Raw genomic sequence first — 143,654 nt, 5'->3', positions numbered from 1 at the left:
TGGGTATCAAGGCTCCCCAGCTTAACCACCCAAGCAAGCGACAGACTCTGTTCACCCCAGCGCAACCGCTTCGTGCCCCGTTCCGCGGTGAAGGAATAAGCGCTAATGGCTACCTGCATCAAGACATCCTTGGCCTCCCGAATCTGCCAGTCGGGGCTGCTTTGAACCCGCGCCAGTGCCGCAGTAGTGGCCAGCACAGATAGGAGCAGGTTTGTTGCTCACGCAACCACTCACTGTTGGAGGATGGTAGCAGTCTGTGGCTTGGAGCCACGAGTCTGGTTCAAGATGGTGGGTCAGGACCGACTGGACTTGTCCGCGCTCGGAGGTGGTGCAAGGCGAAGCGTCGGTAGCACGGCACCGGTGAGAGGCCAACGCGTCCGAAAGGCGCAGCGGGTGAAGCTGTTCTGCAAGGCACGAGGTTCTCGTGGAGTTCGGTGCACGCGGCACGGTGCACGCGACAGGGTTCACGCGGCGCGGTTCACGCGACAGGGTTCACGCGGAACGGTTCACGAGACAGGTTTCACGCGGCACGGTTCACGAGACAGGGTTCACGCGAGACAGGGTTCACGCGGCACGGTTCACGAGACAGGGTTCACGCGGCACGGTTCACGAGACAAGGTTCACGAGACAGGGTTCACGCGAGACAGGGTTCACGCGGCACGGTTCACGAGACAGGGTTCACGAGACAGGGTTCACGCGGCACGGTTCACGAGACAGGGTTCACGCGGCACGGTTCACGAGACATAATAATAATAATAGGTTTTGGGGGAAAGGAAATGGCGCAGTATCTGTCTCATATCTTTGGACACCTGAACCGCGCCGTAAGGGAAGGTATAAAGGAGGGAGTGAAAGAAGAAAGGAAGAATACGTGCCGTAGTGCAGGGCTCCGGAATAATTTCGACCACCTGGGGATCTTTAACGTGCACTGACATCGCACAGCACACGGGCGCCTTAGCGTTTTTCCTCCATAAAAACGCAGCCGCCGCGGTCGGGTTCGAACCCGGGAACTCCGGATCAGCAGTCGAGCGCCCTAACCACTGAGCCACTGGGCAATGTTCACGAGACAGGGTTAACGCGACAGGGTTCACGCGGCACGGTTCACGTGCGGCGCCGCCTACGGCTTCGATGGCAGCGAATGATATGTATACGACGATCCCGAAAATAACCTAAAGCGGAAGTGTGGGACTGAACAGGTCATAGCTGGTGCGCGCTGGGAGCTGGGCAGCAGGACGTCGAAACACTGCGGCGGTTCTGGCTCAGCGAGGCGCAGCTTTCCGCGTGGAGCTCAGTGCACGTAGCACGGTTCACGCGCAGAGCCGCTCTCGGCTTCGATGACAACAAATTAAATGAAGATTGTCGAAAATTGATTCACATTTCAACAACTTTAACCTTTGTGCACAGCACACCTAATTTTTTAAAACGTGTGCTCATGTAAAGGGCAGCGATGGCGCAGACGTACAGCATTCGCTTCGCCTGCAACAATACCGGTATTCGAATGCCTGTGCCACGCAATTCACACAAGTGTTTTAAAAAAATCTCGCCTGTCGATGGTATTGCGTAACAACGCCAAGGGTGTTTGATCTCCCTGACCAAAACGACAACGCACTCTCTCACCATAAGAGTACTCGACCGCTAATGTAGTGCTTGACCATTTTATAACTTCGCCGAGACTACCAGACATCACCCTATGCCTACGGGCTGCTATACCGCCGAATCAGCGCATGGGTCAAAAATAGAATCTTTAAAGGGTGCTACGCCATTTACTGAGCCCGCGCGAGCAACGCATCTCATCGCAACGCCCAGCCAATCCACCTTCCGAGAATAAAAGGTGAAAACTGAAACATGTAGCTATTACATCCGGCCAAGAAATTGCTTCAACTACAGGCATCATCACCCCTTTCCCGCGCAGACGTCTGACATGCAGGTCGCTTAAGGTTATAAAACGGGGAACTTGTCCAATATACCCTAAAGGACAAAATTTGCGGAATGCAAGTTCGTGCGAAAGCAATTCTTTCTGCGTGATCTGGCAAAGTAGGTGAATGAAAATAAAAGGCACGAGGACAAGCGTGTCCCATGCACTGTAACCAGATGACTGGTCAGCGAAGCGACACAGAATTGATGCGAATTCACATCCTAGAGAATTCACTAGTTAGCGTGCAGAAAGTGATAACGGCGTTGCTAGAAACAGGCTGTAATTTCGTACACATAAAAGCAAAGAATTACAAAAAGGTGCCCGCTTACTGAGCCAGTTATCGCCGATTGATTTTCTTTGTTCCTATCGCACTTAACAGTGGACAGCTCAGCCGCGTCCTGATAGAGGGGAGCATATATATATATATATATATATATATATATATATATATATATATATATATATATATATATATATATATATATAAATATATATATATATATATATATATATATATATATATATATATATATATATATATATATATATATATATATATAAGTTGCACCGAGTCACAGGTGTTCCGCCGCTGCGCCGCAACGCGCGTTTCCTCAAAAACCAATTTAAAATTTTCGCCCAGTGGTTAGGGCACTCGGCTACTGATTCGGAGTTCCCGGGTTCGAACTCGACCGCGGCGGCTGCGTTTCTATTGAGGCGAAACGCTAAGGCGCCCGTGTGCTGTGTGATTTCAGTTCATGTTAAAGATCCCCAGGTGGTCGAAATTACTCCGGAGCCCTCCACAGCGGCACCTCTTTCTTCCTTTCTTCTTTCACTCCCTCCTTTATCCCTTCCTTTACGGCGCGGTTTGGGTGTCCGAGATATTTGAGAGGGTTAATGCGCAATTTCCTTTCCTCAAAAACCAAACAAAACAATTGAGTCCCTGGCGTTCATTGGATTCACTAGCGTCGAAAACGTTGTACAGCCCGTTCATTTTCCCGAAATGAAAGGCGCACAATCGGCTCCCTGGGTCGGTGGACACCTCAACCTCGCTTTTATGCACGTGGCGTTGGTGTCAAACTGCAAAACCTGTTTTGATTGCGTTCCGCGCACTGGAAAGGCCGCGCACCGACCCTGCCAACCAATGAACGCTGCGGCCTATTGCTGCAGTGCAGCGTGTCTGCCACAACGCTTTCAGCGCTTATGCATGCTGTCTACATCTCTCTCACCGCCACGTACGTCAAAGCGCGACTGAGGCGTCCCCTGACCCAGGGAGCGACTTATACGCCCTTTCTTCAAAATCATAGGCGTCTAGAAAGTTGTCAACGCCAACCTGAGCTCCTGAGCTCCCGGGTTCGAACCCAACCGCGGCGGCTGCGTTTTTATGGAGGCAAAACGCTAAGGCGCCCGTGTGCTGTGCGGTGCCAGTGCACGTTAAAGATCTCCAGGTGGTCGAAATTATTCCGGAGCCCTCCACTACAGCACCTCTTCCTTTCTTCTTTCGCTCCCTCCTTTATTTATTTCAAAATACTGCAGGCCATCATTGGCCCAAGCAATCCCTTCGCTTAGGCGCGGTTCAGGTGTCCAACGATATATGAGACAGATACTGCGCCATTTCCCTTCCCAAAAAACCAATTAATATTGTTATTATTAAAGGCGCATAATGAGTTCACTTTGTCGGTGGACACTGTCAGGCCTGCGTGCCGGCGGGATGGGGGGGGGGGGGGGGGATAGATCAACGTCGCTGGTCACCGCTCATCTGCCCGGAAAGGATAAGGAGCCAGCAACTCTCCTTACGCGTTCTAAAGATCAGGGAAAAAATTTAGAATGACACCATGAAAATATTAAGGGAAGTGAATGAGAAAACGGGTATTTTGTATCTGGCGTTCGGGTGCTAAGCGTAATTCACGGGTTCGAATCTCGGTAGCTTTGAAATTCAAGACACCCACGTGCTGAGCGATTCCAGCCTATGATGGAGAATCCCAGGTGGCATAAATTAGCCCGATATCTCCACTGAGCGGCCACTCATATAATACATCAGCATATAATCAAAATGTGGCTCCGGCGTCTGCTCGAATCCCAGGGCTCGATATTACATACACGTACTCAGTCGGCCGACAGCTCCCGAATGTGGCTTGCGAGGTTGCGCAAGCTGCAGGGAGACTCATCTTCTGTACTATTCACGCAGTACAGAAAATGGGTAGGACTCGGAAAGGCGCGTTTGAGGACATCTTGACGCTCAATAGCTTGAAACCGCAAGAAAAAAGCCACCACAACCACTTTCACTTTCCCAATGCGTTCCAGACCGGGTCCTGCGTTCAGTATGCAGGAAAGGAAATATCTAGTTGGACAGTACATATCTGCTTCTCATTGTCTCCATATAAACGCAGCATAAATGCACTGACCTCAATAGGCGCTGTCCATTTTCGCCCTGACCATTGTCCAGACAGCGAGTTTTCTTATTAACAAGGAGTAAATGCAATGAAGTTTATTGCATAGAAAAACTGCCCATAATTACACTCGTCCATATTAACGTGGGACCATTTGAACTAAGGCCATTTGCACTAAAAGACTAAATCCTAAAAACCTTAGACATAAACGCATTAGACTGAAAGGTCTTTACAATAAAGGCCTTTGGCCTAAACTCATTATCCCTAAAGGCGTTTTCCTTGAGGACATTGCCCTAAATACCTTTACCGCAGATTCTTGACATAAGTCATTTAACATAAAGACATTTACCTTGAACGCCTTTACTTAGGTACACCTTTCCCCTAGGCCTCTATAAGGCCTGCCAAGTGTACACACCTGCCAGGCTGCCACCCGGTGGGCACGTGGGTCGTTTCCCACAAAGCAGCGTTCATGGACGCTCGGTACGTACTTAGGTGCGCCCGAATATAGAATACGCGCCCAGTAATGCTACCGCACTAATAAAAATTTCTTCTATCTTTCAAACATCTAACAACGACCTCCCAGTCTTCTGCCACTTCAATATACACGTTAGGCGCAAACTGCGGGCGCCTTCGGAATCAGCAACAGAACCCACACATGGGAAATTGCGAACGCTACACCAAAGCGCGTTCAACACCAGGCCACCAGCACAACAGCTGCTATAGGTCTCCGCGAAAGCTGCGTGGGGCCCACAGTTCAGGGCCCAATGGCAATGTCAGTGCCAGGACTAATGAGAAACGATGCATGAAGTGATCTGGGCCGGTAGAATCTACCGACCAAGTCCTATGCGGTGCCGCTTTCCCTAAGCCATGTCGATCAATGCCCGCGTCCTCGGGAGTGCCCGGCTTCCGTTAAAAACCCGTTTAAAGTACCGTTAACAACCCATTCACTCACGTTCCCACGCCTCTGTGATTGGCATACTAGAAGATGCGACAGGCAAAAGCGACCGTTTACCCGAGCGGAGGTGCAACGCTTGACCTCCCGAATCTGCCTGTCGCGGCTGCTTTGAACCTACGCCAATCCTGCAGTAACGGACATCACAGATACGAGCAGGTTTGTCGCTCACGCAACCACTCACTGTTGGAGGATGGTAGCAGTCTGTGGCTTGGAGCCACGAGTCTGGTTCAAGATGGTGGGTCAGGGCCGACTGGACTTGTCCGCGCTCGGAGGTGGTGCAAGGCGAAGCGTCTGAAGCACGGCCCCGGTGAGAGCCAACGCGTCCGAAAGGCGCAGCGGGTGGAACTGTTCTGCGAGGCACGAGGTTCTCGTGGAGTTCGGTGCACGCGGCACGGTGCACGCGACAGGGTTCACGCGGCCCGGTTCACGCGACAGGGTTCACGCGGAACGGTTCACGCGACACGGTTCTCGCGTGGCGCCGCCTATGGCTTCGATGGCAGCGAATGAAATGAAGACGAAGATGGTGAATAATAATAATAATAATTGGTTTTTTGGTAAAGGAAATGGCGCAGTGTGTGTCTCATATATCGGCGGACACCTGGATCGCGCCGTAAGGGAAGGGATAAAGGAGGGAGTGAAAGAAAAATTAATGTGGATTAGCTCAAATAATCCAGGATTTACAAAGCGAAAGATATCGGCGTTCACTGTGTTCATTGGCGTTGGCGTTGACAATGTTCTAGACGGCGATGGCTTCGAGCAAAGGAAGGGCGCATAAATATAACTGGCCCCCTGGATATGTGGACGCCTCATTCGTGATTTGATTCGTGGTGAGAGAGAGATGTGGGATGAATGAATTAGCGCTAACAGTGTTGTAGCTGACATGCGGCACTGCAGAAGTAACTAGGCCGCAGCATTAATTTGGTGATTAATCTCTCACGATGATCCATTAACTGCATGCGACCTCCCAGGGTGGTGACAGGGAGGGCGCGCTGCCTATCCAGCGTGCGGAACGCAATCAAAGCAGGCTTTTGACACCAACGCCATGTACATGAAAGCGAGATTGAGGTCTCCACTGACCCGCGGAGCCGGTTGTGCGCCTTTCCTTTCGTGAAAATGAACAGCCTTTGCAAAGTTGTCGCAAATGAATTCTATGAACGCCGTCGGCTCACTTGTTTTGTTTGGTTTTTGAGAAAACCACCTGGTGCAAAGTTTACTTTAACGACCGCAGCGCCAAAAAAAATATTGCGGACGTCTTAAATGTGTTTACTCTATTTGAGCTCGGCCAGCTCGGCTCACTAGAGTATTCACTGCGTGCTGCTCGTTTTTGGCTGCTTTGATCGTTGCTTCGATCATGGCTGCAGTGGTGGCATCTTTGGTGTTGGAGTCCGTGGAGCTGTCGGGCAGGAAAGTTGGCCGTGTTCAGCGACGTGCAGCTGTTCGACGGCCATCAACTAATTTTTTTCGTTACTACCGGTGTTTGCGCATCTCGACGACACCCTGAAAATGGCCTATATACTGCAGCGAAGTCGTGTTTGAAGCTTTCCGGTTGTGTGAAACCATCCACTGTTTGTCCCGTTTGCCGACGCCAAGGTGGTATGTCTAATCAAAATTTGCTTCACCAAGAAGCCATAGCCAGAGCTCAAGTATCACAAAGGTGAACTTCACTGACCTAAATTCTGCGACGAGGTATGAGCGAACCACAAGCTTTCCAACCTTCCGGAGTTGGTGGTTTCGCCTTGCGTATGGACGCGTGAGCCCCTGACGCGATCGGCAATTTTTATGCGCGGGCTTTACGAACTCATCACCATACTTTATTGGTTCCATTTCTTCGTTTAACAAGCGCATTAAGTAGACGTTTACCTACGCGCTATAATGTCTTCAAACAGAATCCTGTTGTCAGCTCTAGCGCGATAGATGTTGGCGGCGGTTTCGTCTTGGACGAGTCGGCAGCTACCGCCAAACGATTTCGACTTTTCCTTCACCAGGACAAAAAATGTCGTCGTCATCAGTTGGGCCAAGTTCTATGCAGGACAAGGTCTGCCAGTGATCTTTGTTTCCTGCGCTAGCCGCGGTCCCCCTGCCCCATCAAACTTCCTCAATTCGTCGCTCCACCCCAAACCTCTGCCGTCCTCTACCATGCTACCCCTGCTTGGTGCTTCGAACAGATAATGTTGATTTTTAAACTAGGGTCTTTCTATATCGTTAGCCTGTTTTTTTTTTTAAACTTTTTTACACGAGTGAAATTTGTGAAGTACCTTTCGAATGAGCACGACCCAGTCGACTTTGGCTATGTTACTTGTGTTCTGAGTAAGCAGTAAAAAGAGAACTCATAAATTCTCGCCAATGTGTGTTAGTAGCTGTTTAGGGTATAGTTATGAACAAGCAGTAGGTCCAGTGGCCATGCCAGCACCAACCATGGACTATAAACGGAAGACACTTCCGTACTACACTGATCAGTCACATGGGCTCCGATAGCACACAATGATGTTTTTACCAGTGTCCACTGGCCTAAGCACTGTTGTTATTGCCAGGCAGGATTACACAGTTGGGGAATTGCCAGACCTGTTGCTGTTGGTATGAGCATGAATGCCAAACATTGAGAGAATTCAGAATCAATTAATAGGGTATGTTGACAGAAACTGCAATGCATTTATTGATTGTAGAGTATGAAGGTATCATGAGTTAAAAAACTGCATCAGCCTAACGGCTTGTGCATGACAGGGAAATTTGCATATTGGTGGTTGATATTGAAATGAAATGTGTACTAAATCATAACAAAAGGTTAAAAGCCTGAGCTTCCTAGTTGATACCAGGAAAGCTGCAGTTTGATTCTCACTTGTTTTTACCAAACTTGCTTGAGCTTGTAAATGACATTGCACACTTGTGGAAAGCAAGCATTTGTTTGTGTTGTTTGCACCATTTATTAGAAACCTACAGGCCACTCAATTTGCCTCTGAGCTGTGGCAGCATTCCGTAAACCTTCCAAACTTAATCCTTCACTTCTGGATTTCTTTCAGGTCACGTGCTGCAAGTTTTTAACAAGAATGAACTTGTGCGTGCATCCCTTTGCTCTGTAGAACTGAGTCTTTACTCTCGCCTACCATCATATAGCTGCTGTGCAATGATACATGTTGGCGACGACTTCCTTCACTGTACTTTATATAGCTTTAGGACTGCAGATTTCACCTTAAAGTGAATAGATATTGGGGTGGAGTAGTGTTACGGCATGAGTAGCCATTCACAACTTGTTTTACATTGCTATTATGTGGCTGTCTCTCCAAATGTCTACGAAAGATGTTCATGCTTTCTCTCTACAGAAAATATACTGGCATTCACTTTTTTGTTTTGATCAGTGTGCCAGTGTTCTCATGAAAAAACTATGTATATATTCTATCCAACTTCCAAATCCAGATTAGCAGGTCCGATTCATACTGCTTGCAAATTTCTTTCTGGAGTAATCAGTGTTGCATAACTGTGAAACATGTAATTGGCACTCATTTTCTGCATTGTGTGTATGTGTGGTGTGCATTATTCTTGTGCATTATTAGATGTGCATTGTTTGGGCATTAATAGCATAGGGCACAGTCAAGTTCATAGCCTCTCAATTATTAATTCTGTACTTTTTTTTATGACAAATACATTTTGTCAACATTGAGTAGGTGGGAGACTCTTCACAGGTCCCATGGTTCCCAAATTAGTCATGCTGCCTTAATAATGCAGATAGGGGTTGTTTGGTCCTTACTGAAGCACTTTGAGGAAATTCTTATGAGTTGTTAAAAAAAGAACCTGACCCAGACGTCTAGCTTTGGGCACTGCTCTGTGCACTCGTTCTTCAGCCATAAAATGAAGTTCAGCTTAATTGTAGCCATTTGTTCGAACTCTTCAGCAGTTTGTAAAATTAGATACATGTAATGCACACCAGTAATGTAATGTCTTGAAATGTCCAGCTATATAAAGTTTCGATTCACTCATTAGCATTGCAAAGTTATGCCTTGCTGGCGTCAGATCTTTTTTTTTTTACTGATTAATTAATGCTGCATGAAAAATTGTCTTTAGTGCCCATTGAAGCTGATTTTCAGAACTACAAAGCAAAACTTACACAGGTTGTTTTTTCCTAAGCTTTCCTGATTTTTTTTCTCACTGTGGTTATGTTTTGTTTCAACAAAAGTGCCTTTGTTGTTAGCCTTGCATCATGTCTGCCTTTGTTCATTATGATGGCTGTGACGGTACGTAAGTATTCATAAATAGAAATATGGTTTATTTTTATATGTGCATTTTTGGCTGTAAGATAATGTGAATGCATTCTGTGCTCACGTTCAGAGGTTTACTAAAAAAAACGAGAGTTCGTCATCATAAGCTGTGCCTTTACAAGTCAGGTCAGATATTCTTTTGTCTCAATTATCTAAAAAGTGTGTATTGAACATAGCTGATGTGCATTGCATAATCGTTGTTTAAACATCTACACAGCCCTGGAAGTGCAATGGTGTCTTCAAGACGTTGTGTGAATCAAGTAGCTCAAACTCAACCCTTTGATTTACAGGGTCAGTGCCGAGCCTGGAACAGCCACGGCTGAGTCCAGGAACTCTCAAGAGCACCTACAAAGCAAGACCACCAGTATCACAACAGTGCATGGCTTGGGTCGGAGGGGCGAGCATTATTCTGACAAGGGCACCTTCTTGCATAAAGCTGCACCACTGCTGAGCCACACAGTTACTACATATCTGTCCTTACTGTCTATAACTGTCTATGTACGAGTTCAATTGTTTTGTGCCACGGTCCCCATGCACCAACAGGAAGACCTTCTCCGATGCCTACAGTGCATCAGCATGTAATCACAGGGTATTAGTTGTGAACAGCGCATTAAGTTGAGCCTTTCTTTGTCGGCAGGACATCACTGCTTTTGTTATAGGCTTTCGTTCAGGATGAAACTACCGCAGTGTTTAAAAAGCTAAAACTAACACCATGTGGCAAGGGAGTGCTCGCCTCTAGTGGTGCCTCATGCCCAGTTTATAAATATAGGACTTTCAGGTTTTCTGATCGCTGGCATTTTTATATGTAGCTTGTGCAGACAGTGCTTTTGCTCGGCTTCAGAATAGGTTTTCAGCTAGGAGTATTCCATCAGCTTCCAGTGAAAGGAAAGTATTGCTGTTTCCAGGCTAACTTTCAGGGGACAAAATAGGCTTCCAACCTTATCTGTATTTCTGGTAAATTCACGCAGTTATCATGAAACCGGCTTTAAAATATAACTGTCGACAAAGTCGGTACTTGTTCTTGCCCTGTCAATGTTTTTTTGCGACTGTTTACAATTTCTGTAGTTAATATTGGCTGTCCGACCAAGTTCCTGTGCTTTATTCAATATCTCCGAGTAGTGTTTTTGCAGCCAAGACATGACTCACATTTCACTTGCTTGTCTCACTGGAGTGTCGTGGGCCAATTCTGTCGCTTGCGCGCTGGTCTGCCAAAGCATGGCTGTAGAGGCAAAGTACTAATGTCGAAACATGCGTGAAGGCCAGTTGAATGCTCCTGTGCCCTGCTCAATGTCGCCGCTTTGTGTGCAGTGCAGAATCCTAGTGCTTCGGCTAACTGACATGAAAGTGTGATGAATAAGCCAAGACCGTGTCACATCTTAGCCGCTACATGAAACTCAGCACTGTTCTTCACATGAGTACATGTTTTCTAAATTTCATTAGGTACAGTTATCTCAAGCGCGATACATATCAGTGTAGGTTTTACATTGGTAGCTTTTGGTATATGAGTGACTTTCTTGAGTGTAGACATACTCTGTCATAACAAAAATCTCAGTGATGTTGTGAGTATGGGTATTAAGAAGTGCAGCTGTGGCTGTCGATTAGGTGGGCAAAAGTTCTCTGTGCTTAATCATATAAACGACATGAATATGCATATTCACATGCAGATGTAGTGTCATAGTATTCCTGTAGCTTAATCATATAAACGACATGAATATGCATATTCACATGCAGATGTAGTGTCATAGTATTCCTGTACATTTTATGCATCTTAAGACCATATGTGGCTCTCACTGGTTTGTCTACTTCGTTAGTTTTGCTTGACTCTGTATGAAAGCATGCTTTTTCTGTTAAAAAAAATCAGCTGTGCTAAATGAAATGTGCACACACTGTTGATAAAACCTCTTCCGGGACTATTTGTTAGCTATTTTACCTAGTTGTGCTAAAGACCATACTTCACCAGGGGACATTAGCACAAGAGTATAATACTTGATTCTGTTTACATAGTATATTCATGTCCGGTAAACTGTTGCTGCTTTCAGGTGTCACTGATGTGTTGTATGACCATGTCATTACCGTGCAGCTCATATTGTTGGTTTCTAGAAGCATCAGTCTGCTTCACTGCTTTTTTATAGTTCACTCATTTGCATTATGTTGTAATTAGCAAACGTCAACAAACGCTGTATTAGGGGGGGGGGTCGAGCCAGAACATCGCTCCAGGTCACATTTGCTTTCTGGTGAAATGACAGATTCATGAAGCTAATTTCTTTTTTTCTTATCACAGCACACTTGAAGGTGCATTAAAGAGGAATATGAACTTGTGTTTTTACTGCGGGAACTCGGTCTACATGTTCCAAGCATTCTTAGAAACTTCGAATTATTGCCCTGTGTGACAGATTTCCCTAATTTAAATCAGATTAAACAACCTGGCTCCCGCCTTTTTTTGGACTCAACGCTGAAAGTAAGAGGAGTCAACTAATGCGTAGAGTGCCTTTCAGCCAGTCCCATGGTGGCTTTGCTTCCGCTTTTATTTTGTTTTTTAGGTTTCTGTGAATAAATAGCTTCAGTCGCAGACAACATAACCACAAATTAGGCCCACGGAAGTAGAAATAATCGTGGACTGTTTGATTTACATATCATTCTGCCGATTGTAGAGCGGCAAGTTGCCACGGGACTGGCTGAAAGGCATTCCACATGTTGGTTGACTCCTCCTACCTTCAACGTTGAGTTAAACAAAAAAAAGGCGGGATCCGGGATGTTTAATCCAATTCAAATTAGTGAAATCAGCCGCACAGGACAATGATTTGAAGTTTCTAAGAATGCTCGAAACGTGTAGATCGAGTTCCCGTGGTAAAAAGAAGAGTTCGGGTTACCCTTTAGTGCACCTTTAACTTAAAGCACTTTTGTCTGTTTTATAGTTCCAGCCACAGTGTATGGTAAATTAGTTCAGCTGATCCCAGAAATAATACGGCCATTTAGCCAAAGCTATCCTACTTTGTTAGCTACTTTTGTCGTTAAAGGCCTGTTTCTCTCCAAGCACATCAGCCTGTCATACAGGACTTCTCTGAAAACAACCTGCATCACAAAAGTGGATCATAATGGCTTGTGGCCAGGTTGCAAGTTATAACTAGCCTTGCATTTATTTTCGCACTAGCTAACCATGACGCAGGCACGGGAGCTAAGTAATGTGTCATCTCCTAAAGGGCATGTGCGCAGTTTTGCACATCTGTATTACCTACATGTTATCACACCAGTCGTGCCAGGATAGTATTTGTTTATTTGCTTATTTATTTATTTATATAAAATACTGTTGACAGGTAGTAAAAGAGCAAAAGAACATTGCTGAAGGGCACTAATAAGAGTAGTTGGCTAGACCTCGCGTGGCAGTGGTATAGTGATCCGATTCAAATCACTGGTGTACAATCTAATGTTGGCTCCCGTTTTAGTTTTCCACCCTTTACTTTCTGTTGTGCCCGTGTAACAGAGTGTTGAGCTCAGCCCCATACCACAGTAAACTAAGCATGCTGATGAACTAAGTAAAAAGCTTCTTGTGCTACAAGATTAGTGAAAAATGAATTCCACTTTCCTTGCAGCTTGGCCATCGTTACCGGTCACAACACCGCCAGAAACTGCCCTCGTACCTGTTCCACCCTGGCTGACCACCACACCTGTGAAGCGGCCTGATATTGGTTAGTGCGTAACAGTACACTTGTATGCTGATGAAGTTTTATACCACTAAGGAAGATAGCTTAAAGGGACACTGAGGAGAACCCTATCAAATTTTTTTTGTTAGCAAAATCTGATAGTTCGGCATTTCATGGCTTTGTTGTCGCTTGTCCGGGAGTGAAAGATGCATTTATTTCAAAGAAATTTGGATTCGAAGTTGAAAAAGTTTTTCCCGCCGCTCCGATTCAAACTCGAGAACTCTTATGACGACACGGAGAACTCTTATGACGTCACAGGACGGAGTGACGTGAACGTGACGTAAACGGAGACTCCGTGATTTCTGGCCACTAGCGGTGCGGTCTAGCAGCTGCCGAAATGAAAGCTACCGCCGCCGCACGTTGAAGGCATCTATTGGGGGTCGCCACCGTCGCTCTGTTTACATTTGCACCGGCGTCTTGCCAGCGTTGCGATGGATCCCATTCCCGAACCCGACGACGTAGTTTTCGCAAAATTTCCGGCCTGCATTTCAGGGACCTCAGCCCCACAGAGCGTGCGATGCTTTTGAGGGAGGACGGTTAGGTTAGGCGCCGGCAGGTCGTTTCCCCCTTCCTCAGTGAGCAGCTGTTGCAAACTAAATATCATAACCCCAGTGCGGGGAGTCGCAAGGTGCCAGGACAAGGTCGGCGCATTGCGCCAATCGGAGGCTGGCCGGGGCTTTGGGGCCAATGGATTGTGATTCCTTGAACGGCGCGGTTGCACGGTGCGGCAGGTGGCATCGAGGTCTCCCACGGTTGCAAGGGGCAAGTTATTTATTTATTTTTTTGCCACAAAAACGGGTGGGTGATCAAGGGCGCTCGCGTTTAAAGTTGGCGGCTTGAAAGTAAAGCCGACGCACGACACTTCAGCGGCTTCCGCGCGTTTCCGGAGGTACGGGGCTCACTGGATCGGGCTCTCTCGCCCACTTGCATGTAACTTCAGATGTGTACCGTGAATGGATCAAATTAGCCGAGAGCTCGAAAAGAACAGCTCCGCTCAACTGCCGAAGTTATTGAATTACGTCGCAACGCGCACCTCGCCGCAGGGCCGATTCAGTCTGGCCGGGCCGGCAGCGGCTGGCGCACTCGCCGCGAAATAGAGACATGCTCCAAGTCTCCCCGCCAGTGCGGTCAGAGTGCGCCCAAGCCGCCGAACACGTCGGCGGTCAAGCGCAGTTAAAGTATTGAGGGTCTTGCTTTGGCCGACGTGACGTCGCCGTGCAGCGCGCGCGCGTGTGTGTTACGCCGGAGCATAAACGCGCCTTAACAGAGCATGCGCTTAACCGCTAACCAACGTATTCGGTGGCGGCATCTATGGGAGCCACTGAAACCTCCCGCCCACTCACTGAATAAAAGAAAAATCCTATGCCGAGGTTCCGAATCGAACCAGGGCCATTTGCGTTTGAGGCGGAGACGCTACCACACCGCCACGACGGCTCAAGTAGCAATTATCAATAAAGGCGCATCTAGTGAATGCACTCTTCCGATGCAGAAATCTCCGCGCTTTCGCTATGTATATCCTGGCCTAACAGAGCTAGGCCATCAGCAGTTTTTCTTAACTGCCTTGTACCTTGTCTCTCGTACCTAATAAACGATCTCCGTTAAGTAGTTTGAAGTTGACTGGTACAGCCGGGAATGTTTCGCCGGGCAAGCGTGCGAATACACAAGTGCTGCCTTGTACAATTACCGACCATCGTGCCATCATAGTTTTTCATCGACCGTGGCGATCATCTGACAAGCCTTAACAGGCTCCTTCAAAGGTCAACTAGCACTTTTAGCGGCACTTGGAGTTCCTCTGCTGTTCGGCGCTTGTAAATCGAGGCACGTCAAAAACAAAACCACGGGGCACGCAAAGCTCATAGACGCGAAGCGCCTTAACAAATCGAAACTCTCTTGGCCGCCTGTGGTGCCGCCAAGCATCGATTTTCTTTGCTTCCAACATTCAGGTTGCCTTTTGTCTGTCTTCTTTGTGTGATAAAAGTGCACTATCGATTTTAAAACAAAACTTACTTCAATATTGAACCGTGCAATCTTTTTTTGTCAGCTTCAGAGATTCGCGCCCCATGTAAGAAGGAAAATTCCTCCAAGGTGGCGTCTCTTGTCCTACGACGTCACCACGCTTGTACTTGCGAGTTTGGCCTGTGGCGGCGATACCTGTATTTTGGTTCTTACTATTTTCTACCTTACAAGAGCTTTGTTTTCAGTAAGAGCGGCGTTTTTGTGATCAGGAGCTGGTATTCTATCGATACAAGCCAACTTCAATTTCTCCTCAGTGTCCCTTTAAAGACCACTGGCACTATAAAGCACCCGAGTCTTTTGGCAGCCTATATGTCGAACAGGCTGTACAGACCTCTTGGCTTTACTAAGGATGCACAATTATAATGGGTAGTGTGGACCTGGGCAGCATATGTAATGTAGCAGACAGTTAGCCAATGGTCTGTTGTGACAACAGAGTGAATTCCAAGGGAACGAAGGCGTGGTCAGTAGCAACCAAAAGTCAGATATAGAGATGAGATTTAAGTTGTTTTTTCTGATGTGGCTGTGGATGGTACAGAACAGGGATTACTGAGGGTATTAGAAGAGGTGTTTGCCTTGCAGTGGACATAATCCAGTTAATGATAATGATGACTGTGGAGACCTGTACGAAAACATATTGAGTATACAAAGTCCCTGCTGGCATTGCATTACATGCAGTACAGCAGACTCTAAGTCAAACTCGCTTCCTTTCAACTCCCAGTTTATTTGAAATAGCGATTTGGTCCCATTGGCATTATGCATTAGAAAGGCTCCCATTAATTCGATCTCCGCAGAATTCAAACAAATTTTCACTCTTCAAATTCTCGTTGCGGTGGCTCAGTGGTTATGATGTTTGGCTGCCGGCCCAAAAGACACAGGTTCAATTCTGGCAGCTGTGGTCACATTTTGATGGAGGCGAAACGCTACAGGCCTGTGTACTGTGCGATGTCAGTGCATGTTAAAGAACCCCAAGTGGTTAAAACTATGCAGAGCCCTCCACTATGATGTCCTCTATAGCCCGAGTCGCTTTGAGACACTGAACCCCGTCAACCATCTTCTCCAAGTTCAGACTATTGGTCGTATACTGCATAATGGCATGGGGCAATCGCTAGCTTCTTATTGATAGTGTACTAGTTCTTTTACATCATTCCTTTCAGCTGTACTTTTTCTCTTCAACCCACCAGTGTTCCACAGATTCGGCAGCAGCACTGCGGGAACACTTGCTCCAGTCATTGTCAAGCACATGACTACCTCAAAGAGTGGAGACGTGGAACCTGGCGCTTGGGGACCCAATGGAGGTGGAGGCATGGTCAAGGAGGTGGTGCAGCCCCAACCCGCTGGGAAAATCTTCACGTGCGAGTTCTGCTCAAAAATGTTTGGCTTCCCCTCCAAGTTGCAGGAGCACATGCGGTCACATACCAAAGAGACTCCGTTCCAGTGCCCCTTCTGTCCCAAGGGCTTCACACAGAAGGGTAACTACAAGAGGCACGTGCAGTTACACAGTGAGCAGCAGAAAGACGGCTCGTAGAGGAAGAAAACAAAATATATACTGAAATACTTCTCAGGCAAGAAATATATATATACATAATAGAGGCACACTGAAATCCTACCAAGGCAAGGAATATATATATGTACTATATATATATATATATATATATATATATATATATATATATATATATATATATATATATATATATATATATATATATAGCAGGAAGAAGGCTTAGTTTGTCCAGGCACTGGCAACTGCCTACATCAGCATTCATGTCTTGTGAATCCAATTCTGTTTAGAAGACGTATACCCATCCTATTATGATACTTTTCTCTTCTCTGATGAGGTTTAAATTTGTTGCCTTAAGGGGGGACACGACTTTCGGAGGTGAATTTTTTTATATTTTGGAACAGACATGAAATTTGACGCACTTATTGGGAAGGGCACGAAATGGATAAATACAAATTTTCACTCGTATATCTTGAGTAGTTTGGACGTAAAAATTTTTATGTGCGTCACTGCTATACCAGACTTGCAGAAAGACTGGCGTCACAACAAAATGTGATAGGAGCCTAGAGTCGCTTTTAAATTTTAGCCAAAGGAATGGTTCATGCTGTTAGATTCTCCAAAAAATTTTTATCGACTTGAGTTTTTTTCTATGCAGAACATTATATTGATGCTTGCGTAGTGCTCTCATTACTGTCGTGCTAAATTAGTGACAGAGTAAAAAGGTAAGAAAGTAATTCGGAAATATAGGAACATAACTGCATAAAGAATTTATCAAGGAACACAACGCAACAAACCGCATAAAACTCCATGAAATCATGTTATGTTTTCTGCAAGCAGGGCAGTCAGGTCAAAAGCGCTTTTTAGAAAATTGCCATTTTCTTGGAGATCACAGGCAGTTTTTCGCTACCTACGGTTACAAAAGGCATTTGAAAGTTTCTTCTGGGCTGTTTTCGGGAAATATTTTTCAGGATATAATTGGAAAGACCTTATAGATATGAAATCTGCTTTTCTCTACTATTCGATTTTGTTTGAGATTTTCATGGCTGGAAAGCCGCATCCCCTATTAAGTACAGTAGTAAAAGTAATTACTAGCTGTTTCTCCGAATTTTTGCTACTGAAACAAATGGAAGCAGGTTACCATCATATATATCAGGACATTCAATGTGAGTTGAGATAATGGAAAGAACCAAGCAGTCAAATATTGTGGGCCGGTGACGGCATTCAAGTGACAGTTAAACAAATTAAGAATCAAACTGCTTATTGGTAAAAAGTAAAGGACACAAGAAATTCAGCGAGACTGCAGCTGGACTGCTGGCACAGTCGACTGCAATCAAAGCAGTTGTGAGCATATGGACATGTGGTCATTCAGGCACAGACAGTATTAGCTCAGGTAAACAACAGCCCGAGGCTCATGCTTTAAGTTCATTGTCTTCCTAGTACCTGTTGAAATTCTCTCCAAATAACACCATAGAGTGGAGTGGCATTAACCTTTAAGTTGACAGCAACACTCTGCCACAAGTAAAGGTTTGTTGGTGAACTGGTCCACAAGGTGCAAGCCAGGCAAACAATGGCTCCTTGATGCCTCGAATCAAAAAGTTGACCTTCTCTTTTGTCTTATTGGGTCAGTACATGGTGGAACAGATATTTCCTCCTCAAGTGAAATTCAATGCCGTGTGCCGAATGCATGTTTTCAGCAACATGCCTGCCCTTTGCTTGCATGTAGTTCTTGTGAACACCGTCAGAAGGAAGCTGTCCCTGGTTTTCACAGACAAGCCCATAATCCTCCCATCAAGTTTTTTTCTGGACATTCAGATGCTAAAAGGTGCATCATATTTGTCATGTTATGCCACCTGTTAAGCACTACCACGAGCTCGGGCTGTTCCTTCCGACTATTTCTTCATGTCATCCTTTCATGGCGTTCAAAGTGCACATGGCCTGCGATGTTGATGAACCAGAGGTGGCGACGGGCTCAGCAGGTCTCATCTTCATGAGCATAGCAGCTTCCGTACCTCTTTCACCTGCACATGATGACATACTTAAGTTAGTAAACCTTGAGATGATGTGAGAAAAGAGCAGCAATGGCAGACCTGGTGATTTTGGACTGTCTAGTGAGTATCCTGGCATAAACTAGAAGACAAGGTATTTCAGCATATGTGTAACATTGGAAATAACACTCCTACTACATTTGCTTTGCTGCAAAGATTGATAGGTGTGCTTCTTTGCCTGAATGAAAGATTGTGAGAGTGTGACATTTTTAGAGTAAAAGCAAGGTTGTGCAACCTTACTGGTTTGTCATGTTCATATTGTGGCAGTTGTTCGTGTAAAAAAAAAAGGGTTTTTAGTCCATCAGCTCTGAAGACTGCCATTCACTTTTGTTTTGGCAGCCCCATCTTGAAATTCAGCTTCTTTGCTGTGCATCTCACCTGTGCTTGTATGCGGCAATTTTTGCTTGCACACAGGCCTTTTCAGCAGTCGCAAAGACCTCCTTGCTCAAACTGACTTTTCATTGTACAGCACACCATCATTCAATTAGTGGGTTCACGACAGCTTTGTCATGCTCAGCTACAAGCTGCTGCACTTTCATAGTGTGTGTGCAAAGCATACTGTGAGCCAGCTTAGCAGACTAAATTTTGCAGGCACAGGTGAGAAATCTGATAGCACTGTGCACAAGTACAGGCCAGAGATGGGGTTTGTGCTCAGAGGATGGGTGGGTGGGTGGGGGGGGGAGGCATCCCACCTCTCGCTTCGTGCAGTTTTACCCATCATCGGGTGGGACACATGGTCGTGAGATGCCCTAAGTGCTTAGAAACACCTTGCAGGCGCCGCACATGGCCAGGAGGTGAGGGCCCAACGACTTGCAGCAGGTCCAAGCACTGCTGGTCTGCACCACACATCTAACATGTGCAGCAAGCTCTTGGGATGCTGCCCCAGAACACACTGTCCAGTAATATCCACAAATTTGACCAACAGAATAGGACAGTGTTTACACCACAGACGTGACGTAGGTGACTCTTGAAGATCATTGCCTCTCTCTGAATTTTGGTACTGTCAAACACCAGTGTTAAAAAAAAAAGGAACATTTGCATTAAACTCGCTGCCAGTGAGACAAACAAGCTGTAGTTATTTTCCTTAGTCAAAATCGCCAGCTATTCCACATTACTTATGTTCTTTTTTGTTCATTTCGACTTTTTTTTTGCGAAAGGGTTCGCCAAACACTTGACTGTGGCAAGGCCCAAAATATGTCCCTTCAGAAACAATATTTCAGTGTTTAAATTATTTCATAATAGATATTATAGTTTCGATGTTTTCCACAATTATCATAAGGTATATGTGAAAACAAAAATTTCTAGGAAGAGGGTATTTTAAGGGGAAATAAAAAATTGACTTTCATATGTTCCAATTTTGGAACATTAGCAAGTAAAATGTTGATGGACCTCTTAGTCCCTCCCTGGTCAACAACTGGTGGTAGTCCAAAAAGCATGCTTCCACACAAATTTCTTCAAAAGACTCCAGTTTTTCTACAGTTGTGTCGACCGTCAAGCGTTGATTAAACTAGCATCGACAAGCAAAATGCCTCTCCTCTCCTGTATAGGAAAACGCATGAATCTACTTCAGAAGTCTGTCTTGCATTCCATCTGTGCCATCGCCTGGATACGGCAGACCAGAATAGCATTTACCACATATTGCACAAGAACTGCTTCCCCAATCTTGCTTCTTAACAAGGGAATGATTGCCATAATTATCCTCCTGACACAGTCATGCAGCTACAAAAGTATGCAACTTTCTCATCATTGTGGTAAAAAAATACACAAGTTGTAGTTTAAATTTGGCCAGTAGGTGTGTGTACAAATAATGGCACAATGTGGTCTGCCACCTAGCTGTGCCGCTGACACTGGCATAGGGTATAAAGCTCCCTGCAAAGTGCGGCCAATGCTAAATTAACCAAACAACTGTTTGAAAGAAGTGTGAAAGCTGAAGGATATTGCTTGCATACCGAATACCAGACAGCTTAAAGAACTCGTGATCACTGGCCATAACGCTTCCCAGTCTGCATCACTAAGATTTTAATGAACTGATGATGGAATACTGTGTGCATTGTCCATCACTCTGCAATCATCTGCTAGCTGCAGGTTTAGGCACCAAGGCTGCTTTTTGCTGCGGTCATTACCTAGGTGGCAAAGGTGACAAGGCTGTGGTTACTCGGCTGCTATGTTCAGAACTGAAACAAATGGCCACATGGACTGCAAAACATGCTCGCAAAGTGCTACCCTGACCATGGTATTGCTTGACAAGGTCTTGCTTAGTACTATGCCTGCACTGCATCAGGGAACCTGGTATGTGGTCCTATACACCATCAGCGAAGTTCAAAGTGAAGATAAATTTGCCTACGAAAATTACTTGATGGGCTACTGACCAGGAACCAAAAGCAGGTAAGAACTAAAGCTTTATATGATGGTCACGCCGCGTTCGCAGGCCCTACACTAAGCAAAAGGACCTGTAAAAGGCTCTATAGGTCTCCTGCAAAACCAAAATATTGAACACAAATTTGTTCATACGGCTTCTGCTTGTTTGAAGGAGGGAGAGAGTGATAGCCGAAAGAAACCATGCTTTAAAATTAAATGCCATTGTGAGGGAAAAGAAAAATCCATAGGCGTAATGTGGAACATAGCAGATCTTCAGCATTTGGCATTCCCTTGGAGTGTCCAGTTATGCAGCTCAAGGCAGTGCGAGGTGTCCGTGACCCACTTATGGTGCAGAATACCACGATTAAATCTTTCATTTGTGCCGATTGGGATTCTCTGTCGAGCCTTTGTGAATGATGTGGCAAAATGGGATCACTTTCTCCTTTCCTGTCGGCGGTTTGCTTCTCTGCGAAGAGTTATCCGAGATTCCCCTAGCTCAATTAGGGCTTCCACTTTCTATTACGGTTCTTCTCTCATTTGGGGCAAGCGCGAGGGGATATGCCCTAAAATCAGTGTGTGATTATCCTCATACATTCTCTTTGTGGTTCTGATTTTAAAATTTTTTCTTTAACATAAAATTTCATCCACTTCTATCTTAATGCGCCAATATGTTTGCAATGTTTGAATGTGCAAGGCACCCTGCCCAATACCCAACTGTGAGTGTATGCCATTCCACCAGAGGCCAACAACAACACACATCATGTGCTGCAACAGCGGCATATAAACAGGCAACGGTTTCATTCACGTGTGGTTCTTGCTCGTTCACGTTCGCTGGGTATGCGGTTTATTTGTCTAAAAAAACGTGTGCCCCCATATGCCTCCTGATATATGGGTACAAATCGTGTTTATACTTCCATTCCAATTCTTCACGCATTTCTGACCCTTATGTGATGTATACTTGCCATTTCTCGTACCATGTAAAAGTTCTTTGTGCCTTCAGCTACCCGGGGCCGCGTAATGAGCTTTTTCGCGAGTTTGTTGCCCATAATTGCACTTGTTCGTGTTTGCTTTGGGCACTAAGTAAAGAAGACCAGTTGTCAGAACGTTTGTGTCCGCTTACAGGTGTCGCGACAATACAATGCATAAATTGGATGGCCCTGAGAAGGGCCGTTTGTGATGCCTCATTTATCCATGAGTGGATACTTCCGAACGACGACCTCAATCAGCCAGAGGGAGGAGGCGTTGCACCTTGTCCTTCGATTGATGCTGGCCACCAAAACTAGTCCAAATTGAACTGCAGCAGGGCGCGGTGCCCACCGTTGCGCACCGGCCCTCGCCTTTTTGCCACGCTTACTTGATGTGTTGGGTGTGCGCGCTGGTGGTAATAAGGTCGACAAAATGTTCTTGATCGCAGACCGTGCGGTGCTCCAGGTACAGCCTTTGTCAAAAGTTTGGAGCCCAGGGGGCTTGCTTCTGAGCCACTGTGGTTCTTAATGCATCACCAGTGCTTCAAATTTCCTGAACGTAAGAAGATTTCTGGTCCTGCCTCCTCTAGAGGCCTTCCACGAATACTTTAGGAGTATCACTACATTGCAAGGTTTATAAGCAAACCAGGGCCCCCTAGCCACTGAAATTTTGACAAAGACTGTACATGTCGCCGGCTGCGTCCTACAGCGCCTTCAGGTTGCTGTATCGCAGCACAGCATCATGTTTTGCGGCAGCACGTTTTGGGAAATTATCCCTTTCAAGGTAGTGCCGTCACGCTTGCCAACATCTGAAAAGGCTGGTTACCCCTGTGGACACCCAGCAGAGGCCGTCGACCCAGGGGCCCCGGGCTTCTATGCATACCGCCATGGTTAGGCTGCGCGGCATTTCTCGCCGGTTTGGGCTAGGGGCAACTGACCGGTCTTGACCAATACCACCTAGATTAGCTAGGTGGTGCTGCATTGACAGCGTCGCTTCCCTTCTACATCTGTACAACTACGTAGTGTTACACCGGCTCCTGCACAGTAAATATACATGTAGCTGAGTCAACTCTCACTTTCTCACTGCTTTAACGTGACAGCGTTACAAGGAGCTGGTGTTGCAGAAAAGCCGGTGTCGTCGGCCTTGCGCGAAAAATCCATCCTCCTCCTCGCAATTAATGTACTACCCAAATTAACATGCCACTGCCCCAACAGATAGCGCGCAACGGAGGCGCAAGGAAAGGAATTAAGGGACGCCTGTCACATATTTCGAGGTAGATGCAACCCGGACCGCGCCGCAATTGGAAAATGAAATGAAAATTGATTTTAAGGAAACAGTGTCGCGTTTGACACATCTCTCGGGCGCGATCGACGGCGATCAGTGGTGGACAATGCAGCAGTCGCACATCCAAAGCGCGTTCACCACGAAGCTTGCGGCTTGCTGCCCGTTCTTTCGGCGCGGAAGCTATGCTGGCGTTCGTGGCATCGGGTTTTGAACGATGCGCCGACGAAATTGAGTCCCGCGCGTTTCGGCAAGGCGCCTGGCAGCGCTTCTACGTGGTTTGCCGCTCCGCGCGTCCGTTTCACCTAAGTAGCAGAGCGGTTTGTAACGGGCAACGCGTCGCGCCGGACGGCCGATGGCGTTCCGTGGACTCCCTGGCACTGCTGCAACACGCTGCCGCGTTCCACTCTTAAAGGCAAAGCTTTAAGCGACCGTCATTTTTTTTTTTTTTTTTTGCGCTGCGTCCTGCAAGGATGGAAGCAGGTACATCGCGATAACCTCCTAATCACTGAATAAAAAAAAAATCTCGAATGCATGCCTATGCTTATATGTAAAGAATGTTTTCGTTCACCGTTGAGGCGTTTTGAAAACAAGGAGGCAAGGTGCCGGTACATTTAATAATGTACCGTATTCAGAGTTCTAGTTCCTGAATCGCGTTTAATTTACGCAGTATATGTGCAGCATTCCCTGGCAGTGCTGCAACACGCTGTCGCGTTCGCTTAAGCGGCGTCCAATTTTTTACTGGCTTTTGCGGCTTTTGGTGGTGGTGGTTGGTACTAGGAATTATTCTGGGGAGGGGACACTGGTCCCGGAGTACGTTGGGTAGTGGGTTGAGGGGTGGGGGCGTGCTCGGACCCCCTGCCAACCCTCGGGAGTGGTAATGCGGCTAATGCTATTATCATCCCTCCATCCATACAGCTGGTCGCGCCGCTAGCGCCACCTATGCACTTATTCAGTCAAAATCGTACCAGCCTTCAACACGCACACACAGATGGCGCAGCATCTGTGAAAAGGCAGAACATGCATGCATGCTTGTAATTAAAGGCTGGAATGGTTAACTTCAAGTTCTTCACTCCAAACTTTCAGCATATAAACTAAAAGAGTCGCGCGTTATAACCACATTAATGTTAATAAATTGTTACTGCGCAGTATATTGAGTATCTAAAGAGAAATTTGAGCTTCTATTAGTAAGATAATTTGTGTATTTTATGTGGTACGGTGGCACTTGGCCACATCGCAAAAAGAGAGTTGTCAGCTTTGCGCAGAGGCGGTGTCGTACCCAATGAAGTGCAAACTGAGGGGCGACTATTGCTAGTTGAAAACTTTTCCCAATACCCCGCCGAGACGACGTGAAATACCGTCGGCTATGGCAATTTTTGGCAGGCCCTACGGGGCTTTTTTCTGAATCAAAAGAGAGAATGTCTCCACTTCACAGTGCAATGTGGAGTTCGGCTCGTGCAGTATGGTACACTGTTAAAAGAAACAAGCAGTACGCCGCTACTGTGGAAGTACCATACCGGCTACGGAAAGTCAACTTCACGCGACTGCATGTTTCCTTTAACTTACTATACATGCAAGTTCGTGCTTTTTTTTTATCCTAATCGCTTTAGCGAAATCGGAACGGCACGACAGAACGAATGCAATTAAAGTTCAGGTAAGGAACATAACGTGGTGGATATGTTTATCACTATCTTACGCTCATTCTAAAGAATAATAAATGCGCTGTCACGTTGGCCGTAACACTCTTCGTCATAAACCGCCGTTCAGCGTATGGTTTGTGGGTACGCAAGAGTTGCGATAGTTTACTTGACCGGCCGGCGGAGCCCTCCACTACGGTACCTATTTCTCCCTTGTTTCACTCCCCTCCTTTATCGATGGCTGACATCTCTGCTCACGGCCGGTTGATAAGCAACGCTGTCCCAAATTAGCGCCGCTAGCAGAATTCTCCGTGCATCCGCTTTGCCAACGTCGACTAAACTGATGCGTGGTTGGCAAAGCAAACTTCGGAGATGACGTGAACGGACAGTATGAGTAAACGGGGAACATTTTTTTTAAAACAAGAAAATGCTCTCGGAGGTACAAAAGTCTAAAGGTATCATCTCTCTAGACCCCCTCACTATACGTTTAGCCCCCGTAATTAATATGACAAACACTACATTACCACACTGATCAGCCACATCTTTCATGCAGACGTCTCGCGCATATGTGTGGGGGTCCTGAAGTCTGAAAGCCGGTCGAAACAACATCGCACACATGTTACTAGTAACATATATGATATACGTTACCTCTTGTAATGTCCTTCGTGGAGCTTGTTGTTGCCTTAGTGACATGGCACATTTGTGGAGGATGGCCCCGATGTGGCAAGCGCGCGCAGCTGCCTCGTTGGGAAAAATCAACGCGTGCGCATTGACCGTGGGCGAACTCTCGGTACTCCGGTAATGGTAAAAACGTAACACGGTATGCTAAGGTGTCTATTTATGTATGTCAACTGTAGCGACGACAGTGAAGTCGGCGAAGTGTTTCATGTCGCTGACAACAGGTCACTAATGGCATATGACTTCGATAGGTGTTGTTTCATACGGTCGATGATCCTGAGACCTTGGGAGGGGTGGTGCTGTAAACATCCACACAACTTAGGAGGGTAGATGTGTAGGCCAGTTGGTGAGACATGAAGGAACTAGACACCGCAGCGGACACGGGACAGAGAAAGAAGACGACACAGGGCGGTACTTGCAACTAAAATTTTATTTGAAACTTCATGGCTTTATAAAGACAGAGGCACGTGTGATCCTACAATCAAGAAAAAAGGGGGAATGAAAAGCAACAGATAACAAGACCTAACTGACAACGATGCACATGAAAGATATGCGAGTCACAATCTACAGAAATCAGACTTTACTTCACTTCACTTCACTTTATTACCTTAAAGACCCCACTTTGGGGGTGTTACATAAGGGGTGGGAGTACAAATATGGGTTGAATATGGTTGCTTACATGATATTTATGAAATGCATATTTAAATTGTTCACAAAACTTGATTGGCAGGTGATGGCATCAACGTCGTGGGGAAGGCCATTCCAGTCTTTAGCAGCGCGAAGAAAAAAGGATGCGGAAAAAGTGACGGTGCGGGAGCGTTGGCATGACACTTGCAGTGGATGGCCGGTGCGATGAGATATGCGAGCGGGCGGTGTGATGTAGGGTGGTTGTCCGAGGGAACTGTAAAAAAACTTATGAAACAGACTAAGAGAAGCAATGCGACGACGATGGGCAAGAGTTGATAAACCTGATTGTCGTTTAAGTGACGATACACTGATGTCGTATGAATAGGCAGAATGAATGAACCTCGTGGCGCGATTTTGGACAGATTCTAGTGAACTGATGAGATATGCTTGTTGCGGGCTCCAGATAGCAGATGCGTATTCTAGTTTTGGTCGAATGAGTGATTGGTAGGCGAGAAGTTTAATACTTTGAGGGGCGTGCCGTAGGTGACGTTTCAAAAAACCCAATGACCGGTTAGCTGATGCGACGATGTTCGTTACATGAGAGCGCCAGGAGAGATCCTGGCACAAGGTGACACCTAGGTACTTGTATGAGTATACAGATTCTAGTGGAACGTTAGCAACGGAGTAAGAGAAAATATGGGGGTTACGCCGGCGGTGAAAAGATACGAGTTTACATTTATTAGGATTAAGCGACATTAGCCAGTCATCGCACCAGGCATGCACTGTGTCAATGTCGTTTTGCAGCTGTGATTGGTCAGAGGTGTTGGAAATCGTGTGGTAAATAACGCAGTCGTCTGCAAACAGACGAACATTGCAAACCAGGTTTGAGGGTAAGTCGTTTATGTAGATTAAGAATAGGAGGGGAGCAAGTACAGAACCTTGGGGTACGCCTGATGTTACTGGAAGAGGGTTGGAACTCTGGCTATTAACGAGAACAAACTGGGAGCGCTTAGAAAGGAATTCTTCGATCCACAATAAGACGTTAGGATGCAGTTTTAGCATGGTTAGTTTTAGCAGTAAACGCCTGTGGGGAACTTTATCAAATGCTTTAGCAAAGTCTAGAAAAATAGCGTCAGTTTGTAAATTTAGGTCGAGGTTAGAGTGAACGTCATGAAGAAAGACGGCCAGTTGAGTTTCACATGACAAACCCTTGCGAAACCCGTGTTGTGAGGGATGAAAGAAGTTGATAGCGTCAAGAAAGTCCATGATTTGAGAATAGATGACGTGTTCCATGATTTTGCAAGGTATGCTGGTTAATGATATCGGACGGTAATTTAAAGGAGAATCTTTGTTACCGGACTTAAAGACGGGAATGACCTTTCCCACTTTCCAGTCATCCGGAATGGAACCTGTAGAAAGCGACTGTGAAAACAATAACAATAAGTACATTGCAGAAATATTATTAGTGTTGCGCAGTATTTTGGAGTTAATTTCGTCGACGCCGGCCGATGATGAAGTTTTAAGGTGTTCAATGAGCGAGGTAATGCCGGCTTCAGAAAACGCGATAGCAGGCATGCTGGACTCTATATTGACGGCGAAAGTTGCAGTTGGTGGGTGAATTTCATTAGTGAACACAGATGAAAAGGCGTTATTAAAAATGTCAGCGCACTCAATGTCATCAGCTTCCTCTCCAGACTCTTTAGTTGAGTGATGGTATGTGCCGGGTGCTCACTTATGACCTGCCAAAACTTTCTGGGATTGGAAGCCAACAATTTGGGGAGGTCGTTGTGAAGGAAAGAGTATTTTGCGTAGCGAATTTCTGATAGGTAGGTGCGTTCGGCTGTATAGTATTTTTCCCATGCGCACTCGTCGTATTGCTTTAATTTTGCCGCACGGAAAAGGCGCTTCTTTTTATTGTCGAGTCTTTTTATCGTTTTGGTATACCATGGTTTCTGGCGGTCCGAGTGGAAGCTTATTTTGGGGATGTATCTATCGGTTAGTTCGCTAACCTTTTTCTTAAAACGGGACCAATTGTCATTTACTGAATTATCGTGAAAAGATGCTTCAAATGTTGTGAGATATTGCTCATCATGCGAGTCACAATTTACAGATATCAGAAGTGTTAAAAAACCGTCGACCGCATGTGGATGCATGAAAACCACAGGCTGCGTTCCGTTACTCTTCGAGGGTAAATGAGGTGTTGACAGTTAAGTCATTTAAAACACTAGAGCGAGTTTCGTTTTCGCGGTAATGGTGATAAACCATCTTAGATAACATTTATTATAAATTATGCTAAATTACGTGAAGCTTAAAATTTTTAATTGGTGTATTCAGGCGTTTTTTAGTGGCGTTTGTATTAAGAAAGTTGCATCTTCATTTTTTTTTTCTCTACGCAGTTTCGTACAATGAAGTATGACACCATGTGTGTATCAACAATGGCGGCAGCAGGCGACAACGTAAGTTTGCTAGCTGCAAGTTTTTCGCCTGAAAAACCCGACTCTTGACACGTTCATGCTTACCGTTGTGTGTCGAAGGCTGAGCTTTGCAGAAACGAACGTGTGTGCTTACCGTGCAGATGGCGGCTTTGCGCTGCTAACTTGCGACTCGATGATGTGCTGCTCTTTGGTGCGCTCAGAAATGGCTCGCCAAGCCAAACGTCGGCTCAGTGACAGTGGTTTGAGGCTGCTTCAAGCGTTTGTGGCCTAATACAAGGCTGTTTGGTAAACTGCGGCTAAAAGTTAAACAGGCACGTGACGCGTGCATAAAAATTAACGGAACGCTTCGCGGCGTTCTTGCTTGAGCTGCGCGTTGCGGTCGGGAATGGGCCTTTTATGCCCCGTATTCTATGTTGGGGTGCGAACAGAGATGGCTGGGTTGTTTACTTTCGACATGAGGTGCGCGCGTTCATTTGGTAGGTCAGTGAGTAAGAGAGTGCCCTTGTCGCGTCAGTCTAGTCGAGCTTGGCGCGCCGTTTGTCGGGCTTGGAGTACTGCGACGCGAGCGGGCTGCTTACGGCGTCGACTCGTTAGGAGCAGTTTCTAGACAAAGAATGGGGTTCCCTGCTTTGTCTCGACCCTGTGCGATAATTCGACCCATTACCGAGTTTTAAGCACCGCTGTTGAGCTGTCGAAAGATCAGACTCAGCCGCGGCACTTTACAAATCCGCTGTCTAGACGCACGACTGGCTTTCAAAATGTGGGTGCAGCTCGTAGTCCGTGCTGCTGTGCTGTTTCACTTTGCAAGGTATTGGAGGGCATGATAACCAATCGGAGGACAGAGTTTGGCATTTGATGATAATTGCATAACAACCACTGCCTACTTTTGTTGACCCAAACGCCGGAATTGCAGGGACAGCAAAATGTCACATTCAGTGAACTTGTTGTTTAACGTCATTATGCAGATTGATACCCATATCATGCCAAAGCATTGTGCCGTGGTCGCCAAACTGTGCATGGCAAGTGTCATGCCCGCTTTAGTGTGTAGCACTGTCCCCATGCACGTGCTTGAGCACATGATATGCCATGCTCGAACCAGTACTCTCACTTCCCGTGATGTGGGTTCGATCCCGGCCTCGGCGGTCGAATTTCGATGAAGGCAGAATTATAGAGACCCGTGTACCATGTGATTGCAGTGCACGTCGGAGAACCCCAGGTGGTCGAAATTTCCTGAGCCCTTCACTACGGCGTCCCTCATAGCCTGAGTCGCTTTGGTACATTAAACTCCCACAAGCCAGTCTTTCACTTCATGTCTGTTACCATTCCTTCCCTTGAGCTGAAAACTTCTGGTAGGAGAGGTGTTTCTGAATAGGTGCTACTTGTGCATTTTGTGCCTAAATATTTTGTGTCATGAGCACTGCCATTCACGCTGGCATCTGTCTTGTGCATTCAGCGTGTTTTTGTTACTTTTTATCTAAATTCAGCATTCTCTTAGTTTGCTTTCTAAAGCAAGAAACATCTTAAATAATGTGGATACAATAAAGTGCCCTCATATTACAGGACTCGAGACACCTAATTTTAGTTGCATGTTTTCTTTCAAATTATGTGTCAGACATTAGAATACATTGACCAGTGCATGGTATTCTCCTACGACCTATAATAATTTATAATAAAATTTCTCTCTCACTCTGTTTTGGTTTTGGTTTCATAGACCAAACGATGGCCTTTAGGCTTTTTATTCACCTTTAGGTCTTGTGAGGCATGAAAAAAAACTGGAATATAGACATTGATACATAGCTTTAATTCATTACAACACTTAAGCCAGCCTGCTTCAAGAGCTGGAATGACATTAAACTGTGCATCAGCTTTATATTCTCCTTTTTTTTCGTGCCTCATGTGACCTAAAGACCAATTACAGGTTACAGCCATTATTTGGTTGATGAAACCAGAACAGCGTCAAAAAGAAATTCATCTATAAATTATTTAGCGTTCTTAGGCAAATATCACGCAGTGACCCGTGTGTATTACTGTCTAATGCATCATTTGAAATAACAAGGCACGCAAGAAAAAATTCGGTGTGTCTACAGTCATTTACTGGCCCTATTTTATCTGCGTTTTGCTTTCGTTATGAGTACCATGCTGTGTTAAACTTACTTCCATCTAATTTTCTGTCAAAATAATCTGGAAACATCTACTATATAGTCGAGGGTTTGACGGCATACCGTCTGGTCAGGAATCATGGTGATGCAGATTGCTGGTCACTGGCCAACGTCAAAAGATGAAAAGACGTTTCGGGAGCACTACGGCTCCCTTGTTCACTATCTTGTTCACAAGAATGCATCCGGTTTTCCTTTGGTCCTCCAAATTTCTGGGCTCTACACGATGTCACCTTCAGATCACCTTTAGTGCACGGATTTAGTGAATTAGAAATTTATGCTTGGTGCTGTCTTTACCTCGCATGCTCTGCGTTGTGGTGCCTTGGTTATAGTATAGGAAGTCTTTGCTGTTTCACTTCTCTGAGGACTCATGGGCCACGTATATCTTTGGCCAATGCCACTTCATTGTAATCATAAACAGTGGTTGCTAAAAGCTGAAATAATTTTAGCATTTATTATGTACACGGTGATCTAAGAGTAACCGAAGAAGTAAAAATTTGATTATTTGGAAAGCGCAGACAGTAGCACAATGCAGTTACACACACATGCTCAAAAAAAACAAGGGAAATTTTTTTAATAGCGGGATATTTTATTTTCAAAATGGTTTATGGTTTATGAGGGTTTAACGTCCCAAAGCGACTCAGGCTATGAGAGACGCCGTAGTGAAGGGCTCCGGAAATTTCGACCACCTGGGGTTCTTTAACATGCACTGACATCGCACACTACACGGGCCTCTGGAATTTCGCCTCCATCGAATTCAACTGCCACGGCCGGGATCGAACCCGCGTTCTTCGGGCCAGCAGCCGAGCGCTATAACCAGTGAGCCACCGCGGCGGCCTATTTTCAAAATGGTCACATTCACCATGGAAAGGTGGCGCTTCAGTTGTGTCAGTGGTTTATACAGTGGTGTTAGTGCCAGCTGCCGATGACAAGTGAGGCGGAAAAAATGTGTGGTATTTAAAAAAAAATCCCTTGTCTTCCTTTGCATTTCTATGAAAACGGCAGTGCGCTACTGTCTCTACTCTTCAAATTATTGGATTTTCTATTACTTTTTGATCACCCTGTATTGAATAACAGTGGTCTTCTGAAGTGCTTGAGGTGGTTATTTTTTGGTGTGTGTACGTCAATATGAAAAAGAGCACAGTAAATATTCTGGGTAGAGAATACCTTGCATCTCTTGATGGATATGTACAGCATTTGAATTCATTTCTTTTTTCGAATTTGTGCAAAGAAGCGATAAAGAAGCATGTTCTTGAGCATGCATTTTGCAGTTGTAATATTAAGTTATTGCTGTGGATATATTTTTTAAATATGTGTGGTCTTGACGCACAGTGGCCGATGTCCATCACCTCTGTGCTGAATGGAGCATTTCACATCTGGTAAAACGTTGAGATCGAAGCCTAGGTACAAGGGAGCAAATAAAAGAGGCATAGTTCAAGCATCTCAAGCACTCTTTAATGATCCAGGCTTCAAAGACTCATGCCTATTCGCTAATAGTTACAGTGCAAAGCCTGTGTTTTTGACTTTACTAATTGGCTTCTGTTTTGTAGGTCCAATCATGCACGAGCGTGGCAGTCAGTGACGCTCACCGAGTTCATCCACTGGAAAACAGCAGCACCTACTCATCCTGCTGCTGTGCACCTGCATTGCACACAAGGAGGACCACTGTTTCATATAAACCTTTTGGATCTTCTGCCAGCTCGCAGGCTTGTCAACCATGGCCGTTGTGCCCATGCTGCAATTGCATGTGCTGACTTTGCCGCTCTGACGGAAGTTATTTTGTCCTAGGTTTTAATGTGATACTACGAGAAACCCCAAAGGTCAAAAATGAGTCGTGTCATAATATTCGCTCATTGGCTGGAGGGGAGTGGTATCACTTGCAGTGAAGGCATCGACAGCTGCTGATGCTGTCACATTGCCAACACATAATGGAATTAGGGTTTGTAGTATGAATCGTGCGCTGCTGACAGTAATACGAAAGAAGTAGACTTAAATCAAGGTTTTGCATGTGATGGTTTTGCATTGTTTGTTATGTTACATAGCAGCGTGCTTTCTCATTAGTGTCTGTGCGCAGCTGCAGAACGCTGCTAAAATTAAATTAGAACAATAAGGGCAGAGTTTGGGCGAGTTGGTTTTCATGCTGAACGTAAAAGCGCAAAAAACAAGGAGGTAGAATAAGACACACACCGTCTGAGCGCTCGTGTTGTGTGTCTTATTCTACGTCCTTGTTTTTTGCGCTTTTTTGTTCAGCATGTAAATTAGAACAATGAACATAAGCTGTGTGACGCATAGGTTGTATATTACAGCCAGGTGTTGGTGGCCTTGTGAGGCAGGCGCAGCAATTAAAACTATTTTCGTTATTTGTGCAGGAGTGTAACCAAATTTGGCACGAGTATTTAGCTTTTTATTCTGATTTCAGGACTGTAGTTTTTAAAGCTATCTGTTATAGTTGAGGAATTGCAATTAACACCCTCGTAAAGTCATTCTCAGAGCATTAAGGAAGGAGAAAGCACGTTTTTTATGTTGGCATGTTTACAAAGCCCTGTTCTGTCCGGTAAGCCTATTAGTTCTTTTTTTTTATGCCCAGTGCTCATGGATATAGAAGTAAACCTCCAGCATGCATATTTACATGAAAACATATCTTGCAAAAGTAACTCAAAATTTGTTGAATGTGTACATAGAAAAATTTAGAGCTGCATTGCACTCCTCAAGTGCCTCAGGATACTTATGCAACAAACATAATCATTCTAATATTATAGCTGTTACAAATTACCTATAGAATAAGTGGTAGCAATTACAAACAGAAAAAAGGTAGCGCTGAAGAAAAATTAACCTTAAAATTTATTATCTCTTTTATTGCGTTGTGTGTTTTTGTTTTCGTTCAGAGAAATGCAGCATTTGCAATGAGCGGAAGCTCTGATCATCTAATCCCCCCTCTCCATCGTGATACTAAGATGGTGATGCTCCTTTGTTGGAAACCCACGAAATTCGCAATGTGCCAGGACCATCAGAAGCTTAATTCTCTCACAATTTTCGACGACTGCACTTAGAAAAAACTTCATATTTTTACTGCATATTTTGCTGCAATTTTTAATCGCAAGACAGATGAAGATCTTAGGGTTGCGGGAAAAATAAAATAAAATTGAGGAATTTGGACCATTTTATTTGCCGCGTCTCCCTTAAACACAATGATTAATAAGTGGCCCTGTAGGAGGGCAGAAGGCTTGAGAACTTTTGCAAAAACTGCATATACTAAAGTACATGCAGTTTAGTCTGCATTTACTAAAGTGCGTTTCACAACACTCGAAAGCTAATCTGTGCAATTTGAATAGTTACGGGCTGTCACAAGTGATGTACATTTTTTTGTTCATGCTCATAAATGTTGGGGGAACTATGGCATGTCAAAAATAGATTGTCTCGCAATAGCTGTGGTGCAATGAATGCAACCGTGTTCCTAGCGAAGTGGCAAATATTGCCAGCCAGAAGTGATGAAAAAAAAAAAATGGAAGGTGAAATGCATTGTTGGCCAACATTTTGACAAAGGGTTGCTTTTTATATTGTGTGTGTGTGTGTGTGCGTGTGTGCGTGCGTGCGGTGGAGACGAAGTCCATAAATGACCTCACAGTAGTCTGTGGCCATTCTAGTAATGAGTGTGCCTGTGGCTTACCTAAACGTGCGGACTCAGATGCTTGCAAACATTACAGGACACTTGTGTCAATGTTTTTGTGGGGTCACTCTCTGTGTCATTTCTGCTTGGAAACATGTTTTTTCGGTATACACCAAAATTGATAATGTATCGGACCATTGAAAAGATGTGAGCCCTGTTTCATAAGTGATAGCCAGAAACTTGCTCTTGCATGAAAAGTTGGAAGGGAAGCTAAATATGATCGTATCCGCCACTTCCTTGGTGTTAAGTACAGAGTCTTCACTTTTGAAATGTATGCAACAGCAGGCTACTGCACCTGTTTATGAGATATGTAAAGAAAAAGAGAGTTGGATTTACATTTGGTTTTGTGTGTGCTTGTGGCAAAATTTTCAGAGTATAAATATAAAAATGGATATGTTGTGTGCATCGTCTGTGCAAATTTTTGTCACTGTGAACATAAAGTAAATCTGCAGTCCAATGATTAGCACGCTACATTTTGCTAGTAGTATGTTGCTTTCAGTGCAATTTTTTGCTGCCTTTGGATTATAGCATGTGGTACTCCACCTGTGGAACTCATGTGGTACTCCACCTCCACCGGTGGTACTCCACCGTCGGTGGTGATTTATGAAATGGATCTTACTTCTATTGTGTTCGCTTCCTTCATTCTTGCTTTATCCTACTGGTGTCACCTCCCATTAGGTCCCCCTGTCTCATTTGTCGTTAAGAGGACTTCATTTTTTTTTTTTTCTTGTGCAATCTTGTGCACTTTATCTGCTTTCTCCTTGTGCTTTTTTCTTCCCTACAGGTTTCTTTTTCTTATTTATTCCATGTGTTTTGTAGTATTTCTCTTTTCAGTCCTTTTTTTTTTTTCAGCCAGCCTGTTTCATTGTATGTTGTGTACTGCGCATTACTCAGTTCACATACGTAATCCTACGCTACATGCCTTATTCAGTCCTGAAAGCCCTTTAAGGTAAACTGTAACGAATTTGTGTGCATATGTAAATGGTTTTATCGGATAATTGCTTTACAGCTACAACATATTTTTCTGGTTGTGCTTACAGTTGTGCTTATTTCATGTGGCTAAAAGAAAGGGTAAAATATGTATATAGACTTGCATCACAAGTGCTATTGCTGATGTCACATTTTTTTTTTCCTTTCATCCTTTCTTGTGCTACATATCCTTTTGCTGCAGTATTCTTGTGTTTTCACTAATGTTGACCGGTAATAATATCCTCATGAAGTAATGTGAAGTTCATTCGGCACAACTTTTGCCATGTACATGAATATTACGCTGCTGTTCACAAATTCTAATGACTTCTCATAGTTACTATTAATTCGAACCTGGTTACAAATTTCACCAGCATTTTTCAATAACTAAAAACTCTAAGACCATTTTTTCTTTATTTCTTCAGAACTTTGTGCCGGCATCACTGCAGATACCAGCCTCGCATTTCAAAACTGAATTGTCTTGCTAAGCGCTTACTGAGTTCAAAAATGCGCAATCAACTTGTGTGTTGTACAAGATAGTCCTGAGCATTCACACAAAAATTATTTTTTAAACGCTGGAGTTTAATCGCGCTTATGTCAGCATATGTGTGCCCTAAATTGCAGCGACCGTCTCCATTCCGTGCTGCAGGTTTGCTGTCACTTGTGGAAAGCACCACCTGGCAGCGAGGGAAGATTCCCATTGCAAGGGGCAGCTGCTTTGGTGCCCTCAGTGCAAGTACAACATGGTACCTGACATCGACATGAATCGTAACAGGGCAAACGTCGACTAGCGCCCTCATCGGTGCATTCACGATGGCATAAACGCCATGCAAAAGAATGACTTGATGGCCCCTCTTCACATCCATGTGGCTAACAGGCCATTCCATGGCCACCTGTGTCCTGCTGTCTTCACATCGAAGACAACCATTGATCGACATGTGCAAATCCACACAGGAGGAAGACTGTTTCAGTGTCGCTTTAGTTCAGCATCATTTTTACACATGTTCGCCATGATGTACCACACAAAAAAGCAAACATACAAAGCAGACTGCTGCCTTATAATGCTTTCTTATCATTTGCCCATGTTTAACAGGCTCTGTTTTTCCAGTGGTTGTTGCAAAGGTTGAACCAGCCTGAGTTGAGTTGAGCTTGTTGTAAGATACTGGTGGGATTAGCCTTGCAATTCTGCCTGAAATTATTCCACCGTGGTGTCAGCCTGACCTCGCTATCCCTGTTTGATTGGTTTCAAGGTGACCAAGCAAAGTCCATTTGTTGGACGGCGTCCTTGTGTGTGATCGGGCACTGTTTAAGCCAAGGAGGAAGGCAAGATACATCAGCACTTCCCTGCTTAAGTAGTGTGTGTAGCTTTTTTGAGCAAAAAATGTGCCTGTTCACGTACTGTCATGTGCGTTAAAAGGTATTTGGGTTAATAAACCCAACAAAAGCCTTATGCCTTCTGCTTCAAACGCTACATGCTTTATTTCACCTTGAGTTTGTGCATACTAATCCATATTGCGGCCCAGTGTCATAGAAGTAAAGACATCCTTGTTTCAACCATCATGTTTTTCAACAGTCATTGAAGTTACTGTAGCGATGGGACCTCTTGATTTGTGATTGCACTTTGATAGTAACAGGTGTGAGGAATTCAGTGATTAATTTCTGTACAGTGCTTTTTCACCTGCTGCTGCATGAACTTCATTGATTCCTATGTGAATGTAATTGCATTTCACTTGATACAGTATTCTGACCATTTATCATGGGTCGGGAATAGTGCAAGGCCATTGTATGAGCATGCTTGCTCGTAGGTAATGCTGACTCGGTGGAAATGAAAATGCTGAGATTTCCTTCCAGCAGAACTGGTTTCACCTCTGTAAAAATGTACAGAGCGTAATGGTGTTTGTGGCTTATCAACAGGACATGTTGCTGTGTGACTATGAAGCTAGTCATCATCTCAAGCTCTATTTGTCATTATTGTTGGAAATGCATTCAGATGTTATGGATGGGCTTTTTTAGGTATTTTTTATGTCACTTGCTTCACCTCCATGTTGTATAATGCCCTTGCTCCAGAATATGCCATTATAGAATCCATTCATTCCACATTGGAAAGATTGTGTGCATAATGCGGTTATGAAAGTTTTGTGCAATTTTTTTTTTTTCTGGTGGCATCTTCATTTTTTGCTGCTCCTTGTTCTGGAATCACCCATGTGAGGGCTGTTGCTGTGTGTGTGCTCACGTTGATCTTCATGAGGTGTTGTCTGTAATGGCAGACTATTATGCGTATTAATTTAGAGAAGAAAGTTGGCTGCTTTGCAGTAGTGTTATGCTTGTTTCTGGTGGAATTTTAGGTTTGTGCATGTGTAGTTTTTTATTTGTCCTGGGTTGGTTATTTTGATGTTTTACTACACTCCTTGCACAGTGCCTCACTGGAGTTCTGTAGTGTATATGTAAACAGCCAAGTGTAACTGTGTTTGCAGCTCAGACAGGCATAGAGGCTTACTGTGACTGTTTATTTCACAGTATTGCAGACCGATTGTTTGTCCCATGAAGGAGGGCATAGCATAAGAAATATGAGGAAAAAGAGTGGTAGTGTGGGACAATTGTCTAAGATGTAAGCACTGGAAGAAAAAAAAAAATGTTCCAATTCTGTAATCTCACACGCTTCAGTAGTTGGCTGCTGAGATTTTCAGTTTTTTGGTGTGTCTGGTAAAAGCTTTACCTGTCACTTCTAGTTCTTGTGAAAATGGGACTCAGGAGGAGTTTTTGTCATGGATGGAGTTTTTGTCACGAGGTACTGTCATGGATTCTTGTTTGAGAGGCTTCACATACTTGAGAAGGCTTAGTTTAATTCATGTGATGAAGCATTGAAAAAGAACATTGAAGTGGTCAGTCTTGCAGCTTGTTTCTGGGTATTATATAACTGCACTAAATGCGTAGTAGATGAATAGTCCTGTTTACGTATTCTTAAGGTAAGAGTAACTCCCATGCTGCTTGCATGCTGTAGTTTTAGCGGTCTTTCAAAGTGGCAGGCTCCAATATTATCCATGATGTCCTACTTATTCTTAAGCTGCCGCGGTGGGTCAGTGGTTATCACGCTCGGCTGTTGACACGGGTTCGATCCCGGCCACGGCAGTCAAATTTCGATGGAGGAGAAATTCTAGAGGCCCATGTACTGTGCGCTGTCAATGCATGAAGAACTCCAGGTGGTCGAAATTTCTAGAGCCCTCCACTACGGCATCCCTCATAGCCTGAATCGGTTTGGGACGTTAAACCCCCTTAAACTCAACCTACTTGCACAAACATTCTATGCTAAAAAGCTTGAGCTTGCCAGTGCAGTTGTAAGCTATCTCATAATGTGCCATGTCTTGAATAGTGCAGTTATGTGAACTTCTCAAGTATTACTTAACCAATTTATCTTATTGGTAAGAGTGACATTAAATTGCTTCAGTATTGTTTTACAATGCACTAGGTAGGAGAATATGCTGGATCTTCTCTTTCCGGGTCATGCACACGAGCTGGTTTTCTCTATGTAGATTCATCTCCCATCTCATAGGCCAGTTTATACCAGAAGCTATCTGTACTATCACGATGGAAAGAAATGCGAACAACGCGGTGCCTACTTCGGTGATGTCAGAAAGATGCTAGGGTCGTCCTGGAATGTACCATGGACAGCTCTAACGTCTTCAGACCACCCAGGTAAGAAAGCAATGAAAATAAATTCGTACAGCAGAGCATATAGGTGCCGCGTTGTTCGCGTTTCTTTCCATCGTGATAATACATCTCTATGTCAGCATCAAAGAAGCAAGTATTTTCGAAGCTTAATTGTCCGGTTTACTTAGCGTGTTTGAAAGTAATAATAATAATAATAATATTCTCTTAAGTGCACTTTTGTTTTACAGACATAGAAAACCCACAAATGGGCTTGTAGGGCAGTGACTGGCAGAAAGAGTAATTTGCGCATGGTTAGATATTAAGGCATGCCGCAGACACAGTAAAGCAGCCACACTCACAATGAGGCAAGCTGAAAATAACCTCTTAATTAGCGTCTTTTTGTCAGCCTTGCCGTGACATGCATATTGTGACGAGAGTGAGCATGTAGGGACGTTTTTAACTTGCCTCGAACGAGGAGAACCACATCGAACTGGTATCGGCAGGTCTTGAATTTAATTGAAAAATGTCCATTTTCATGTTTTCGCGGTGCAGGCTTGACTACCACACATCGCAGACAGAGGCTACGGTTGCAGTGCACTTTATGCAGCTACGCCACGGTGCACCACACACACATGAAAGACCACCGGAGGGTGCACACCGGTGAGCGGCCGCACCAGTGCAGCCACTGCGGCAGGTGCTTTGTGCAGAGGAGTAACCTGATGAAACACTTGAGAAGCCACGCAGGCGAGAAGCCGTTCCGCTGCCAGCTCTGCCCCTTGGCCTTCACTCGGAAGATGACGCTGGACGCACACATGCGAGCTCATAAAGGTGAGAGGCTGCTTCATTGCTGATCTCATTCAATGAGATACAGTAGAACCCAGCTATAGTAAACTCGAATGTAGTAAAACCTCTGATATAGTAAAGTGAAACTGTGGTCCCATTTCGCCTTCCATAGACTGCTGTTTTTTTTTTTTCATTTACAGTAAAGATTTTTTTTTTACAAGGAACGGCTATAGTAAGAAGCGTCTGGCTGCGGTGACATACCTCCCGCAGGATTATTTCATCGCAGCACACGTGAAGTCAAGGATATATCCTTTGTTATATCCAGTATTTCGTTACAACAAGGTTAGTCTTTTTTTTTTCAGCTGTTTTGTAGCAACAGCTGTTCAGTGCAAGTCTCCTGGTTCTTCAGAGTCTTTGGCATAACACGAAGGACATACGAGGTGCCAAGGGGTGTGGTGCCACCTGTATGCAACTGCATGAACTAATTTTTACACTGTTAGCACCTCTGTGTGGAGAGGGTACCATGGAGTGGCGCGGCAGTCGCTGCACTCGCCACACCACTCGCCACAGCACTCAGTTGTTTCTGAATGTTACGCATGTGTGGTAGCAGAGCAGGCGTTCAGGCCTTTTTTTTAGCTTATAAAAGCCTTGCATTCAGTGAAAGTAGTGTCTTTGTCGTTTGAAAGCTATAATTTATCGATGTTTCGACTTGTCCTCAGCATCTCTTCAAAGTGTGCCGTCTGACATGGTGCAGGCTTGGGCTCTGCACGTCAAAGACACGGCTTGCCAGGCCAAGGTGTTAAAGAGAGGCTTCTGCATCAGTGCTCTCTCTGCAAATACACCACTGTCTACCACAGCCACATGAAGGACCACCAGAGGGCGCATGCTGGCGAGCAACCGCACCAGTGCAACCTGTGTGGCAAAGGTTTCGTGCAGCGTAGCAACCTGGTGAAGCACCTCCGCACCCATGTGGGCAACAAACCGCTTTACTGCCACGTGTGTTCTATGGAGTTCACTAATAAGGGGTGGCTCACCCGGCACATTCGGGCGCACGACAAGAAGTAACCGTTCCCTGTGTAGTTGTGTCCGGTGTCATTCGCATGCAGGTTTCCATTGAAAGGCAATGGTGTGCACCACCCAACATAGAGCCTCTGTACATCAGAGGCTTGGCACACTCTACCAGCATTCAGCAGGGTCTGTCAAGCCGGTTGTCTATTCTCAGGATCCTTGTCTGAAAGCTTCTCATTGATGTGCTCAGGGGTGTGACACCTGATAATGGCATCCTTGTAACGTCTTGGTAGCGTATCGCCCATGAACGGAAAGTTTATAGTGAGATTTTCGGAATGTCGTGCAGAAACTTCTAGTTCACGCGCAACAGGCGATAGCAGAGGGGAAAGAACATTACTAGTGAATAGCCATGTCTGATGTTTACTGTATTTACTGTGGTATATTTGTGCTCTATTTACTTTTACTTGTTTTTCTTTGTTGCCTATTGCCTCACTTTTGATTGTATATAATGGCATAGATTCTGCTAAAAGGTGCATCGAAGGACAGAGCACAAACTTAGCGCAGTCTGCCTTGACTATTCTCATGGTACAAGCTCATTGCTTTTCTCTTCTGAAAGCACAGGGACGCCTAACAGTTCTTGCTCTGGGTGCTAGTCCTTTTCTTGGCATTACCAGGCAGATTCTTACTTTGCTGCACTTTATGTTTCTTTGCAATTAGTTTGTAACAGCATTAAAAGGAGGGGCATTAGTGGTGAGGCAAGGGCTGACTTGAAATGATGCTCTACCTTCGTTTCGGTCCAGAAAAGTTTGACTTCTGGCATTATTATTAGTTGTTTGTTACTTGTGTGCCCCCTTGCTGTTTTGTAGCTCGTGAGGAGTGTGCACCTAAATATTCTTTTCTGTTCAGTGTTACTGTTAATTGTTATGTAACTTTAGTCAAGCTTGTATATTTCTATGTTAGGTTTGAGGTTAGTCGTCCGGCAACCATTGTATCTAACACGAGTCTCTTCTTGATATTCAACTGGCACCTCGTTGTACAGTTAAGAGTGCCCTTGTTAAAGTCCGAGTGTCTGCCTGCAATCAAGCCACATGTAATGGAGGCTAGAAGTCAAGGGTTGTGCATTTTTTTTTCTCATTTATTACTATAAACCCACAAAAGTGCTTGTGTCAGGTGTGTATACATCACAATACGAGAGATTTAGTGATGTAGTTTGATCAGTATTGTTTAATTGGTTCTTGCATAAGTTCTAGTGGTTCTTGTGCAATTCAAATTGTATACGGAAATAATCTGCACATTTTAATCATACTTGGTCAAAAGTTTTGCATGCTCATTATTCTCAAGTGCAACTGTACTTACTAATTTGCCATTATTACCACTAATTGGGAAGGTGCATAGGATGTAACTGTCAGGGATTTAGCAGTGAGACACGTTGCTGTGTAGTTGCAACTACGTTATCTTGTCAAGTTATAGTGACCAGTGTCACTGTTCTCTTCAAGTAATTGAAGGGATGAATTAGGCTTTGTCAAAGGCATCTTTGAGACATTGTACTATCGTAAATGGATTTGGCCTCATCTCTTTGTGGGGTAAAGTATCCTGTGTTTGTGCACAGTGGTAATCATAACATTGCGTAAGCTGCACAGTAAGGAATAACACCTGGAACTGTTTTATAATTGCTAACACTGTTTTCTTTCTGGTAAAAACAAATTTTATTCCATTCACAGTAGCCGACCAGTTTTTCGTGCTTCTATAATTCGGACTCGCACAATATTTTGATTCACAATTTTGATTTTTCAGACTAGAATAGACAAGTGCAATGCCGTGGAGACCATTTTTTTTTTTAAATTCAAGCTAGATGTGAGCAGGCTTTCTCATCACAACCAACTGGCCCTTCGCTTCTGTGTAGAGCGCCATCTTGGATTTAAACAGAGGCAGACGAGCTGGCTTGGATTGGTTTGGCTATTTGTTTCTCATTGTTGCCACTCGTGTAGTGGCTGGAGCTGATGCCATGCTTTTCGTTGCCATTGGGGTGGTGTATAAGGAAGAGCACGCAGTCACGTTGAAAACAGGACACCGATAGTGTCTGCCACGGCTTAGACGACACCGCACATGGTGCGGGGCAGATGGGGGACATGGGGTGTCACTTCATTTCGCTTCTTCCAGTGGGTTTCCCCCCTCGGTCTTTGCAACAATCGTTGCCGGGCGGGTATTGCATGTGGGGGCGTGCATCACGACACATTCGCGGCATGCTCTGCAGCCACATCACAGAGTCTAGTATTGGTGACTTCAGGTGGTGGTGACATGACGAAAGCTTGACTCCGGCTCGATTACAGTCTAATAGTATATTATCACTTGCAAATGGAAAGTGGAAAACGTTTGAAGTTCGCAATTTTTGAGGCAGGGTTTCTCTGCAGAGTTTTTTTTTTTAAGTTGGCGGATTTTTCGGACCATTCGATTGTTTGGACTGGTCTATTTGTCCTGCTGAGTCCGAAAAATCAGTCGATGACTGTATTCCTGCTGTGTGTGACCGAAGTGAAGCCTGGTATCATTGTATCTGTCATTATTTTGTTGATGAGCACATGTGGTGGCTTGGCGTGTTCTCTTTCTATTAAAGTTCTTTGTGATGGCAGGTTGTCACACATGCTGTTGTAAATAAAGACTAAGGATTAACTACACTTTAGAGTGAAATTTCAAATTAATTTTTGCATGCAGACATATCATTTTGATTGATATATTCCTTTACAGTAGAATCTCGATGATACAAATCTCACGGTCACGAAAAATATTTGTATCGTGGAAAATAACAAATTCTGTATTAAGAAGCTCACGAAATGCGTTCACGCAGATCTGTTTATGGTTGGCAAGAGTTATTTATGGCAGTGCCTCATTAATCTCTGTGCCTGGTACGTACCATGCGACTTGGCAATTGCCCGTCTGCGATGGGGAGGCAGTGCTTGAGGGTGGGGTCATGGCAGATGTGTTCATATGATCCTAGTGGCCTGGGAGAGTGTTCGGTGCGCGTGAAATTCTGCACATTTTACACAACGCACTCCGGCCAGAGAATGTCACAAATTCATATCAACCGTGATGGATGTATCACAAAGGCTGTACTGTATCTGTGAATTTTACTGCATTCAACTTGTTCCTTTGCATCACATCCTGTCAAACTCCTGTATATAGGCATGCCTGCTGTTTGCCAATTATGTCTCAAATCCAACAAGTAGTATTGTACAAGACCCAATTCACTGCTTCTTCTAAATCTCAGCAGTTATGTAAAAAAGAAGACAACGGCACTTGTGATGAAGTCTTGTCGCCAGGCAGATGATAGCAATTACGGTTCACTGAAACTAAGGCTGGGATAAAATTATTTTTTTTTTCCCAGTTTAGTTAATTTTCATTCTTTTTGCCCGTATGATTAGAGCGCTTAGAATAGCAGCACACCTTTCTGTAGCTGGATTACTGGCACTCGTAACTCCCGAACTGTCATGGGACTACCAGATCATCTTGTCTGATACTTTGGGCAGTTGTTAGCACAGAGATGTGCTTGCTGGCACAATTTTTTCTGATATAAGTACGAAGGGCTCCTTTCCGTCTTGCTTGCTAACTTGCTTAAAATTCAGGATATATTTACTGATGTAACTCGATAACGTGTTTGATAATGTGCATCAAAGGAAGTAAATGTAGGTCTTTACTTTTTTTTTTATAGTGCCACCTTTGACTCCTGAATTCTTACTCTGTTTCATCTTTCTTGTGTCACCATTGTAGTTCTTGGGAACCCTCTCTACTGTTCAAGCAGAAAAAAACTTTCTTTGAGATGCTCTTAGCTTCAGCTTTGTGTTTAGTTTTGTGCATTTTCATAATTTCTTATATGAGGAGATGATCCTAAGGTACGACTGTGTCCCCGTGATATAGAGTCGAGAGTTCTTGTGCACACATTCTTATTTTTTACTGACATATGCTTTAGCTACACAGATCATAAACCATTGCCTCTTGTTAATGAGCTGTTCACCATCCCATATGTTCATGTGAACACTATTCCAACTCCCTAGCTGAAAATATTTGATTTCATGGTGTAAAGCGAAACATGAAACATAGTCCAAGGTTTCAGTTAATAGTTTCTTAAAAAAAGAACAGTGTATTGGCAATATTCGTTATTTAACATTTCTAATATGACTGCCAACTTTCAACATTCGAAATTCAAGGCAAGAGCAGTTTCCTTGATTACAGCGAATTGCTAGGCACGTCTTATTACAAGAATGTGCCAGCTGCACCAGCAGTAGGAGTGGAGAAAAATTACGGAGGGCGCTTAGTACTGCTTAATGTGCTTTGAATGCAAAAGCATTGTCTTGTCATGTCTTTCCAAAATTATTTTTGTTTTCAAATTCTAATTAATTTTTATATTTTTTTTCTTTCTAATGACACACCTACTCAATAGCATACGGTCCCAAGACAGTGCATACACTAGGTTCACCTTTATTCGCCATGAAGCATTGCGGCTTTAGGGTGTATTGGTTGCATACTTTCCTCGCAACCTGAAGGTCCTTGGTTCAGTTCTCCGCACCTTCAGAAAAAAAATTTTCCTTTGTTGTTGATGTCACACTGAATTTCCATGACCAGTGTTGGTGGTCAACAACAGGTTCTGTTGCCAGTGGGCCACATAGAGCTTTCGCATTATATAGATACCACACTGAGAGCAATGTGCCTGGCAATGTGCCTGGCAATGTGCCAGGTTCACCGTCGTGCGACCAAACTCTTTGATGGAACAACCCAGTTGCAGACGCTCTGCTCCTGCAGCCTTCCCTACATTATATAGTAATATCAGAGCATTTTCGCCATTTTCTCACCCATCTCTATAGGGACTAGAGAGTTAAATCCTGCTGAGGGTGTGAGTTGTACGCTTCATGTTCCTGCTAAACTGTGCCACCTTCCACGATGCAGTCTTGGTTATCACACAATGGAGTTTGCATGGCGGAAGGCAGCTGCCGCTATACAGCCAAGCCGTATGGAGTCTCGCCAGCGGACACCCACTGCCAACATCCCCGCCGGTGCAACCACGCCAGTGCCAGAGCCTCTTGCTGAGTGGCGCTGACCTGGTGGTGCTACTCTGAACCGACATCGGCAAGATGTCATCGTGCACGGTTCTTTACTACTGCTTGAGCACGATCAGTGCATGGAAGCCTCGGACCTTGCACTTGTGATTTGATCAGTTTATCTATATCTTCTTCCTGCCTGCTGATTCAAGCGTGCCTTTGTGAGCTGAGGGTAGTATGCTGCAAACAGTTCACTGTAAAAGGCAAACAGCCATGTGATATGCACGCTGTTTCGTTATGGGCATGAACTTGTGATCGCCGTTGGGTTTACAAAAGCGCGGGGGAAACTATGTTGCCCAAGTAACACTTGTTGCTGGTCTAGTTGGTGCATGTACAACGTTAGCGCAAAAATAAGACACATTCACAAGAAAGGTGGACAAGACAACGCGCTACTGACAACTGATTTTTAATGACAGAAACACATAATATATAGGCTCACCGTCACACCACCTATCAGCTGCAGCAAACATCAGAAAGATGAATATGGTCATAAAAGCGATAAAAGACAAACACTAAAAACAGGACTTAGTTAAAAACAATGAGATCGGAGGAAGAACATTAAAAGGCATGACCCGTGGTGTAAAGGGCCAAAAAAATTTTCCTGATACGAATAGGTGTACAGGTGCTGTGGTTTTTTTCCCAGTGTAATCTGAAGGGTTCATTGCACTAAGCCTTGTAGATGGTTTTCTTGTCTCACGTGCTTTTTCTGGTTTTTTACAGTTTTAATGCATTTTTGTTTTGTCATCATCCTTTCAGATCTTATTCAGTCATGTTTCTTTGACCCTTTACACCACGGGTCATGCCTTTAATGTTCTTTCTCCGATCTTATCGTTTTTAACTAAGTCATGTTTTTAGTGTTTGCCTTTTATCGCTTTTATGACCCTATTCATCTTTCTGATGTTTGCTGCAGCTGATAGGTGGTGTGACGGTGAGCCTATATATTATGTGTATCTGTCAATAAAAATCAGCTGTCAGTAGCGCGTTGTCTTGTCCACCTTTCTTATGAATGTGTCTTATTTTTGTGCTAACGTTGTACATAGAAACTATGTTGACCCCGAGCATTCATCTTCTTGGTGCATTTGCATTACATATTGGTTTGCTGCTGTTAGGATGTAAATTTTTGTGCCAACAATGATATGCAGCCGCTTTTTATCGAGCATTTAATGTGGGCGAGCTAGTGGAACGTGCTATGGCTTTGTGGCCATGATGAAAACAAAGGCGCAAGAACCGCACATGTGCCATGCACACAGAGATACTGCACTTTTCAAATTTGTATGCTTTACACTAAAAGCTGTATGGGGAATGCAGCGGTGGCCTAATGGATTAGGCGTCGGCGTCTTATATGGGAGGTTCATGGTTTCATGGCAGCAATGGCAGCACTTAAGTACACCCCAGTGCAGCCGATTGCCCATCAGTTATCCAATGAGTAGAAGCTTTCCCCTGGTCAGGAGCTTGGTGAAATGAACGGCACCGCAAACAAGGACACTAACAAGAAAGAGACACCACATGTGTGCATGTGGTGTCTCTTTTTAGTGTCCCTGCTTGCGCCGCCGTTCATTTCATCATGCACCAACTTTCCCTTTAGGCCGTTTTTCAGGAGCTTGGCTTTCCTTTGGTGAAATCTTCGAGGAATGAGTCTTTGACTCCACCTAGTGCAGAACAAAACATGTTAGCCATGGTGCTCTTGCACTGTTAAAATCAAATTATCGTCATAAGTAGTTGTGCGGGTGACATCTGTGCCGTAAATTCCATTGGTATTGATGCAGGACGTTAAAATAGCAGTGTTCACATGCTCGTCGTTGAGAATGCTGTTGTTCACCCTGTCAGAAACTCGCAGAAATAAGCTAAACAATTGAGAAAACGGTGTATATTGTTGCAAAATTAATGTCCTATGAATAGTAAAGGCTATATATTAATCTTTAAAGATCATGTGACACGTTTTCATTTACCACAGCTTTTGTTTCGTTTTGCCTGCAGGTCACAGCTCACAAGGCTAGGGTGAACTAGAATGAAAGCTGGTGAACACTCTCCAAGGTTAGGCTACATTACACATAAATACCCCCAAAAGCAGAAGATCGGACAGCCGTCGCCGTACCTCAGTTGGTAGAGCACCGGACACGAAATTCGGAGGTCGTTGGTTCGGATTCCGCCGGCGACGTGTGGTTGTTTCTTTTGCTTTCTATTCAGTTAACTTCAAATATGTACACTGTTAATCTCAGTGATGAACACCACAAATTAATAAAAAAAATATATAGCATCCCCTATACTCTTCGGTTTGAGTGTCTGTCTGCTTCAGTCATGTATATCATAATAAGCCCCTCTTTTCCTTTCCCTTGTATGCTCAAAGGCTAGGATTATGCCGTTTTTGCCTGCATGCAATCTTGGCAGAACTCATTTAATAAGCCAAAAAAGGGGGGAAAACAAACTGCAATGTGCCTTTTTTTGCCTCTCTGTTACGTGTTGAGTCACGTTTTGGGGCACACTGTCGGCAATGCTTGGCACCCCACCTTTATGGGAAAAAAACTTGGGTTTTCTACATTTCTGCTATGCAGGTCATGACCCAGCTTTGGTGATATATTTCTTATTAGTTTGTGAAACTTGAAAAGCAGAATCCTTTTTTTTATTTATTTTCAAAACTATCTTTCTTACCCGGCATCCCTTAATGTTTTTGTGAAGTCCAAAAAGGTATGCATTATTAAATATATGTATTGGTGTCTTTATAGACAGTTGCATAGCTGGGCGACTTATGCTAGTGCTTTCACACGTGCTCGTAACAATTTCAATTCTGCATTCCATGGGTGGTGCAGCAAGCAAGATGCTCTGAAATTTTGCACGTGTGTTTAGAAACAAATCAGTGATTCCATTTTACTAGTGTGCACATTACGTCCTCTTTTGTAATATTTCATAACCATACAGGGCCTACACAGAAATGCTTAGTATGGAAGGCTGTTTAACAAGTTTCCTGTCTCTGATGGGATCCTACAGGGCTGGACACCAACATTTCTGGATCTGGGTCATTTGTTTTCATAAATGTGGTCCCTGCAGATCTGGAGTGTGTGCCGGGTAAAGTGTAGCTTTGTTTTGTCTGTATGGAGTGTCAGTTTCAAGCTAAGAGTATTTTGCATGCATGGCTCCATGCCCTTTTGTGACAAACTCTTGTGATCTTGTGTGTGTGTGTGTGTGTGTAGAAATCACCAATTTATTTCCAGATTGTATTGCTTTCTGCATACTTTTCACAATAGCTTCACGAACAGCAATTTGGGTTGTTTTCCTCACATCTTATCAAGTATGTATTGTGGGGTAAGCATGAGCTGAGGCATGAACAGCTGGAATTAAACCTGAAAACACTGTCTCTTGGGAGGCCTTGGAGGTGGAATTAATGGGCAACCAGTTTCTTAATGGCATGAGGCATGGCTTCTTGCGTCAGGGCAGGAATAATGCTGTTCTACCTCATTAGTGCCTCTTCTGTTCTGTAAATTGTTGCTCGTCATTTAAAATATGTGGAGAGTACATTCTTGCTAATAGCAGCCGCGGTCTTTGCTCTTCAACCTCATGGTGCAATTGTCTGTTGACAAAGAAAAAAATGTTTTGATTGTTGGGTCTTGTTGCTAGGTGCACTACTGTAACTGTTTGCTTCCATGTTAGCAGTTGCAGTTTCATAGCTGAAGCAATTCATGAGGGTAGGCAATTGGGTGGGTTGGTTCACCATAATGGCAGGCATGCAGCTTCAGACGTGAATGCAGACTAGGAAGGCAAAGAGAGGATGGGAGGTGGTGGGTGGAAAAACGGATGGGGGGAGTTCTTTTTTCACTTTCTGGAGATGAAAGAGAGTGGAAAAGAGTGTGGGAGTACAGGATGTCATACTGTGATCGACAGATTTGGCATGAAATGCCTGTGGTGTGCTAGCATATAAACCAAAAAATATTTTATTTATTTATTTTTTACAGAACGGGTGAGAAAAGTCCAAACGCAAAGCTTGATAATATTTTAGCCGCGCCTTTACATTTAACTACATTTACTATAAATAAACTCGGAGTGTCTTGTAGCTGCAGTTCCTAATCCTGTTGCAGGCTCCACCAACATTTGAGTTAAGGTTGAAATTATTTTGCACAACTAGTCGACATGGAAGCAGAAAACGTTTCCTAAACAAGCTGACAATTCATATGCTACCATCGCGATGAGTATATGCCTTCTATAAGAGAGCCTTGATCATTCACTAAATCATTTACGTGACATTTTTTCTGACTGAATTATCTTATGAAATGCTTACCTAATATTCTGACAATGCATATGCTTGCATCATGCTGAACCTATGTTTTTATAAGAAAGCCTTGAGCACACATCAAACCACTTTCAAGGCATAATTTTGACCGTCGTTGACATTGGCAGGTGTGTGCATCGAGTTGGAGCAACATCCTCATTTCCATGGTGCAGGGTTGGTGCAGGCTTGGCAGCACAGCCCACCAGAAGGAGGGGGCTCCTGTGTCATTGAGCTGCTCCTTCAAAGCAAGTCCAGCGGGGTACAGCACACTCACGTGAACGATCACCAGAAGGCACACGCTGGCGAGCGCCCACATCGGTGCATCCACTGTGGCAAGAACTTCATGCAGAAGAGTCACCTGCTGGATCACCTGCGCACCCACACGGGCGAGAGGCCGTTTCAGTGTCACCTGTGCTCCGTGAGGTTCATGTTTAAGCGAAACCTTGATCGGCACGTGCGAGCCCACCCGGGCGAAAGGATGTTTAGGTGCCGCGTTTGTTCAGCACCATTTTCACGAATGGATAACATGAAGTGCCATGAAAAGAGGAAGCACACATACCAAGCCGCCACTACTTGATATTAATTTTAAGTGTTCCGGTTATGTAAAGTTCTGTCCATAACCTTGTAGCGTAGAAGACGTGCCTTCTCTGTTACCTCACATGCATAAAAAGGTATTACTGCTGTGGGAAGCTGCATTAGAGGGCTCAACAGTAACTGCTCACGGTATACTTCGAAAATTATGACGTGTGCTTTATAGGCGAAAGTTATTCCCCTTTTTATGTCTAGAGTACTAGGGGTGGATAACATCTTGAGCTGACCTATTGTAAAAGCACCTTGAATTCCCAGTGTCATCACATGTGAATAATAGAATATTAATACTATTTCGAATAGTAGAAGGCTTGCTTCTTTCTTTTTCTTTTTTGCGGTGTCCTACTGTTACTTCATAAAGCATGGTCTTGGCCCTGTTCTTTTTAGCATTGGGACTTTAACGGTGCTAATCGTTGAAAAAGGACTAATTAAAGTTATTTTTTAAGGTTATTTGTCATCTTCACTCTCTTTGGCTTTACCCTCATCATTAAAAACAAGCTTTACGCATAATTTACTCTTTGCTGTCAACACTCAATCCTTACTTTTCAATTTAAAAGAAAACTCCCTGTAACTTTTGGCCAAGTCGTGAGTTCTTCCCAGCAGTGCTTGCTTCTTTGTAGCACACTAGAAACATCTTTAACGTTTAGGGTTGTGTTCCCTCTGTTTACACTGTGGTTGCAATGAAACCATATTTTTATGGTATTGCTGAGGCTGATAATTATTCTGGGTTGTTGGCTTGTACATTACTTGCATTGTAGTACAGTCGAACCACGATATGACAAAGTCATACTTGCACCAAAACTTCGTTAAGTCACGAATTTCGTTCAAGTTGGGGTTCCTGTGTTCTCGGGCAGTCCATGTAAAGTTACAGGTTCTAACAATCCCGGTAGATTGCACCTTGCAAGTACAGTAGAAGCTCAATGATATGATTGCTGTTGATCTTAATTTTGCAATGATATAAATTATAAGTGTCTTGGACAGAGTGCATTATATAATATACATTGCAATGCGTGATGTTGGATAATGCAAACACGCGAACCACAGGTGCCTGCCAGCGCGTGCACAGCGATTATGGTGCCATTCAAAAGAGTCTACTTGGCAATATATCAACGAAAAAAAACTCCAAACGAGCATTGCGAACCTCTCCGACCAAAAATAGCTGATAAAAAAAAAACATTGAACCCCTAAGCACTAAACGATGATTGCGGCAATGTCAGGTGGCAGGCTTCGCCGCTCTACACAAGTGGCTGGCGGAGGAGCGCGCCCATCAAGAGTTTCATATGTACACTACAGATGGCACAGTGGTACAGCTGTACAGATTGAAGCCCACTGGCAACACCTGTGCATAAAAGTGTGCTTGCAAATCGCAGTCTGTCTCTACTAAAGTTTTCATTTTTATCTGCTTGTCAAGGAGGCTTCTGCTAAGTGTATGCGATATGTGAGAACTTTGTTAAATCGAAGATGCAGTATAAAATTTCTCGTTAAATTTATGAAAAAAAAATACAATGCTTTCAATGGGGCAGAGATGAAATGAAAAAAAAAATGCATTACTGTGCTAATTCATTAAAATGAGGTTCGTTATATTGAGGTTTGACTGTATATGTATGCTACACCTTTGTTTTGATGTACAACTTGCTTTCTTTCAGTCAAGGATTTTCTCTTTTGGCCATGGCTGAAGTTTGTTGCTATTTTGCTATAAATACCTGATTGGTTTATAAACTGCTGCTACTTATATTATAAATCTACAGACGTGCTTGCATCAAGTGTGTCTGCATTACGAGAATGAGGTCCTTCAACTTCAACTGCTGTTGAATTAACTTCATTGGTTGCTACGTTAATATTTTCATATTTCACAAGATGCAGGCCTGTGGAGTATCAGTGTTCACCATGAATGGTGCATAATCGTTATCTATGGGCATGATGTTTGTTCAAGGACAATGCACTGGGACTTCCTATTACAAAACAGACCTCACTGCTAACTGACAGTGCAAAGACCATAACTGTGTTCATAGATTAACAATAGACATGTTGCTCTGTAACTACGAGTGCTACTCATCTCGAGCTGGGACAATGAATCTCTTCCTGTATTTCTCATTAGCTGCAGGAGGTAGGAAATGCCTCCAGACATCAGTCCGGTTTCTCTGATGGCAGGCTCATGTTTTGATTGAGTAAAGGAGAGGAACCTTGCATTAGAATCTTTTCACGGTTGTTTATAACACCACAGGTTTATGAGCACATTAGTTTAATGTGTATTGTTATAACATTTGTGAATTTTCAGAGATTTTTTTTTTGTTTTCCAACTTGCATTGTGCCTTATCTGAAGGTTCTGAGATGTGTACTTGGTGTATTGTAATTGGCATTTCCCGACCCTCACTGATGACCCTGTAAATTCTGCACGACTTTGTTCATTGCCACATCACTGCACACTCCTAACGTCCTCTGAGAATAAATGGCAATGACGAGATCGTCTTGTTAGGCACGCAATTGGAGTTGTATTTTGCTACCACAGTAGCTCTAGTTTATCATAGTGGATGTAGCAGCTTTAGGCATTGTCGAATGGATTTACTAGCTGTACCTGGAGTAGTTGCACTTTTCAGTGACGATTCTCACATTTAGAGGGATGCTGACGACTAATTAATTTAATCTATATCGATGGAATACTACATTCTAATGAAAAATGTGCTACTGTACTTTCACTGAAAGCAGAGCTGTTATAAGCTGGAACAAGCAAGAAAAATTTAAGTACAGGTGTTGCTTTCGCCAACCAGTTTCGCAAGAAAACTGTGTTGTGTCAACAAAAGTTAACCCACGGAGCTCAGAGGCTAGGCTGCACCACCATTTGCTTCATAATGGTGATCACAGGGTCCTTTTTGGTGTAGGCTTGAGTTTTCATCGAGTGGGAGGAAGATTTTTACTCCAGTTTTGTCAGCAACAAATGCATCTTTTGCTGGCTGTCAAAAACCTCACCACACTCGGAAAGAGCCTAAGAATTGATCACTGCGAACAAGACTTGGATATACCTAGTTGTCCTCGGTGTCCCTATAACATCAACAGTGTCTTGCGTTATGCTCTGAACATCTGGCATCATCTGATTTTGAGCGTGGTTGGTTTCATTTGTACGGTACACATACAGTGCACACAGTAGCTGACGTGCTTTTTCATGTTTCTCTGCTAAATACCTTTAAACCCATTTTCTGTCTCACCTACCATTGTGGTCATCATTGGTAGTTAGCCGCCACTCTGTTTTCCAGTAATTGCTGTATGACATCTCTGAATTGGTGCAGTGTAGAGATATGCATCAAGAATGAGTAGCCATTATTTCTCTGTTGTCATTTTTTTTTTACTTCGCTTATTAATTTGATGTCTGTCTGTGGAGAGTTGTTTCCCTAATCAGTCTTCTCTAGTCAGCTTGATTGCATTTTCAGATTTCGTTGTCCTTTTAATGTGCAGGCAAGAGTTTAGTGTGACAATTTTATGATATAAAACCTAAAATGTATTGTGTCCTCTTTCATTTTGTTGTGTGCATAAGCAGCATATATAGTAATGATAAGTGGTTTGGACCTCTGATGCTTATTTGAACTCTGTGTAGGCACTGAAGCAGAAAACCCTTAATTTTGTTGACTGAGAATTCTAAATAAAAGCTTTCACTTGCAAAAAATGACACCACATATCTAAGTGCCTTGCCAAACCTGAGTGCAGTATGTGTAGTATTGGCAATTACCCTGACTCATTTCATTAACTCATTCGCTTCTACTTCTCCTTCTGCAAGGGCCCAGCACGACCTGGATTGCTTGAAAGAATTAGCAATAACTCGCGCTGAAAACATTGTGTGCAAGAAATGTGTATTTTATTCATCTCCCAAGACAAATTGCAAATCTAGATAGAGTAAGTCAGATTTTTCTTTTTATGAAAAATCTCGAAGAATTCAGTTGTGCGAAGTGGCTCTTGTCGCACTCCCAACAGCTTTGATTGTTTTTTACTGGGCTTTGACACTAAACATTTACATGGCGCTTTTTGCCATGCCATCATTTCAATGTATTTGGCGATCAGAATGGTGCCATTGACAAGCCTCTAGGTGCATTTGAGATGGAGCTGTGGCTGGTTTCCTGTGCTCATGTAGTGAAGCAACGGAGTCACGTGGTAGCTGATGTAAACAGCTAAATACATCACATTTTTGTCGAATATTTCATTGCAAGCTTTCGAATTTTCAAGCCAGAGCTCTTGCTACACGTGAAATGCCAGGATCAGAGTTTGAGTGCTAATCCTCACCTTGCATTTCAAGTTGCACTCACTGCTGACCGTAGAGGCAGCCTAGTTGTTTGAGGATTTGCCTCATATGCAGGAGGTGCGGGGTTCGATTCCCAGTGAAAAGAAATTATTTTGTGACTTGGCACTCTTTATTCAAATTTGCTCTTGCATCATTAAAATTCATCATCATATAAAAGTTCACAAGTCTGCATACCCCTCACCGCCAAAAATCAGTGCATGAATTTCGGCACCCCTGAAACTTCAGTCTTCTTGCACTGCTATGGTCGCGTTCAAAAGAATTGGCAAAAAAATCTTTTTTCCTGTAATATATTTCTAAATCTAGTGAGCAACTTGTACCATCTGGCGTGATAACAACTGCAAAAATTGGCAGCTAAGTAAGTGGCGCCTTCTGTTGATGCATATTTAAAGCGAAAACGGAGAACTGCCATCTTCAGAAGCGAATGGGTTAAGAGATACATTCTGTTTCATCAACTTCGAGTGGCCTGTGGCTCGGATTTCAACACAAATGTGCGGTCTCCCCTTGTGCAGGCTTCGTTGCCACCCGTCAAAGGCACGTCCAGCCACCCAGAGACGATTGTCGTGCTGCCAGACCGCGGCTGTTGCAGTGCTCGTTGTGCAGCTACACCACGGTGCACCATGGCAATTTGAAAAACCACCACCGGACCCACACCGGCGAGCGGCCGCACCGCTGCAGCTACTGCAGCCGGAGCTTCACTCAGAGGAGCCACCTGGTGAAACACCTCCACATCCACATGGGCGAAAAACTGTTCCGCTGCCACTTCTGTGCCATGGCGTTCACAGATAAGGCGGCCCTTAATGATCACATGCAAGTCCACACCTGAGGATAGCCACTGCTGTGTCATTTGTGAGAAATTGCATTCGCTCTTATGTTCCTAATTATGGACCATGAAGTGAAGGAGGATTTGAGGGTCACTGCCCCAGTCCATGTTTAAACGCCCTCTACACACATCTGACAGCAGCATTGCTGGCTGCCACTCTGAAATCAGTTGCCATGCTTTAGTCTCATAGCCGTTGTCTGAAATGTTTCTTTCATTGTCATTTTTCATTTTAATATGCTTTATTCGATACATTTTATAATACAAACGCCTCTCATAACTTTCGTGCCACTTGATTGTTGTTGCACTTGTGCATACCGGCAGCCATTACTGACACCCTTTGAATTCACAGCATAGATAGAATTCGCAAAGTTTGCAAGTAAACATGTATGCACCCTGAAACTATTTTACTATTTCACTCTCACTGATGCAAGTCGGGTGTTTCATTCATGGTTATTCCAGCACACACTGTTGTAATCATGTAAAAGTTTGTCTATCGACACTTGCGAAGCAGGCCAATTTGATGACCAGGTTCATTCTTGTTTGGACCTCATAGTAACATGTTTTGCATGCACTTGTACATAGGTAGAGCATATTTATTTCTGCATTCTTCTCCCCATGAGTAGGTGCAGAGGTGAGCTGTAGTGGTGTTTTTTCGGAATTTCAAACTTGCCTTTGATAACGTGTTAAACCTTATATTCTAATAGCATCTCGTGTATATAGTGTGATCCTTTAGCGGCTCCACTAGCAAGACATCCATCATATAACCAACCTTTTTTTTTTTTTTTCAGACTTGTGAAATGCATTGTGTCCGTAATTTGCTTGAACAAGCCAAAATAGTGCTGTCCCCCTTTTCTTGTGAGCGGTCCCCTGAGTAACTGCCAATCAATTTTTAATATTGAATGGTGGGACTATTTTTTAGTGATAAAGCAAAGTGGCTGCTTATCTTAACTTTCCTTAGATATATTCAACTTGGTTATTCGAACCCACTGCTTTATCATATTCTACACCCAAATACTTGGTGCTGGTGCTATATTCTGTTGGCCAGAATAGTCTTGCATCTTTTACTTTACATTTGGAGACCTACGAAAATGTCTGTTATATTTCATAAAACACTTGTTTTTCTTGGCTTATTCATGACGTATTCTTGCAGCACTAGTACAGAGAAAAATTAACAAGGGTGTCCTTGAAAATTGTTGCTTGTTCTTACCTGAGGTGTGTCACTGTGAATGCTGTGGTGTGGTTTTAACTCTAGATCACCATTACTATTAGTCATTAAATAGAAATGGTCATAGCAGCAACTCCAGTGGGATACCATACCCTATTACTATAAGGTCACATTATTTTTGATAATTTCTTTATTTATTTTCAGTGTGTAGACTAGCTTGTAAGGATGCACAAAATGTTCATTGAAATCCCAGGTGTTGCAGTTCAACGAACTAACCATCTCTTCTAGCATGTGAAATGCAGACATTTAAAAATGTCAGGCAGGTTACTATGTTTTCCTCTTTTCTGATACTATGCTGTCTGCTGCTTAGCACTGACTATTTTTTTTATCAAATTGCTGCGATTAATAAGGTAGATATTTTTCGGGGGAAAGTGAAATTAGAGTGCTGCTTAAACATTTTCTGCTGCATTCACTACATTCTGGCTGTCTGCTGTTCAGCTCACACACTGTAAAATTAAGGAGATGTTGCTGCTTGTTATTCTGCTGATGTTGTATCTTCTTCCAGTGTCTTGTTGACATTCAGACTGTATGTCAGTGTTGTTGCAGTAAGATTGCCCTGCCTACACTCATAGCCCATGTAATGGTGGTTAGGTCTCCTTAGGCTTGCTCATGTTTTCATACGTAGGGCTAACTGACACAATTACTCTTATTGGAAGCCTACATATGTTTGCATTAAGTGTATTTTAGCACATTCATAAATTTGATTGAGTCTTATTTGAATTTAATTATGCAGAAAGTATTCTATATACAGCATAATCTAAAAAATACAAATCTCACACGGTCACGAGGAATTTTCATATCATCCGGAGCAAACAAAAACCATATGAAGGAGTACTGGAAATTCATTTATCCAGATCTGTTTTCGGTTAATGGGAATTATTTACGGCCACGCGCTACCACTCACTCACGACTTGGGTGTTGTGTGAGTCTAGCGCCGCTGCTCACTGCACGTGGTGCATACCGTGCTACTGGCAAGTGTGCATTACCAATGTATGGGCCACGCAGCACTGTTTGCTGCACGAAAGTGCGGGTCGCGTCTCACGCATACATATAATGCGCAGTGGGGCAGGAAAGTGTTCAGGAGATCCGAATTTCTGCACGTTGGGATATAAATCACGTTGGGTTATTTTGGGATATGAATTTTACAATTCTTATGAACCAGAATTGTGTCGGAATTCTACCGTAGCATTGGTCATTCGTTGTGAATGGCTCATGATCACAATTCGCGGATGACGCACTTGTGACAGTGTTATTTACTGTAACTGGACAGAATTCGCTGCTAACAATAGCAGTGTAGTGCAGGGTAGTTATTGCCTTAAGCTGTGGTGATCAGTATCGTAAAGCTTTCCTTTCGTGTGGTTCAAAGCAGGAGTTACATTCAAACATCACAAGCCATATTTGGGACTTTTTCTTACTACTGTTTTCCTTTTATCCTTCTTATTGGCTGCCAATCAATTTTTAATATTGAATGGTGGGACTATTCTTTAGTGATAAACCAAAGTGGTGGCCTATCTTAACTTTCGTTAGGTGTATTCAACTTGGTTATTCGAACCCACTGCTTTATCATATCCTACACCCAAATACTTGATGCTGTATCTTTTTACTTTACTTTACAGTTTGAGACCTTCTTATTGGCTGCATACTGTTTGCTCTAGGGCACTGTTATTAGAAACTCTCTGTGGGCTATATACTTGGAAGAATAACATGTAGTGTTATTTTAAAACTGCAAGCACCGATTTTTTTTTTTTTTTTTTCAAGTCTTTTGCCTGAAACTGAAGTTATTCATCTGTGTTACTCATGCGAGGACCACTGTTCTGGAGCTTTGGTGACATTGATCTTTATGTGATTGCGTCTGTCATTTTTGTGATGTCTGTTTGTAGGGACTTGATGTGTTCTATGACAACGTTGAGTGTCTCGGGTGGCAGACTTTCATGCATGTGCTGATAAATAAAGAGTACGAGCGTTAACCTCTTATTAGACTCTTCAAATTTGTTCCTAAAGAATGTTTTTAAGCTTCTGCATTCTGCCCACAACTTGCATTGCACCTAATCTAGAATGCTCATAGAAAGGAGTTCATGTTACAGTCGTAATGTTGCTCAGATCTCAGTGAGCATACTGTAGCTTATAGTGTTCTATTTAGTGATAGGATGCCAGGAGCTTGTAGTTCCAACATCTCTGAAAAAAAAAAAAAAAACAGCGGAAATCTTGTTTCCAGGCTGGTCACTGAGCCTATTTTTCCCCATAATGGCGGCCGGCATTTGTAATATGGAACACCCGCTTCGTGCAGTGGCCTACACTTTGGGCTGCCTCAGATAAATGCCCTGGAGCCCCTAAAAGTAGCTGCGCCTTTCTATAACGGGACAGCTGATGCTGATAAAACCGAAGATGTGTGCCCTACCATTTCCACTGATGGCATAGTACTGTCACATGGAGACTGGAAACTGGAGAAGGTTGCACGGGTGCTGTCTGTCTTCTTGCTGGCAAGAGTGAGCACTTACCACCTTGCTAGACTGTTTGACTTAGCAACCAGTTTGTTTTGCGAGATGAATTGTTTCTTGTGATTGTCGAGTACTCAAGAGTTGGTCAGTCTTTTTGTTTGCTAGCTTTCTGAAATTCCTGTTTTGTATTTACTGTTGCATGTAAATGCTAAAGTGGGACAGTATGCTAATATATAAAGCAGGAATCATGACACGTTAATTTTTTTATGTTTCTACAATCCTGTTGTTCCCTTCTTGTTCCATTCATAGTGCCAGCGGCTGCTCAACGAAAAGTGTTGGCCAAGTTGGTCATGCATATGAAATCTTGCATGGGACAAGATTGGAAGGAGGATGACAAGCACACAGTACTGGCTGTCAGCTATCAACACAAGTTATCAAAAGAGATGATAATTAGCGCTGTGTACTTGTCTTCCTTCTTCATGCTTGTCTCTGGTCCTTTTTTGAACTGTAAGGTTCAAGATCTATGGCTGCTGTACTGCCCAGCCCATAGTTTTTTATGGTTTCATTACATCTTGATTACTCCTCAAACTTGATAATTACTTGAGTGTGGAGACAGTGCAAAGGTATGACATCTGTGTGATATGGGTTCCAAAGTTTATGATGTCCACTTTCTTTGTGCTGTGTCAGTTGCACATAGGGCAAGTCACCGTCGTTCACATGATGAGCCATTTCTGTCGTAACAGTTTTACAAAACGCTGTGCCAGCATGAAAGCAGAAAATTTCAATTCAAGACTTATTTTATTAAATTTTGACTTTGTATGCCTTGACAACACATGTCAGCATCTTAACTGGCCGAGTGTAGCCCCAGACGCAGGTTAGCTTTCACTGATGTCGGCAGGCACATACTTCATTTCAGCAAAAGTGCACTGTCCTCCATGATGCAGGCTTGGTTGCCACAAGTCACAAGCAAGCCGTGCCCCGTGGACAAGATCCTCGTGACGGACAGCGGCTTCGACAGTGCCCTGTGTGCAGTTACGCCACGGCACACTGCGGCAACTATAAAAACCACCTCAGGACTCACACTGGCGAGCGCCCACATCAGTGTAGTTACTGCAGCAGCAGCTTCATACAAAGGAGCCATCTGGTGCAGCACCTTCGCTCCCACACGGGCGAGAAGCCATTTCGTTGCCACTTGTGTCCCAAGGTGTTCATGCACAAGATAAGCCTGGTTGTGCACCTAGCAACACACGGGTGAAAAACCGTTCCAGTGTCGTTATTGCCCGCTGGCATTTGCACGAAAGGTCAGGCTAAAATGCCATGAAAAGAAGAAGCATGCAGTAACAGCCACTATGCCGTGAGCTTCTGACCTCTTGTGTCAGCAATTGACAAATAAGTGATAAGCTAGGACTGTGATCTTTGTCTCAGGAATTTGACACAGAGCATGTCATTCTAATGTGTCATTTGGTGTCAATTTAACCAAGAACGAATGGGAGATGACATGCGAATTCACAAGTACTGCACGCAATTCCTGTAGTGCAGCCCGTGAACAGTGCACATTGTTAAAGGGAGGATACTGGCAGTGCATGGATGTGTTGCATGTTGCAGTTGTTCTGTATATTCACCTCCTTACATGCAAAGACATAGGTGCTGCCAGAGGCTGCTTCAAAAGATCTAACAAAAATTTTATCCTGTACGCTTTTGAACACTTTTTGTTGGTTTCAGCTGAAGGCTTTTCTTTTCTGAAGACACTAGTTAAACCTTACTCTTCTTTTCTGAAGACACCAGTTAAGCCTTACTCTTTTATTTTGTTTTTTAAATCATTGTTGCAGCCTCGACACTGCCAAGGCCCTTTTTGGTGGTTATGAAACTTTCCTGAAAGTTTTATTTGAGGACAAAACTTATTACTGCGAGAGGTGCCAGTGTCTGTTTGGGGCGGCAAGGAATCCTTCTGCTTTCAGGGAAAAAAAAAATGTCTAAACTAAACTAATTTTTGTGCTCCCACAATGCATTTGGGTGTGCTACATTAGACGTTGGCAAAATTCATGTTTATTGAATTCAAGCCTAGTGAGTGAGTGATGCTGAACCTTCTTCCATGCTCCTCATTCACTGCAGCACCTTGGAACGGTATTTCTAGGTGGCGTGCAAAGCTCTCTCTCATATTGTTACGCATTCTTTCTTCTAACCAGTTCTGAAAAGTGGTGCATGCGAGAATGGTATTCATGACATCTGTCTTCTCATTCTGTGCTTTTGTACGCCAGACTTACGAGTATGCGTGCGTACGTGTTTGTTTTTTTTCAAGGGGGGGGGGGGGGGGGGGGATCTTGGTCCACTCTGAATTTCTACCGTTCAACTGCCACAAGCAAGAAATCAAGAATGCACCTGTGAAGTTTGCAGGAAATGGGCTACTCACCGTCGGTCAAGGGGAATAAGGTTTTCACATTTGGCAGGGTTGTGAACAAGGTTCAGCATCACCCTTCATTTGGAGTTTACTGGAGCCAATACTGAAAACAGGCTTAATGTCACATTTTATTATCCACAGGTGTCTTTGGTACTGTGTACATATTGACATTTATAGCGCTTTTGCTCTTCAACAAAGTCATGTGATATTTTATTCAACCTACAACGTAAGCAATGAGACACAATTGTTTTAATAATCCAAGAACTGTCTGCTTCCTGGTGGCGTTTGATGCGTTGTGGAAACAAGTAATTTTTGTCCCTTGTTCCTCACTTGGTGTTCTGGTGTGTACTTTCTCTGAACTGAGCTTGATAACGTTGCATGTGTTCTTTTTTTTTTTTTTCATGTTGTCTACACCTAGTGACCTGGCATATTCTGTTCTACTTTTGAGTCATCTTATATGGGTGGCTGTCACATGTGTCATGATAAATAAAAAGCTAAGCCCATGTTAGGCTCTTTTTCATACTTGTTTTTGATATGTAATTTCTGCGTAATGAAATTGAGCCTTGTCTGCATTACTGTTTCATTCACGCATGGCAGAATGGTATAGAAAACAAATTATTCTCATATGCATTGCAGAAGTAGTTCATCCATGAATTGTCAGTTTTTTGCTTATAACTTGTAATGTGCCTTACTTGAAATCTTTTCAGAAAGGTGCAAATGCGGCATTCCGATTACAAAAGAAGTCTGCTAGTAGCTGCGAGCATTCTGCTGAGCGCCATTTATTGCTGCATCATTTGACGGTCTTAGCATTTACTGCGAAGAAATGCACCAGGAGCGAAACCTTGTTGCTGGGCTGACAGCCGTAGACATAACTGATGACTTGCAGCCATAGTTTCATGTGTACAACACCATTTTGGTGTAGGTGCTTACACATTGGGCACTCTCAAATAAATGTACTCAGATGCCTAGAGTGGTGTTGGTAACCTCTGCAGGTGTTTTTGGAGTAAATGAAAACCGCTTGGTGTTTGTTCAGAGTGTGCGTGATAGTTACCAAGTTATCAGCCTGTTTTGAGGGGAGCATAAGAGATGCCGGCTGTTGCTGTGTATTAAATGTGTGTTGAATACATGGCACCAGATGATCTCGGTGTCTCTTCATTTTGAAGTGCTGCCTGCAGTAGTTTAGCGAAGCATGGCCATTCCACATTATTTGTTCTCTACTGGTATCAGAACAGTCCTAATTTAGCATGTAGTTTTTGGTAGAGGGTAATTCCACTTTGACGTAATTCATTGTTTTGACTGAAACTGATATCAAAACAACTGAATTTAATTGCATTTGTATTCAGGGCAGAGACCATATCTCTTATTATTGGGGAAGAAGGCCCATGTTACTTTTGGCAATGTCATTCCTATCAGCCTACTCTCTGCTAGTTTTGTAGCACGTTTCAATGCTTAGTTTTCTTATCATTGCATTGTCACTGTTTGTTGGAGGGATGCAATTTTAGGTTAGCTCTTTTGCATCACACTGCTATTGCTAGTTTTCTGCAATTTCATTTACTGTATATTTAAGTTTGTAATTTAACAGCAGCTCAGTGCCATTTTGTTGAAACTGGATTTATTAAAAGCTTTAAAAGTGTTCCTGGTACACAGGTATAGATGACTAATGCATCATATTTTCACTTACTCACTTATTGGAGAAACCTATAGAAATGTTTTTTATGTTTTGCATCCCGTGAGAAATTCAGCCCCTGTAAAATATACTGTTTTGCCTTTTCATGCTTGGACTTTTCTGGAGCCAAATTATGGAAATATTACAATCTCAAAATAGCCGCAAATTAGTCACAAGCCCCATTCCTATTGGTCAGTACGGACTGGCAGACATATCGACTAATAGGAGCGTAGCTAATGGGTCCATTTGTGACACAGTGATTTGTGATTTGATTGTTCCGTAATTCAGTCCCAGATCTCATTTAGCGTTTCTCAACGTGCAGAAAATTATTTGTGCAGTCATTTGTCATGAACAGTACATGATCATAATTCATGGACATGGGAATTCCAGCAGTGTAATTTGCCAAATGCATCAGGTTCTGCCTCCAACCAAATTGATGCACATAATATAAGCTGCAGTAGTGGTTTAACAGCACACGTCACTGAATAACTAAGACCCCCGTGGTGGTCGATATCATTCACTTCTTCCTGCAGGCAGTATAAATTGTTGAAATAGATTAGTGTCATGGATGTATGTGGCACGCTGTGGCATTTTGCATCTTTGATATAGTCTCTATTAAGGTGTTTTCAGCTCGTGCTGGGAAAATAGCGCAAAGTGTTGTTTTTGAAACTTCAAGCATTGTTGTCGTCTTAAAGGCAGCTACATGAAATGGCAGCAGTTTTGTGTGAGTTATCGCGTAGTCACAAGAGGACCATTGTTCTGTATATTAGCACGTGTTGATCTTAAGATGATTGCTTATGTCATTTTCTTGATGATGCCTATGTGTGTGTGGTTTCTTTAATGACTGTTCTTGATAAAATCTTGTTTTTGGCGGAAATTACCTGATGTGTGTATTATGATTTAATTCGTGAATTTCTGCTCTTTTTTTATTGAGAAAAAATTGTGCCCTTCCTGAAATCTTCACAGGAAGCTTTGCCTTGCTGTGTTCTGATTATCACTAAGGCCCAGTTGTGAATTATCAGCTAGTTTTCATCCATTGCAACATCACTTCATAGTTTTAAAAAGCATGTACTGAAGACAAGACCAATGATTAGGTATCGCTGCCAGGAGAATCAGTATAGTTATCCCTTGAGACTTTTAACAGGCAGACTTTATTAGCCATTAAATTTTTTTAGCCATCAAATTGAAATCTTTCATGTGTAATTGATGCTGTACTTCCCAACTAGAGTCACAATATGGCATTAAAGAATGTTAGGTGTGAGTCATTGTTGCAGCTTCATTTTTTTTTCTGGTTCATTTTTGTCTTTATTAAACTTTTATTCTAAGTATAACTTTTTTGTAATGTATGAACATGCACAGCTGGTTCTGTGTCCTGTCATGGACCTCTTTCTTTATTTTATTGGTATTATATTTTGCAATCACTTATCGGATTTCATTGTTGTGTGAGTATGCTGATTACGGCAGTTTCTCTGCATATCCCGGTCAGAAGCGTGTTGTGTCCATTCTCCTTTTCCTCCATTGTTTGTTAAAGCTATGATAAGTTGTGATGAGTTGATAGTCAAATTTTTTTGTGAGGCCTTCAATTCCTGTCCAGAAAATCTTTGATTTGATAATTGAGTTATCTTAAGATATGACTTGCTTAGTTTAACAACATGACTGGTAGTGGGCACGAGTATTAAAAATAAAAGCATAGTCAGCATTCTCATACTCGTCTTGAAAAGGAATGAACTCGCCCTCGTTCACTAATTTGTTTGAACAGAGCGATGAGTTTGATTCACTCACACAGGGAAATGAATATCGGCAGATATCGTGTGCCCCACCTTTCAGCCAAGGCCTGCTCCCTCTCATGATGCAGGCTTGGTCATCACACGTCACAAGCACGGCCTGCCTTCTGGAGGAGACCCGCACGGCAAAAAGCGGTTACTACGGTGCTCTCTGTGCAGCTACACCACGCAACACCTTGGCCACATGAAGCAGCACCACCTGGTGCACACCGGTGAGCGCCCATATCGGTGCAACGACTGTGGCAAGGACTTCACAAGTAATGGCAACCTAGTGAGGCACTGCCGCACCCACGCAAGCGAAAAGTCGTTCCAGTAACCCTAGTGCCCCGCGGTGCACATGAAAAACAAAGGTTTCTTCAGTGCCACTTTTTCTCATTGACATTTGTGCACACTTTCCTACTGTTGCACCGCGGAGAGGGGAAGTGCACGAAAAAATGGCTGCTGTCTCATAAGACCTTGGTACTGTATGTCTGCCAACGTCCAGCCGTGATAAGCGTTCCTGGCAGCTCTTTTGGGACTCTTGGCTGGGTGACTTGACCCTTGTCTGAAAGCGTTCTTGTTCAGAATGTTAAAAGACTACTGTTTGACAAAGACTGCACCCTGCCGTTGTGCCATTTTGTTCCCCTACAAATGACAAAGTGGTTTCTAAGTAGAATTCTTTACAGTCTTGTAGTTTGGGTCATGCACAGCCACCATTAGCAGAAACGAAGACAGCTTGGTTTTTTTTTTTTTTTCATATCGGTGTGCTAGCTGAGTTTGCCAGTTGTTGTTGTGACTGAAAAAGAAAAGCAAAAATGTTTGCCTTGAATATGAGTTGTCGCAGATTATGACACTTTTCCTCTTGAGAGCATGGGAGATCTCCGCTTTTCTTGGTACATAGCCGATGTGCTCGTGGCAGTGATGTGCAAGGTCTTTAGCAGACATCAAAATGACCTTCTTTTATTTACTGTGGTGTTCTGTGGTAACTCAAGACAACATGGTTGTGGCACATTTTTTTTTTTTTTTCATTATTAAGACTAAAACAGTGGTAATAGATTGCATGAAAGATGATAAAGAAGAGCCTTGTTTCAAAGCAATGCACTTTTTTGTTTTGTAAAGCTCAGGGATTATCTTTCGTCATTGCAAACGAAGCTGTGTGTTCCTTTCGGCCAGGCCATTCTTAGCCGTCTCTGCTTGCTGTTTATAGCACATGGTAAAAATTTCCACTTTCGAGCTTACTTCAATTCCAGTTAGTTGGTGGGAAACTGCATTTCATTTCTACATCCGAATACAAAAACCGGCTTCTTTTTTTTCTGCCTTTTCACCTTGAATTTGTTGTTATTCAAACAGTAGTTCAATGTTGTTTTTGCAAAACTGCTATCATTTCACACATCTAGAATCATGGCTTTATGTGCCATCTCTGAAAACTTAATATGAATGGCTATAAGCTTTCATAGTTGATGCACTTACCTCATTTTTGTAAGCTACAGAAATGTTTGCGTGCAAGTTTGCGTCATTCTGTACAATTCAGTGGTAAATTGTAAAACTTTACTGTTTCCGCAGCTCTTGAGGAAACGCTATTGATTCATTTGCGAACTTGATAGCATTTTGTAACTTACAGATAATGCTCTGTGCAGTTGTAATACTGATGATTTGTCAATTCTGCTCATTCATAACTGGTCAGTTAACAAGAAAAGTGCACAGCGTGCAGCAGCTTTTTGGTTTAATAGCAGATCATGTTGTAATGTAATTAAAATTGTTTTCTCATTATGCAGCATTGTTTGTGATTGACTGGTTCATGTGGACTGTGGAAGAGAAGAAATAGAGACAGATATCATAGACATAATTGGAAAATTGTGTCATCGTAATGCTGTGGGGTGTTTGTGGTCATTTGATGCGGTGTTTCTGCTCGGGCATGATATCATTCGGAAGTTCTTGCAGCGTACAAAGAAACACGTTTCCTTCTTTATTGTGTTCCATCTTTAAGAACAGGCTGATTGCTGTATATGTTCCGACTAATAAAGAATAAGCGACCAAGGTTGACATTAGATGTGTACTTTTTCTGTTGCTTTTTTTAATGATTTTTCAACATTCCTCACATGCATGTTGAAGTTAGCCTTATGCATGCGTCTTTGTTTGCATATTTCCACTGTTTCACCAACAACTTGTATTGTGCTGTGTCCTAAAGCATGAGGAGTGTGTTTTGTTTCACTTACACTAGTTTCATTATTTATACTGCTTATGTCACAGAGCCCTCAATCCCATCACTAGGAAGCAATCGATTGGTGTAATAGTTTCAGCACCTACTAAAAAACTTGTCAACAGAAGCATTGTTGCTGCTAGGCTTAGTATTCTTCACTTTTGCTGCTACGACAGCCGTAGTTTGCTAGATGAAAGAGCATGTTGTTGCAGCTGCATGTATCTTAGATGCTTCAAAATGGAATGGTTTTGAGCAGCTGCATTCATTGGATGGGCTATATAAATAAACAACAAAAATAGTGCCCTGCCTGCACAATTTTACCAGCTATAGTGGCTTCAAATCTTGGAGTTAGGGCAGTTTGCACGCATTAGCTGTAGGAAGTTGTGGAGTCGCCAATCCATCTTCTACAGTGTGCCGCTAGTAATCGTTCGCACAGATTGCAAGCACAGGTTTTACTGGAAATAATTCAGTAGTATCAGCCTGGGGCAATTTGGGTCTTTCATGTTTCTTTTGTGTGCTTCTTGGTGTGACATTCCTGTTGATTAATCACATAGATCAAGTTGAGATGTTGTCGAGACATGGAATGCTATCAACTCACTACCATTGGTAGTTATATTATTGTGCTCTTTCACCTTTACTGTGTTCTTTGATTTGGTACCCTACCTTGTGTTTATTGCTTGCATGTTTGGCTGGGTAATTTGAAACCTCTTGCTGATGCCAGTACTTGCTTACCTGTGGAATTGCTTCTCACAAGAATGCACAAACAAAACTGAGACATTGCATGATAACCATGTGGTGCTGGAGAAGTGTAACATGCTCTCACACTTTGTCTTCGTGCATGAATGAATGTGTGTGTGCACTTGGAGTTTACTCGTCACTCGTTTCTAATTTTCACCAGCAATTTTAATCTGCTATCATGAGTCATTTACGACATGGTGAACTCATGCAAAGTTGATGAAGTTTGCATCAAGGGGAAGAAGAAAATGTTTCAAAACTGAGTTTTCTTGGAGGTTATCTGGGACACCCTGTATGGTAGCGATGTATGCGCCAGCATTTAGTGTGGGGGTGCCATTCTTCATTCTTTGGCTGTTGACCTCACAGGCAAACGAGTGCTTGTTGCTGCAGGCAGGTGCATGTCTTACTCATTAGTGTGCCAGATAAACACATTTATTTTGTTGTCTGGCTGTATTGCATGGATGGTATGCTGTCATGCATGACGCAAACTTGGTTACTGCAAATCTGAACCTCACAGCTTTCCATCCAGATAAAACTTCAAACTTCATGGCCACTGACACTGCACATCTGAACAACTGTTTTTTCTAGCCAAATGTTAAATCACTATATGACATGTCAGCGAGAAGCCATTCATTGCTACCTTTGTATCTTGGCTTTTTTAGAGTACTCAGTCCTCAATGGCTATTTCCATGTCCACATAGGCAAAAAGCTACTCTGTGACGTTTGAGGTAAAAAAGAAACAGTGATATTTGCATGCTGGCAGAGCCTGAAGTTGCACATTAATAAGGTGCAGATGGGACTAGTGCACCATGAAACTTCACCCCTTCAGCCAACTCTCGGTGTTGTTTATTATCGCAACAATTATTGCATAGGTTGTGCCTGCCAGTTTGATTGCTGTTTGACAAGCTTCTGGTTGAAGGGGCTTTTTGTTAAAGGCATCAAAAGGACTGCATGACAAGGGTGTGCCCGTTATCATTTGGTGATGCCATTTTGCCTTGGAAGTTATGAAGAAGGTGTGAGGTGTGTGAGTAGTTTTTGTTTTTATAATTTTCTTTTTTTACACTGTGACGGGTGTGTGTACTAAAGGGAAGAACTGCCTCAAAATCTATTGTAGAAGACGAAACAAAAACTGTGTTGCATGCATTCAGTGCACTTTACTAACACATCTTGAGCATGCTTGAGCAAAAGCATGACAACAGTTGCTGTGAGCTTTAAAATTGCTTCTTTTGCCTTATCTTTTATACATGTTATATTTTTATACTTGTACGTCTTTTGTCTTCTATGCTGGTGATTGGTGTCTGATTTTTTTTAATGTTGGCGTTATTTGCTGTTCACTTGTTCGTGCTCTTTGTCTAAAGGTTCATCTTAGTATTACCAGCTGTCTTTGACTTCAACTTCACTTACTGATTCAAATGCGTATTGTATGAAAAGTGAGGATTTTGGCTAGTTGGTCTTTTTCCTTCATATTTGGTTTGACTGCACGCTTGTGAAACATACAACACGAGTGACTCGACATGCGCATGATGGAACCATTTCATGTTGTGCATGTTTCACAAGCGCGCAGGCAAACCAGATGTGAAACTTGTCAAAGCTATTCTCATTAAATGGACTTGATTTCTGCAACTCAGAAATGCTGTAGAATACCTCCGTTGCGCATAAAACATTGTAATGTGTACGCACGAAAATTCACAAATGTGTGGGGAAGTGCTGTTATTGTGCCAAAGCAGTGTTGACTGGAAGTGACGCAGTGGCTCATAGTACACATAGCTTGAAATCCCTCACCATAGCATTAAACAGTTCTTACCACCTCTTTCTAGTCTTTGTCTTTGTGCAACTAGCCCCAGATGATGTGAACTTTATGCCAACCACCAAAAAAAAAAAAGTTTTCACTTCAAAATTAAGTCATCGCACAACGTTTTGTGCATCTGCGCTAGTAACATGATGAGCCCAAGTGTTGCAAGAAAGTGCCTTTTCCGTTAGCCAACTTGCATATGCCTCTTAGCATATATATAGCGAGCTCTTGGGTACAGATTCGCACATGCCGCAGATCACACTGAATATATGCTCTCTTCCACGATGCAGGCTTTTTCGGGACAGCTCGCAGACGCGGCCGCCCACTCGCGGCACACAACTCGCGGCTGCATGACGGAAACCGACTGCTACAGTGCTCTGTGTGCAGCTACAGCACGAATTACACGACCAGCATGAACATTCACCAGAGGATACACACGGGCGAGCGCCCGTTCCAGTGCCTCTACTGCGGCAAACGCTTCGGGCAGAAGAGCAACCTGGCCACACACATCCGCATCCACACCGGCGAGAAGCCATTCCGGTGCAACTTGTGCCCAGTTGCCTTTACGCAAAAGATACACCTCGTTGAGCATATGCGAGCCCACACACGTAAAAAATAGGCCCCTGGGAACCAACTGCTATATCATCTTAGTGACATAGCCCTTGTCCAACGGCATCCATGTCTTAGGTAGTCAAGAAGTACTATTCAACTAAGACTGTGCCCTGTCAATGTGTCATTTGATTTTAATTTGTGCCGCGACAAGTGCAAGGAGTGATGAGGTTTGTGAAGCAATGTTTTCTCATTATCTAGTCTTGTAGTTTGGTTTTGTGCACTGCCAGCGTGAGCTATAGCTGTTTATTTTGTTGATGTTGTTGTTTTGCTTTGTTTATATGTGCTGAATGGTTTTGCCAGCTTGTGTCGTGCCATTATGAAAAACCAAAAGTAACAACATACTGTATTGCAAGAGCAAATAGAACCCACATGATGTTTTCCCATTATCACAAATGATCGGCATATCGGCATTGGCCTGTTGTGAGCGTGGGAGATCACTGCTGTCCTTAGCGCACAGTGACTGTGCTTTTTGGCACTAGCATGCCGATTCTCGAGCAATTATCAGAATTACCCATTTTCATTTATTGAGATAGTCCCGCAGTTACTCGGGGCAGCCTAGTCATGACACCTTTTGTTTTTGTATGGGAACCAGTGCAGTGGTAATGAAATGCACAAAGTATGACAAAGGAAAGTCATGCATTGAGGTGATATACATGCTATTGCTTTTGTTATTAGGCTCTGAGATTATCTCTCGTCATACGTACAAAGGAAGCTCCACGTTACTTTCAGCTGTGTCATCCTTGCATGCCCAATTTTTGGGTGCTTTGCAGCATTTGCACATTGCAGTGTTTGCACTCATGTTTATTGCTCTTTCACTGTCTGCTGCAGGGCAGCTACATTTTAGCTCACCTTATTATGTCGGTGTGATATCGCCAACTTCTGTTGTTTCATTGTACTTTAATTTATTAGTGTTACTCAAATTGCAGTTTGGTGTTGCATTAAAATCACCTCTTAATGTGAATAACTGTCATAGATTATGGCTAATAAAGTTGTGCTGCTGTTATTTGCAGTGCATGTCAGCATCATGGCATGTAATTCAATGAGAATTATAGAACTTCATCATTCCAGCAGCTCTTGCAGGAACTTTGCTAATTGGTCTGTCAACTTGGTTGAATTTTGTAGCGTACAGAAAACGCTCTGAAAATCAAATCAGTAACGATTTTTCACATATTCTGCTCATTCACTATCCATCATTTGACAGGTTTCATTGCTGTGATGGCGCAGAGGATGTAACTGTGTTAGTGGTTTAACAATAAAGCGTGTTGCTATGTAACTGCAACTGTTTTTTTCATTATATATTGCATTGAATATGATTCAGTGCTTCACTGGGGTGATTGGAAGGGGAAATCTTTTCAGACGTCATGAAAAGATATAGAATTATTTATGCCTTAGGATGTTGGGGCCATTTGTTTTATGACATCTATGCTTACGCATGATGTCGTCTGTACGTTTTTGCAGCCTACACGCCGAAAAAATAAATGCTTTTTGAGGCATTAGCACTGTCTTCTCTTCGACGTTTTTTTTGTCATATTTCAACAGTCTTTGTGTACATGTATAGGTCAGCTTTGAGCATGCCTTTTAGTTGGCGCTCATAGCGTTTCGCTTGTTACTTGTATTGTGCTGTCTAAAAGCTGTACTGGTGCGGCCAAATTATTATGGAGCACGCTTTGGAGTTATAGAATTTCTCATCCATTCCATAGAGAAGATATGATGGTTTCTTGGGTTCATACGGGAGCGCTTCAGCTGCATGTGCTAACATGTGACTAAAGTAAAGAACTCCATAATTTTTGCTAGGTAAGGCATGGCAAGAGTTCTGTCACCGAAGCTTGCTCCGTAATATCGTGGCCAGAACTGTACATCGTAAGGTGCATATTTAGTTGCAGTTATGCACGTCTTTGTCCGTGCTGACCTTTGTACCCCCATTCAATGCCGTATCTCTTGAAGGGACCCAGAAAGGGGGTCTTAATAAAGGTGCGATATGTCTGGGATGTTAACAGACGACAGTTCATAATTATCCCCCAGCAAGAATTATTTTAATGCGTTTTGTGGAAGCTCAGTTATATGCAGACAGAATTTGAACTTCCACTTCTTCGCGCCTTTCCCTCTCCTCTCGCACGCCAAAACAGTGGCGCTCCTCCGCCGGCCCCACTCACTCAACCCCTCCCCTACCTCTGCCGGCTGCGGCGCGCGCGGAGTGGCTGCGGCCACGGTAGCGCGTGACGTCTGAAAGAATTTGGCGCTGTGAACCAATGATAACCCCCGGCTGCTGACGTCATTTGCAAGACGTGACGTCGTCTGCCAGATTTTCATGTGAAAGCCCGGCACCGGGCGTCGCCGCGAGGTGCGAAAGTGGGAATTTTTAAAAATGTATTGTAAATTTCCTGCTTGCTTTCGAGGTCTCGTACGCGGCATGGACTCTCGGTGGCCTGTGCTCTACCTAGTGAAAGCATTTTAAAGCGAAGCTCAAACACCCCTTTCTGTGGCCCTTTGAAATGCTAGGCAATGCAGCAGTTCCAACACTTTGCAGAGAAATTGTAAGCAGGCAGTTTATTGCAAGGCTGCAATGTACTTGACTTGTGCTGCTATCACAGCCTCAGTTATCCAATGAAGGGCATGTCACTGTAGATGCATATGCTTTAGATGCTTCAAAATAGCTTTGCTTTTTGAACATTTACAGTGGTTTCAGGTTTTTTTAGATTGGATGGTGTACACATGCATGCTAAAGCAAGTCACAAAGTCATCATCTCATCTCGCATAGCGATCACAGGCAGAGGTTGCAAGCACCGGCTTTATCGGCGATGGTTCACTTCGCTAGGGGCGGTTTTTTTTTCATTCATTTTTCTGTTGACTTCCTTGGTTTGAAATATCAGCTCTTTAGATAGTGTTGTATCACTTCGCCTAAATCAGGACTGTATTGTGACTTGCAGTGCAGTCAACCCACTGCCATTACTGTGGTTACGTTTTTGTCTTTCGTCATCTGAACAGTGTTTACTGTGCGTTTTTTTTTTTTTTTTTGCTGATGTGCTGCACTTCTTTGTGTTCATCTCTTGAAAGTTTGCCTAGATATTTGAGACCGCTGTTTAGTGCCATTATTTTTGCAATCAATTTTCATTCTATAAGCATAAAAACACTCAGACAAGACTCTTAGACATCCTACAATAGCCACGTGATTTGTGAAGAGTAATGTGCTCATTTTTTCTGTGTGCATATGTGCGTGCATACATGTGTGCTTTCTGATCACTGTGATTTTTACCAGTTTTAAGCAGTTTCAGGTGAAGTTGATATTATCAAGTTTACATTAAGGGAAACAAGAAAATCTTGTGTTATCGTAAGTCTAGAGATACGAAATTCATGCTTGCATGTCTTCTTCTTTGTAATGATGCGTAAGACATTAGTAGGAATAGATCAACAAGTGGTATTCACCTGCGACCGGAAAACAATTTACAGCTGAACTTTTTTCGTTCAGTTCCAGTTTCAACAATCCAGTGGCGGCTGTGAGGTCAAAGTTCAAATATGTCTCATCAGGCAGCAAGAAAAAACACATAATTGCTTCATGCTTTTAATTTATTACAATGCTTAAGCCAGACTTTCTAGAGTGCTGGAAGCGTAAGAAATGAAATAGCAATTATATCAATTTTCTTGTGCCTCCTGTAGCCTAGTATACTGAACCTTGCTACCGCAGCAATCACTCAGCTGTTGGAACCAAAGCAGAACGAGAGAAAAAATTTAATTATAAATTAATAACTGGTCATAAGCAAATGCAGCCTGGTCATTCATGTATTCCAATGTCTTGTGCATCATTACATAGAAGAAAACACTCAACCAAAATTTGGTTCCTGTACTCCATTAAAAGTCAAAGTTGTAAGTTCTTCTGAAGCCTTGCATGCTAGCAACACAGTGTGCCCAAGCCTTGTATAGCGATGGCCATCTCCTTTTAATAGCTGTTGGGCTTGAAGGCAATTGAGCACCCATTTCTGTTAGCAGGCGCATGTCTTACCGCTTAGTGTGTGTTAGTTTGGTTTGGTTTGGTTTATGGGGTTTAATGTCCCAAAGCGACTCAGGCTATGAAGGACTCCGTAGTGAAGGGCTCCGGGAATTTTGACCACCTGGGGTTATTTAACGTGCAATGACATCGCACAGTACACGGGCCTGTAGAATTTCACCTCCATCGAAATTCGACCGCCGCGGCCGAGATCGAACCCGCGTCTTTCGGGTCAGCAGCCGAACGCCATAACCACCGAGCCCCCGCGGTGGCTTAGTGTGTGTTAGTGTGCAGGCACTAATGTGCTGACATGGACCAGATATCACAGATTTATCTTGTTCTACTTATTATCCCTTAACTTTTGTACCCAAACCTTTCATGAAGTTTTTACCAACATGCCAGGTTTAAACATTTTTGACGAGGTATAGGGGCTTCAGCCTTCCCTCTCACAATTTTCCTTTGTCATTATGCATTAGCTTTGAGGAAGGAAGACATCAGTCTTCTGTCTGTCTGAAAAAGTCTGACTGAATGTCTGTCTGAAAAAGTTTGACTTGAGTTTCTCTTGTTGACTCAAATGCTTAATGTCTTCACTATTTTTATGAAATAGAATTTTATGCCTGATTCAAAAATGGCAATAGTACCTATTTTGTGTTAAAATATTGCAATATTTTGAGTTGTGCTGATCAGAAATAACACAGTGGCTCGTGATACATGCAGCTTTAAATTTTCTCACCATAGCTGTTTAAAATTCTGATCATTTCTTCCTAATCATTGTGCAGCCTCACATGCTGATGAGTGTATGTCAGCCATAGAGCGGAAATAAAAAATCGCTTCAGCCGCCGCGGTGGCTCAGTGGTTATGGAGCTTGGCTGCTGACCCAAAAAACGCGGGTTCGATCCCGGCCGCGGCAGTCGAATTTCAATGGAGGCGAAATTCTAGAGGCCCGTGTACTGTGCGATGTCAGTGCACATTAAAGAACCCAAGGTGGTTGAAATTTCCGAATCCCTTCACTATGGCATCCCCCATAGCCTGAGTCCCTTTGGGAGGTTAAACCCCATAAACCAAACCAAACCAAAAAATCGCTTCAAAATTGGTCCATCTCATCACCTTCATGAAAGCATGTGTGCTAGCAACACGATGGGCCCGAGTGTAGTTGGAGAGTGCCTTTCCCATTTGACAACTTGTATATGGGTCGGATGTGAGCAACTTCTTGAGTGTGTGGATCCACAAATGCTGCAAATTTTTGGTGAAAATGTTTTCTCCTCTACGGTGCAGGCTTTGAAGTAACACGTCGCAGACAGGGCCGACCACCAGGACAAAAAGTGTACGAGGGAAGGCGACTGCTGCGGTGCGCTGCGTGCAGCTACACCACGAGTTTCATGAGCAGCCTGAAGGCCCACCGGAGGACACACACGGGCGAGTGCCCATTCCAGTGCAGCTACTGCGGGAAGCGTTTCGGGCAGAAAAGCAACTTGGTCACACACCTCCGCATCCACACTGGCGAGAAGCCATTCCAGTGCGAGCATTGCACCATGGCCTTCACACAAAAGATTGGTCTCGTGAGCCACATGCGAATCCACACGGGTGAGAGACCATTGCAGTGCCGCTTTTGTCCAATGGCGTACGCACACAGGCTGCAGCTGAAGAGGCATGAGGAGATGCACGTGAAGCACGGCACCGCTGTTGTGCAAAATGTGCCAGCTTTGACACAATCCTCGAGCAACCAGTAATGAAAACTTGGTGTTGCACTGTGTCATACCTGTATATTGCTTCAGTCGGCCACTTGCAGGAGTGGCTTTTCACAGATGCATTAGGCAAGGTGTGAACGAAGACAGCATCCAGCAGCTACACATCCTCCTGAAATGAGCGATGATCATTTGACTTTGTAAAAGACACTTGTGAATTTGAAAAGATGGACAGGTAGTTTTCTCACCACGGGAAAAAAAGAAGCCTGCTTACAGTGCATAAACACAAAGCAAGAGTGCTGCATTTAGTGTTTTCTGGAATTCACCTCACTGACTATGCATAATTTATGGTTAAGATTTCATGCTGTGCCAACTGTACAGCTGTTTCTGGCACCTTTGGAGAAATCATAGAGGCGGTGTCATCCATGGTCTGCCCCTTTCCTGCAATCTTTAAGAATGTAAAGAATGTTTCTTTCATGCAATTTCTGAAAGCAAGCACTGCTTATCTTTGCTGTTATCAGTGTGACTGATAGTATTAAGCATTGGTTTTGTTTGATCCGTGTTACTAGATTTTACTAAAGCCTTTAATACAATTAATCATTCCATTTTAAGCTGTTCCTTAATGTGAGAACAGGCCCAATGTTAAGCCTTCTCAATAACCACTTACCTGTTCGGAAGCAAAATGCCTCTGGAGCTTTCTTGCGAGCTCAAACTGTTATTCAAGGTATGCCCGAGAGCTTGATACCAGGACTTTTTCTGTTTATATTAATTTTCTGCACTGTATTGGTCCATCCCACTATTGCATATGCTGGTGATACTGACACCTCAATATCTGACAAGTGCATTGACACTATAATTTTCTTATTCAGTACTGTATTAGGCAAAGCAACTAAATGGTGTTTCGATAGCCTTTTAATTATTAATCCCCGTAAGCATAGTATTTAAAACTAATAAAAAAACCCGTCCTTGCATACCTGCTTTAAACCCCTCTAATACTATTTCATTATCCAGCTTCCTTGTTATTTTGGATATCACCCTGAAGTTGTACAGCTTATCTGAAGAAAAAAAAAATTGCGTTCAACATTGGAGTACACTGTTTTCTTCATTGTATACTCGTCATTATAATATTGCACTTTTGTACACAGTCATCTCGCTTGTGGTGTTATTGCATGGGAAATGCGTGCAATTGGCACGTTTCATCTGTGAAACATTTACAAAACCAGGCCATCTGCATTATCACACACAGCTCTATTTCTCCTAATGCTCATTCTTTGTTGCATGATAACATCTTATTGGTTCATTACCTTTTTCATTATCCCCTTGGTATTATGTTATTTGAGCTAATTAAATACACCCTACCCTTCCATTTTATTTGTCCCAACATGTTGACTAGAACAGTTCAATTAGGCTTGCAGCTAGAAAATTTGCTACTTCCAAGAGTACATACTAGTGATGGAAAAATGACCATTTTGCAGCCATCCCATTTGGAATACATTGCCATTTTCATTAAGAACACGTTTGTTGCATCTTTTCAAGAATAAGCCTTCCTGTTGCAAAGTTGTGCCTTCTTCTTCTCACTTTAATTTGGCTACTTTTGTTATTGTAAACCACATTCTTGCTTTGTTTTGCTGATGTCTTTCCTTTTAGTGTGGTGTAACCTGTCCATTGAATGTGCTGTTATTTCTTCACGTATTTATCTACTAAGGGTCCGTGTATAGTCTTCTGATTCTGGGATCCTTGCCTGTTTTCTTCACAGTTTGTAATAATTTTTTGCAACTAATAAACCTTGGGTTTGATTTACTTTGATTTGAAAGGCAATAAGCGTGTGTACATAATTTCTCTTTTAGCACATATTGTGCACCAGGCACTTCCAGTCTGTGGACCCAGAGCAGTCTAATTTTTTTTTTCTTTTCAACCAAAATTTAAAACTATGGACTACGCAGAAGGTGTACACTATAGTCCATATATTATGGTAGTTTGTGAACAATTAATTTAGGGAGGTGGTACAGAGCAGATCGTACCACGAGTGCTGCAAGAAACTGAAGGCACAGAGACGAGTTCAAAAATTTCACAAAACTATTGTTGTAAGTGCTAAGCCCAAAATCATCTGTTGGCACTGCTGTACAAGAGCATCTAAAATATTTTTCTGTGCTTTTGCTTAGCAGTTTGTCAAGGGTTGAATGCATGCAGAGGTGAAACTAATTTAATCACTAAATACTTGCCTGTGCATGCTGGTCACATGACTTGGTTAAGCAATGTACATTGCAGACTTTTTATTACCATCATTGCTTTTTGCACAGATTCTTGCCCATCAGATCTGGCTCCATGAGCTAAAGATACTCCTCGGTTATGGAATGTTGACGGTACAGTTTACTGTACCCGATGGACTAAACGAGCCAGAGAAACCTACATGGCTATCGTGTACAATTTCAGAGGGTCACATTGTGCACAAGTTGAATCGTCAGTTTTATGTTTATGCAGGGAACTTCAAATAAGCTTGCAGTTCGGCAAACACTTAATTTACAAACCTGCCTTAGCCTTTCAATCACTGCTCAATGCAAGCGGTGTCTCGTGCAGTACAAGGTTTTCTTTTTATTGCGCTAGCACTTATGGTGGCCATTCTGCGCATTTCACCATTGCGTGTTTGTCCGTCTATTTGCCTGAAGCCGGTTTTGTGGCAGGCTGCTCACCTGCCCAACGGGTGGTGGGCAACCTGCCTAGGTGCCTGTTATATCAGGTGGCAGCTCATTTAATTGTGAGAGGCTATTAGGGAACATCAACGTGGGTCTCAACCCAAGCAACTCATTCCCACCAATGGCAGCAGCTACCATAGAAGGGCAGTGGCGCATTGCTTGACCGTTGCACCACTGTGCCAGAGGTGGTAGGAAGACCCTCAGGGACCCTTGAATGGAGGGAATGACCAATTCTGCATATATGGACATTAGCCTGCTATCGCTCTGCAAACAACTGCCATCCGTGAGCACTAGATCTCAACACTGGAACCGAAGGGAAAACTGAACAGCTAGCGTACCTAATTCGCATTTGGCCTAACTATGCAAGTCAACCATCAAGTTTCTTTTACGTCAATTCCAAAAGGCAGCCCTAGCCAGATGGGATATCTATTAGGCCAACCACTACATGCCTGCCCGGAAAATAATTTTTATCCCCTCTCCTGGAATAGTGCCCTTTGTACTGCAGTAGTTGCGACAAAAAAGCAGCAGGCAGAGATTCTTTGGGCCATTTGGCATGTCTCATGTTACTTTTGGTGTTCTTTCTGTGCTTTAACATTTGATGACAATGTGCTACCTGCGTGAGACAGGGCATGCGTATAGGGGGTATTCACCGACGTCACAGCGGCCACCATTTTGTTGTCGGTGGAGCACTGCGAAAGGCTGCGGGCGTGTCTAATGGGATTATCGCCTCCTGCTCCGGCCTGCACTTCTGAAGCTATGCGCTAGTCAACAAAATGGCACCCGTGACGCCACATGAATACCCCCTATTCACAGATGCTCTTCAAGAGTTACAGTGATGTTGGAAAGAGCATAACTTCTGTCCTCAATTCACATGTGCAGGCCATTGCACCTGCTGCCTTGTGTGTTATGAACGGTGCAGAGAGAAATGGCATCGTGAACATCTGCATCATACACACATGTTCACCGACGTGTTCAAGCCGTGCTGGCAAAGCAAATTTGAATGACAACTTGTAGAAAGTGCCAGACTGCAAACAAGACAAAACTGTTAGCTTTCACAAACTTCATTTTAATCAAACCATGACAACATTTCATTCATGCAATGAGATGCACCTGTCCATTTGCGGAGTGAAATGGGTGAAGTAGCAACGTAGCTAACAGTGCTTAGTCGCATACAAAAAAATGGTGCCACTTTTGTACATGAGATGAGCACGCTTTGCACAAAGCTAAAGTGAAGCTTGCAACAAATTGGTATGGTACTCTCCCTCGGGTATAAGTCTTACTACTGCACCATCTATTGAGATCTATTCGGCAGCACAGTCTGTCGCGACCATGACATTTCCTTTATCCTCGATGGGACAATGAATACAAAATCCACCTGAGCATAAACACGACTGCAATAACCATCTGTGAATTCAGTTTCACAATTTCCTTAAATTTATATCTCGATTTTGATTTTTAAATAGTAAACTATGTAATTTATTTTTAATGGGGATTTAACGTCCCAAATCGACTGAGGCTGTGAGGGACACTGTAGTGAAGGGCTTCGGAAGTTTCAACCACCTGGGGTTCTTTAACGTGCACTGACATCGCACAGTACACGGGCCTCTAGAATTTCGCCTCCATCAAAATTCGACTGCCGCGGCCGGGATCGTACCCACGTCTTTCAGGTCAGCAGCTGAGCGCCATGACCACTGAGCCACCGTGGCGGCCCTATGCAAAATACGTATGAATTATTTTTTATGTTTAACACTCTTAAAAATGAACAAAATAATGAGCAACTCCCATTGGTCTTTAAAATTTCATGCTGGTACAGTTTGCAAATATATGCAGTTGCCATGGTTTGTGGTTGGAACATGTTATGTCAATTTCAGTTAGCTGAAATTCAAATTAGCAATGTATTTAAAGCATGTAATGAATAAAATACTATTTCAAATGCTTTGCGATAACTGCACTCACAAGTGAGCACTATACAAACGACCTGATTAGTATTAGCAGTACAGTTGGGTCCACCGCATAGTTCATAAAATCATCTATTCATCAAATAAAAGTCAGTACACTGTGCCAAGTGCATGAAGTAGCATTTTTTTTTAACACTTAAATATTTTTACCAAAAAGTCCGTCAATTGAATAGTCTTTCTAAAAATGGCATTATACTCTTGTCATACTGTGCCCTGATCAGCGTGCAACAGCGATTAGGGCATACAGAACCCTAATTGCAGTGATACATTATCCACCGGTAAGCCGTCTTTATATTTCCTTGGGTGTTGCACGACTGACCAGTGAGCCACTGGCAAAACCAGCTTATTTTGAGCTGCTAACAGATGGCAGTAGTGAAACTGCACGTGTGCTTTTTGCGGCTTTTTTAAAACTTGCTCAGCTATTACACGCCTTCATCATGAGACTTAGTATTTGTGGCCGCACAGCTTGCGTACTCATGTGACATGACCTACCGGAGACCCAAGACAGTGAATATGTTAAGAGACGGAAAGTAACCACCGTGCATCTAGGAACAAGTGCATGCCAAGGTTACTTTAGCTGAAATTACGAAGAATAAACAAACATGGGCAAAGTATGTAATGTGCAGAACTCTCAACAGGTTTTCTAGTGGGGTGTCTAGGTGGACGCCTACCGAGGGCAGCTGCAAGTCGGATGGAGTGATGAGCTTCGGAAACTTGCTGGAAATAACTTGAGTGCAAATGGCACAGGACCAGGCTAAATGGAGATCACGGGCAGAGGCCTCTGTCCTTCAGTGGAATTAGCTAGTCTGATGATGACGATTACAAAACAAAAACAAAATGATGCCCTCACGATGAACTGATCAACTAATTTATTTGACGTATGGCCATGTACATTTATGTACCCATTGCTTTTCATATGATATTTTTTTCTCCTTTTCAGTTGACATGTACAGTAGAATCTTGATATTACAATCATGGCTGATTGCCAGTCACAGCACTCATTGTGAGCACTTTAGAGCGGCACATGGCCCGCACATCACCGACACTGCGATTGCCATTTGCTACACAATAGGCACCGCGAGCGGCCAGCAGTGGTGCTGTAAATAAACCCAGTCAGCTGCAAATAGATTCCTGTAAATGCATTTCCCCTGCCTCAGCATACGGATCTTGCTCAGTTCTTGACAACGTGAATTTCGAGTGATACAAAAATTTTTTTGCGGACCCGTGAGATCCGCGCCATCTAGACTGTACAGTAAATGTACACAGCCACTCATCAAATAAACATGCTGGCAGCTTGTACGAGCTTTACGCCGCAGAGTCTTCCATTTTTTTCATCCCTTTGTATTCTGTGAAGTGTAAGAACATGCAGTGAAAAAGCACGTGCACTGCCTAGCCCCATTCACAGCCTCTCTTAAAGTTCCGCTTCGTTTAGTGTGCTCACATGCGACCACGTTTCTGTTCACATGTGGATGCGCATGTGACGGTTGAAGTTGCCCTTCTGCGAGAATCCCTTGAAGCAGTGGGGGCACCGGAACGGAGTCTCTTTGGTGTGCGACCGCAAGTGCACCTGCAGCTGAGAGTGGAAGCCAAAGCTCATGGGGCACACGTGGCAGGAGAAAGGCTTCGGAGCCCTTGAAGAAAGTGGCGTGAGCGTATCCTGGACGCCACCCAGCGGCCGCACACTGGGCTCGACGGCAATGTCCATAGGCCTGCCATGCACTGCACTGCTTGCGGCTGAGTCGCACTGGTTGTCGCTCAATGCACAAGGCCCTCTGGCAGCAACGTCCCCATGAAAAGCAGCCGGATTGAACGGAACTGGCAGTGCTGCAAACACGAAGCCGCAGATGCATCAGAGCATCTGGTTGGACATCAGTGTAGCAAAGTGCATGTGAAGCCTTTGTCAAAAGGTAAAGATCCCGAGCGGTTTGCTTATAAGCAGTGCAGTCAGGATATTGCAAAATCTGTGGAAGTCTTAACTTCCAGAGGTGTGAGGTCAACAGTTCCTCTTGCCTTCAAGAGACTCTGAATGCTGGCACTGCATAATACACCACATATCAAGGCCCTGAAGCAAAGCCCTTGGGCTGTATACTTTATTCAAAGGCTGTACTTAACTCTCATCATGCAGTGCTGCAGTACTGTACTGCACTTTCAAGCCAGATTGTGCTGTAAACTTGCAGATATCCAGTTTTTTTTTTTCTCCACTAAAGCTAGGCTTGCTTTTCAAATTAACACTCAAAACAGATCGCATGTGCAGTAGTCGCCAACTGAAAGCCTGTCTGGAACTGATTATGACTTGCAGCAGTGTCTTCAGCCATTATGATGCTGCAAGGGCTGGGCAAATTTGCCTCATACCTTGCAACTGCGTCATGTACCAACATAATGGATCAGGAATTTGTAATGTATATGATGCATACATACATGATTGAACATGATCGCATTTGTTCTTAAAATAATATATGTGCCTAACTGCTACCAACTTTGAACACAATTATATAATCCTAGTCGTCTTTACAACCACAGTGGAATCATATATGCCGACATGGCTCACACAAAGATTAATGTCCATTCTGTGTACAAACAGCAAAAATTGGCGGTGGTTTAGATCTGGTTAAACCTGGAGTGACGCGATAGCTACAGCTGGCTGAGTGGAACTTGGTCACGTGACCAACCACGTGATCAGCCATGGCGCTGCGCCGCCGGCAGCTGCTTCGCACCACTTGACAGCGTGGCGGCGCCGCCACGCTGAAGGCTTGAAATGCTACCGTAATGTAGCTATCGCTACAAAACAGAATGAGTACAAGTGAACGTATATTCTTTTCAGCAATCTGCACATCATCTTGTATGTGTTATTCACTTAAAGGGACACCAAGGACAACTTCATCCAATCATTGTTCTCAGTAGCAAGCAATTACCTGGCTCTTTTTGGCTATGTTGGTGTTTGTTCTGCAGAAAAAGGTGCTTTTATTGGCAAGCAAATTGGATTTAAAAATCTTTCTGCCAGCCAATTCAATCTGGTGACGTCCTTATGGAAAAGGATGCACTGCCGCCATTTTGAAGTGAATGGTGGCGTAGCATATTGTCTGAGATCCGCACCCAAAAATCATTGTCGACACACGTATTGTATTTGCAAAGTCTGCCGCTGATGGGACACCTGTATTTCGTTTTTAGGCCTTTTCTAGCATATAAAAGCTCAGTCTTTCTTTAGGTCTACCTTCTCCACGTTTTGTCGCTTTTCAGTTGAGTAGCTTATGAGTGGCAGGGCATTTGTCAATTTAATGTTATGCTGGGACTATAGCATTTCAAATGATTAAGGTAGCATATCTTATGCTATATTTTATGGAGTAATTTTCCGCTCTAAAGTACACTAGCAAGATAATGAAAAACAATGAACTAGCACAAAGCTGGGCACAACATTCAGATGTTCTGTACAGACAATCATGGCACCTGTGATCAAGCGTGATGCATAAAGTGACAACCAAGCTTAAAGGGACAGTGAGCTCGCACTGGAGTCGGCGTGTGTCAATAGATTACAGCATTTTAACAACAAAGCCACTACTTCCACTGAAAATGGAGCTTTTATAAGCTCTGAAAGACCAAGAAATGAAATACAGGTGTCGCCACGATCGGCCAATTTCACAAGTAAATCGCGGTGTGCCAACAGTTTTAAACCACGGATCTTGGAGGCTTGGCTACATAGTCATTCACTTAAAGGAGTATAGACACCTAACATTTGGGTGCGTGTTATCTTGTTTGTAATGATGCGTAAGGCATTAATATACTTGGATTACCACCTGGTATTCTCCCACGACCACTAAATAATTTATAATCGCATTTCTTTCTCCTGCTGTTTCGGTTTCAACAGCTGAATGCAGGCTGTGACGTCAACGTGTGCTTACAAACCACGCGAGACATGAACTGTAATATAATCGCTGCTTCCACATTCGTTGCAATTCTGGCTCTTGAGCAAGGCTGGCTTCAGCACTGCAGTAAATTAAAACGATGAAGCAGCAATTATATGGACATTTTTCCATGCCTCACGTGACACAAACGCACTCTTTGACGTCACAGCCACAGTTCAGCTGTTGAAACCGATACAGCATGACAGAAAAATTCGATTATAAATTATTTAGCTGTCGTAGGTGAGTAATGCGTGAGTCATGAGTCTTGCATAGTAGTGTCTTCCGCGTCTTTGTAGAGAAGAAAACATGCCACCAAAATTAGGTGTCTACACTCCTTTAAAAATGTGATCACCGAGTCGTTTTTGGTGCAGACGCCACAAGTCCAAATCGAGTCGTGGGAAAATTTTTTAGTGCAATTTCCTCCGCAATAAATTCATCTTATGCTGCCAGACAAACATCAGTATGACCAGAAAGAGCCATAGGACCGACTTTTCATAAGGACATACAGTGTTTGGAGTTCTCCTCAGTGTCCCTTTAATCCCTGACAAAAGGTGCGCGAAAACAAGACGACGGATGAAGATGGAACACACACCACAAGCGCTAACTTCCGACTGAACAAGCGCTCATTTTGTCGTGGATCATCGATACTGACTCGCCCAAATTTCCACCCTTGTCCCTTTAAGCTTCGGCAAACTGCTGTATTGCTGTGGTGCGAACAGCATACGAAGAGCAGGGCCGCCACTGACCTGCTGCATGTTGAGTCACACTAGTCATGCTCATCAGTGGGGGAGGCACAGGCAAGAGGGCTCGCTGCTCTGTTGCACACTCTGGCACAGGTGTTACGACGAGGGACGACGGCCATGCTGCGAGAAAGGCAAGGTCTCTCCCATAACTGCGTTTTTACACAATAAGTCTCTGCTAGGTCAGAGACCTAGTATGTGCGGCGTGTCAGTGCAATGAAAGAAAATAACGACAGTTCAAAGGTATGAAAATGCCAGAACTGGCTCTTTTTTTTTTTTCACAGAGTCTACTTTGTCTATGGTGAAGTCAACATGTAAAAAGTTGTAAGGAAAGCCCAAATGGGGGCTTCCCCTCTGTAACAGTATAAAACACGCAGCATAGAATATTGTTTTTAATAACTGCAAAAGCTCTGTTTTCAGAAAAGTGGAGCCAGCCAGCTGTTTTTCTGGTTTATAGAACATCCTTTCCTTCCGAACACAGCCAGAATTATGGATAGGCTTTCTTCAAGAAGGAAAAAAAAAATTTTTTACGCTGGATCCTTTCAAGACACATTACAAAGACACTAGATCTGTTCTTTCGAAGTCCTTTCAGAGCATGCTACAAACTTGGAAGTTTCACAATCAATGCACTGCAAAAGAAAACGGCACTCCCCAGCTATACCTAAAACTCGGTCTAACGCTGGAGTCCTGGATTAATGTAACTAGCTAATTCACCACGCATGATTCTAAAAGCATTAAGCATGACCTTTGTCAAAAGTATGCAAGCTAAGTCATGCTGTGATGCTCCCACAATGCAGCTGCCTCTCCACAGCAGCAGTAAACGTTCCCATCTGCACCTTTGAATTGCTAAGAGAGCAACGCAAACTCCAGTGCATTTATCAGAATCTGCTGCATTCATCAGCAATGCAACATGCATATTTTTGACAGAGAGACTGCACAGGAATTAACGATACAGCAGCTCATGTAACGCCGTCTAAAATGTCTCAAAATGTTACAAAGATTAAAATGTTAAAATCACTGACACTCAGCCTAGCATGACAGTATGCGTTGCTTTGTGCGGCACTACAATTTCTGGCCATATGAACTGTGTGCTCCAAGCGCACAAAGTAAATTAACTGCAGCGGTACAACTGTTCCACCAAATACCGACACAACTAACATTGTACATATATACTTCTTTTCATAATGCAACACGATTTGCAAGACAATTGTCATTAAATTGCACTCCTGAGCAACTAATTGCTCTTGGACAAATATATTAAACAGTTGCAAAACCCAGCCGAGACAAAACAGACCATCATGCAAAAACACATTTCACAAAGCAGCATGGATTCTGTTGTTACACAGAGCATTGTTCACTCATTGCCATAAGCTTTGGCTCACAGTTAAGCCAAAGTAATGTAGTAAAGAAAAATCAATAACAAGAGGTTGTACATTTCACTTCTAGATTGATCATCTTCCCATTGTGTCTTTCAATTCGATTTCGCAGTGGGCTTCTGGAGGGTGGGTGGGTGTGTGGAGGTTCCTAGAAAGGAGATGCATATTTACTGGTGGGTGTCCAGTGGTACACCCACCTGAAGGTGCACAGTTCTTTTTGTGCAAACATTTTTCTTATGCATCGGGGAATAGAATAACAATGGGAATGTTTTATGAGAATTTATTATTTGAGCTGCAAGAATGGAATAGTCAAACCCAGCAAAGTCAATCGTAGATTTATCGGCGTGTGACAGTACAGAACACACTGTCAAATAAAATGTGAGCCAAGAACCACCACTAACACATTTCTTTCTGCCCCGCCACATTGCCCTCTAGTCCTTGCTTCATTCATGGTATACATCATCACCAGCAGCAGCAGCCTGACTACACCCACTGCAGGGCAAAGGCCTCTCCAATTCACCATGTTCCTTTGCCGCAGCTGGCAAACAACATACTCTGCCTGAAAGCTTCACCACGACTTGCTGTAAACAGTACAGTACTTATAAGTAGCACATTTAGGACATTAAACTAAAAAGAACAAACTCAAAGCTCAAATGCAGCACTGAGTGCATTCAGTTAACGTCTTGAAATTGAAGCCATGCTGCATACAAAAGCAGAAACTCAAGAGCAAACATTCTGCTTGTTACTGAGATTCAGCGTTACTTCCATAATAAGGGTCTAGTCAACAAGCCATAATTGAAACTAGGTTAAATTGTTTATACAAAACAAAACAACACTGAGGGCTGTATAAAGCATACGTTTGGGGAAAGCTCTGAAACAACTTCACTACTGACTCATCTTGAAGCTGTTACACGAAATGGATGTTAGACAAGCTTAGTTATAATACACAACAAGCATTTCTTATGACCAATACACACTGCAAACAACAAGGATATTATGGCCATCCTCGGACAGTGATATGTGGATACAAGACACACGGTGAACGAGAAAAGCACTACATGCATTCAATGTGCTTACTGTATGTTTTTCTTGACAAATTGTAATACTGCAAAGCTGCACGTAATATCAAGTGAAGGTTGTTAGCACTTAAAAAACAGAAGCTCTGAAGCTGGAACACTCGCTGGTTTGAAATGTTGCCACTGTCAGTCATTTTCTGCAACTTCATTCTGATGGTGGCAAGATCCATACGGAGCTTTGTTGTAACAATGCAGAGCGATTTCAATTCTGACTCAACGTTCAGAGATGCCATACTATTCACACTGCAGGCTTCTCATTCAGGCACAATAATGCATGTAAGCAAGAGGATTTTTCTTGCTTTCAGGGGCAAATGAAGTCAAATGGCAAAGTCTTCAACAAACTCTCATTAATAGAATAAAACTAATAGTCATGTGGCAAGTTGTTCTGTTCAACAAGTCTGGATACAGAAAGGCTTGCCCAATGCCACATGACTCAACATTCTCATGCTTGATCAGCAGAGCTTCATGCAATTCAGAAATAATTCCATCCCGTGAAAGCAATTCATGAAAGCAAATGCTTTCACGAGTTGAATGTTCATTTAGATACCCATGATTTCTCGTCTGGGTCCAGTACCACGAGATGAAAATGGGCAATTGACACTTGTGCGTCTGGCTAGTGCCTGTCCATATGGATCAGTATGGCTACGAATGACATATGCAGCTTCCAATATTACACCATCTTTGTGAGTGAGTGGTTTTCTGTCGCACCAAGTGCAGTTGTAGCACTGGTGCCTCTGTTGCACAGCAGCTCATGAGCACCGCCTGCACCTCTTGAGGACTGCAGCACAACTTGACATTTACCCTGTGAACCAAAAGCAGAGTTTGTCATAAGTGGGCACACACTGATGAAACACGTGTTGTGCGTCACTTTTGAGGTAAGGATGAATGGCCCTTTAAGTCCTGAAATGCTGCTGAGCTAACACCTTTTCTTTGAACAGGTTATTGAGCACCTATCAAGAAGGTCACAAAGCCACTGCGATGCCTTTGACATTCCTTTTTAATGTGAACAGCTCATTCCTTCGTATTTTGCTTTCAAGACTGCAATGGCTATCGAAGTTCACCAAACAAGACACACTGCAATCTTGTAGCTGAGATCAATGTACACTATTACTATTCGGGCATTTTCAACTTAAAAAATAGACAATAGTTCATTTTTGCAAACTTTACAAGTCACCATTTACAAATATAAAACAGCCATGATGATAAGCTACTTGATCGAGGCATGCTTCTGCGCAATGTTCTGTGCAAATCTATTATGAGAAGCATGAGAGAAAACTTATTGTTGTCAAGTGTGACAAATGTAAAATTGATTATTGGCTACAAACACCCGTCTTACAAATTTGCATGAGGGCAAAGACTGAAAATCTATCTCAGCGTTGTCAAGGAAATGTCACATAGCGTTACTTAGCTTAAAAACTATTACTCGTGCTGCAAAATAAGGTTAAGTGGAATAACAGTATGAGCTGATTTCTATGTGTTAACTGTCCACGTGATGTCAAGATGTAAGCCTACAATCAAGACAGGCTGTTACAGGTTGTTACAACTAGGGTGCTACTTCCCGACATTCGAAATGCCATTAAGATTCAAGCCAGAAACTTTTCTTTTCATGCACGGAAGAGCGGATAAGTGCAACATGACAGAAACCTCATGAAAAGCAAGCAAGAAGTCATATCTACACTGAAAGAAAGTGAGCGTTTTTCAGGCCTGAAGCATGACACCAGAGTTTGCAGAATCTGAGCTGACTGAACTCTGGCTAAGCTTGACTACTGTGTGCCATTTTTACAGGAACACTCACAAAGTGCAGCACTGCTTCCTTTGGTTTCCAGTTTGCCTCCATTGTCACAGGACATCCACAGCTGGGCATTCATTCCGACTTAACTGCTATACAGGTCAGCTTGTCACATTGAACAGGTAAAAATATTTCAGAAGAAATGATGCCACAAAACCAACCTGACCCATTCGTTACCCATGCTAATAGGACATGCAGCAAAGGCTAAGGATGCTCAAAGAGCTTCGCAAACCTTAGAAGCAGTACGACTTTTTAGCATTGCTAGAAAATAATAGAAAGTTCTAACAAGTGGCTGCAAGTTGAGGTTATTGCTGTTGCAAGGTGTAAACTGTGACGCCTGTTGCTACAGTTTGACTACTCATCACAGCCTACTATCATAGCCTTGAAGCGCACTGGTTTCAGGAAGAAGTATCTTAGCCTGTGTTAATGTACGTAGCTATTGCGATGCCAGTGCATGCTAAGTTAGCCCTCGATAAATTTTGATAGGTGTCGGTGTTGAAGGGCTACAAAGTGGCTACACTTCATCACACCAAGGCCAAGAGCAGCATATATCTAGCATTAGTTCTTTAGTGCCTTCAAGACAATGTCACCCCCACGGCTGTGTAAAGCAAACTCAAGTAATGAAAACTCTCAGCAAACGGTTACAGATGCTACAAATTGATGTCTGTTGTTTCTTAAACATCACAATAGGCGATGTCTAATGGACACAGGTATAAATTGGCTCAGCAGTCTAGGGCTGTGCAGCATGTACTTTTTTTCCCGTACAAAAGATAACTTGTAAAAAAGAAGCACACATGATTTTTGCATGAATGAAGGCACTATGTGCAAAGGAACAGGAGTGGCACTTTCTGTCCAGCCTTGCTTTTTTGCTGCAACACAAAGCGTGCAAGGAGCTTTGCGCTTTCTACATCTTAAACCCATCTTGCAGAGTGAAAATATGAAGAGTTCTCGCATCCTTTTGCAGGTTTTCAATGTGTTTGACATGTCATTAGCATACACTTGGTGTTGTCGGCACAGTTACAGCGTTCGCATAACCATGACATCCACCGAGAGTACTTGAAACGCCTCCTCTCTGCCTTGCAGAAAGGATGCACTTTCAAGTCAATAACCTCGTCTTAAATTTGTAAACTAAGGCTTTGCAAGACTGAGGCAACAGGCTTTTTAAATGCTAGTACAGTTCAACCATCAACGCACACTACTGCCACATACCAACCAAGTAGCCTAGCATTCTTTTTCTCCACAATAGCAAAACTACCACAGTTCAAGTCTACTATGCTTCACGACCTTATCTCATACACAAAAATAGGTGAACTAAACTTTTGCCAACAGGAATGACAGCAGTTGCATCACAAGAACTGCACTGATAGCAGGATCCATTACTGCAGAATGCTGGTACAAGTTCTTTTTTGTCACAAACTTGAAACAAGCAACCTGAAAAACATCTAGCAATGACAAGTCAGGGTGAACACACTTAACGTGCATAAAGTTTTCACCACCACGAGAAACTTGGACATTAAAGCAAAAGATGTCACTTGAAGCCTCTAACAACAGGCATAAATTTGCTTCCATGATGCACGAAACAAAAATGGTAGACGTATGTAGACGAGCACTGGTATCATCAAGTATGTGCAATAATTACTGTGAGCATGTTCCCACTTTTGAAAAATGTCAACTCGGGGCTTTGAACTGCACAGTTTCAGTTTCTGCACACCATATTTTGGAACACTAGGATCTGCATGTTTGCAACTTTTTTTTTATCCATGTTAGAGATGTGTCAACTTTGCCAACACAAAATCTCTGCGTAAAGGCCAGGACTATTGACCTTTGCAAGGAGCATTCCCTTCTGTACCATATTCCTTGCTGGACTGTTGTGTGCAATCGGCGGCAAGCATAGTGTAAGTGGCAGCAAGTACAAATTAGTGACAGCTAAAATGCTCAGCACATGTTAGCAATAGCTCAAGCAGCTCATGTTCCAACTTCTCTGTGTAAACATAGAATTCCCTTATGCACCATATTCCTTGCTGGACTGTTGTGTGCACTTGGCGGCAAGCAGTAAGTGGCAGCAAGTACACATTGGTGACAGCTTAAATGCTCAGCACATCTTCACAACAGCTCACGTTCAAACTTCTCTGTGTAAACATTGAAAAAGTCTGTGCCTGCACCCAATACTGTAATAAGGGAGTAAGTATTACTTAGGGTGGATGCTAATGAGCGATTATTCCGGCCATTATTCAGAATTGCTACACCTTGTGGGGGTTTCCCTAAAATACACAAGTCTAACCTGATATGGTGTGCACTGCCAGAAGACATTGCAAAGTTAGATGGGCCCTATGATAAAAACTATGTCATTTGCTCTGCAAGTTGCATTGCCCAAATAGGTTTGTCACATGCCATGTGTGGGTCAGGCTGGTGGTATTCAGCACCACATCTGTCTCTCTCATCTTTTGCTCTGTGTTTTTAAAACAGTGCAGAAATGTGAAAGGCAATTTGTAAACAGAAATGTGAAAAGCATCTCATATAATGTAATAAATTTTCCACACAAACGGCATGCATCTACTACTAATGAGCAAAACTACATGTGCATTAATCCATACAAAACCTTTGACACTTTATTCTCCGAGGCTCATTTGGTATTTCGGCTGAATGCAAGCCAAGGGCAAAAAAATTAAGGGGGGCACTTAATTGTTGACCTAAAGTGCGGTGAGACAAAAGCCTTTAGTGCGGTGTTGCTGCTTGTGTCGCTGATGTGTTGTGAAGATGCTGATTAAAGACTGACTACAAAGACCGTTTAGGCAACGTCCTTAGTAGTAGTAGTAGTAGTAGTAGTAGTGGTTTATTAAAATAATAAAAAGGAAGGATAAGATTTTGGTAGCCCTGGCATCTGCCATCTATACTGAAGCACCTGAGCTGAGGCAGCGTAAATAAAAGATAGCAAGCAGAACGGAGAAATGAAAGACGTGAGGGGACAGGAAGAGAGGATAGGAGGAGAGGTAATATACACAAACTACACAATAAGAAATGTGTACGGTACTCACGGATTGAAATAGGACATTCGGAGCGCTAGCCTTGCAGTGCCACGCAGGCATGTGGTAAACCACAGGCCGGCTCATTCGCTACTGGAAGGAACAATTCTGCTTTGTAGATGTTCTCCCTCTCGCGCCATACCACAATGCACCACCTTGGTTCCATGAGCGTCTACGGGCGGCGCTCCATGAAGCGACGGCCACGCGCTCCGAATGTCCTATTTCAATCCGTGAGTACTGTACAGGTTGCGCGCGTAATTCGGCATTCAGGAGGCGTCTTGATTGGGACGCGACAGCGTGTTGCAGCATTGCCAAGGAGTCCAAGGAACGCCACAGCCCGTTCGGCGCGACACTTTGCCCGTTGGACAATTTAAGGAAAGGAAATGACGCCTGTCTCACGCCTCTCGGTGGACACCCGAACCGCGCGGTAAGGGAAGGAAAAGGCTTTCGTTAGTTGCGGGACGGAGATGTAAAGGACGCCGGGCAGATCCATGGCCGCGAGTATGAGCCATTAAAGGCTTTCGCCTTAATAATGTGACTTGGTTTGATAGAGTACTGTTGTGAAGTGCCCGAAAGGGTTGTGAACACCATTCATTTATGCATAGGGAACAAGTATATGTTACACGTGAGTGGCAGAATATATAATGAGACCTCTGCATCTGAAAACAACTTCACGCATTCTGCGCTGAAGCAGTGACACTGACTGCGAATTTTGTTTCTGTAGGGGTAGAGTACGGTCCACTTAGGTGGGTGCCCTTCGGAGTGAACCTGCACACATTGGGTCCAAGTTCCGTCACACTGTGAACCGTGAAAGCAAGTCTTGGTTCATACACCGTGATGTCAGTTTTGTAAAGCGCGCGCATTTCGATCAGCCGTCCTGATCGAGATGCGCGCACGAGCTGAATAACCGGCATCCCGTAAACTCTGGAGCTCTGCAGTTCGTAAAGCTTTGCACATTGCTGCGCCGCATAAGCTTTATCCACTTGGTGCCGGGCTTACCACTGCAACGATGTGAAAAAGCAAACTGAAAGCACAACATGCACCCTTGACGGCTGCATTACATTTACGCAAGCAGAGGAGGCAATGGGCATTGAAGAAAAGCCTCCACAAATAACTTGCCACGGTAAACAAGTCACTGTCAACATGTCATCCTCATCACGATGACCACTGCCACAGGATCACGATAAATGGATAGGCAATCGGCGGGACACGGCGCACACCCAGGCACGGTCGCCGTATCACTTGCTAGTGGGTACTACGCTTTTTTTTTAATTTTCGAAAAATGTTCAAGACGGCCGCAACGCTTTTGAAGCGCTTGCATCGGGAACGCAAATGCGGCAGTACTGTGTTTCGTTTTTACCGGCCGCGTTTCGATGGAGGCGAAACGCAAAGGCGCCCGTGTGCTGTGCGAATATGTCAGCGCACGTTAAAGATCCTCAGGTGGTCGAAATTATTCCGAAGCCCTCCACTATGGTTCCTTTCTTCTCTCAGTCCCTCCTTTATCATTTCCAGTATGACACGGTGTGAGGTGTGACAGGTGTGAGAGGTACTGCGCCATATTTCATTTCCTCAAAAACCAATTTTCATTTTCTGCCACCGAATACTGTATGCATAACTTTGGCGCATTGACGCACTGCATCATCAGTTTTAAAGAAAATGCGCATGTGCAAAGGGCGCGCGTCTAACTGATGCGATGGTGTTCAAGTGCTGGCTGAGCTTCGATTCGAACATAATCGGGTTCGTGGTTTAAAGCACATTGTATATATATTTAGAAACTATACGGTTTAAAGAGACATTAAAGTGAACTTTGCTTTATGCTATGGAAGCTACTTTAATTTTCTTTTTTACTTCCATGCAGGAAGAAATTTTTCAGTAACCGTCTCACGGTCTTCACAGCCTGCTTAATTCTTGGCGGACACCTTAAACATCTTTAGCTGCCTCAACCACGCCGCAAGGGAAGATATGAAAGTGGGAGAGAAAGAACATTGGAAAGAAGTGCCATAGTGGAGGGCTCCGGAAAAAAAAACTTCCCGCACAGCACACAGGCGCCTTTTGTGTTTCATTGGTTCGGCCTCCACCGAAACGCGCGGCCGGCCGGGTTCGAACCTGGGTACATCGGCTCAGTATCGAGCGCCCTAAACAACATGAGGCACCGCGACTCGCCACAGCGCGAGTTGGTTTTATGAAGAAAGGCGTTATAACCTGCACACATGCACCGCGCCGCGCCGTAAGGTATATGGGATGGGATGAAAGGAATGAAAAGCGACGGAATTGTGAAAGCACATGCCACTGGCGGTCTATTACTCGCGAGGACAGGACAGCTGTAGCTGTGTCAATGTAGTGGAAGCTACACTAGCGCGCGCTGCCAGCTCACATACACCCGTCCATCTCTCTGGTTCGTGAGCGCGCGAAGAAATGCGCGCGTGTTGAAGTCGGGGCATCTCGCGCTCGTAGCTTCCACTGCATAGCAACACAAAGCTGTCCCCCAGTATTGTACTAGAGTATCTGTGACGGGTCCAATTGGACTTATTTTTGGAAATGTGGCGGAGAGTTTGAAGGATGCTTCACTCCCGCTACCGGTTGGCCCGCGGTATTGCACTACCTCCGGGATCGGCCTTGTCTTTAGCGCGTCTTTAATATCCGGTCTTTCTATCCCATCTTTCAACTCTCCTACTATCTGCACGTGGTAGGGATTGTGGCTCGGCTTGAGCCAGTGAGCAGGCCTGTGCACTTTCCTTTTATTTCTTCCTGGCAACGACAGAGAGACAGACCCCCACTATTGTATGTGCAATTATAACTGGTGAGTGTGGATGATTCATAATGCCCAAATAATCACAGATAACTAAATACACCATAGGAGTATCTTGTTTGAGCCACTAGTATGCGAAAAAATGTTGCCGTCGCTGGGGTCGGTTGAAGCTGAAGCAGCAATTCTTTGGAACTTAGCAGTCACCTAGAGCAAATATTTTTCACGTAAAAACTTGCACAATCAAAATTATTCCTTAAACCACTGATTATGGATAAAACATGCCAACTAGGTGCAAAGTGCAGAGTGCCAAAGCGAAAAAGAAATGCACATAACACCCCGGGCACTTCAAAGCTATGATATAATGGGAAAAATTCATTTTAATCACAAGGTACACATACAACCTGCTCAGCCCAGTGGAAGCGAACATCACATATATTGCATTTTATTCGACAAAATGGCTCCACATAATACACAAAGTCAAGAGCACAGGTTGCTAGCAACACTTGTCACCGCTGGATGCTGACCAAAAGTGCCAAAGGGTTACGGGACGGTGACCCTCTTTGCATGCTTCTGCCTGTCATGGTGCGTCAGTAAGAACCTGCAAGTGAATGCGATGTCGCAAGTCTCGCACCGGAACCGCCTTTTCCTTGTATGGATGAATTGGTGCTTCACTAGGTGGCTCTTCTGCACGAACCCTTTACCGCAGTAGCTGCACTCATGTGGGCGCTCGCCAGTGTGCGTCCGCAGGTGGTCCTTCAAGTGGGTGTTGTACTGCGTGGTGTAAGGGCACAGGGAGCACTGTAACAGGCGGTATTTGCCGAGAGAGCTTTCTCCGCCTGGGTGGCCGCCCTTGAACCGCCGCGACGAATGCAAGCCTGCATCGGTGAAGGCAGGCTATTTTCATCAAAACGCAGGTAGCACTGCGTAAATGAACGTTAATGAATCTCTGAGGACATGGCCTATCAAGGGCAAGCAGTGATCAAACTATTAAATGGTTCCCAAAGAACTTTAATGCCAGTAAATGTCGAAATGAGCTGGTAAGATCAGTGATGCCCTCCATAATCCAGTAATGGATTTGTTGGAGCAAGGCCACCAACCTGTGCCAGTAATATACAACCAAACAACACATGACAACACAGCTTTCAGCAGCAATTCTGCATATGCATGGAAACTATAACAAGACAACACACAGCAAAGTAATAACACCCTATGGAAGGTGCAGTTCATCATTAGAGTCTGGTGTGTATGATCCATAGAAACAATGCACACAAAGTTCACTATAGGAAAGCCCGCCTACATCTTAAACTTTCTCACAGGTAAACCAAGGATATATGCAGTTTTTGCCAAATGTTAGCCCTAAAAGTGAAGGCAAATAACATCCGTTCATCATGAAAAACAGTACAAAATGGTACCAACTGCTACATAGACATCACTGCACTGTACTAACGTCAACAAATGTTGGCAAATGACACCCAAGCTTTTTAGGACAATGGTACTACTTGTGTGCAAACCATGGTGCACAAAAGGTGATGCACAGGCTGCAGTTTTCGAGTAGATAAACTGTGTGCATGATCCTGACCAAAGTGCTCATGTCCGACAGAATCTGCGAGAGAAAAGTTCAGTATCTACAGTGTGTATGGTAACCAGTGGCATGATCTGGTACGTGGTTAAAAAGCTAATGCATGGGAGAACAGGGCATGACTGCAAGAAGAGTGCAAATACAACCAATGGGCCGGTTAGAGTGACACAGTGCTCAATACATACCGTGTGTGCCAGGTTTGTATATATTTTCTCAAAACTTGCGTTTTTACAGCTTCCCTTTTTCTCTATGAGCTTGACAGAATTATGATTGCAATATTGCATATAGTCTGGAGCTAAAACTGGTTCCTTTCATTACAGTGGACACATTCACGAGTCATGTTTTGTTTGAGTATGTGTATGTATGCATGCCCAGTTTACAGACAAGAAAGAATTTAGTGGATAAACTTACATGTAAACATGGGTGACGAGATCAAAACTGTATAGGCATTAGGAAGCACATCAGTTTTGGAGAACTTTGTCATGCTAAAACACACAACATAATCTAAAATAATTCGAGAGGCTGCTGAAAGTACTAAAGCGGCTGTTTGGGCTTGTTGGTCAGTGAACATGGTAAAAGAATGCAGCGCGAAAAAAACAAGGACGAACAGAAGTGGACAGGACAGGGCGCTGACTACCAACACATTTATTCAGAAAGATGAGCAGCTTATATAACGCAGTCCAACACCGACGTGACCAAGAAAATATCAAACGCGTTCACCTATCTAATACAAAAAAACAAAACGAAGTACACAATATCAAAGTGATACATATCTAGGTAACGCAAAGTCAGCCAAGAACCGATAAAACCGAGAGGACCATGAAAAATGATCAGTCAGCGATTTTTTCCGCCAATGCAGCACGAGGCAAAACGAAAACGAAAATAACAATATAGTCACCGAACACTAAGTAAAAGTCGAAGCTAAAAGCAGGGTCGCATAACAAAACAATACAAAACGCAACACAAAACAATACAAAACGCAACGCAAAAGCTGAGTCAACCGTTCAGTCAAACTGAGTCAAAAAAGCTGAAAGTTCTCTAGAACAAGAATTAAAAGCAGACGTGATTTTCGCGCTGCATTCTTTTACCATGATGCTGAAAGTAAACAGATCCTTAAAAAGACTACGGTTTCTTCATCATTAATGTGTCTATCCATGGGCTGAAGCAACAGCTGTTTCTGATTTTGCTCAAAGGGCATTCCCCCTTTCCCCTAGCTTTCCATGCAATCGATAGGCCGAGCAGCACCCACGGGCATCACCATACTGAACACTTTACAGTGAGTACATTGTGGCAAGCAAATGAGACACATAGAAGCACAAGTGTTTTGCGTATCTCCAACAGTCCAACAAGCAGGTTATATTTTTGTAGTGCGAGCACAATCCCTTTCCGACAGTATGGTAGTCTGTCATTTTTTTGTACAACTTTTATATTTCCATGCACTCCTGAAGCTGTCCTAACCAGCCATCGGAAAATGTAAAACTTTTTGTGGGGCTAGTTGGTCCATTCTTACATAAGTGAAAAAGGGGTAAGGAAGAAGCCCGAAAGCGAAACGAAGAAGCGACAGAAAAGAGCGCTACAGTAAATCAGCGCTCTTTCCTGTCACTTCATTTTGGCTTCGGGCTTCTTCTTTCGCTCTCACAATTATGTAAAAATGGACCAACTAGACCAGCAAAAAGTTTTACCTCAATACCTTTCTTATGCAGTGGGCCCTTCGTTATGTGCTCAGCACTCTTTCCTGTCGCTTCTTTGTTTTGCCTCTGGGCTTCTTTCGTGCTGTTTCACTTATGTAATCAGAAAATGTGTCTGAGTTATGCCTGCACAGCTTTAGCAGAGCTGCAGGACTTTAAAGGGACCCTGATATGATTTCGATGGGCATATTCTAGTGCAACAGATGTGTAGGAGTGGTCTTTGTGGGGTATTCCAGTCAAATTTGAAAGCTCTGCGTTGATCCTATAATTTAGAAATATTTTTTAAAAATCGCTGCTTGCAGTGGCTTGCAACAGATTAGGGCGAAACACCTCACTGTGAGTCCCCTACCCTGATGACGCCAATAGGCAGACGAGGCGAGCTTGAAGGCTGGCTCTTCTGCCCATTGACGTCATTGGGGTAGGGGACAAAAAAATTTGCTGACAAAAAGAAAATGACTGCTACGCAAAGGTTGTCTTGCATGTAACTCATTCTTGAAGTGTGTGCAACAATGTTACAAGGATCACGTATGAACAATATACCATGCCATTTTGGCTTCGTTTCATGATGTATCTTCGACAAACAATTTGCCTTTGCATGCATACAAGGTTAACTAAGCAACAAAGTGTCATTTTCAGACTGGAACAAAACAACAGGGATGACAGTTTCATACAATGACACTTTCATGAAACAGCAATCGCATGCATTTTTGCTATTCCTCGTGCATCAGATACACACAAAAAATATGTACAAGACTTGAGGTGAGAGCACTCACTCTTACATTCGCTTTTTGGGAAAACAGTGCTTTTGACAACAATCAAGAAGACCCCAGTTTTTGTTCAGTGGAGTAACCAGTTCGTCACCTCATGCAAAGAGCCCTTCAAAAAAGGTCGGTGTGGCCAGACGTGCAGCCAAATTCACTGCATGAGGCACTCTTGTAGTGGCAACATCCATCACTACTGAATTTAATCAGTGACTGAACTCAATACAGATTCTCACAATCATTTCTACTTGCAGCTCTCAAAGCTGCAAACAATGTTCAGTATACCTTCATAGTATGGTAATCCTTAAAACAGCGCTCTGGGCACAGTGCCTTGTTGCACTCAACACACATGTATCGAGTGTCTTTTCTATGCTTTGGGCGCAGAAATGTGTTTGCGCACACGTGGCACCTTCGCTGTGTGCGGACGCCTTGTGCGGAGGTCTGAGGCACCTTTGCTATGAAGTGTCGCGCTGTCAGTCGGATTGGGTCGTCCTCGCTCGTTTTTCCAGGCCTTATTCTTTTTGTGACGGGATCTGCAACAGAGGAATTCAGGATGTACAGTAACCACTGGTGTGACTTGGTAAATGGTTCGAAAGTCAGTGCATGAGAAAACAGTGTATGACTGCAAGGGGCAAGAAAACACAACCGTTGGGCCATTTAGAGAGACACAATGCTCAAGACTTTGTTCTGTGTGCCATGCAATTTCGTTCCATCAGTGGTACAGTACCGCAGCTTCCATTTGCACTGCCTAGCTCATCTCAGAGGTGTCTAAATGGCAATTCTGGCTCAAAAGCATATCAGAACACAACCTAAAAGGTAGCACATGCACCCAGGGGAGATGGTAAGTGATCTGTGCACTGTTAATTTTTGCTTAAAAGCAGTAAAGGCGAGAAAAATTATTCCCAATGAAGGGATTCAAACTCGTCTTTCCAATTTAAAAATGCAGTGCTAATTTACTGCGCAACAAAAACGATGCAAAGGAGCATTTTTACTAGTGCTCTTAACAATTTCCTAAAATTTTTGCTATTTGCCACAAGATGGCAGTTTAACCGGAAGCTGTGCAAAATCCAGAAAGAGCGACATCCAGAAGGAAACGCTGTATGACAACTACAAGGCATGGCGCCCTTCTACTTGAGGCTAGATCAGGTTACCTTAGAAGCAGGCAGTATAGAGGTATGAACAAGGAGATGTTTGTGTAGCATGGAGAGCAGTGTAGAAATTATTAAACATATTCTCGTAGAGAGAAAGCTATACATCCAGATATGATGCCTTCCAACAGCTTTGGGGTTTAGGGACACTGAAAGCAAAAATTAAGACATCGGCCATAGAGACGAGCAAGAAAAGATGAGAGTACTGGTGGTGTACAAGCAGAATGAAAAAAATGCACGAACAATCATAAAAATAAAAATAATAATATAGCTTAGAAAACACCTTGGTATAAATAAAAGAAAGAATAGGATTCAAAGTAAACATACCAAAAAGAACACATAATCACACAAGACTCTTGTCTCTGAAGCTGTTCTCAATCTGCATTTTTGCATGTGTTAGTTCTTTGAACTACTGTGAACTTAATGAATAGCACCTAGTCCACCGTTGCATTTAGCACCTTCGGTCTATAGATTAAACAGCACTCTGGGCACCATCATGCTGAACACCCAGACTTTTGTGTGCAGACTCTGGTGATCACAAGTGGCAGAACAAACATTGCACCCTGCAACAGTTCAGCAGGCACATTTTGACCTGCCCATACAAATATTAGAAAGTCAAATTTATACGACGAGCACAATGACTTTCTGACACAATGGCAACGTTCGCCATTTTTCTGTATGCATTTTAGATATACATCTACTCTCGAGACTTTTCTACTCAGCCATCAGGAAAAATATTCACCTCAAGCCTGCACATTTTTCACACAGTAATTTTGTCTATCAAGCGTAGACTTGAGGTATCAAAAATGCATCCCACAAGAAGGAAAAAAATTCAATTTCAAGCAATATTTTCATAATACAAAGCAAGCAGTGAACATGAAATGATTGAATTTTTTCTTTCTTCCTCATGATTAATCGCCATAACAGGCATCTGAACACTTGAAAGAGGCAGGAAAATGATGTGAAAGAGAAAGGGAATGCATGGGCTATGGGGAAATGAAAGGTTTTGCCACTATTTCTTGTCATAGAGATAAATTGTTATATGTGAAAGTGATTCCCATGCTGCACGATTCACAAAGTTGGAACCCACTTTGGCAACCTTGACATTTCAAAAAATGGGCAGTACTTCTGGCAAGATCAGGATGCTTCACTCATCGACACTAGAAATTCGCCCCCATCGAAATACAACCACCGCGGCAAGGATTGAACCCATGTCTTTGGATCCCGGCCGCGGCGATCGCATTTTGATGGAGGCGAAATTCTAGAGGCCCATGTAGTGTACGTTAAGGAACTCCAGGTGATCAAAAATTTCCGGAGCCCTTCACTACGGCGTCCCTCAAAATAACATAGTGCTTGCGATACGTTTCCTGATGACCACCAACATATTATCCCAGCCAAATGTATGGCCCCATGAACAAACAAAAAAACGAAGTGCCCATGCAAATTGTGCAGCCTCTTTAGGTGCTGCATATGTCGAATGGCTATTCGACAGTGTATAAACTTAAAGGGGGACATGGCAAATGAAATGGCCAATTTGGTCAAGGTTTTAGATTTCTCTATTTTTTTCATAACCCTCAGGTCTTCATCTGTTTTGTGATGATAAATTATTTACGAAATAAGCAGTGCTAATCAAGAAAATTGCAATTTTTTTATGCATAGTTATCGGAAAAATTGAGCGAATCATGCTTCTGATTGTCTCAGAGCATTGCAAATTCCGCAGGTTTCCGACGACGGAGAATCAAAAACAAAAACTACGAGGCGATAAATGAGGCAAATGAGGGAATACTCTTTACAAGGTTGGTTTTCTCAGCTTTTACTTTTTCTGTGATCGCCATCTTATCACTCTGGCATTTCATAATGAATGACAGTAGGATGATTTATTTTTGTGCATGAATCTCGACATGTTCAGGAGTGCAATAAAGGTGTCAATTTTTCTATGTACACACGCAGTAGCTTTTGAAAGTTATTTTTGCAAGAAATGTAAATATGCATGCTGGAGGTTAACTTCTATTTCTAGGAGTACTGGGCACCTGAGAAAACTGGTAGTTTTATTGCACAGAACAAGGCTTTACGAATATGCAGACATAAAAAACTTGTGCACTTTCTCCTTAGTTATTCCAAGCCCCACAGATGACTTTATGAGTGTGTTAATTGTCATTACTCAATAACTATGCCAGTTAACATTAAAATATAAAATGCAGTTCTGAAATTAGCACAGGTTACACACCAGTGCTAAATATAGTTGCATCTGATGCATAAATAATGAAATAGTTTAAATCGTCATATCCACCTTAAGGTACCTGTAAACAAATATGCTTTTCCAACAAACTGAATACGCCTCCAGTCGCAGCAATAGCACTGCTACAGTGGCCTGACCAGCAACCCCATAAGTACAGTTTCAGTCTCGCAAATGGTTTGGCTTGGTTTATGGGGGTCTAACGTCCCAAAGCGACTCAGGCTATGCGAGACGCCGTATTGAAGGGCTCCGGAAATTTCGACCACCTGAGGTTCTTTAACGTGCACTGACATCACACAGGACACAGGCCTCTAGAATTTCGCCTCCTTCGAAATGCGACCGCCGGGGGCCGGGATCGAACCCGCGTCTTTCGGGCCAGCAGCCGAGCGCCATAACCACTCAGCCACCGCGGCGGCTAATCTCGCAAATGCTAGGTTGATGCAGTTATGCAGAAATGGTTGGGGTTTCATAATAAATACGATTGTCCACTGACTTACAAATGATTGAAGTAAAGAGAACACTGTTCTGCCAAGGCTTCCAAAAAGGCCCATTACAAGTTGCACGCACAACAAAATGAAGATGTGCTAAAAAGACATGACACACATAGCGGACCCATTCGCACATATGCAATCAGTGAAAATAACATCAAGAAGAGACAACAAAATCATCTGAAGTCAACTCTCTCTCTTCACACCAAAAAATCAGCCTGGTGTTGCGTACAACTAAAGATGGGAACAGAACAGTTCAGAGCCGAATGCCATCAAGGACGTCTGAAAAAAACAACTACAATATCACTTAGCTTCAGATGCTACGGGAAGCAAAGAATTACTGAGGGTTCAAAACAGTCCTGCTCATTCTTCCTTGCTGTGTAGGCTATGTAAAGTTACAAATACTTGACACCAAGCTCAAGCAAACACTAAGAAGGAAACACCACAAGTGAGATAAGTTACCAAATACATCTGTGGCATCCCCAGATCATTATCTGCCAACTAGTTAGCAACCACAACTGGAGAAGACATGTATAAGATGCAAGCTAGCAGTCATTAACCAGACACATGGCTCATTGGAACGCTAGTGGGACTCATTACATCACGATAGCTAGTGCCAAACTATTCCCAGGCAAAGTACACTACAGTTCCTGGGTTCTTGCATACAGTTATCATCCTGCAGGTCAGTAAGTGCAGAATAAACATGCAATGAGTAACACAAGAAGAAACAAGTTGTTCCAACATGAAAAGAACTTCAAAGAAGGCACAAGTACTGCACATATTAGCAAAACTTTTATTGAAGATTTCAGCCAATGTGTTCCATGCACAAAGCTAACAATGCACAAAGGGGGTTAGGGAATAAGCCATAGAAGAAGATGAAAAGGGAATGAAAAGGGCAAAATGTTTGAGAAAATATAGACGCTTGAGATTTGGACAAACTTTTAAGACTCGGATAGAAAGGTTATAGTTTTTCAGGCACAACATGCTGAAGATGAGGAAACAAAAAATACAAAGCTTTGACTAGCTCAGCACAGCATGGCAAACGTGCCAACATGTTTTAGTGTTAGTAGTATTTCAGCAACTACCTCAAACCATCCGAAGTAATCTGGTCCATAGAGGCTGGCCATTTCAATAGACATGCTTTAGTTTAACACAAACGAAGATAAAATGTAGAGAGCATGTTATTGCTAACTAAATAGGAATATCCTTTTGTTTCAAAGGTTTACTCACACCAGAAAACTGCAGATGAAATGTTCTATTCCCGATTCTATTCTGCTGTCCCTGAGATAAATGAAGTTGTGACAACATGCTAAATATGCAGTGTTCTCATTGGAGAGTCTATGCTAAGATAAAATGACCAAATAAAGAATGTAATAAACTCTGAATAATACGCTAGCATTATAACAATACAGATGTGGTGGGGGCAAAATATTAAGGAGGGTAAGAAAAAAACCGAACAAGGAGGAAATGACTGCTATGCAAAAGTTGTCTTACGTGTGACTTATTCTTGAAATCTGCACAATATTGCAACACCAATCAAGTACGAGCCATGCACAGAGGGCAAAATGCTTGTCTAGAACACATAAACTGCATGCCCTGGGCTGCTATGGGCTAAGCGTGCGACATCTAGCGACAATGCCTGGTTCGAGATGGCCTGTGTGTGAGCACACGTGGACAAAGCGATAGCATGGCCCCTCTTTCCGTGGCTTGCTGGCCACTGTGGCTTCGCCACCTCCTCTTGCCACTAGAAGCACCGTTCACATTGCCAGCTGTAAAATGAAAACTATGTGGCTAGGCACAAGATTCTTGGTTTCTTTTCCTTTCATGTGGGAAACTCCGGCATGTAACATTTCACTGACTCATTGTCATGACAGCAATTCTGATGACAGAACCAGGTGGCAAAGTCAAGATGGGCACTGCTATCAGTCTGGCCACTCAAGCCCACACCCGACCCGTCTTGAACCAGGCGTTATCACTAGATGTTGCACGCGTTACCCGGAGCGGTTAAGAGCACACAGCTTCGGGCTTTCTAGACAAGAATTGTGCCCTCTGTGCCGTGTATCTTTGGCTCTGTTTCATGACGCATCCTCCAACAACTATTTGCCTTTACATGCATACCAGGTTAAGAGAGCAACAAAATATCATTTTCAAACTGGAACAAAACACAACAGTGACATTTTGATACAATGAAGCTTTCAGTCTCTGCGGTTTTGTTATTTCCCATGCATCAGCTACACATAAAAAATACCTGAAGTGAGAGCTTTCTCTAACATTCGCTCCTGGGCAAAAGAGCACCACATACAACAATTAAAAGAGCCTGGTCCTTGTCCACTGAAATAAGACACTTCATCGCCTCAAATAAGGAGCCCTTCAAACAAGGACGGTGCAGTCAGATATGCAGCCAAATCCATCACACAGTTAACTCTTTCTACTGGCAATGCTCATCAGCTCATCCCTACTGAGTGTCAGCAGAAGGCATGCAAGCCTCTGGAACGTCTATCAGTGCATGCATCTTCACTTCATGGTACTTTGTTAGGTACCCACGCGGAAATGCCATCGGGCAAAAGCGGCACTGGAGTGAATTCTCACTTGTGTGTTGCTTTCGCATGTGCGCAGCGAGGCTTGATTTGCGAGTGAACATTATGGGGCACAACTGGCAGTGAAACGGCTTCTCGCCCGTATGGGTGCAAAGGTGGTCCACCAGGTGTCTCTTCTGCACAAAGCCCTTGCCACAATGGCTGCACTGGTGCGGCCGCTCACCACTGTGCATCCTCTGGTGGTCCTTCATGTGGGTGCGGTGCACCGTGGTGTAAGGGCACAAGTGGCAGTGTAGCAGCTGCCGTTTTGTTCCAGGAATATAATCTCCACATGTCTTGCCCTGCTTCCAAAGATGTGCGCCAGCCAAGCCTGCAGTGCGAAAGAAAGCAAACACTTGTCAAAATCACAGCATTGGTGAGGGTTAACTTTGGCCCGCAAGATTAATTCGTCAGAGTAACCCTGAAACACTTTTCACAAAAGGTGCGATATGCATTCGATCTTGAATGAAACTCCTTCGAGACTCCCCCCCCCCCCAGGAATAAATTTTTGAATGTATCTTGCAGTAGCCAAGCTAATGGGAATCAAAATTTACACCTTTCCCTCTTTGCACCTTTCTTTGAGAAGTCACGACTCCTAGCACATTCAAAGCCAGGTGCATCTGCATTGTTCCCACCCCAGTGAAATGCCACTGTTTATGAAAGCACAGCTGCACTCTCATTATTTTAGGTTCTGTTTCACTGCAGTTGCTGTGCGACATTCATATAGCACCAGAAGATACCTGACCAAAACCAGGACGAAGGTAGCTTCGAAACATATACACGCAGATGTATTACATGAAGAGGGTATGGATTTCGAAAAGTCAAAGGAAAGAGCAAGCAGACGTCTAATCACGATTCTGTGTTCTCTGCTGCACATGGAGGTGAAACATTTAGTTGAGATGTTGATGACAACACAATTTTATGACTGGGCAAGTTTATTTGCATCTTTCAAAAGAATGCCTTTGTCACATTGTTACCGTACACAAGTGTCAAAGCTTTTCATGTATAAAGCAACTCGGACATGAAATGAAAGATGTTTTCACAACGGGCAGGGATCTCACATAGACACTGCACGTTGTGAACAGCCCATCATTAGTGAGATCATTAGTGAGATGTTGGTGCTTAGGATAACGCGGAAGATTCTTTGAAGTGTGAGACATTTTGCAACCTGTGCATGCACTACATGTCACATAATCGGAAAATTATCGAAATTCTGAAAGCACATCTGCATTCATACAATATACAAGTTTACAATAAGCAGCCGAGGTGGTAAGCTAAAAACAAAAGTCGTCAAGGACAAGTGAAAGCATCAGGTGTATTAAGTAAAGTCGTCTACGGAAATGAATTGACACGCATATAGAGGAAAGAAAAGACAAAAGAAAACTAGGAGGTGTGTCTACATACACTGATGTCAATGGAAATGAAATACAATGGCATTGACAGTCCATTGCAGGGCATGTTTTGAAGGCTTTTGATGCAACAAGAGTGGGACGAGGATGGTGTACTGCCCACTGCCACTTTTTAATTCAACAGGTTGATTAATGACTTCATTAAAAAATCAATTTTCACATGTATATACACAACTGTAAGGATTTCAGCATGGATGAATAGAGGAATAGCTCGATGGGAGGTGAACTCTTTTGCTTTTACATATCTCAAAATGTTAACCAACATACTGTTCTGCACATTTCAAAAATGAATACACCACATCAAGGCACAATGTGCAGAAGGAGATGACCACATCAACATCCTCTTTTGTCAATACACACATTAGAACTACTGTTAACATATGCAAAAGCTAACGCCAGGTGGTAGCTCTGCTTGATCTTGTGATGAACACACAACTCATAAGCGGAATAAAACTTATCAGGAAGAAACGACAGCCCCGATATATCAGCATCCACACGAGAACATAGATCCAGCAAAGCAGCAGTCGCCATGCAACAACAGCAGAAACCAATGCCACAAAAGGAATTTTGTAATACCTTTAGTTTATGCCATTAGAAACAGACACATCTCTTACACCAAAAACAACTCTACACATTGGTCATTGCATGCACATGCTGCACAAAGCAATGAATCATCATGTGAGAACAAAAGAATACAGCCAATGAACAGACATAGAGGCACTCGTAATGACATTCTTTTCAGATATGCCTTTCATATCCGGGTCTATTTCCTGCTTTCTATCACCTGTTCGCCAAGAAAACATTCATTTTCACAAGAGACAGGGATAGTCACCCAGAGACATGTTTCTTGTTAAAACAGCAACATGGATGTATTCTCTGGGCCACTACAACTAGTGGTGAAACCCTGTCCATTCTGGTACATCATACAGCTTGAATAGTTCAGCAGGTGAGGTAATAAATTATAAGTGTGCATCAGCCATAAGAAACAACAAATAAACAGACTGTGCAGCGTTATTTTCAATAACAAATGCAACAAAATGCATATCCTTTGCCCTTGCAGCAGCAGCTGACACACGCCTGAAACACACCTGAAACACGCCATAAGAGAAGGGATATAGGAGAGTGTGAAAGAAGAAAGAGGTGCTGTAGTGGAGGGCTCCGGAATAATTTTGACCACCTGGTGATCTTTAACATGCACTGCACAGCACACGGGCGCCTTAGCGTTTTTCCTCCATAAAAACGCAGCCGCCGCGGTCGGGTTCAAACCCGGGAACTCCGGATCAGTAGCCGAGTGCCGTAACCACTGAGCCACCGCAGCGGGTCACGATTAATGCCTGAATTTCCAAGTTCCACAACCGGCTATTATCAACACTCCTGTAGACTCTAAAATAAATGCAGCTGCATGAAATGTGGTCAATTACAATAATTCACGTTGCGCCACAAGCCCTTGTACTTAATGAGGTGAAATTAAAGCACGGGAGCACCTGGTCTCCATGTAATATAAAAATGTAAGTTGCTAGTGGAAGCTTATGTGCAGTCAAAAATGACAATGCAGTGAAGGAAACAACGAATGTTGAAAAATACATTAGCATGCTTAAAAACACATGTTCAAGACAGTGACTTAGAGTAGTAAGGACTGCTCCAAATATCCTAATGTTTTTGGTAGAGAAAGGTACGAATAACACAAACTGGAAGAGACAACGTACTTCCATTCCAGTGTTCTCCAACGTGCAAGAGGTACAGAACAAGACACTGCACAAGGCTTCCCTCAAGGGGTCCCATCAGCTAAAGTCACATCTTTGGGCAGAATAGCTACGCACATGTTTACACGGAGAAAGACACAGCGCAGTGGCAGAAAGCCGACAAAACGTGTCACAGTGCCAAAGCTTTAAGGGGCGGATGCCCCCCTACTTGTGCTCCTTCTTCTCGTGGTACTTCAGTTGGGAGCTGCGAGGAAACGCCATGTGACAAAGGCGACACTGGAATGGTTTTTCACCGGTGTGGATGCGCAGGTGCTCCACCAGGTGGCTCTTCTGCATGAAGCTATTGCCGCAGTAGCTGCACTGGTGTGGTCGCTCGCTTCTGTGCACCCTCTGGAGGTTCTTCGTGTCGATGGGGTGTACTGTCACTTGGGAGCGAGTGGGGAGGTGGAGCGGCAGCTCAGCAGCCAAGCCTGCACAGATTGTTTGCAGAATAAAGGTGAGTTATTTCGACTAAATTAAACTTCCCCTTCACCCTTCAGGCACCTCCTGTAGCTCTGACACCACGCGCTACTGCAGGAGGCAATGGCAACAGAGAAATGGTTGCGCTGTGTTTTCTAAAGAAAAAAAAAAGGAAACTCTGATACAGAGGCCAAACACCAGCAAGAACTACTATCAAGCAATCAGAGAAACCAATGCAACTTCATTCACCAAAGTCAGGGCAAAGCCATGCAACACACATGTACTGGCAATGCACAATTCATGTACATCTAGTTTTTGTTTATTCTTCCAATGCAAATATTAGCCTCTTCAAGCTTGGATGCAGACCACTTCCAGACGAAGATGTGCACAACACAAAGCAAGCAGAAAAGCAATACTGGGGACAAAAACAGAGCACAACCACAGCTAATATTTAAACCCACAGAGTGCAGACTTTTGTAATTAAAAGAGCGCCAAGGACAAGTTGAAGTTGGGCTGTATCGATAGATTACCGCGTTCCAAACAGAGTCTACTTTAAATGAAAACAAATTTTTTTGCAAGTTAGAAAAGGCAAAAAAAAAATGCATTAAATGTTCTTACAGGCAAACTGCGGTGACATAGAGGCAGTTTTTGGCAGAGATCACCGAGGCTAGGCTGCACAGTCATTCACTTCCAAATGGTGATCATGGCGTTCTTTTCGGTCTTCATATCACGAACCTGTATCGAATGATGGTAAAAATGTTTCATTTTTACATCAAATTTAGCCGGCAATAAATGTATCTTTTGCAGCCAAACAAATATCAATCAGTTAAAAAGGGCCAGACAACCGAAATTTATTAAGGAAAAAAAGAAAAAAATTGGATGAAGTTGTACTCAGCGCCCCCTTAAAAATGTCTGCCATGCATGGTTCAATATTGAGAACAAGACTTTGCAAGCCTTTCTGCATAGGTAAAAGGCACAATGCAAAATCTACTGAGGACATAGCTTTTACCAAGCACTGCCCCTTGGAGCACCGAAGACAAAGAATTAAGTCAACAGGGAACTCGTCAATGTGTGACCAAGCTGGAAGCTATAGACTGCAAGAATGTACAAAGGTTACATAACGTGCCAAAACTTTTGCACAGTAAGCCCAAGAGTGTGTGAAGCAGGCATACTGCAGGAAATACAAGTACTGTAGATGATGAAGGTCTTCAGCAGATAGACATACTGCAGGAAATACAAGTACTGTAGATGATGAAGGTCTTCAGCAGATAGACACTCTGTGCACCACTGGCTGCAACGCTCACGTCTGATGGGACCTGCAAAGCAAGAAGCAAATTTCTGAAATGTAGGAATCATAGCTAGTGCGGCAACTATTGGCAATTCGGCATTTGCAGGCGAACACACTGCAAAATCTACTGCGGACATAGCTTTTACCAAGTACTGCCCCTTGGAGCACTGAAGACAAAGAGTTAAGTCAACAGGAACTCGTCAATGTGTGACCAACTGGAAGCTATAGACTGCAAAAATGTCCAAATGTTTACATAACGTGCCAAAAATTTTGCACAGTAAGCCCAAGAGTGTGTGATGCAGGTATACTGCAGGAAATACGAGTACTGTAGATGCTGAAGGTCTTCAACAGATAAGGCACTCTGTGCACCACTGGCTGCAACGCTCACGTCTGATGGGACCTGCAAAGCAAGAAGCAAATTTCTGAAATGTAGGAACCATAGCCAGTGCGGCAACTATTGGCAATTCGGCATTTGCAGGAGAACACACTGGAAAACGGTGAAAGCACAGGGAAGAAAAAAAATGCAACAAATGGGTCACTGCTTCAATGCACAGCTCACCACATACTTTGCACACCTGTAGTTAATGCTTAATCACTTGTGAGCTCCATCCATTTAATCATATGTCCACACTTGTGCAGGGTACCTTTCTGCTAACATGAAATATTTTGCTGTTCTTCTGCACAAGTTTTAAATTTCTGTATACTGCTGCAACACGGCAGTACAAACTAGCTGTCAAGAAAGGTGTCTGTCCAACTTGGTAAAACCTTTTTGTCTACATAACTTTCACCAACGTTATAGTAACCACCACATTTTGGACCAGAAAGTGGAGTGAAAGCCTGAGCGTTTTGCTAATCCGCTTATCCCCACCTGGTTCCCACGTGCACTGTGGAAGCTAGCCACAGTACAAAACAATTCACAAGAAACATATGAGTGGAACATCTCAACACATTCTTGAGGTATTAAGAAATACACACACACAGGAAGAAAAAAAGGAATGCATCTTGTGCGCCATTTTCGAGACACAAAGTAAAAAGGTTTGTGCACGGCTAATCAAGGTTCAGCAGAACAAACAAACAAGAACAATAAAATACAGCACAAGAAAAAAACAGGAAATTAAAAAAAGCAATACAACCGCACCTCACTATACTTTAAACTGACTTCAGTACTGCACAATTCACAACACTGAAATTCACACAAGAACCAGAACACAGCCTTTATATGAAAGGACAAAATTTTGGTAAGATCAGGATGTCTAACTCCCTGAAAATGTTCAAGCGCCATGTCAGGTTTGCAGAGAGACTGCGTCAGTGTCCCTTCTGTTATGCAAAGCAAGACTGGAAGTGCTGCAGATAAATTTGAAGGTGCACAGAGATGCATGCAAAGAACAAGCTGCGCTTGCTCCAAGATACACAGAACCCACAAGTGTTACAGCATCAAGGATAAACATGAATAATAAAAGAACTGAGCTATATCGAAGTTTTGTTTAGTTTAGTGCAGTTTATGGGGCTTTAACGCCCCAAAGCAACTCTAGCTATGAGGGATGCAGTAGTGAAGGGCTCCGGAAGTTTCGACCACCCGGGGTCCTTCAACGTGCACTGACATAACAAAGTACAATGACCTCTAGAATTTCTCCTTCATTGAAATTCGACCGCCGTGGCCAGGATCGAACTCGCGTCTTTCGGGTCAGCAGCCGAGCGTCATAACCACTGAGCAACCGTGGCGGCCTATATCGAAGTACGCTGTGTGTGGCTGCCAGTCTCCACAAAGACACGAGGCAATATATGATCTTGACTAGTCTTGTATTCAGTCATCGCTCTGAAAATCAATGTGCTTCTACTATCCATATCTATAGGTGTTTACCTATTTCCTTTTCCTTAAAGTGAAGAATAAACCTTCAGTTGGTAACGTGCGCCTACCTTACCGTGTTGCTCGTCCTTTTTTGTCCCTTCCTAACCTGCATCTAGTCGTCACTATGCAGCACCCACAAATGCTTCTAATGTGACTAAGCAGCAACATTTGGCTCTGTTATCATGGCGAGCGCCTAACATCACTGCATGCTTCCACTGCAGACAGGTTCACAGATAATGCACTGAACCATCATCGGCAGAAGCTTGTTGCATCAAAAATGGCCTCACCACACACACAGTCAAACACACACACAACAGCAACAACAGGAATTGGTCAAATGTCAAGCTGTTCAGCCTGAAGATCATCATCTGCAGAGTTTCCAGATGCTGATACGCCATTCCCCTTTGTAGTGGAGAATCGCAGAGTTCCGGATCAGACCAAGAAAAATATATAAAGATAAAATAAGAAAAAACGCTCTCTACCAAATGATGCATGCATTGGTCTACTAGTCATGGAGAAAAAAGGGGGTCCTCTCAATTATGCCACCGAACCTCAAGGTGGCGCTTTGTCACCTCCAAAATGTATCAGGGCCTGTAGAGATACAGCGGGGGCTTAGGCAAGGATGTCCTGTCTCCTTTGTTGTTCATGTTGTACCTGCAAGGGTTAGAGGCCAAGCTAGAGAGGAGCGGACTAGGCTTCAACCTTTCTTTTTTCAAGCAAGGAGAATGCATTAAACAGTCATTACCGGGACTAATATATGCGGATGATATAGTGCTAATGGCTGACAACAAGGAAGATTTACAGAAGCTGATAGACATACGTGGTACAGAGGGAGACAGATAAGGTTTCAAGTTTAGTAAAGAAAAATCTGCAGTCATGATATTTAATGATGAGGGCGGCAAACATAGAATACAGGAGTTAACGCTAGAAATATTGGATGAGTACAAGTATCTTGGGGTGTGGATAAATAACAGTGCTGAGTATCTGACAGAGCACGAAAAATATGTAATGAATAAAGCTAGTAGGAATGCAGCTGTCATGAAAAATAGGGCACTGTAGAATTACAATAGGTATGAAGTGGTAAGAGGGATATGGAAAGGGGTGATGGTTCCTAGTCTGACATTCGGCAATGCGGTCCTGTACACGAGACCAGATGTTTAAGCAAGGTTAGAAATTAAACAACGTGGCGTAGGGAGGCTAGCTTTGGGAGCACATGGCAATACACCAAATCAGGGGGTACAGGGTGATATGGGATGGGCGTCGTTCGAGAGCAGAGAAGCTAGCAGTAAGATAGCATTTGAGGAACGATTGAGAAAGATGGAGGAAAAGCAGTGGGCTAGGAAAGTTTTCAGATACCTGTATATAAAGAATGCTGACATGAAATGGAGAAAGCGAACTAGAAAATTGACAAGCAAATATCTGGACAGCAGTAAGGGGGCAAATCAGCAATTATCAGTTAAGAAAAAGATTAAAGAAACAGAGAGAGCTCTGTGGAAAACAGGGATGCTGACGAAATCGGCACTGGGAACATACCGGACCTTTAAACAGGAAATTGTCAAATAAAATATCTATGATAATTGTAGGGGAAGCTCTTTGTTGTTTGAGGCCAGGACGGGAGTTTTGCGGACTAAGACATATAGAGTCAGGTACCACGAGATAGACACATTGTGCGTTGCGAGCGGAGAGGAGGGGGAAACAGCTGAACACTTTATTCTTTTCTGTAAAGGGCTTCACCCAACAGTGGAAAGCAGCGGGGCTGATTTATCCAAGGCATTGGGGTTTAAGGACAGTGAAGGGAAAGTAGATTTTAAGCAGGTAGAAGTAGCCAAGCAAAGGTTATCTGATTGGTGGCTAAAATCTAGAGAAGAGTAAAATTTCATAAGCCATGGCTAAGTGGCTTGAGCCACTGCCCAATTTAAAGGGTTCAGCCGTATCCATCTATCCACCCATGCTACAAAGTTTTTAAGTGAAGTCACCATCCATAGAGCGAGTGTTGTAAAAAGAGCCTCCTCCGACACCACTGTTGCTGTTGAAGAAGTGCAGGCAGCAGTTACACTCAATTACAATGTGCTGGGTAGTTTCATCGGCCATGTCGCTTCTGAGGCACCTGGTATATACGCCGTTGGTGCGGTTGACCAGGATTGCCTTTGTGCATAGAAAACTCTTTAGCTACACCGCCAGGAATGGTATTGCCTATGCTTCGCTGCATCATCTCTCCGTTTCTGCTTCCGGGACCTGGTCATAGGTTTTTCTCCACATGAATTGGAGTTCCTCCAACAGGCCGGCTTGTTTTACTTCATACCTGTCTGCCAGCCTCTGCATTCAAAAAAGTATTTTGGTGGTGGTGCACCAGAGGAAGAGGTGAGTACTTGTAAACCTCGCTAGACCACCTGCTCTCAGGGAAGCTTGGTAATGGCCTCGCATGCCTCAAAGGACGATCATCCGAGGTCACCCTAGACAGCTTCGTTAGTGACGTGTTCGCCGGGCCTCGAGGGCCCTCCGTGTCACCGAATACGTAAGCCCACAGCACCCTCAAGACGAGAAGCGTTGTTCTCGCCAGTGCCTTAGCGCGGAGCTTTGCCTCATAACCCCTCAAACTGACTCTATCGGCAGCAAGTTCGACACCGAGGTACAGGCTGTTTCACACTTAAAGGGAACACTGGAGCGCGTCGTCTGCTCTTTGGCGCACCAATCCGCTGCTCATCGCGAAGCGAAGTGGCGCAGGCAAAGAGAGACCTGAAGGTGATGATTCAAGTCTTCTCCCACTTGGCTTCGGCGCAACGCGGTTGGTCCCCAGGAGCGCCGATTTTCTGGCGTTAAAACAGGCCCAAGCTTGAACCCTCCACTGGAGGCCCGGAACTGGATCGGCCGTCAAGACGATGCCGTCAGTGCACAGTAGTACTTGGATGCGTCGAGGCTGAGCTGTGCCATCTTCCATGCAAGTCAGATTGAAACACACATCACTGTCTGCGAGCCGTTTCACCATGCAGGACATAAGAGAATGAACAGTACGGGCGACATCGGGCATCCCAGTCGGCAGTTTCTACACGAGACGCCCACAAAGGCTCCGACAATATGTTGTCCCACAAAAGTCAGCCATTCTTCTGACTTCTTGATGCTACTCAGCACTCACCACAGGGTCCGATGGTCAATGGAATCATAACCTTGGGAGATGTCAAGAGTTCCCAGCAGTTGTCTGTTCTCTTTCGCTGCAATCACGATAGCGTAGGTGAGGATAAAAAGGTCTCGATGCAGTGGCTGTCTGAAGCCATTCTGTAGTTCTCCAAACATATCCACATCTTCTGCCCATCTGTGGAAACGCGAGTTGACGGGCAGAGGCTGTAAACACCGTAATTGCGGCGTTGGCGCCTGTGCTGCCTTTTGCGCCGATTTCCTATCACCCTTAGCCGCCATTGTTGATGCGCACTTTGATGCAGCTTTCGTGACCATATAGACGTATACGAAAATAAAATCCTTGAGGCATAAACTAAGCAGACACCCTAACGAAAAACTAACGAACGTACTGTGCCAAAACGTTTGCAGTTAGAAAATTTTTGCAAACTAAAAATTTACTGTGGTTGCTCGTAAACGCACAAACGAGACCGAAACTCTTGTTTTCATGCATCAGCTGCCGCAAGCTTCCGTTCGCGGTGTTCGTTGTCCAATTTTATCTTCGCGTGCTTTTGGCAAATTCTTTGCAATGCAGTGCAATTAATGCAATGCAGTTAAAGTGCCCGTCATGCATTTATGCTAGGGATCTAGACTCCTGAGGCGGAGTTCCAGTGTTCTATCCCGGCCGCGACTGCCGCATTACGATAGAGGGGAAACGCAAAGGCGTCCGTGTGCTGTGCGAAAATAAATAAAAATGGTTTTGGGGGAAAGGAAATGGCACAGTATCTGCCTCACATATCGGCGGACATCTGAATTGCGCCGTAAGGGAAGGGATAAAGGAGGGAGTGAAAGAAGAAAGAGGTGCCGCAGTGGAGGCCTCCGGAATAATTTCGACCACCTGAGGATCTTTAACGTGCACTGAAATCGCACAGCACACGGGAGCCTATGCGTTTCGACTCCATCGAAACGCTGCCGCCGCGGTCGGGTTCGAACCCGGGAACTCCGGATCAGTAGCCGAGCGCTCTAACCAACTGAGCCACCGCGGTGGGCCAGGTGGTCGAAATTATTCCGGAGAGCTCGACACCTCTTTCTCTCTTTTTACACTCCCACCTACCTCCCTTACCTTAGTTACAGCGCGGTTCGGGTGTCCACCGAAATGTGGGTACAATTATACTGCGCCATTTCCTTTCATCAAAAACAAATTTTCACTTATTTCCCAAAGAACCCTTTCTGAGAAAAAATGACCACAGGGTGTGGTAGCATACAAACATATGCAAGCGCAGTGAACGAATGGCAACACTAGTCTTCCAACACTTGTCTGCTCAATAACTAAATGTGACAAAGATAGCTGTGTGCAAAGTTGTATGGACAAATCATTCCATCCTTAAGAGTTGGCGGGAATACGTTCCACGCTAATTGTAAGAGCCGTGCATGCTTGCATGTATGTGGATGACTTGTCTAAAGTGGATGACAAGTGTGAGAATGTACACATGCAGGGCGTAAAGCTTCTAAGAAGACTATTTCTGGAACAATTCACGCTGACATTACCACAACATGCATGCATACATAAATGTACACTACTAGACTGGTTCCAAGGCAGTTTTTATCTCGGTACAATAACCTTGGTGCAGAGAGTGAAGTCAATATATTCCACTCGCCTCACAAATGAATTGCACACAAAACTTCACATCCTGTATGCAGAATGAGTGTAGGTGCATGTCTTAAAGACTCACTTTGACAAATCTTTGCTCAGATTTAAGCAGTAAAATGTAAGCAGCAAATGTGAATAAAAAAACCCGGAGCAAACTTTTATGCAGCCATTAAGCAGTATTTCAGTCAGAGGCACTTAAATGCAACAGAAAGCATCCACCTTTGCAGCATCATGCACTTACTTGGAGACACTGACATCACACAAATCCTAGAAAATTACAGTTGCTGAGAGTCCATCCACGTGACTTGTCGCTGTCTTATCAGAGTCACACAGAAATGTATGTGGCACGCTTTCACTGCTCATGCAATTTAAATACGGAGCGTACTGTAAATTGTGGACTTTAACGTCCCAAGTTGACAAGTAGGCTATGAGGGATGTTGTAGTAGTGTGCTCTGGATGAATTTATACCACCTGGGGTTCTTTAACGTGGACTGACATTACAGCACACGGGCACATTTTGCGCTTTGTGTCCATTGAAATGAAGCCGTTATGACTGGTCCAGAACAAAGCAGTCTTTTGCCGCTGCTTGTATGTCATTTAAAGAGTGGGTCCAGAACTCACGAACCCCATCAACCACAAGGCGTGTCCTTCACCCCAATCTACTGACAACAATCCACTGAGTAGGGTTGTGTCAAGCATTAAACAAAACACAGTCCATTGTATTCATATCTCTAGTTTAATTCCTCACCAGAACATGCCAAGGCAATGAACTTTCAATGTTGCTTAACCTAGAGGCACTGTCCTTTAAGCTGCAGCTATTGTGGGGCATGTTTTAATAGCATGATGAACAGCCCCCTTGTGCTATAGTTAGGTAGTTAGTGCCACTAATGTATGTGAAACACGACATGAAGCACGTGCATTAGCAATTAACCTGGCTAGGCTTCTAGTAATGGCTGCTGACTTTACCAAAAATGTTGCTATTTGGCAGCAATTGCTGATGCACTTCCACATATTCTTATAGTAGTATTTTGCAATGCATTTACTTTAACTATCTGTGTTGGAGTAGACATTGCACACTGTAAGCAATTTTGTTTTAGTAGTAGTAGAAAACATTTATTTCAAAAAGGTAGGATAGAGAGGCGAAAATACAGATTTTGGGTGGAGTCCTTATTTCAGGACACCAATGTCCACCGCAGTTGCTCTTGCTTGGGATATCAGCTTTCGCTGCGTCGCCAAGTCAGAGCTGAGCAGGACAGACGAGCATTTTGTTACTGGATGAAATGATGCATATGGATTGCCAGGAGAGATTAGCAAACCATATTTCCCAGCATATAAGTAGCAGTTTTTTTCAGAATTTTTTGCCAGTAATACATCTTTTATGATGGTGCAACTTACATACAATGGAAAATGACATGCTGCCGTGGGTCATCTTTTGCTGTGCCCAATAACCATGTTTTAAAAGAAAATCTTTCTGCAAAAGAGGAAAAAATCAAGTTTTTAAAATGTTATCTAATCGGTAGAATCATATAATCTCCCGGACTGATTGCGCTGCCGCATGCAATCCAGCCATATTCTTGGAAGTGTCAATTTCAGTGTCAAATCTGTTTGGCTTAGCGAATGTCATGTGTTGCTCTTGGACAATGCCACACTGCCTGCGAGGTGAAGGAGCTACAATGCTCAAGTCGCGTGAAGCTGAATATGTGCTGGAGAATAGGAACCAGGCAGCAGAGAGGCAGTTCGACATGAGCAAAAAAATTAAACGGAACTAGCGCAAATCTGCAAGAGAGCTCCGGTCTATGAAGCCAACAAAAAAGGTAGACCGTGAAAAGAAGACGCACTCGTCAGAACTAGAACACCATCTGTGCATGGCAGCCACCACAAACGCGCATTTTCGTCGTACTCTCTGACAAAGAGATTCTTACAAAACCTTACATACTAGTGCGACTTAGATGCAATTTTTTTCAGAAAAACAGCAATTTGCAAGGGGGTGGAACTTATACACATGTGAAACTTAGAGGCCAGAAAATATGGTACAAGGTTTCGCACTGATAATCATATATGAATATGATAACTCTGGAAGCATGGAACCAGAATTAAGTAAATACAGTTATAATAAAGTGAGTCATGGCAATGTCAAAGATGGATGTACATTTCTGAGGATCAAGTTTCACGACCTGGATATACAAAGCTGAAATTTGAAGAGATATTTTATGAGGTATATGAGTACAAGGGCACAGACACTATAATGGCATGAAACCAAATAGGCTATGTCAATGAGGAAATAACCTAACCTTACAGATGCAACCACTAGAGAGAGGCTGCCAAAGTGTTATTCAGTGATGGTCTAGATCTCTTAAATGTTTTTCCTTTTCGTGATACTTCAGTTTTGATCTGCGCGAATATACCTTCGGACAAAAGCTGCACTGGAACGGTTTTTCACCAGTGTGAATTTGCAGATGGCTAGTCAGGTTAAATTTAAATGCAAAAGCCATTGGACACAGGTGGCAATGGAATGGCTTCTCGCCTGTGTGGAGCTGAACATGCCTGAGCATGACGTGCTTTGTAGCAAAGCGCCGGCCGCAAATGCCGCAAGGGTGCAAGAAATCAGCACCAGTCTGTGTCCCCTGGTCACTCTTCATGTGGCTGTGGGGAGCTGTGGCAAAGCTGTCGAAGGAGGACCAAAGCAGTTGTCTTTCAAAGTCGGACTTTTCACCCGATGGCAGGCCATGCCTCCAAGGTGTGTTGAAGAAGTCTGCACCACAAAAGATTGTGAATTTCCACTGAAATATGAGCCACATGCCTGTCTTTTCTGGCAGGAACTCAAATGACTTTCAGGCTGTGAGCTAGCAAGAAGGGAAGAACACTCAATGACGCTCTTATGAAAGGCTAAGTTGTGAGCTAGTTGGTTCAGTATCAACAGTAGTGCATGCTGAAGCTTCATAGTTCATATCTGTCTTTTTCTTTGCAAACTACTAATGACCCTGCCTTCATAGTACTTCCGTATACGACTCTCACAACTCTGATGACATGCATGGCCCGGCGTAGTGACAGCACACATGTATACCAAAGGTGTTTGATAAGCTTGGACACAACAGGTTAGAGCTGCAAGATAGTTCACTTCACAGGTGGGACAGAGTACACATATGAATATCATGTTACTGAAAGAGATTGGCTGCAATATTGTGACTGAGATGAAGTCTATACATATAATGAGAGTCACGGCATGATTTTCAATCAATGCTATTCAAGGGGAAAAAAGGGGAAAAAATGCACTTCTCAGATTTGATCAGCGTGGCAGTGTCGGTCATTCTTTAACTTTTTCTGCATATTCATATTTTGAATACAGAAACACAAGAGCTAAGGCCACATGCAAAGCAGTGCCATCTATCCAGGCTGCATCAAACGCAGTGTAGCATATAGACTTATAATATCTAGTGGCAATCCAAGCAAGGCCCTTCATAATGTGGGTAATCTTGTCTTTTTTCAAATAATAATGCTACCACCTTTTTTTGTGAGCTGTACCTCAGGGGAGTTAATATCGCACTGATAAATCAATAAGTGATGTAAGCCTGCAAATTAGCAAACAATCCTCTTGTGCAATGAAACATCATCAGGAACAACTGTGCTTGTGCTTCAGTTGTTTGTTGGTAATTATCCGCATGCATTCTATAGCCAGTGAGGTTTCATTAAGACATCCATTTAGCAATGTGTGGATTGCACAGCACCATTACAAGAATACACCACTGGATCAAATAAATTATGCCTCCTATCATAGCAAAATGCAGTCCCAGTGACCTCACTAACAATAAGGTAAGGTCCAAACTCTGCTGTTTTTACAATTTATAGCACCATAAAGCTATGTTGTATGTAAAACATAACTAAAAGCACTAGAACACAACGTTCTTACTGTGAAGCTCTAAAAGGGCACCCAGCACAAGCTAAAAACAAAACGAGGCGAAATTGCGTGCACAAGTGGATGATGTATGCACACAATTTGTGAAAATTTTATCAAGGACAGGCAAGACATGTAACTTAAGGTCAGCTCTCTCTCGACACCCTGAAACCAAAGACCACCACACGTTGCACACAACCCAAGACGGCAGCAAAACAAATCAGGGCACAGGTGAAACCAGAATTGTCTGGAAAGGCAAGCCAAGAAGGAACCCTATTCCACGTATTCTCAGGTGCCGCTAGACGAGGACATCACTTGCATAGCCAAGACAGCCATTTTTTCCCTTCCTTCCTGCGTAGGCAGAGCAAAGTTGCAAAAGACATCAAGCATAAGCAAAAAACACTGAAGAATGAACAGTGCAGAAACTTCACCAATGTGACTCCTCAAATACATCAATGGCACTTCCATTTTCACCAGATTTCAGCCACAGTTGTAACTGTTGCCACAACTGGAGAAGATGTGTTTACAATGTAAATTAACAACTGTTACGTAAAGATAAACCTCGATGAAGCACTAATACATCTGCATTCACCACATCATAACAAACACTGAAATATAAAAGGTGAAAGGTCAGGAAGCATGGGTTGCAGACAAATGTCAAGGCCAAGAATGTGATCACAGACCTCAAGTACATTGTTGCAGTGTTAAAACAATATATACAGACATGAAAAGAGCAGAATATAAGAACAAACACAGGTAAAGAAGGCAGAACCATATTGTGAAGGTTAGTTTCAGCTTGAAGCTATTCTAAGAGGAGAAAATGAATTGAGTATAAATTTTCCTGACGCATGTGACACTAATGTATCAGGCCTATAACAGGAACTCAATGAAGAAATACAGTGTCGCTAGACTGGCATACCTCTTGCACAAATGCTGCTGACAATGCTTAGCATTGCTGGGAGTCAGTAGAAGATGCGAAAACTTTTTGAAGCAGCAGAACATGTAGCATGATTTTTTTTTTTTGTGCTGTCACCAGAGCCCTGCATTCACATGAAATGGGGCAAAAACAACATTTAAAGTAATTTTCAGCTGTGCACGTTTGCAAATGTATAATGAGGCCTGTCTTATCTGTGAATGCCATGGGGGGCAAATGCCAGTGGAACGGCTTCTTGCCCAAATGCCTGCAAAGGTACGTCACTGGATGCCTCATCTGCATAAGTCACCACACCAGTGCACCTCCTGTACCAGTCAGAACTCTCTTGCGATTGTTCAGGTGGGTGTAACATGGTACAGCTGCACAGATGGCACCGTAGCAGCCGCCCCTTTCCATAAGAATGTTTACCAAGTGGCAAGTCAGGGCTATGACATGTGGCGACAAAGCCTGCATAGCAGAAGAGAGTACACTGTAGCAGAAACATGAAGCACATGCAAATGTTGCCAAGTGCTGGTGAGAAGTCGCATAGCCCTTACAAAATTAGTTAGAGAAGCTTTAATGCTACTCTCAAGGTTTTTGTGACACAATCAAATGCGGTGTCAAGCTTAGTAAGTCAAACTTCAACTTGACTCAAACACGAAACAAACGACCTCCTACAGGGACACTGGCATAGAGTTCTCATAAAGAACGCAGGCTGTGAAAAAACCATCATTTACATTGTCACTAACAGCAACACATTGAAAACTACAGGTACTGTGAGTCACTGTATGACCAGAGATCAGTGCTGGTCACATATGCAACAAATATATAAGCAGTATGCTACATTTCATATCACTAGTTTTATGTCGAGCAACAAAGGAGGTAAGAGGAACAAGTGTTAAAATATGCTGAGTTAAAAACAAGCCACAGCATTAGCAATATTGACTGAACTCTCAAATATACGCAAGATAATGTGTCTTTAAAAGGAAAAGACAAAAAAACATCAGAAAATGGTGCCTACTGTCAAAATTCTGTGAAAACTTTGTGTCTCAGGTCAAGGAAATTGACGTTGCAATGATTATTTCACAAGAAGCCAAGCAAATTAATCAACAAATAAAAAACTGATGCACAAGTAGACATTATGTGTACTGAACAATCACAAAAAGGAATCTTTATAGCAGATCAGCTTTTGCTAATAACTGCATCCAGTATTAATTTTTTGTTGAATGTAAATATTATCCACTTTTAGTGTACGCAATTGAAGTTTATTTTCGATACTTGGATTTATTTGTGCTGTGTATCAAATACCCTTACTACCAGGACACTATGCATTGCTGCTTTTATTATTACCATGCTAATTTGCCTTATTTGTTTATTCCTATGTTTAGTTTTACATGTGCCGTTCTAAATAATAATTTCATACGAGATTGGCTTTATGTACAATAAATAAATATGTGTCACGAGTGAAAACGGTGAAAAATCAGAAATGTGCACACAATCAATCAACATGCTCCTTCTTGCAAAGCCCTGGCTGTAATGACTGCACTGAAGGTGCCACTCTCCAATATATGACCTTTGATGGTTCTTTAAAGTCGCTGTAAAAGGCTGTAGTACAGGAACCGCCACTTTCTTGCTTGCACTTTTTGTCTAGGTGATGACCTGCACAGAGGAGAAAAATCTGAGGGATGTGGCTCAATTCATAGATGAGAGTGGGCTGTCTTTCAAGAATTAATGTTCAGTGAGGATGTTCTTGTGCTTTCGTATACTACTGGCATACGTAGTGCCTGGTAGCAGTGCAACATGACACCACCAGATGACACCACCATGCAATCTACTTCAGTTAGATCCCTCATACAGATGGTATGACTGCCATTTGTTCATGGTACCACCGTCTATGCTGTTGCTTTTATGAGGCCATGTATGCCTTAAAGCAGCAGCTAACCGTTACCCATACACCGGAGTGGAAAAAAAATGCTGAAAAGTTGAAGCAAGCACTGCTTGACATAACAAGGCACTTCCTCATTGAATAAGGTGTCACCAAGGAGCCCTGGACTGTAATGCTATTACAATAAGTCAGGTCAGGAAGAAGTGATGATTGCAGTGCAATTTGGGTCATCACTCGATAAAGATGAAGGCCCATAGAGAAGCCACAAGCCACGTGACAGATGACAACAATGAGGTGCTTGGAAAGGCTAAAAAGCAAAACATACAAAGGAACGCCTTGGATCTTGCATAGCCAGGCAAAGATTTAAACATGCAGAAACAATGCATGAAGCACTGTCTGCAAAAGACAAAGAAAACAGAAAGAAACCGTTCAGAGTGACTGGAGAGCTTCAAATCTTCAGGAACATGAGAGCTACAGCCATGACCATAGGACACACAGGTCGTAAAGGACATGCGGGTATCCTGTAAGTACAATAAAAATAATGTCTCGCAGTGGTGCAAGGTGTGTCTGGTACCATGCACATGCTCGCAACGGTGACTACAAGACTTTCTGAAACTCGATGTACATGACCTTGTTTTGAAAACAGTGTGGCCTTTATATCACAAGCAAGGCAGCAACAAGGGCTAGTTGGTAGTACATTTTTGATGGAATTAAAGAAATGCAGCAGTGGAGCTAGTTGGTTATTTTTGATGGCATTATAAAAACTCTATATCACCAAGACCAGTCATAAACAGCCTATCTTCAAAAGAAGGCGGTTGAAATTGTAATTGAGTGAGAAGCCACAAATAATGTGAGCCACTGTGTGAATTCTGAGCAGTGCACACTGTTCATAAAAAAATTATGGGACGATCAGACATTTGATGCAACAATTCTGCGAAAGTAGTTGGATTTACCTTCAATGATTACTTTGATGCTTTTACTCTGAGCCGAGGCTTCGCACACACAGTAGAATTTTTCTGGGGGGAGAAGGTGGGCAGAGGTGGGTCAAGGGTGGCATAGGATGGAGTGCCCTGTGGAGGTAGGTCAGTTAGTGGTGGGTGGAGCGTGTGGAGAGTAGAATTAGGTGGGTGGGTGGGTGATCAATGGAGCTTCTGGAGGGTGGAGGTGAAGGGTGGAGGCTTCTCACTTGGACTGGACACTTCACTTCAGCAGACAGCAGATCTCGGGACAGAGGTACAGCAGCACTGCTTTCACAGTAAAAGGTGCACAAAGCATTACACCCTACATAGCCACATCTTCACCCTGTCACCAGCTTTTGCCCAATGAAATCTCAAATAATGAAAGCCATCAAACAGGATCAGTTTTAAAGGGGTGTTGTAATACTTTTTGAGCATGGTGTGTAAACAAGCTTAATCACTAGATTGTGTGGTCATGAGGGTCTGAGCCAACTATTACGCCTCCATGCACAGCAGGGAATCCAAAATTGCACTCAAAAGTTGGTGAGCCCTTACCAGCGATTTATTCAAACTCACTCCCTCCTTCATGCAGCATGCGCATGTATGTATAAGCTTATAAATGACTACCAGTCAGATTCTTTCAGACATTCTACAACTACCGTGGCAGCAGCCAGTCAGCCGTGTCGTGCCGGTGGGTCAGGAAGCTCCGCCCCTTCAGAAGATTTCTGCACATGCCAGCAGCTGGCACTGAAGGTTGTGTCGGACGGACTCACTGAGGAATGAAGGCCTTTGAGCACACAAAAATGACAAGAGAAGGAGAGGCATGAAAACAGTGAAATTAAAATTTTGAGCGCAGATAACTCCACTTCTACAAAGAGCATTAAAAAAAATTTTGCAAAACGATATTTGTGAACCTCAACCTACTGCAATATTCCATACACACAGATACTTTATTGAATGGAGTTTCAGAGCCTCTTTAAAGGTGTGAAGTTTGAGTTGTGACGTCTAAGCCATTCTATATGCATCAAAGACAATTGTTAGATCGCATCATTTACACCCAATGAATAATGATAGCAAATTTGCACCAAGAATTCAACTACGCCACATGCTGAACCCATGTAATGGAACTGCGAATGAAATTTTGTGGAACAAAGAATCTTGAATGCCAATCAAATTGGTAGTCGAACAACTGTATAGTCGCAATTGGCAAAAAACTCTGATGTGAAATTAGTGAAACAGAACAAAACTGCACTGGAATTTTAATCAAGAAGTGTTATGTGATGTTGATTTGCGTTGTGTGCTCTTGTCATTGCACACAACTCAAAAACGGAACAGAGAATAAAAAGCACAAGTGTGACATCAAGAAATTTGGAAGAAAATTAAAGCAAGGAAAGATTCTGTCTGCTAGGTCAGCTAAAACTCCACGGAATGAATAACTTTTTTAAAAGGGAGGATGATCGAGATGAACTGAGTGCTTCAACGTATCAAGGCAGCTGACCACAGAGATAGAGAAAACTTGGTCTTTTAGGTCCGAGTCATCGGTTCAAACTCAGTACAGTGCGATGGTTTAACCAGCCATAGCGTTGGACAAAGTGCCAGCTTTCCCGGCAAGGGCTCATTGCAGGTTGACGCGGGGAAAAGATACCAATACGTGTCTGTATTATCAGGGTAGCCGCGCCACATCCCGACAGCAGGGAAGGCCAACGTGGTTGCTGTAGAGCTAGGTTATAATTAAGCTCAGGGGGTTGGACTTGTCTGATGAGAGTACATTCACAGTGAGGTGTGGGAAAGGAGAAGGAAAGAGGGCGGAGGGGTTGACGTAGATTTTTTTTTTTACTGCTTTTTGTATTTGCGGTGCATGGCTCATCTATCACTGTGCTCCGCCTACTTCGCGCTCTGCGCTACCCTCTAGGCGACCCGTTTTCAGTGGAGAACGCAGGCGCTTGGCTCGGCAAGCACACAACGAAGCACAGTAGCTTTCGCTGCTCTCGCTTCAAGAACACAGGCAAGCTGCCGTCGTAGCGCAAGCTTCCGCGTACGCGTTTTTTTTTTTTTTTTTCCAGTCAACCTACAACCCTTCACTTAGGGATCAAGCGCCAGAACCCAGCTGTAACTCGGGCAGAAAGCATGGCACCTTTGCACCCTTCCTCCAAGCTTGAAACGTCGCTGAAACTCGCAGTTGTCACGGTTGTCACCATAGGGTTTCTATTCACAGTCATCACAGTTGCCGTTCATTCATGTTTTGATAGGCTAGATTCCCAGTGAAACCTGCGAAACTCGCAGTACCAATAATCGTCGCTCTAATTAGCCCGTTTTTAAATCAACCGACTGTCGCGACATCTGTGAGAGGAAAAAAGACAATTTTTCGGAAAGCAAGGTTTTTAATCGGTGTGCTCAAAGCCTGCGGAATGGCACAGATGGCGCAAAAGTGGATAAGGTAGGACAAGTAGCTGTTTGTCGCGTCCATGGTTGCGTCATTGCGTGTTGCTCGCCTAGTCAGTTTCGAAGAGCGTTGCCTGCATTCTTGCGACAAGTTTTTCAGGCGCCAGCTACAATTTCAGGCATTTACGATTGGTATCTGTCGTTGTGTGCTTAAGGCCCTAGAAAGTGCTGTGCGCGCCAAGCCAGAAGTCTGCGCGCAATGACGAACGTTTCAGCTAATTTTTGCGTCACGACATAGAGACTGTCTAACCACTCAGTCGTGAATAGGCACTGAATGGTTCCATTCAGCAAAAGAGCGAACACCACTGAGTGCTCTGTTTACATTCGTGCGCAGCTGTGCGGCCATGTGTCAACACCGTGCGGTGTGCTCCGAACTCTGTTCGCAACAGTTGCCTTCAGTAGAAATATTTTCTCGTGCTCTGAGTCACTCGTGGCCAGTTTAGATACTCTGCGGGCTGTACGATAACTAGCATTTATTAATAAGGGTCACTTCTGCAGAAATCGTGACACATATATGCAGGCGGCAGCATATGTGTGCAGCTTTGGCTTTTTATCAGATCATATTGCTGAGAAAGGCACTCTTGAAAAGTGCCATATGCACTTGTGCAGACACTGAACGTGCCATACAACTGTTGCATTTAATTGAAACCCTTCGAAGCTTATATTGTCATTCTGCTTCACAAATTTTCCTCTAAAAACGATGACAAACATTGAGATTTTGATTGTGAAACGTTTGGAGCAGCTGCTGCTTGAAACATCCGGTTTTGTTTACATGCACCCTTCATCTCTCCATGTTCGCAGGCATTGGATCTGACATCGAGAAGACAAAGCAAAAGTTTTCCGCCGACCACTGCTTGAAAACAACTGCTGCCATGTCTTGTCTTCACAGGCTGAGTAACGTTTGGAGGTCATAGCCTTCACAATAGTGTCTTGTACATGGACACAGTGGGGCACATCAGCTCACAATTGCCATGTGTATGAATGCACCAACAATACTGGGCTTCAACCTTGCTACCACGCCATAAAGCATGGTGCAGTCTCCTTTGACTTGTTTTACAGAGATGGCTGTTAGGCGCCCGTTCCTAGCTGGCTTGCGCGTTGCTGTCGGCGTAACGAGTGGGTGCATTACCACGGTTACCATCCATGGTTATCATGGCAAATGGTATGGTTATCATCCCACATGACACCACGTAAGAGTGTTAAGGTCTTTATTAATGCCGTGCGTCTGTGTCTTGTCTGATGTCACTTTGTGTCATGGCCAACCTCCATGGGTCGCACAAGCCTACGGGTGGCTCTGTTTGGAACAGCCGCCTGCCAAAACTAAATGCCTACACAGCTATCGCTGAATCTCGCGTTGCATAGTTGTAACCATTTTGTCAGTTTTTAACTGTGTTAGATGTTTCTTTCCTGAAGCATTGCACGGCAGTGTCTCTTGGATTAAGGTTGTCTTCATTGTGCTTTTCATGCCTAAACCTTTTGCCTTGCTTGTGTTATTTCTGCTGCCATGTTCATGAATGGCTGCTTTGGCAGACTGATTATAACTGTCCTATCGTGTAACAGAGTCCTTTGCATGTGCTTTTAACTTGTGTTCTTAACTTACAGATGAATATGTGAATATCAGTATATGCAAGCAATCTGAAGCAAAAAATGGCACAGGCTTGTAGAGGACCATAATATCTTCATTTTCATTTTGGTGCAATTTGCAATGTTGGGAAGAATGAAACATGAAACTGCTTTTCTGTATGCAGCTGTTGCTAACCTTTTCATCAAGTTTTTTGTTCTAGCATTTCCTCAATACTGTTGCTGCCTTCTACGGTTGAAATTATCCGGAGCCCTCCACTACAGCGTCCCTCATAGCCTTAGTTGCTTTGGGACGTTAAGCCCCATAAACCAAAGCAAACTAATTGATCAGCTATAAAGTGCTGTCGCCCATATAGGCAACCTGAACTTCTAGGAATTTTTGTGGCCCATGTGGCACATCTAGGTATCAAAAGCAGGCGTTGATAACTTTTATGCGAAGACTGAACTAGCTTAGTGTATAGTTTTGTAAGCAGTGATGGTAGCCCTTATAATTGGTTCATGCCTCTAATGCAAATTTTGCTAAAGGACAGTGAGTCTGCTAGAGCATTTGTAACACTATGTGACTTGTGATGCTTATTTTGAGTGTCATTTTCTTTATAGTTCTACTCATGATGTCTTTTGTCATTGTACACTGTGCACAAAAGAAAGAATAACAATAACAAGCATGTTTGAATGGAACTCGTGAGCAGAAGGCATCATTTGCACTTCGCATAATGGGAAATGGAATTTTGTGCCTTTCTTCCCTGTTCAAGTTTTTTTATGCCGCCTGTGTGCTTTCGTGTGCTCTGTTCTGCTTTTGAGTTTTGTACCACGGCAGCTTTTACGCATGGTGTGTCGCGTAAACATTAATTGTTAGTGTTGCATTTGGATTTCAGGTGAAATTTTTCTCTTTATGTGTGATTTTGAAAATAAGCCTTTTTTGTGCATCCTTAATTTGCCTCCCAGTTGTTTGTATGTTTTGCCACCAGCTTCTATTGGGTCCCAGCTCAAGAGTCCTTTGCATAAAGTGTTTATGACTATTGCTTAAGCATGATTGACAAGAGTGTGACGAAGGCCCATTCATAGTCATATCACCTCACTTCAATGTCTGTGGCAAGAAGAAAATAGATTTTATTAATAGGAACTTATTGACAGCCGGCGCTATTTTCTTGTGTTTTAGTGTTGTTGCAGCCATCATTCATTTGTAGAACATCTTTGCATGTTCCTGTGTATGGCAGTGGACCATCAAATATGTGTCTTCATAGCACGTGGAATGAATGAAAAGAATTTCAGTAGGCACCTTTCTGCTACAGAATCGATTCTGTCAGATTTTTCATTATTTTGATGGTTTCTTTCATCAGATGACAATATGGCGTGCTGTTGCATCTTTATTATTTTTCTGAACAGCAGTATCAAAAGCTACGGGGAACTCTGAATTTCTGTAGTATTTTTCCTGCAATTTCCACTCTATTTTTTTTAATGTGACAGCATTAAGAGTCTCGTTTAGGGGAAAAAGCAGCAGCTTCGGCATGCAGCAAAACTCCAGAGGGACTCGCACGTTGAGCTGTGCAAATGAGTTAAATTCTGATTACGAGGTCGTAGCAAAACTCAAATGCCCTTATGACAAGTAAGGTTGTAAAGTAAATTGATTATGCTGAAAAGAAAATTGGGGAAATTAGCTGGGAATCAAACCCATGACCTTTGCGTTGCGAGTCAGACATGCTGCTCCTAGGCCATTTAAGCACATTCGTTTGACACAGAGCAAAGGCCTTGTAGTAAAGAAAGAAAGAAAAAAATACTAAAAAGAATGAAAAGTAGAAAATATAAGTAAAGGACAGTATCTGTGTCTGCAAAGTAAATGCAAAAAGGACTCCAGGCCGCTGAAGCGACTCGTAACTGCTATCATGTCATACCCTTGAGGTGGAGCTTAAATGTCCCGAATTTTCAATGATCGGCTGTTTATAGCCTTAGGCCATAATCTCAAGTGCATGTCTGTTTCAGTGGAAAAAATTTTTCTCGTTCAAAACTGCATTGCCTCTATTGAATTTCGAATTGCTCAATTTTGTCTGTGACTGTCTGAATTTTGACGCCACACATGCCAGCAGTGTAAAAAGGCTTGAGTAATGGCATCCTCACCGTGCATTGACCATTCTTTAATGTCCTTCACATTTTAGGAAACACAAATGCTTTCTTTTGTTGTGCAGGCTTCGTCAGCACTGCTGGGAATGAGTATGACGGCTCAGCGGGTGTACTGTTGAAATCACAAGTAGAAAGGCAATGGTTTCAGTGCTCCAAATGTGGCTACTGCACGGCTGTTCGCTCTCATTTCAAGAATCACGAGAGGACACACACCGGAGAGCGCCCCTTTCGGTGCAGCCACTGTGGCCAGGACTTTATAAGGAGCGACCACCTGGCAAGGCACCTTCGCATTCACACGGGCGAGAAGCCATACCGGTGCACGCATTGCGGCAGGGCCTTCATACAGAGCACCTCCCTGATAGATCACCTTCGCATCCATGCGGGCGAGAGGCCGTACCGGTGTGATCACTGCAACAAGCGCTTCACAAAGAGGACTGCCCTGACAAGACACTTTCGCGTTCACATGAACAAGAATCCATAGTAATGTGATCAGTGTCCTATGGCCTTTGCAGATAATAGCCACTTGCGGAAATGCAAGGCATGAAAGGCATTCAATGACACTTTTGTTTAAAAAGAATTTTTTGCAAGTTGCAAATGAACTGCCATAAACAGAATAATCACCCATAGACATCTACTTTTTCATATCATGTGATGTGTTTGACCCACATTAATTGATGCACTTGGGGAAGCTGTATGAATTTAGGAGGATACTTTTTGAACAAGGACCATGTTGCTGCAAAGCAGCAATCTGCATCTTGTTTGTATTTATGCAAGAATTCCAGTTTCCAATGAAGTCTAGTCCCACTAATTCGAGTGATGGCGAGGTGTGTGATCAGTGGTTTTGTTTTGATAGAGTTACTTGGAAATGCTATTAGAGTTTGAAGTAAATTTTTCTTTTATTGCATTCAGAGATGAGTCACAGTTATGAACCTTTTTGTAGTGCAAGCCATGATCTTTTTCATATGCATTATATTGCATGGTTGGTAAGCACAAAGCATTGGTGCACCCTATCACATGTCTTGAATGCCAGATTTTCTTGACGGACCAGCAGCGCAACAAAACTCTTAAGCACGCCACCATATGCCTTCACAGATAATGCTTCAATAGTAGTTGTCATAGTGTTATGGTTAATAAGAGTATAAAAGTCGAGAGATGATGCGGGCATTGCAATGCCTGTGCTGTCTCAATGGGGTGCTTGACATGTTTTGTAACTTGGTATGGCACACAGAAGAAAAGAGCTCCATCGCATATTCAGAGTGGTGTAAAATCTGTGAGCCTAAGATGACAATTTCTGGACCGAGGTAGTTGGTTAAATATTGCGTAAAAATGACGTACCTGTACAAGCCGTCTCTTCACAGTGCGGGTTGCATGTTGCATCGTGGGCACTGTGACGACGAACCGCCTGTCCACATTGCAGGCCTGGATAGGTGACCATGAGGGCATCACAGACGAACTGCAGATTGGGCTAGTTGGTGTTGATGAATAGTGGTGGTTCAACAGCGCAAACACACACAGACCAAGTAAGAGACGAGACACAAGACAATGTGTTCTTTGCCTCGTCTCTTACTTGGTCTGTGTGTGTTTGCACTGTTGAACCACCATTATGCATTACAGAAGCTTCAAGTGTTTCAATGTGCTCCTAGTTCAAGAGCAGTTCAGTTGCTGGGACCTCAATGTAAGCCACCTTTCAGTGCTCTTGTTTGCCTGCATTTGTTGCAACAGCAGCAAACAAATTCAATGTGGTCATTTCTGCTTCACCTTCCGCATCATTTTTCAGGTCCCCTCAAAAAAAAAAAAAATGGTTAAAATTAGGTGTTTGAGTTAGCATGAGTTGGTTTATAAGCTTTCGGCGTTTGAATGGGCTTCTTTTAAGACTTTTAATTTCAATTTGATTCAAGAATTCTGACTAGAGTCACAGTTGGGCTCATTGGGTGTTAAATTTCTTGAGTAATTATCTGAGTTGCAATAACAACCAGATGATGCCCAAGGGAATACGACCACTCCATCCAATTTTTGTTCTCTGTAAAAATCAATCATTTGACTTTCGCTGGCTAGGCTGATGGCACATTTATTGCTGAGGAACCCGTATCTTAAAATTTCCCCTCCATTCGATTCAAACTCGTGATGTCTACACCGATAAGGACTTCGTGATCACCGTTTTGAAGTCTGTGGCGCTGTAGCCTAGTCTCTGGGATCTGGTGGCTTCTTCTTGTGGCTTTGGTGTTGGGCTGCTGACCCCAAGGTCGCGGGATTGATCCTGGCTGTGGCAGCCATATTTCAATGGAGGTGAAATACAAGAAGTAGCCGTGTGCTGTGCGGTATTGGCACACGTTAAAAAGAACCTCGGGTGGTTTAAATTATTCCGGAGCCCTTCCCTACAGCTTCCCACATAGACCATGTGTTGTATTAGGGAGTTAAACCCAACAATTTACAGTTACAGTGTCATCTCAGATTGGTATCACTTATCTTTGGTGCACATGACCAAATTGTCTTTATTGCTGGGTCATCAGAACTGTTCTACGAAAATAACACTAGATGTACTGAAAAACTTTACTTACTACCAAAAGTCTGCACTAATTACGGAAAGCAGCATACTCTTCGGGCTTTTCATTGTGGAATTAACTGCCACCTGGAATCGGATCGCACCATAAGTTGAACTCATTTGTCCACTCATGAAAAACTTATTTTCTGCCATGTCTTGCTTTCCTGACTGGTGCATTTAGTTTGCTACCTAGTATTGGTTCTTTAACAAATTGAATGCATACCTTACCTGTGCTATGTTCATCGTTACTGTATTTCAAGCTTTTTGCACACCTTTTCCCAGTTGCACAGATCACTAGCATTGTACCCTGAAGTTTCTTCGTTTCACATTCCTGTATTTTTCTCTTATCTAACCACCTTATAGCAAAAGCAACAAATTTTTTCATTTTCTGATAGGAGGTCCGTTATACTTCGTGACCTTCTGTAAAACTGATAATTCTATGTAATAAATGTGCTGCAAGTTGAAATAAATATGATGATGATGATAATGCACATAACTTAATTTGCTTCTGTGAAATTAGAACTGTGTGAAGCAAGAAGTTATAATGTATTTATATATCACAAGCATGTTGCTTCTGTGAAATTGGAACTGTGTAAAGCAAGAAGTTATAATGTATTTATATATCACAAGCGTGGAACAAGTCGAGTCCAAGCCAGAATTTGCTGCTAGGGAATATATTAACTTGAAGTGCAAAATTTTAAAGGCTGATGCTTTGCTTTGAGGAAATGAGCTTTTCTGCATGGCTCTTCTGCATGGAGTGCAAAATTCGAAGGCTGACGAAGTGTCTTCAGAACGCCACCTGCTGCGCCATCCATTTAATGCAGGAGTGCATTGTATATTGGTACCTTGATTTTTGCATGTCTATTGGTTTCTTGTTTCACCGAAGCCTCGAAATGATACAAAACGATGAAACGTCTGCAAACTTTGAGGACTCGCAAGGAGAGAAGGGCGCAGTACTGCAACAAAGCTGTGAGGAAAGACTCGTAGATTTTTGCAGCGGTTGCATCCAGCATTTGTTGACATGACTGCTAAGTTTCTAAAAATATTGTATGCACGTATATTTGGAGCATTCCAGTGGTTGGTTTAATTACACCAAAGTGGCAACAAAGGATGTCGGGTGAGGAATGAACTGACCAGAGACTGCATTTTACTTCACCTCCCACATCACTTGTCGAAGAGCGTCAAAGCCTGCTGATGACCTGATGCTGGACACTTCGAAGAGCACGCTTTTAAGCCTTTAGTTAGTCCTACTTGCAAACTCGATTTGTGTTGATATTCTGCGAGCAGACGAATGCAGCTTGTCACCTGAACTACTTGCAACGATTATTAGTACATTACCAATAACACTGCCAGGCATTTGTGGCATCGTATGTGAAACCATACAGGATGAACTAGTTATACAAGGTAAGCGGTAAAAAGTGCTATGTTGATAAGTCGTACCTCTAAGCATAAGCCAGCGATTAGTACTGGCAGAATACAGAAATGGGTGGTGGTTTTTCTCTTAAAGAATTCAAAAGAAAGGCAGTCCTCAATGGTGCCATGCTCTTTTGCAAGAACTGAACCCACCACATTGTTTAATAGTCACTATTGCCAAACTTTGAAACCTGGGATGAGCAGCCTTTTTATTGTTTCAAAAATTTCTTTCCAAATGTGACAAGATAGTGCTACTAAACACGTAGCTGGGTTCTCATTATGTGCACTATTTGTCTGTTCACTTTTGCAGGTGTTGGAGTTGGCATCAAAAAGAAAAAGGCTACGTGGCTAATACTGCTTTAAAACAATGCCTGTCTATCTGCATGTGTGGCAGCTTTGAAGTGTTGCCTTTAAAAAAATTCGGTGTCACTTGAGCTCTGTCTTAAGGGTATGACGCGATAGCATTAAAAGGTCCCTTCAGTGGCCTGGTGTCCTCTTCGCATATCACTTAGTAGACACGAGCAGTTTTTATTTTTGTTTGTTATTTATTTTTATTTTCTCGTTTTCTTTTATTGTTTTTATTTTTTTCTAATTTTAATTGTTATTATTTATTTACCAAGAGACACTCAAGGTCTTTCTTTATTCAAGTCGAATGAACGTTCCTTGATGGTCAAGGCGTAGCAGTTCAAGTCCCAGCTGAACCTATTTTCTTTTAAATAAAATTGCTTTTTTTTCTCCGGAGGCACTACGTATTGGTGGTGGAAAGACGTCACAGCACTGTAGACCAATCAGGAATAGTGTAGTACTGTCAACACTGTTGCACTATGTGATCTTTGTGGGGTGTTCGAATTACCTGCGCGAGGTCATGTGGTTGTGGCATCACGACCCTCTAAGTCAATCCTGATTTTCTTGACATTACAACGCCAGCACTTACACCATCTGGCAGTTTCTCCACTGAATGGGACCCTTAATGCTATCGCAGAATAGCATGTCTAGTGGCTTTATTGGGATTGAACAGAGTACGGCATTTCAGCTGCCGTCCCTTCCTTCTAAGGGTATACCACAACTGTGCAGGTGGTCTCCAACCGAGAACTTGGCAGTGTACAAACTTTTCTTTATGGCCATGTGTATGAGCAATAGTTTCAAGAGTTTGTCACAATACCGTATTGTGGAGTATGATTCCTTCCTTTTTCTTAATTATTGATTTTCCACACCATTATAAGACGAGATTCCTTGGAAGAACCTCTTGTTAGTGTTGTGTTCCACGCCCACACTTTGTCATGCTCGTGTTGTTTCCGCCATTTTCTTGAATACTGCCCTACTGATTCGTTGTGATTTCATGATTTTCCTACCCTATAGCCAAATTGTTTTCACAAAGGATTGCCTTGCTGTTTTTCTCGAGCACAATACTTGATTTCATACTTTGTTCCAAATGAATCCATGGACGTCAGCCTTCATAACCCAACTGAAAAGAGCCAGGACTCTGGCTTGTAGAGGGCCTGTTAGTACACCAACATAGAATTTGCATTTCAGTTTTGGTGCAATGTTCAGTGTTGTGAAGAATGCAGCACAAACATGTCTATTTTTTTGTTTTTGCCTTTGTTTGTTTCTTTTTCACTCTGTTTTTATGTTTTCGTGACAACCGGTTTTTGTTAGTATTGTATAATGTTATACCTTTCATGCAGTTTTTATTCTTTAATTTTTACTCTGCTAAGCTTATTTTGCAATTTTGTATTTGTTATTAACCTGTAACCACATTATTCAATGCCCTTGCAGGCTTGTAAGGTATAAGTAAACAGAAGATAATTAAATAAATTAATAGTAAACCTACTTCACTTTATAGAGAAATATCTCAGTGCTAAACCTCGTGGTAAGCTTTTTGTTTCGACTCTTCCAGCCAAATCAGCGGTCGTCTCCAGGACCGTACCAGCTAGTGGGCCTGCGCCGAGGCATTCATTACAGCAGTCACCGTGCCCTCCTGCAGCAGCTGACTGTGGTAAAGAAAATACACCTGCAGTCTCCCGAGCGAACCAGAGTGAACCGGCACGATTTGAAGCTGTTGGCAAAATAGTACGTGCCTTTTCTTCCTGTGCAGCCTAAACCAGTGTTGCGGTTTCTTGCCTGTTGACAGCCTTCCAGGGCTGTAGACTGAAAATAGGCCATGCTTACACCTTCGAGTTGTGCAACATCGTTATGATGATACTCACTCTTATCCTACATTAGTGTTGGTGCACTGTATAAATATGCGCATTTGTACAGTTCACCTATTCCATCCCCACTATGCTGCTACGCGCATATTAGCCGTATGCTGGCAAAAGAGCTGCATTATGGGCGAGTTGGTACTTGATTGCAAAAACCGCAGCAAGCATCATGCAGAAATGAGAAATAAAAATAACCACTGAGTTCTCAGTAGAACCCATTCTTGGGCAAGTTGGTTCATAGCTTGAGTAGATGAAGCGCACAAAAACACAGCACACAGGAAAAGAAAGACACGAGACAGGTGCCTGTCTCGTGTCTTTCTTTTCCTGTGTGCTGTGTTTTTGTGCGCTTCATCTACTCAAACATTGAGCTCTCAAGTGAACTGTGTTGAAACATACTTTAATATATTTGCCCAGAAGAAAGAAAAGAACCTGGACAGCTGCACTGTCTCTGGTGCCAAGAGCCACTGCTCTATCTTGCAGAGCTACAGGCAGCTGGCTCATGCACATGCTACATTGCGATGCACAACATTCCTGCAGTTTGCTACTCAACGTGCTGGGTATGCCTTAAATAGTATGTTGCATTGAAGTAAAGCTTTCATCCACACTTTTGACAGTACGCAGGCAGATAGAGTGGATGTTTGTTTCCTACAGACTAGAAAGTTTATCTCTATCACACATTCATGCACTGGCGCATCTGGCCTGTGCACACTTTTCAGTGGGGTGTGCAGTGCCTTTAGCACATATCGATTGGCATGCTGAATGGAGCAGGTCAGCTCCTTGTGCTCTGAAAAGTAACCTGGAGGCAAATTATGCCCATGTGTTCATTAACAATCTTTTGTGTATACAAGCCTTGGTCATGTCAGCTGTACCAGCAGTAGGTCAATATGTTGCTTTTAATGCTGCTAAAATGAAAAAAACGTTTTGTGGTAAGCTTTGCCTTTTAATTCGTATTGCAGTTCAAGAACCTTATGCTGACCTTTAAGATCTGCTGCACTGTTAAGTGGTTCAAGGAAAGCTGAGATATTAAAAGCTTCTTGAGCTAAATTAAGTTTTAGGTGACCGGCACTTCAGGATCTGGATGAAGACAAATCTAAAAGCTGAGGCACCTAGCCAGAAATTTCTTTATCAAGATAGATCAAATTGTAATGTAGTTCTTTGTGTAATGTGTGTTCCTTTTTTGTTAACATCCGTTGTACCATCATACAACATCCATTATTCCTAGACTTTACAAGATTTTACTAGATTGTTGAAGTTCAAAATTGGTCATTTAATGTGTAGTGGAAGGCCTAGCCATTCACCATTGTTGCTATCTCTTTACAGGTTTTCTTGGGCAACGGGACTTGGATACCAAAAGTGGCCTTTGATAGATTGATGGAGCACCAAAAGGACAGCGTATTTGTCCGCGAGGCCTGCGTTGAAATATTTTCTGTTGCAGGCCTTGTGGGCAGAAGTGTCACAGGTGGCATGTCAAACCGTACGAAGGCTAAGCCCAAGCCTGCCTTGGACGCGGCAAAGTTTGCTGCCCTGGATGGTATGCATGCACTTGTTTTACACAGATATTTAACCCTTTCTGGCCCAAATTGAAGCTGCTCCATATAAAAAAATTGAAATCCAGAGGCCATCTTATGTAGGAAGGGGATAATTCAATGAGGTCATAAAATTAAAGTTCCATCGATTCTTTATCAGTTTTTTTTTAATGATTCCAAATGGAATTAGTCGGACTTAGTGAGTGCAAATTGCTTAGTTGTGTGATTACTTCTAAAATTGAATTGTTATCAACTGCTTTGAAACAGAACTTGTCTTTGCTGGAGTATAGGTCATCTACAATATGCGAGAATGACAGGACACACAGCTTGTACCTCTGTTATTTTTTCATTGTTTTGAGGGCCAGTGGGCGGTCTTATGAGAGCGGAGTTCTTGATCTGGTTGAAGACAAGCATTGGTTTTTTTGAGAGGCGGCATATAAGAAGCAGGGCAAGTATGTTTTCAGTATCCAGATTTTCAGCCTCGAGCTCACAGCATGTTTCTGCATTGACTAAAACTATGTAATGTGAAATCCTTAAAAATTGAGTCGGTGCAGAGAGTATTTTGAAATATTGATACGGTGAAGGTGGTTCTTACTGTGGAGGTTCGTATCCTTGAATTCAGCCTTGTTCAGCATTATCATGGAGCGTCCACAAACGGATTTTCCCATGATGATTTTTTTGGACGCATAGCATAAACTGTTGGGCGAGTTGGTTGACTTCTCAAAGATAGAAAACTGGATGGCTTTCAGTCTTCAGCATAGTTTCTTTACCACTCGATTCTGCATCGTCTTGCAGTTTTCAATTTTGCTGCCACGGATGATATTCCATAGAGGCTCAATACTTTTGTGTTATACTTAGTGTTAGAGTTCATGCCATGAACGCTATTTCTTCATTGAATGAATTGACACCCTACACATGTAGTGGACCGCTCTTGAAACTTCTCCCTTTCCACATGAAAAGTGTTTGCATTGAATGTAGAGACATCTGCTATGGAGGAAAGAAGATTTATTGTTACATAGAGTCTGCACAAGAAGCTATGTTTGTACGACAGAAGCAGTCACGGGTAACTCAAATATGACTGCACTGCTTATTATTCTTCATTTGGGCCTCTAGGTTCCAGTGATTTTATTTTGAATTATTGGCGGAAATATTTTAGCACTTGTAAATGTGTTTCGCCAAAAGAGTTTATTTTGAAGGAGTAACATGAGGTTTACCTGTACCCTTCTATATAATTAGAGAAAAACAAAATGGTCTTCTTTCTTCTACATGGTGCAAGGGAGGAAGTGATGCCAGCCGATGGCAACAGCAAAGCGTACGCAGTTCTGTATCCCTTTTCGACTTAATAGCATATGTTGGTCAGGGGAAAAGCCGCTAACATATATTGATGAATTGCTTAATGTCAGAACTAGTGCAAAAACAATAGGACTTCCTTACTCATTTGAAAACTGGTGGCCTTTTAAGTTTGTTGATTTCATTTGAAATTACGGGGCTTGAAAGGGTTAAGGAATGCTTGGCCACATGTACTTCCCGCAGTTGCGTATTGCAGCTTTTTTATACTGTTGCCTTTTGTAGCTTCCTGTGTTAATTATGCGGTGCATGTTTTCTTATTTATGACTATTAAGTGATTTCGAGAGGTGTACTGAAAATATTCAGCTTAGGATTCCTTTCATTTTATTATAGAAGATTGCCTCAGCCAGAGTTTTTTTTATGTGGCTACTTGCAGCTTTCTTCAAGCACTACCTTCAGAGTCGGTGCAGTCCTGGTGAGGTGGCAATGCGCCACCGTGGACTGCGCAAAATCGTCGCTATGAAGATTGCTGATGTAATGAAAGTGCATTTGCTGCACCGTTATTTGAAACTCGATAGCCCTGAGGTGCATGCACACAACCTGGACCAGTGCATCAATAAACCATAACCATAAACCAAATAAGCCTATGCACTCACAGGTCTTAACCAATAAACCAGAATAGACATAAGCACCAATATGACATATACCAATACCAAATATGCCCGTACACTAGTATGCCATAACTAATTGATTATTGGAAATTCTGATTCGGGAATAGTTATACTCATTAGCGTCCACCTGGGCACAAGCATACAGCTACAGAGTTGAACTGTTAGAAATTCTATTTTGACTTTTTTTTGGAAGACCTTCTCCAACACTAATGCTGTCTCCTAGGACGTGATTCTATTTACTATTCATGCCTAGTCTTCAAACTGCCTCTCCAATAATCAGTGCAAGTGAGACAAAGAAAATAGTTTGCGTGCACCCATCACAGTCTGTGTATTTGGGAGTAAAAAAATCATACCGTGCATATATGTGCTTCCTTTGATTATTTCTGTTACAAAGCACCTGCCTTTTAGACATCTGAAGAATTTTGTTTTCTCTTCTCCGTCACACTTAGCAACATGTCTAGGACTATATAAATAAGGCCGTGGCACCTTTTCTCCTACATTGTAAGTAAAGACTTCTAAAAAGGAAATGGACAATGGTGAATGGCCCAGAAGCATGTTTAAAATCAGGATTCAATATTAAAAATGTTGCATGATCCTACTTATAGATTTCAGTACATAGTCCATCTATGGCACACATAATTAGGCTCACTAATAATTAGGCAGTGCAATACATATTGTAAGCAAATGTAAAAAGGTAGTTAACTAAGCACTTTTTTGTGTGTGATGACTTCTGCATGCTTTTCTTTCGTACTGTTTCGTTGTTCTGCCTCTTTGTTAGCTAAGAAGTTGGCCATGCAAACTGCATAACTTACGTAGACCTTTTTATTAACAGATTGAAAGCTATAGCCATACTGGATGTTTGACCCTGTTCATAGAACAGAAAAGAGTTGAGGATTGAGCAACCCCACAATAAAAAAAAATGTTTGCTTCAGGATTTGTGAAACACCACAGTTGTGTGATAATTGCATTGTACCAAACATCCAACTCTAAAATTCTAATTTCAGTTGTCTATCGATAGCCACTAATTAGGCACAACAAACCTATGTCCTTACACTGGAATATGCTGAGCATTTCACATGATGAGAATTAGGCTCAACACTGCAGGTGGAATGAAAATTGCAGAAAACAAAAAAAATGGGATGGGATAGCATGGTATGTTAAGGGTTATTTCTCAAGGGCTAAAAGGCATGGAGCAATGACTGTCAATACGCTTGAAAGTGTGTCACAACTACAAAATATTAAAGCCAATGATTAGCCCCTGCGTGATCATCTGCCTGCAAAAGTAAATATGTTCAGCACAATTTATCTGCACCCTGTGAGGCACTCGGCATCATGTCGCGGTGGCTGGCGTTCTGATGACTATAGTACAGTTGTCCACAGACTTGTCTAAAGCGCTTGAACTCTGTGCAGTCTGCACTCCAAAGCGCGTAGAGCGATGTCTAGCGGCAGTGCCTGGTTCGAGATAGCGTGTCTTTGAATATCATCTGAGCATCAGACATGTGCTATCTCGAACCAGGCGCTGCCGCTAGACGTCACTCTGCGTGCTGCGGAGTGCAGACGGAGTGCAGTCGGCGTCCGGGAGGAGCCGAGAGGAGGAGCGCCGGCATAGGAGGAAGAGGGAGGAGATGTTACTTTTAAGTCTATTGAGGAGTTTTACTTGGTGCTACTTACGTGCTGTGAATGCAAAAGCATTTGCGTGTCTTCGTGAGCTACTAGTTAACTATATATGTTTACTAGTTAAGTACTAGTGAGTTGTATTATTGTCTGAAAGGCCTTTCCAGTGAAGCCCTTTAGGAGAGAGGGAAAAGGCCACACAACATGCACGTAGCACCACTTTACTTCCGGTTTAGCTGACAGCACTTCCGGGATCATGGTGCCATCGCATGAATTGTCATGGCCCATAGAGAAAGGAAAGAACTGAGGAGAGGAGGTTATGCCACATTTTTTGAAGCTGGCTCCCCCTGCGTTCCCTATCTTGGGGGGGCTTGCGCATGCGCAGCAGGCAATGCAGTAGATGCTGCTGCGCCCAGTGTCGGCAGCCAAGTACTCCCAGTAGTCTTTTAGGAAGTGCTTGACAATTCCGGCACACTACCTGGCCTGCAGCTCGGACAGCGAGGGCCTCTCCCGAGTTTTTTCCTCCATGTCGCGTCTTGGGCGCCTGGGCCCAGACCTGGGTTCAAAACCCATTTCAGAAGAAAAAATATTTTTCTTTCCTGATGATGTAGTCACTGCCGATGACGTCATGAGGTCACGTGGGGGTTTTGGTTTGTTTTTCGTGGACGGTCGATCAATGCCGGGTTTTAGAGTGAAAGTTTTACCACTTTTACACAAAACCTCAAGGTCATGTCGCTCCTAAGAATGACCTTCAAGCAGCGAAGCAGGGGTGTGGCTGTGATGTGATACCATGTGACTCGCCCCGTGCAGCTGGAGCCTGCTGAGTGCTGAATGATTCAGCGCTCAC

General features: G+C 43.3%; 8 protein-coding genes and 1 non-coding gene across 9 annotated transcripts; 6 read left to right on the top strand and 3 right to left on the bottom strand.

Moving 5' to 3' along the window:
- The first annotated feature begins 12,399 nt into the window (after positions 1–12,399).
- LOC144107986 (sal-like protein 2) lies at positions 12,400–16,886 on the top strand. Its single transcript, XM_077641241.1, has 2 exons — positions 12,400–13,190; positions 16,403–16,886. The coding sequence occupies exons 1-2, from the start codon at positions 13,073–13,075 to the stop codon at positions 16,744–16,746; spliced, it is 462 nt and encodes a 153-aa protein (XP_077497367.1). The 5' UTR covers positions 12,400–13,072; the 3' UTR covers positions 16,747–16,886.
- Positions 16,887–24,625: 7,739 nt separating this feature from the next.
- Positions 24,626–24,767, top strand: LOC144108970 (U4 spliceosomal RNA). The gene has a single exon (XR_013309561.1). It is a non-coding gene; the product is annotated as a U4 spliceosomal RNA (small nuclear RNA).
- A 13,672-nt stretch (positions 24,768–38,439) lies between these two features.
- Positions 38,440–72,970, top strand: LOC144108050 (uncharacterized). Its single transcript, XM_077641331.1, has 5 exons — positions 38,440–40,014; positions 40,724–41,030; positions 41,090–41,163; positions 50,499–50,743; positions 70,507–72,970. Exons 1-5 carry the CDS (start codon positions 39,819–39,821, stop codon positions 70,855–70,857), a joined length of 1,173 nt encoding a protein of 390 aa, XP_077497457.1. The 5' UTR covers positions 38,440–39,818; the 3' UTR covers positions 70,858–72,970.
- On the bottom strand, positions 55,650–59,302 carry LOC144106798 (uncharacterized). Its single transcript, XM_077639743.1, has 2 exons — positions 58,871–59,302; positions 55,650–58,679 (listed from the first exon to the last, which is right to left on the bottom strand). Exon 2 carries the CDS (start codon positions 56,043–56,045, stop codon positions 55,650–55,652), a length of 396 nt encoding a protein of 131 aa, XP_077495869.1. The 5' UTR covers positions 56,046–58,679; positions 58,871–59,302.
- On the top strand, positions 55,710–67,480 carry LOC144106801 (uncharacterized). The gene is made up of 2 exons (XM_077639745.1): positions 55,710–56,047; positions 65,604–67,480. The coding sequence occupies exons 1-2, from the start codon at positions 55,999–56,001 to the stop codon at positions 65,846–65,848; spliced, it is 294 nt and encodes a 97-aa protein (XP_077495871.1). The 5' UTR covers positions 55,710–55,998; the 3' UTR covers positions 65,849–67,480.
- Positions 72,971–80,255: 7,285 nt separating the features above from the next.
- On the bottom strand, positions 80,256–94,297 carry LOC144106796 (uncharacterized). The gene is made up of 4 exons (XM_077639741.1): positions 88,968–94,297; positions 87,241–87,331; positions 85,814–85,930; positions 80,256–82,992 (listed from the first exon to the last, which is right to left on the bottom strand). Exons 1-4 carry the CDS (start codon positions 89,010–89,012, stop codon positions 82,628–82,630), a joined length of 618 nt encoding a protein of 205 aa, XP_077495867.1. The 5' UTR covers positions 89,013–94,297; the 3' UTR covers positions 80,256–82,627.
- Positions 94,298–96,191: 1,894 nt separating this feature from the next.
- Positions 96,192–116,032, bottom strand: LOC144106794 (uncharacterized). The gene is made up of 5 exons (XM_077639738.1): positions 115,741–116,032; positions 111,058–111,183; positions 109,702–109,878; positions 106,310–106,627; positions 96,192–100,381 (listed from the first exon to the last, which is right to left on the bottom strand). Exons 1-5 carry the CDS (start codon positions 116,030–116,032, stop codon positions 100,125–100,127), a joined length of 1,170 nt encoding a protein of 389 aa, XP_077495864.1. The 3' UTR covers positions 96,192–100,124.
- An 11,829-nt stretch (positions 116,033–127,861) lies between these two features.
- Positions 127,862–132,188, top strand: LOC144106797 (uncharacterized). The gene is made up of 3 exons (XM_077639742.1): positions 127,862–127,986; positions 128,656–128,748; positions 131,619–132,188. Exons 1-3 carry the CDS (start codon positions 127,878–127,880, stop codon positions 132,032–132,034), a joined length of 618 nt encoding a protein of 205 aa, XP_077495868.1. The 5' UTR covers positions 127,862–127,877; the 3' UTR covers positions 132,035–132,188.
- LOC144106799 (uncharacterized) lies at positions 128,677–142,196 on the top strand. Its single transcript, XM_077639744.1, has 4 exons — positions 128,677–128,761; positions 137,406–137,578; positions 139,030–139,240; positions 140,959–142,196. The coding sequence occupies exons 3-4, from the start codon at positions 139,081–139,083 to the stop codon at positions 141,147–141,149; spliced, it is 351 nt and encodes a 116-aa protein (XP_077495870.1). The 5' UTR covers positions 128,677–128,761; positions 137,406–137,578; positions 139,030–139,080; the 3' UTR covers positions 141,150–142,196.
- Positions 142,197–143,654: the final 1,458 nt, after the last annotated feature.

Source organism: Amblyomma americanum, chromosome 10 (assembly GCF_052857255.1).
Source record: "Amblyomma americanum isolate KBUSLIRL-KWMA chromosome 10, ASM5285725v1, whole genome shotgun sequence".
Taxonomy (NCBI): domain Eukaryota; kingdom Metazoa; phylum Arthropoda; class Arachnida; order Ixodida; family Ixodidae; genus Amblyomma; species Amblyomma americanum.
This window is presented reverse-complemented; position numbering and strand designations above follow the sequence as displayed.

Bases quoted from the DNA above. Each gene is read 5' to 3' on its own strand.
- LOC144107986 (XM_077641241.1), top strand. From the start codon at position 13,073: ATGAATTCCACTTTCCTTGCAGCTTGGCCATCGTTACCGGTCACAACA. The intron at 13,191-16,402 runs GTTAGTGCGTAA...TCAACCCACCAG, and splicing joins TGTGAAGCGGCCTGATATTG to TGTTCCACAGATTCGGCAGC.
- LOC144108050 (XM_077641331.1), top strand. From the start codon at position 39,819: ATGAAAGACCACCGGAGGGTGCACACCGGTGAGCGGCCGCACCAGTGC. The intron at 40,015-40,723 runs GTGAGAGGCTGC...GACATGGTGCAG, and splicing joins ACACATGCGAGCTCATAAAG to GCTTGGGCTCTGCACGTCAA. The intron at 41,031-41,089 runs GTAACCGTTCCC...TTCCATTGAAAG, and splicing joins ATTCGGGCGCACGACAAGAA to GCAATGGTGTGCACCACCCA.
- LOC144106796 (XM_077639741.1), bottom strand. From the start codon at position 89,012: ATGAGCTGCTGTGCAACAGAGGCACCAGTGCTACAACTGCACTTG. The intron at 87,332-88,967 runs GTGCGACAGAAA...TCTCCTTTCTAG, and splicing joins CAGTGCTACAACTGCACTTG to GAACCTCCACACACCCACCC. The intron at 85,931-87,240 runs GTACAACCTCTT...CCTTTCTCGCAG, and splicing joins GATCAATCTAGAAGTGAAAT to CATGGCCGTCGTCCCTCGTC.
- LOC144106797 (XM_077639742.1), top strand. From the start codon at position 127,878: ATGGTTGCGTCATTGCGTGTTGCTCGCCTAGTCAGTTTCGAAGAGCGT. The intron at 127,987-128,655 runs GTATCTGTCGTT...CCATGTTCGCAG, and splicing joins ATTTCAGGCATTTACGATTG to GCATTGGATCTGACATCGAG. The intron at 128,749-131,618 runs GTAACGTTTGGA...TTTGTTGTGCAG, and splicing joins GTCTTGTCTTCACAGGCTGA to GCTTCGTCAGCACTGCTGGG.
- LOC144106799 (XM_077639744.1), top strand. From the start codon at position 139,081: ATGGAGCACCAAAAGGACAGCGTATTTGTCCGCGAGGCCTGCGTTGAA. The intron at 139,241-140,958 runs GTATGCATGCAC...GGCTACTTGCAG, and splicing joins AAAGTTTGCTGCCCTGGATG to CTTTCTTCAAGCACTACCTT.
- LOC144106794 (XM_077639738.1), bottom strand. From the start codon at position 116,032: ATGCCCGATGTCGCCCGTACTGTTCATTCTCTTATGTCCTGCATGGTG. The intron at 109,879-111,057 runs GTACTTGTATTT...CAATCTGTGCAG, and splicing joins GAAGACCTTCATCATCTACA to GCTTGGCTGCTGAGCTGCCG. The intron at 106,628-109,701 runs GTGAAAAACCAT...TTCGCACTGCAG, and splicing joins GCACCTGCGCATCCACACCG to GCTTGGCTGGCGCACATCTT.
- LOC144106801 (XM_077639745.1), top strand. From the start codon at position 55,999: ATGATCACATGCAAGTCCACACCTGAGGATAGCCACTGCTGTGTCATT. The intron at 56,048-65,603 runs GTGAGAAATTGC...CTCATGATGCAG, and splicing joins TAGCCACTGCTGTGTCATTT to GCTTGGTCATCACACGTCAC.
- LOC144106798 (XM_077639743.1), bottom strand. From the start codon at position 56,045: ATGACACAGCAGTGGCTATCCTCAGGTGTGGACTTGCATGTGATCATT.